General features: G+C 33.6%; 4 protein-coding genes across 4 annotated transcripts; 3 read left to right on the top strand and 1 right to left on the bottom strand.

Moving 5' to 3' along the window:
• Positions 1-10,545: 10,545 nt before the first annotated feature.
• LOC113500618 (proline-rich protein 4-like) lies at positions 10,546-16,781 on the top strand. The gene is made up of 2 exons (XM_026881471.1): positions 10,546-11,083; positions 15,453-16,781. The coding sequence occupies exons 1-2, from the start codon at positions 11,072-11,074 to the stop codon at positions 16,539-16,541; spliced, it is 1,101 nt and encodes a 366-aa protein (XP_026737272.1). The 5' UTR covers positions 10,546-11,071; the 3' UTR covers positions 16,542-16,781.
• A 20,619-nt stretch (positions 16,782-37,400) lies between these two features.
• Positions 37,401-39,626, top strand: LOC113500619 (skin secretory protein xP2-like). The gene is made up of 2 exons (XM_026881472.1): positions 37,401-37,912; positions 38,242-39,626. The coding sequence occupies exons 1-2, from the start codon at positions 37,901-37,903 to the stop codon at positions 39,289-39,291; spliced, it is 1,062 nt and encodes a 353-aa protein (XP_026737273.1). The 5' UTR covers positions 37,401-37,900; the 3' UTR covers positions 39,292-39,626.
• Positions 39,627-62,233: 22,607 nt separating this feature from the next.
• On the top strand, positions 62,234-64,331 carry LOC113500617 (proline-rich protein 4-like). The gene is made up of 2 exons (XM_026881470.1): positions 62,234-62,517; positions 63,033-64,331. Exons 1-2 carry the CDS (start codon positions 62,506-62,508, stop codon positions 64,179-64,181), a joined length of 1,161 nt encoding a protein of 386 aa, XP_026737271.1. The 5' UTR covers positions 62,234-62,505; the 3' UTR covers positions 64,182-64,331.
• Positions 64,332-67,745: 3,414 nt separating this feature from the next.
• On the bottom strand, positions 67,746-143,496 carry LOC113500811 (angiotensin-converting enzyme-like). Its single transcript, XM_026881709.1, has 33 exons — positions 143,408-143,496; positions 112,225-112,446; positions 111,197-111,452; positions 110,776-110,919; positions 110,441-110,632; positions 110,051-110,318; positions 109,306-109,430; positions 108,824-108,951; positions 108,377-108,591; positions 107,893-108,033; positions 107,341-107,516; positions 106,909-106,988; positions 105,157-105,165; positions 101,978-102,199; positions 101,338-101,593; positions 100,842-100,985; positions 100,464-100,655; positions 100,256-100,353; positions 100,004-100,176; positions 99,665-99,917; positions 99,367-99,581; positions 98,883-99,023; positions 98,539-98,714; positions 98,293-98,369; positions 90,749-91,420; positions 80,734-80,892; positions 80,178-80,418; positions 79,836-79,918; positions 79,322-79,528; positions 78,904-79,073; positions 78,577-78,701; positions 70,342-70,585; positions 67,746-67,848 (listed from the first exon to the last, which is right to left on the bottom strand). The coding sequence occupies exons 1-33, from the start codon at positions 143,420-143,422 to the stop codon at positions 67,746-67,748; spliced, it is 5,922 nt and encodes a 1,973-aa protein (XP_026737510.1). The 5' UTR covers positions 143,423-143,496.
• Positions 143,497-144,179: the final 683 nt, after the last annotated feature.

The raw sequence follows: 144,179 nt of genomic DNA, 5'->3' as shown, positions 1-144,179 counted from the left end.
TCATATATTAACTTAAGGTGGTAGAGCTGATATTAAATAATTGCGTAAGTAATATTTTTGGTTTTTAGAATTTTGCGAGATAGTTTGACATTATGGGAGCCTTTTCTCATACAGTGGATGTTTTGTCTAAGATCTTCCTGAGATTTTGCTTAGATCGTTCAAGATCAATAATAAACTAAATAATTTTGTAACGTAGATACTTTTACATTTAGTAAATTACTTTTGCATTTCTACTTTTGCAGTTCCTAAGAACAACAATTATACCTACAACCCAAGTATTTCGTTAAAATCATTTTGACTTTAATAAATCATTGAATCGAGTAACCTTCAAAAACTCATTTCAAAATCAAATCGATTATTTAAAATACTCTCGATTTCATTCGTAACATGATCGATGATGATTATTTGATATGCTAACACTAAATGGATACAGATCGTTATAAAATAATAAACATTAACTCGAAGGACGTGGGAGTCGGTTAAGTATCTTTAACCACGATACTTACTACTTACACGAAAACCTTTGTTCATAAAAAGTGTGTTAAATAAAGTTCATATTACAATGTCGTACAATTTTATGGTGTGAATTGTAAACTTTAACCCTCAAAACGTTACTCAGATAAAAGTCACCCTTAAGTCGCCTGTCTCTTTTTGTTCTAAAATGTCATGTTTGACTTTTCTTTTTTAAAAAAAAACAGCTCCTGTTTTATGTAATTTAATCCTTGTGACGCGGGCGGTTCCCAAACATTCAAGTCACATGGACAAAGACATCCAATCTCAGGACAAGCATTCCCGTGACTCGTCGCGCTCTGTGGGTTTGGCGTGGTGACCACAACCACTCGGATATGTTTTAGAATAGCAGTGAGTAAGATGACGTTTGAGAATACAGCCCCTAATTTTGTTCTAAAAGTATATAGAAGTTTGTCTCAGAGAAAAGCATTATTTCATTGCAGCTTCAAAGGAACATGAACTTATATCAACTGCAAGGCAGATTGGCGACACAGCAGGTCCTATACAAATAAGTCAGATAACTAAAGTAATGGACTCTGTAATGCCATAAAATTCCATGCAGACGAAGTCACGGTCTCAACTTAGTATTGCATAATACTTGCACTCTGATCTGGGAACACACTGGCCCACTTTATGAAGGTGATATAAAACAATAGCCCCAATTTTCTTTTGTTGTACGCTATGCAGATTTTCTCATATTGATTGCTTTTGTATAGAAAATGATTGATAGGGATATTTGATTAATATTTGGGGTTTTAGCGTTTTGATAAATCATGTTTGTGATCATATAAAATCGTGACAACGCTGCTTTTAAGGATGATGTGATTGATGAAAGTAAAACAATACCATGTATCGTTAATTAAAAAAAAGCTAATGGTTTATCACCATCAATGAGTATTTGATTAAATAATACTGAAAGGTGAAAGAGAGAGGGTGGAAAGGGTGAGAGAGAGTGTGAAAGACCAAAAATAATCTAAACGACAAAATATACGCTATTTGAAAGATCTGTGACATATTCGGTACCTAAGTCTCTTTCAGGTTTTAAGATTAGCGTGATTTTTATTTTATCTATATAATCTAACCTACATAGACACAGTGTCACTAATTAGACGATGTTGAAACTACTGAACACTAAAAACTTGCATATAATTAAGTCAAATTAGTTTTATGTGTATTATGCAAAACCTGCTTATGCGAGACTAAAAAATGACGTAATCCCCAAAAAATGGTAGTTTATGTCTAATATATGATTAGCTAAATGGTAAGTAGTCATAAATGTATCTATTATTGAACATGCAGATATAATGACTATTATTCTTCCAGATTTAAATGTCATCGGCTAATTTAGAACATCCGAGAATATTTAAATCGTATTATGAAAATTATGATGTGGTTTCGTTGCATTATATTAAATAGTAATATAGGCAGAAAGATAAAAAAAACGAACCACGAGGTTTACTCAAACTAGTCTAGTCTTAATAATAATGCAATAGGATATGTATCGCTAATCTATATACATTATCATGTGTATAAATGCAGCTGCCATAGGCTTCCGGCAAATTTTAGGAACTGGCCCACATATCACTTCGTAATAATATATTGATTCACTGTTCTGCATCTACTTTGGATTCTTCACGTCTGTTTTATCATATAACTGGGGTGAACGGTCAAGGAATCTGCTTGTTGGACTTGCGTCCCTGCGCACGCTTTTAAATAGGTCCGAGTTTCTTCTGATGAAGTTATTCCGTAAAATAAAAGAGATAGAATACATTTTATTCTTGGAAGTCTTTTTACCCTTTCCTAAACAGAACGACTTCTTTCTAGCCTGAACGGCCCAACTTACAGTGACGCAGTGATACCATGTTTAATTCAAATAGGCTGAAACTAAATTAAAAGATAAAGAAAATGTTTCATTCATTACAGTTTACTCACAATTGCGTAGAATACATGAGTACCTATGTATGTGTTTGCGTAAAGCTGTCATGTGTCGCGTGCCGTCCGCGTGGGTGACTTACACACTCTAATATCTTCTGCAATGATTGCCTTTGTTTTGAGAGCCAAGGCCTGAAGCTTAATAGTAGCTATATGTGAACGTATATGACCTAGATTTGGTAACGCAGATGACTATAGGCGCCGGTTTGTTAATTGCTTTATATATAAATACTTTTTATTTGTGTAGTCTTGCGAGTGCGAAGCTAAATATAAAAAAGCGTTTTGCTCTTGCATGTATTTTTAAGATTCAAATACCTAGGTAATTTTGTTGCTTTGATGTGTCGATTTAGTAAGCATAAATAGGCTTGTAATTAGTGATGAGATGGAAAAAGACATTTCTATGATTTCGCCAACCAACCAACCGATGCTTTTTTAGTCTTATATGTATGTTGATAGAAACTCGTTATAAATATTTTAATATCGAATTAAGTATGATGCTGTTGACTTATTAAGGAAGCGAACTTCAAAGGTAACTAGAAAAATTAAATAAATAAAGTAGTATATGTGACAATTTCGAAATGACCAATTAATTGCTTTTATAATCAATTTGACATTACCTATATGAATATGTCGCCTAAAACATGACCTATCGATTGAACGGCATTCAAATTAAACTTAGTTCAATTAGTATGAGATTAAAACACTTATAAAATGATATTACAAGTAAAACACAAGGTTGGACGATTAAATCTTGAACTTGAATAAAACCTTTCTAATCTTTGGTTGTCTTATGAACCCAAACTTGAGTAAAGGTTAAATTTAATTCACCGGAAATTATGCAACGGTGGTATTGAAAAGTGGCGTTTAAATTTTCTATTTATTTTAACATTTTACTAGTCCATGGTTTTGTTAATGATGAAATACTGTGTTTTTACAAAAAGTTTCTTACATACATTCCCGAATAGTATGTTTTTTGAAAGTTAAAGCTAGTTTAGTTACCGATAGACGCCAACTTGATAATGATAATGTCTATTTAGTTTGCAGCCCACTATTTTTTTTCATCTCCTGTCCAATTTGATTTGCGTATAATTCTCAGCAGAAGGCTAATTTTGTATTTATTTTTATGAATGGATGCTTGTTACTCTTTCACGCAAAAACCATTGTACGTTTTTAGACGAAGCTTGGTACACAGATAGTTTATAACCATGATTAACACGTAGGATAGTTTTTATCCCTATTTTATGTCCTGTGCGATCATATTCTATTTAGAGCGGGGGGCGGTAGTAGCAGCTAATTTTTTATAAAATAGATTTACGAAAGAAACATAGGACAGTTTAGCCTTAAAACATGCGATCAAAACTGGCTTAGAAAAACAACTTTGTCCTTTTGGTTGACATGCATATTTAATTAATTAACTATATTTAGACATACGGCAGTGAGTTTAGACAGATCCACATTATATACTACTTAACCCGACCTCAACGCAAAATAGGTGAATGTCACCAGTCTGTTAAATGCACCGAATATAATACTCTTGCCGTCATATCAAGTGTCTGACCGTGATATATGATAATTTGTAGACAAATTAGTAAATAAATCATACTTAGCTTATTTAGGAAACTGTTAATTTCGTGCAATTTTAATAAGGTCACTTGTTTAACATTTTATTACTCTAATGCCAAGATAATAAGGTAAATCGGTTTTTTAGTTGTTTACAGATTAACAGCTTTAAATAAACATTCTGTTTTGTCTGAATAAGGTGTTGATGCTTGCAAATTGAATTATTATTTTATTTTGATTTTGATATTATTCCTGTTCCTAAAAAAATGTAACAATCTCCCTAACTATTTATTTATTTTGGAGAATGTAAACTGGAGGTATTTATGACTTAAGATTGTGACGAATACAATTAATTCACAGTCATTTACAAGCCATTCTTTACTTACGTATTACTTAATTATTTAACGATTACATTTAAACAACTATTTGAAACACAAACTTCTTACTAAAAGTGTTAACAATGCTTTAGAAATAGAACAGCCGATCTCTCAACTTAGTTTATTTTTAGAGTAATGTCTCTTGCAATGGACTAATTTTAAGGTTAGGTATATTGTTCGAGTTCAAGGTTATCTCAGACCGGAACATGTAGACTCTTAGTCCAACAAGCTTTACGTCTTGTTATTTAGCCAATTGTAACAATTTAAATACACACACTTTATACTGAAGGGTTTTAACAGAGTTCTCTCGGCTCTAGGTGTATCTATGGAACATCTTTTGATGAAATGGGACATTCCCGTGTTTCGAAAACCACTTTGAGCCTTTCGTTCTGTTTCTCATACATCATAGTCGTATTTGACGAAGGTTGAGTCCTGATGAGCTTATAATGGATATAGAACCCGATATTTCATTTAGTTAATGGATTGTGGTGGCTAGATAGACAATCGGTCTGAGTAATTATCTCAGTCGTTCCATTCGGTAAGCTGTTAAAGCCCTTGCATGATAAAACTTGTTATTGGCCGGTAGTTAGAAGACTATCAAATCCAAATATTCTACATCAAATACTTATAACCGCATGCCGATAGCACATCGGTATAGCTGGAGAACATTCATACATATTCGACGACCTCCGTGGTCGAGTGGCGTACCCACCGGTTTCAAGGTGTCGCTAACTCTGAGGTCCTGGGTTCGATCCCCGGTCGGGTCAATGTAAAAATTCACATTTTGTCTCGGGTCCGGGTGTATGTGGTGCCTTCGTTGTATCTAAATTCCATAACACAAGTGGTTGTGTGATGTTGTCAGCATTTATTTATTTATAGTTTAGTTCGTGCTGTGACCGACTGCCATACCTTAAAATTCATACTACATGTTAACAGTTTATAAAGACCGATATATGCAGAGGCTCACATCTCAAATTGAATAATAATTATTACAGATTTATACAATTGACATTTCCTATTTAAAATAATGTAAAAAACAGAACATTTAAGAAAAAATAATGTCTAAAATTTTAATATTTATTTATTGAAAAATGTGTTATCGTGTCATAAATGTCATACAAACTAATTTTTATCATGTTTCTAAAATGATTTTTAGTTTAAACGCTTAATTCATTGAGCAAAACATCAATTTTTGTTCTGATTATTATTTAATTATGTAAATTAATAATACATTATTTTTTTATACTGATAGACTAATGGATGGACATTGGCATGCACATCCTAGTTGATAAAATAGAGCACATGCAACTCATATTTTTGTGTGCATATTATGTTAGTATTCAAGTTTTTCGATTTATTTTTGTCATCTTTCCCATCCCTTCAACTCCTTCACAGCTGTGTAAAAGTTTAGAGGAAAGAGCAGAGATTTTTGCTCGCATAATATTTAAATATTTCATTTATAGTGGACCTAATCTCCTAGCCTACAAAAGATTGTCCGCACGCTTGATCAACTCAAGCCTTTCCAATATTCTGTGTAATTATAGATACTTACGTACTTGAATGTGTTCTACGTTAGTAGTATGTAAATTAGTAGATTTTTATCCGTTTAACCAGAACTGCACTTACAGTTGAAATACTTGAAATCGTGTTAACTTGGCTTTACTAGTGTATTAGAATCGACTTACGCGTTTATTCGTGTTTTATTCCTAGCCGGTGTTTCATGATGATAAAATACGTAAAATATTTGGCAGTATTCAAAACAACAAACATTTAATTAGCTTAATTTCAAACGTGAATTTCACAGGTAGCCTCTACGTGTCAAGTCGCGGGTTTTAACCCCACGCAGGACAAATGTTCGTGTGACCGAATGCTTACCCTGAATTCAGGTATCTTTGTTCTCAACGTTTGTGAAAAACGCGGCAACAAAAGGATTTAATACCTTAGTGCGGGATTGGATTCCTTCTTGTGACATTTTTCCAAGCATTGGCACGCATTCAATAACTTTAATTGAGTGCTTAATTGAATTGCTTCTAACCAGAAACGTATTGGACTCCTTAGTCAAAGGCACGAATTTCTCAAAAAGGATGCCAATTCCATAAATTTAAAGTTATGTATTTCACTTACTCTTAAAAATTAAACATTGTCTTTCATTGACCTCCTGAGCGTAAAATGAGCTAAAGACAATAAACAGAATCAGCGCTAATATTTAACGTAAGTACTCTTGTTGTAATGAGGGCACGTACCTAATTTCGTAGCGATATGCTTTATGATTAAGGGCTATTTACCTTTAAATTTAGCCTTAATAATAATTCACTTTATACATTATTACGCGAAGGGAAGTGACTGCAAACAGAGGCAGTGTTTAAGGTCAAAAATTGTATCAATACGACCACGATTTCGATTGTGGGTCAAGATTTAAAGCTGATTATATTTAAATCGAATAAATCCTTCCTTAAAGTTACTTTTTGGTAGCTTATTAAAATAAATCACCTAATAATTTTTTAAAGGGCATATGTACGCGTTCGTTTAGTTATGACTTAACTTTAACTTAACTTCAAGAGATCCATGCGGGTTCTGTCGTCGTATCGTAATATCTTTCTATACATACACGCCTAACACTATTCATGTGTATGTCACTTAATTCGTCCAAAAATGATTGATCTATTTTAATGGTTATTTTTATGTATTTAGGTGGCAACCTAGGTGACTTAAATAACACAAAAAATGTCATTTCAAAATAAAAAGAATGAAATTATTTTATAACTTGTCTTTCATTTCATACTTGGTTTAAAATCTTATTTGCTTTAAACTTCATACAGGAACACGTCTAGCTAACTTAGTATGAATAAGTTCATTAAATTCATTGAAGATACTCATCATAATTACTTATGTCCTGAATAAGCATTTGCTAATTAACAAGTTAATGTGGCAACATGTTAAACTATTTATATAAGAACGTATGTGTACACATTGAACTTATGTCTAACTATGTCATACATTGCTTTAATTTCTCACGTTTCAATCGAAACGCAACAGTGTCAAACCGTATGACAAATGTAAAAGAAAATTCTTTGTTGGCGGTGTGTAGGAAAATTTATAAATAAACATAGCTATAATAGACCGATTTAAATACTTTACATGCTGTATGTATATGTGAAAGGTTTATATCACATTCTAATGTTGGTCAGTGCAAATAAATCAATAGTCGAAGTCAAGTTGTAATGGAATGGGTCATCGCCTAATCAGTTACGTATGATTACAAATAGTTAACATACATATATTTTAGAAACCGCTATATATCATGGCAACAGCCTTCCCAACGTGTTTCAAAGTTTTACGATGTAAATAATTAAGGTGTTAACCCAAATTAGTCATAGAAATAGGATACTAGTATTACCTATGATAGCATAATTTGATCAAATTGCAGACATCAGTTGTTTTGATTTATTGTGATTTAGCGTCCTGTCCTTAATTTTTGATTTACTAATATCCTTAAACAAAATAACATTTGTATTCCGGTATGAGTCAACATTGGGGCATCCTGTTTAGTATTTTGCGAATCGAATATAGAAATCAGGCATAAGATTGATAGGCTATAGGCTCTACAGAAATGATTCACTAACTGAATTCGTTCACAACAAAGTAGGTTCAATAAAATTTAATTGTTTATTTAACCAATGGGAATAATGATATCAATTTTACGTGCTAAATGAGGGCTAGTTTGTGCATCTTTCGAAATTACGATAATATTATTCCTAGCGGAATAAACGCTGACAATTGCCGGGAAAAGGAAGAAAGTATCGTGAACAAACCTAAATACAGAAAATTGGAATACTTCAAGTACTAGATAATCCGGTAGTAAGTATGGATGATGTTAAAATGTTTCTTCCGTCTCCGTTTGTGAAAAGGCCTTTGCCCGTTATTGGAACGATAACTTAAGTTTTAAGTTATTAAGAGAATTGTTTTGGTTTCCGCGTGGGCAACATTTATCACTTTTTAACGTAAAAGCAAGGACTTAAAACCCTTTCAACGCTCCATTTTCAATAAGAATGTTTCCTGTATAATTATCGCGTTTTATAAGTTATTTAGTTCAATTGATTTAATGTTTGTAGTACGTCAGAGTTTATGATTGCGTCTTAAGTACCGTTCGTGCATGCTTTGTTTTACTATAATTATGTTTATGAATGACGTATATTGAGGTACATTCAAGGATTGTACGATTCTAATTGTAGATTATGTAATTTAACGTAAAGTTAATTGAACTAATTGTAATATCTTTTAGGCATGCTAAAAGAAGTTTTTGCTATATATTTAAATGTTGAATTAACAAATTAACGCGAAGCTTTTAAATGTAAGTTCGGATTCCCAGCCGTCTTCTCGAAAAGAGAGCTATCTAGGCAGTGTATACTTACGTTATATACTCATGGGCTAGGTTTGCATTAAAGACTTATTAAAATAAATGTACCGAATAGTATCGTTTGTTATGATGGCAACAAGTCCTATAGACTTTACCCAATAAGTACCTTGTTTTTGTATTCGTAGAAGTATGTTTTCTTACAAAATGCACGTTCTCGCATCTTTCTTTGACCGGTTCCTAACCCATAACTTTAACTTAGGCACGACAGGGCATAGTGTTTTCCCACTTTCTTGCTTCATGTTTATAGTAAAACATTAATATCAATATTATGTTAGCTGTCTATTAGTCATATAATTAGACAAAATATTACATAGTTGTCAATCAGAAAAATAAATGACTATTTATCCCTTTACTTTTCTGATGAGATTTTAAAACTTCGCTAAGTAATATCAATAATGCAAATAATATAAAAAAAAAATACAAATAGTCGGAATACGTTTCAAAATTTTGTGCATAAATTAAAGAAACAGAGATCTATTGATTAATATCTAATTAAGATATAAAGTGACACTGCTAGATTACAATATTATTACTTATTAATATGTATGTTTTGGTCTAACCCCGTTTCGATTACATTAATAGAAGTCGCTAGTATTGTTTAATAATATTCAAAATTTTCGAAAGTTTTTCATTAGTATCGATAACACGCAATAAAAAATTTAACGTGTTATCTTTTTGGAAATTATCTGTGACATCTAAATATCGTTGAATGGATAATAGACGATTCATGTTCATTCTTCATAAGAAAATGGCTTTTCTCGTAATTAAGACTGTAACTGGTACCTAAGTATCATAAAATGCCAAGATGACTCTACAAAAAAATTATTCCGCGGTAGAAAACCAACGCATATTTACTTCAGCCGTCAAATCTAACAGGGCTTAAAATGGGTTTAAGTTGTCCTAGTCTGACTCTTAGTTAGGTACTTGTTTCATAGGCACACGACCCTAGGTTACCCATGCTAATATATGCGTCTTTACCAGGGAACAAATGACCGTGACTCATGTAGGTCATGGGTAAACAGTTGCGAGTGTTACGACAAATAATATAGTCCTTTAATTGATTTCACATTGACTGTTTTACGCGTAATTCGCTATTTTGCATTAACTTGATCGACTGTGTCTCAACACCCGTCTGTTTAGATTAACATATTTATTGAGATTAGGCAAGATTTATTGATTTAAACTTCCTTGATTGCCTAATTGTTAAACTTATTGACAGCAAAAGTAGGAAGTGATCTGAATAGATGTCTGGAATTTTGGTTAACCCATTTTCTGTAACCAAAGCCATAGTTTAATCATAAGTAATTAAGTAAACATAGTTGGTTTTGTATTTATTTACCTATCAATCAATGAGTAAAAGAGCCTTAATTTCTATTGTTATATTGAATTTTTTTGAATAACTTTGAGATGTCGGTCGTTGATAAGTCAAATTGTTAAGTTTTAGTTACAAAATTTATAAAGCTAACTTACCGAGTATTTAAACTAATTATGGCATTAAATATAGACTTATTTTGAATACCCAATTTCATAGTTTATCAGTTTTAAGTTTTTAAATAATAAAAAATAGGTTATATACAATACTTAATTTTTGAGCTGACGTTTAACATTGTGTCATTGTCCAACGATACATAAAACTGTATCTGACAGCTTAAATTTGAGTTAATTCAAAACGCATATAATTTTACAAATAAACAAACAAGTACATAAAATTCCATCACTGGCTTTTGTTACGAATCTACCAAAACTTATCATAACATACGCTTAAGTAGGTAAATGCGCATAAACCAACATCCTTAAATGTTAAGCACCGATATAAATTACGAACTAAACCATTATAAACATATCGCAAACTACAATTACGATTGAAGTTGTAATATTTGGACAGGATGGCGAACCGCATTAAATGCCAAGCGGAAACACTAAGTTATATTTACTTAAACATACGCAATTGCAAAATATGAAAATACACATAACAAACGCAATTAACACGTACACGATTAAATAAGAAAAATATTAACGTCTATCTATCAAAGATCGTGATAATTAGTGCAAAGATTAATTAAAGTTTTTTTTTTATCAGAACGCGCGGCGCGTCTGTGTTGTGTTCGTCGCGACGGCCAGCCGAATACGAAGGACTCGCGTATACAAAACAACCTATTCCCGCAAGGGGGGCGATGGCGAAAGTATCGCCAAATAACCACCTATAAAAACACACGGCACAGTCCAAACAGTATCCAGTTCGATTCCCGACACCAACCACCATTGAAGAGGCATAATGAAAACAACGGTGAGTGTGTGTTGTGCAGTGCAGTGCAAGTGATGACTTCAAAAAAGTGAATTAAGTGCGTCCCGTGTTTCAGTGGATAAAGTGATTTATAGGATCTGTTAAACCATTGTTTTATTAAACATTAATTAACGTACGAGGATTTTTAAATAGTTTTTATAAACGAACAAATATATTTTTGTTTGGACAATGGTGCAACAGGTTCTATGTCATAAGGTCACATATATATTTAAAGTATTATGTGAGAAACGGGATGAGACACACTTTTTTGAAGTCAGCATTTTGCTACAATTTAATTATACAAAATAAATTCTTTGTTTCAATCCGTCTGCAGTAATTTAGGAGAAAACTTAGTAGTAGTCATCGAAACACGTTTTAAATCATCTAAAATTAAATTCAGTTCCAACATATAAATGCCTAAGTCAATCGGTCAAAGTAATAACATGACTTAAGCTGTGCTTAAATAGCTATAAATTATTCCCGGTATATCCCTTGGCCTATTACGTCACAATAGTGAATTCTCGTTCAAGACTAACAGGTTCCATTCCAGTTTGACTAGGAAGAGAGTCCAGGAAGGCACGAGTCATTGCAACGCCCAGTTAACGCGAGAATTATATAAATACCCAAGAAACTAAGACGGTAAAAACGCATAGAACATAGAAATATGTATGTCCAATACACGTCATTTTCATTTCATTTTTCATTTTCGTCATTCAAACGTTCTTACAAACAAGCGAAGATTGGGAACAAAATAATACTTATTATCGCTTGTTTTAAATAGTGAGAACTGTAAATCTAGTACCTCGTTAAGAAAACAATTGAATCATCAAAGTTATTAACACTTAACTGTCGGCTCCAATGTTAATCGTAACGAAGATAAAATCACTAAAGCGATTTATTGCTAAACTACTGTATTTATCGCTAATGAGATATTAACGTAATGTTTGATCATAAAAGACGGTAATTCTTATTGCTGTCTTGATAATTATGTCGCAATACGTCTATGTCTATAAGATTATTCAATTTGCACCTATTTTGTCATAGATTAAGCAAATATTTTACATAAAAATTATAAATCTAAACAGAAATAAAATATTGTAAAATTTATAAAAATTATACCTCTTAAATCATCAAATTCCAACATATTTTACGAGTACGAATTAGAGAATAATTAAATAATCTTTAATTTACGTAAACATAATTAATACAATTTAGATAAACGCCATGAGAATTACAAAGCCGCAAAATTTATAGATTTGCTGTATAGCACGGTTTGCCTTTTAAGGTACTACGTTATTAGTCCCAAACTGGTATATTAAATCTAGATATTGTAAACACACGGATTCAGAGACTTATAAAAAACGATCGTTTAAAACGCTAACCTATCAAAGCAAACGAACGCAGAATACTTAATTTATCGATACTAAAAGTAACATTCTTGCCATAGAATTCGCGATCTTCAATTATTAATTTTGCATTACCGTAAAACACGTAATGTTTTCGTCACAAGTAACAAGTGATTAAAGTAACAGATGGGTTTGTTCAAACCATCTCGTCATAATTCTCAGGTCAATGTTTACAGCTCTTGTGTTACACCGTATTACAAAACCAGAAGAATAACTAGCACATTTCTGACCTGAGTAGCTTGCGATCGTTGACCATGTTTAGTTGGAATTCTCGGTACTGCGTTATGTATTATGGAATCCATTTTAAAGGCATTTAAACGACCAGTGTGAAATTCATCGACATGTTAGCTGTAGTTGCTAAGAAATCAATGAAATAAGCACTTAAAGACAAAATAGAATACATCTCTATCGCAACTATTAATATAAAACATAAACTTGAACTGCGTCGCGACCCATTTCCTTAGTTGTGAAAGCACCATAAGAAGCAATATAATCCCACGGCGCATGAGTCGCATAGCAATTCGATCTCCACACGACCTCGGACTCCTAACTTACTTATCCGTATCCCCTTTTTACGACATTCATGCCTATGTAGTGCAATAATGATGTCAACATTAAACAAATCATTTTCGCTTATCGATAATCTGTTTCTTTAAAGTCGCAACGGAAATCTGCCTATAAGAGACGTGCGATTTACATACAAATAATGTAAGTTTTCAACACGTGTGCCAAAGAGGTCAGTTTTACGACGTGGAAAGCGCATTATGATGTCACGTGACATCAGATCATGCTACATGACATCATAAAGATAGGCTTCAAAATGTGAGAACTCGGTAAGAAGCTATTGCCGTTGTTGGAGGCAGATTTGATCGCCCTATTACGTAGGTTTACGCTGTCGTGAGAGGTATGTTTAAATCGGTTTATGTCATTGTAACGATATGCTCTCGCAAACTCTACTCCGGTTTTGTAACTTCAGATGTGTCAGTAAATAGATCGCGCAATGAAGGTATTAGTTTACATTCTATACAAAACAAATAAGATAGAATGAAGAATAATGGCTACGTATTCGCATTTAACATGTTGTTGCAAATGTTCAACGGTAACAATTTTCTTTTCCGAATATGTAAATATAGAAAAATGCCCTTGTAATCTTTAAAAAGATGCACAGATTACGCCGAAATTCTAAACAAGATTAAGAACAATGCAAGGCCAGAAGAAGCCCTTAAAACAATTGTCGTTCCATTGCAAAAGAAAAACAAAAATGCTGGGAAACTTGCGAACAAAGAATTCTCGATTGAGGCAATGTTGCGACAGAGTAACTTGACTTGGCTATTTGTGACCGACGATTATAGGGCAGTTATAGAGCACTTTGTATATAGCGTGATATTATTTAAATGAGTATTGCAATACCAAGTAGATGTACAGGTTTAGAAGGATACCGATTTGCTTAGTAAATTGCTATATTTTTTATACAACAAAGTTGAAATTAGAAAGGGAACGCGTAGGTGATATAGTTAGCGATTAAAGTTGTTTGACGGATATCATTCTAAATTTACAAACACGTTTCTTACAGTTTACGTAAAACTGATATTTCTTGTATCTAAACTTAAGTTAGTCGAAGTTAAATTTATCTTTCTGTGAGTCTATAACAATGGTCGGTGACTAGCTGATATTTTTTGCTATCGATCACGGTCACGGATTCCTTCAGCTAAACATACATCGATTAGATTTCTTTATCAGGAAATAGACGGCTCCTCTTAAATTCAATGCTATAAACGAAATGTATTTAAATATGTATGGTGTCATTCAGTAATTTAATATTAGAAAGCAAGCTTGTGCCTTGCTTTATGATTTAATAAATTATGACATCTTGACTCGACAAGAATGAATAGGATTACATTTTGAATTAACATGTATAGCATAATAGCAGGTAGGTAATGGTCTAGTAGTTTACGAACGATACTTGTAACTGTACTTCTTTAATTCAACAGACGGCTGGTATAACAAGCCGGTGGCTAGCGAGTCAAGTGATGCAAACACTCATTTAGCTCTCTAATTATCATTTTGCTTGAATGGATAGTGAAATTTAGGATTCTGTCAACTACAGCGATTTGTTACTCGCTGATGATAGTTATTGATGTCACTTCGGAAGGATAGTTGCACAACCTTGATATACGAACTATTTGTAATATTGTAGTGAATATTTAACGATCGAAAACGATACATGCGTTAACGAACGTTATATCATCATCTATTGACACGATTCGCCTCGTTGCTTCTAGAACTATTACAACTTGAATTAACACTTAATTGGGTGTTGTTTTTTGGGTGAATCCCAGCAAAAAATCAATGAGTTATGCAACGTCGTTATCGGTCTCAGATCCTTAACCATTAATTAAATGATAATAGAGAAATGTCATCAGATATTTAAATTATTTTTAAGTAGTTATTTTTGCATTAATTCTTATGATAAAGACTCAAATTACTTAAACAACATTGATAGCCAAATATTGAAATGTCAATAAAACTAGATTTTTTTCCGGATCCTAGGTGATGTGGAATCAATATTTTTGTAGCAAGTGTTCTTCACTTTAAAAAAATATATATATTGTTCATAAACGCGTTCCTGCGCTAGTACTGAATCCGTACGTTTTCACAGTAGCTCTTGAGGTGACAAGTTTTGTCGTTATTGATATTTTTAACTCTCTAGGAAATCGCGTTCAGTTCCTGAGTTTTTCATCAAATTCTTTCCACGGTTGAGTTATTCGGCTATTTTATTGTTAATTAACCGCAATAAATGAAAATATATTGACATAATAATTTGACATAACATATTACTTAATTAACTTCTATTGTCCATGTCCTTAATAAGGGTAACACGATCAGTTAGATTCAGTGAATTTAGACATTTTAGTACTCTACATGGTATCTTACTGAATTCTTACAATTTTCTTTCATTGTTACAGTTCTGCTTAGTTTTCCTACTGGTAGCCGCCGCGGCTGCCAGTGAGAAGAAGACGACAGAAAAGAAAGCGGAGCCATTGGACAAGAAGTTGGACAAACGTGGCCTCTTGAACCTCGGCTACGGATACGGCATTCACGGACTGGACGTCGGTTACATCGGCAGCGGACACGGATTCGGTGGAGCTTACAACCTTGTTGACGACCACGCCTACAGCGGCTACAGCGGCTATGGCATCAACCTTGGTCAACACTCTGACACCACGAAAACGATCACCATCGTGAAAGGTGTCCCCTACCCCGTGTCCGTCGAGAAGCACATCCCCTACCCCGTCGAGAAGCCCGTGCCTTACCCAGTCAAGGTGCCCGTACCCCAGCCCTACGAGGTCATCAAACACGTGCCTGTTCACGTGAAAGAGTACGTTAAAGTCCCAGTCCACGTTCCTGCTCCCTACCCGGTTGAGAAAAAGGTACCTTACCCCGTCCACGTTCCAGTCGACAGGCCCTACCCCGTGAAGGTTCTTGTCCCTCAGCCCTACCCTGTTGAGAAGCACATTCCTTACCCCGTCAAGGTGCCAGTGCCCCAGCCCTACCCCGTGGAGAAACACGTGCCATACCCTGTCGAAGTTAAGGTTCCTGTCCCTCAGCCCTACCCCGTTGTGAAACACGTTGGTGTCCCCGTTAAGGTGCCCGTTGACAGGCCCTACCCCGTGCACGTACCTGCTCCATACCCCGTCGAGAAGCCCGTCCCAGTCGCCGTGCCCGTTGAGAAGCCCGTGCCTTACCCAGTGAAGGTGCCCGTCGACAGGCCTTACCCCGTCCACGTAGAGAAGCCTTACCCAGTCCCAGTTAAGGTGCCCGTCCCAGAGCCCTACCCAGTCTACAAGCACGTGCCCTACCCAGTAGAGAAACCCGTGCCCTACCCCGTCAAGGTGCCCGTCGACAGGCCCTACCCCGTCCATGTAGAGACCCCAGTCCCCGTGGCTGTTGAGAAGCCTTACCCAGTACCTGTCAAGGTCCCAGTCCTCTACAACGAGCACGACTTCCAACACTCCAGCCACTCAAGCTTTGGTGGCTCCTACTACAGCCATTAGAATAATTCTAGCTTTAATATAAAAGTTCACAATTATCAAGATATCATTGAAGAGTTTATTTATAATCTCGACTTGTTATGGCCGGGACACCAGCAAAAAAAGAACACAATCATCATTTTTTTTATATTTATATGTAACACCATGTATGTATGAGCGTACGTGTACGTAGTGATATAAAGGTTACCATTTTAGGTTAAGATGAATGTAAAAAAGTATGAAAAAATAAACGATAAAATATTATTTTCTTGGTTTTATTAAAGTGACTTTTTGACATTACGTAAATAACCTCTACAACAAAAGGGAACCAGCATGCCCTAGTAATATTTAAATTCACATTTCAGAGAGACATGGCATTTTTTTAAAGTAACGCAAAGGACTGAACAATTTTTAGTATCACATAAAACTGCATTATTATTAATTCACTCTTTGTTCTTTATAAGCCACAATACATTCGAATTAATTACTTTTTAAAATGGCCTCCAAATAGGCCTTCATTTTGTGTAGGAAATAATCGATCTGTTGAGGAAATGAGCAAATACAGTGTGAGGTGTAGCTAAACAATTATAAACGTTGACCTTCATATTTACCTGATATGCGATTGTACGGCGATTTTTTTTAATTCCATTAGGCAGGAACTTTAAGCATTTATAATAAGAATGACTACAATAGCTAGGAACCTAGGGCAATATTAGTCAAATATTTTTTGTTGAATTTATGTTTTGATACTATTAGTAGCGTAAGATTTGCAGATGCGTATAACTTAAATTATTACTATTGCTTGTTGCAGAATACGTAGTCAGATAGAATATTGTTAACGTAACAAAAATAAATCTAAACCAAATTAGCATTACGATTTATTTTTATCCATTCAAAAGAACTAAATGTGGGAAATAGAATCTGTATAAGAAATCTTTTTTTTCCTACGTATATTAGATTATTTGTAAATAAGAAATATAAGGCAAGTCAATTAAAAAAAAATCTTCAAAATATTTATCGTTAAAAACGTCTGAATCTTGAGGCCCGTGACGAAGTTTATGTTACTAAGTTAGTTAGTATAACAATATGTTATTTCGAAATCACATTAAAGCAACTCATCTCATTAATGAGATTTCGAAACGAATAAAAATTACACCAGCATATAAAATATACGTATAAATGTGAATAACATAAACAATCTATAGAATAAAATTATTTAGCTTGGTAATATAAAGATATTGATTTTCTGATTAATTAAATTTTAAAAGGTATCGAAAAACAATTATTAATGCTTTAGTGAATACTTTTTAATTACCACCATACTCTGACGAATTACTAGGACCATGTAGTTCCTTCTGTGTTGAAATATACGAGCGTAGAAAAAATATATTTTACTGTTTCTTTATTTTTTGTGCCAAGTCGCAACATATCGTGGTCGCACATTACGTGAGTTTCGCTTTACGTAAGATGGCTAAGGTTAACAAAAGTGGAGTATGTTTATTTACTGACCTTGTTATGATAGTTCTTAATTTTGACACACTTATTTATACCGTAGAATTTAAGTCGGTCAAGTGCATGTTTTAAGTAAACATCGGAACTTTTCGTTCTCTTGTTTTTGGATTTTAATACACATTTTACGAAATTCAAAAGTAAAGATATTTTAGTTGAAGCATTACACTTTGTATTGTTGCAAAGAATTGCTAATGTTGGATTTCTGTTTATATATCATAAAATCCACTTTATTTTTTTTTAATCTTAATGTAGGTACAATGTTAATGCATTTTGTAATAGATTCTTTTTTAGACTCAACAGCCTATGGCTCAGGCGTTACTCTTCACACAACCTATCACACCCAGATCAACAGACAACAATATAAGAACTGTTTAGTCACACAAAATACACAGTTTCTCATACATTGCACATCAAACAACGTGATTGTACGCTCGTATGTCTGTACATATGTATTAAACGTGTTACACGGTACAAAGCATTCTTTGTACCATTGTTGCTAACATGCTCACACGCATTCGTGTAGGTACACATGAGACCAAAAAAAACTGCACACAATAGAATAAAAAGGATTTGATAATTAAATAATTAGTAATTACATTTGAATAATAAGTGGATTTTAATTACATATTTGGAAAGATGTGTGTAGAGTTATTATGATTTAATTTGGTGACAAATATTTTAAATTTTAGTTTCGTAATAATATTTCCATTATTTCCATTATAAGTTCGCAAAGAATTTGTAATTAAAAATCGTAAAATCGTACGTGGTGAAAAAATAAATCGATTTTTGTTATTTATTTAAACATAATCCGCATAGCTTTAATTGTATTCCATAAATAATATGTACTTACTACTCAATCATAAATATTACAAACGCAACTGTTGTAATCTTGTAATGTAACCACAAAAATTACTCCAATTTATTTGAAAGAAATTGTCATATTTGCTAACAAGGAAATACAATACATGTATAATTAATATAATTATACATATCAAGCGGGAATCAGCCGCAAACCATATTGCCAAATGAGTTTCAATGTAACCATAATTACTGGTGTGCAAAAATTATACTGAGCACTTTGTATTGTCCGCCAGTGTACCAAAGAGTTCGCAAGTTTCTTGGGAAAAGCTTTTAATTTGCTGTTTTCATTGCGAAAGAGGGCAACAGTGCATTATGCAAATAATATCACGAAATGTTTTGACAGACGTAAGACCGAAATTTATTTTGGAAATCTCCATAATAATGTTTTATTAAAGTTGGTTTTACTGGCTTTATGCCAGTAAAACCAACTTTGATCTGTTAATTTCGAGTCTTCACTAGCATCGTTTATTTAACTCTTTACATATACCCATCATAATGGATCATCTAATTTTTTGCTGAATAGGATCTTACAATTTTTCGAGTGGCAATGTGCAGGTACTGTATTAACCGTAATACGAATAAGATAGGAAATCACCAAATTCATCAAATGTGGTGATTTTCCATCGACCTATTCTCATATCATAATTCTATTTTTATGAATTTACAGTTTGAAATTATTTTTCTATGACACTAAAATTATTACTTTTTGGAATCTACTATTATGCTTGTCTACCCCTCCAAGAACAGCGCCATCTACAGTTGAGCAAATATAAATTGATTGCTAACGTTTACCAAGGTTTAGAAAGTATAGATAGCTAACTGTGTCTACTCTGCACATTAGTTCAATGTGTCGCCGTAAGAGGACGCCAGCTTGTAAGCGACATTGTAAGCGGCAATAAAAAGAAGGAATGTCAAAATTTTGAAAAAGAATTTAGTCATTGTTACATTTTCATTTCGTGTCAAGTTCTTAGTTGGTGGTAACAGGCAATTTTCTTATGTTTGGATAAAACTTATAAGAAAAGTTAGTTTTATCAAAAAACACTATGTCACTAGTCTAGATCTTTTGAGTGCATAGAATGGCAGAACAGTTTAAAACTATAGATGAAACGTCACACTGACGTTTAAGGTCTAACTCAGATACATCAACCTTAATTAAGTGTTTCATAACAAATGTAAATCGACTTTCACTCGAAGAATAATTACGATAGCAAAAAAAGTAAAAATAAAATGGAGAATCTTAGATAGCGAATTGCAAACCTCTCGTTTTAGTAGAGATAAAAAATAGCAAGCCATATTTAGTTATTGATAGGCAATAAAACATCACGTTCTAAGACAATTATGAAGAACTAGCTGTTGCTCGCGACTTCGTCCGCGTGGTTAGAAGATATAAGTTAGGAATTTTTGAACGGTAGCCCTCGAAGATGAATAATTTTCCCTGTTTTTTCCACATTTTCCATTGTATCTTCGCTCCTATTAGTCACAGCTTGATGGTATATAGCCTTAAAACCTTCCTCGATGAATGGTCTATTCAACACAATAAGATTTTCCAATTTGAACCAGGAGTTCCTGAAATTAGCGCGTTCAAACAAACAAACAAACAAACTCTTCAGCTTTAAATATTAGTATAGATATAACATGTCTAGAGGAAGTCGGATACTAAGAATTCTGTTCAAATTGGATAAAGAAAACCAATATATAATGTCCGTGTCAGCCCGTTGCATAACCGCAATTCATATATTTAGCCGGTACAGTAATCTACATCTGTGAAAATTTCAACTTTTCAACTGTCCGCTGAGGGACAGACATCAGAGCCGATTCTGGTTCAAAACTGACACATATGTTGTGTTTTTTCCATTTGATTATGGAACTCTAAACACTGAACATTTACAGTGACAAACATTAGATGTATTATGAGATTTTTCAACTCCGTATTATAACCAGCTATAAAAACCTGACACAGAGACATTAGCAAAGTCATAAAAATACTTGTAAACCATAAATTTTATTGAAAAGTAATTGGTTTTGTTTTGTATTCATTGACATATACACATTTTAACATATACAAGCATTGCAAAGTAAATTCCAGTTAATCTCTTTATTCTAATAAAACCTCTCAGTAGTTATGTTCTGTAATTATTCAAAAATATTTAATTTAAAATATTTATTGAGCGTGTAACTCGGTTTAATTTGAATTATGCAAAACATGATTGAATGAAAAATATACATTTTATACGTTTCTCCAGAATAAAACGGTAAGATGAGGTAGAGGAATAAAGAAGCAAGTTTAAAATGCAAGATTTGTAACCAGGTCAAATACTTAACGACAAGGCATTATACATTAAAAATATGCAATTATTCCTCAACAAGAAAGCTGTAAGTTACTAAATAGCAAGTATTAAGTAACTAGAATAGACATGTTAACACCAAGCTAAATGCCAAACGCCGGCTATGCTAGACAAATTTCGATAGATGATCTTAATGACTTATTGTACGAACATAAAACGTAAGGTACGAAGTGTTATTCCACAGACTACCGTGAAATCACTTAGAAGTTAGGCCGCGCCCACATTTGTGAACGAAAGGAGATTTAAAGCTGATTTAGACGCGCTGCAATAATTGTCGAGTAAGTTGGAATGAAATGCATTGCGTCGATTTTTATCGCTTGATACCTTCGGGTCTAATATTGGTTTACACGGCGCAGACAGGCATCTCATATCCACAACTAACATAGGTACCTAAAGAGACGGTCGTAGACCCTTATAGCTATGATGCGCCACATTATATTTCATAAACACAATATATAACACGATTTTTGTACAACGTCTGAATGAGCCTTTAAAGACGAGACTTTGAAAAAATGAAAGGAGTATCGGATTAGCGAGACACCTAGTTTAATATTACGTGTTACAGAATACCAAATAGTGAAAGTACCTACTATATTTTATTGTTACTAATTAATTATTTTTGAAAATAATTTTAATTAAGAATCGTGCTGGCATTTTAAAAAGAAACATACGGTCGCAACATCAGCAGTAAGTAGTAAAGACAATTTCAAGTTAATAGATGTAAAACCACTAATTCATTGCTTCGTTTTAAAGAAAATCATTGAACCTACACATAATAATATGATTATGATATCTATCTTTCTGGTATAGCCCGAAATCATCTGAAGGGATAAATAATTCTTAAAGCATTGAAATCTAGTTGTCTGTGCTGGGGCAGTCTAAGGGACTTTCAGATATAAGTCACTGATAAAGTTTAGTTCTTTCTATCGCCTAATACAGTGTTACTATGTTAGTAATGAACAAAAAGTACTAGACTAATAAATCGACATGCCAGTATTAGAATACGTAATATTTTTTTTGCGTAGCTCTAGTATTACATGCGAGCTAACGTGAAAGGCGTTACAGACAAAATAAAACCAAAATATATATCATTTTTTAACTAGTTTAGTTGTGTAAGTTAACAATGTGTGTGTGTATTATATTAATGTGTGCTTACTTCTTGATATATTAAAATAACGGAGCGTCTGACCACTATCTGACGCAAGCCGTTACGCCATAAAAAATGTACTAGTTCTTTTTGTATCTTTTTGGATTGACACACCCCTGTACTTAAATGTAATGATGGAATTAAATTGCAATTTGTTGACCAATGACCAACATGACTATTATTTAGACTTCTTAGTTACAAGTTTGATTCTCCGAACATATTTTGGTCGCTTTACGCATATTTCAATTCCATTGTCTGCGGTAATTTGTTTCCTCTTAACTTTATTAATGGTTATTATCAATTCGATGTTTCTGTTAACATAGGTAAAAACACAATCCTCATGAACGCCTTATTTGCAAATGATATTTCACGTCATATATCTGAATGTATTATATCAATAAGTTATGCCACATAGTCATAAATCACTTGAGGCAATACAAAAATATGCTGCAAGGTTCAATCTTTAGAAGTAACACTTTTTTACGTTGTGTAATATTATATTGTTTATATATTTGGCTTTACTCATTAGCTACTTAGTATTCTTATTAATAAAGAAGGTTTACTTTGAAAAAGTGTTTATGCTGTGCTTTCCATTTCATCTAATAAACCTCTCATGAATTACTTGTCAGGGGTTTCATCGAATTAAAACGAACAAACGAAAAAAACGATCAATTTAGCACCCTATTAAACATAATTATATTAATGTCATTATCGTCAATTAAGTTAATTATTATCTAAATATTTATCACATTTTATCGATTTAAAACGTTCTTATTTTGTAACGTTATTTTATTTTCTTTTAAATCTTTTTGTCACATAAATCTTTCAATTTATTAGTATATCACAACTATTATGCAAGTTACGTCGACTTGCAAAAGAATGTGATGCATTTTTTTAATCGTTATTTATTATTCATTTATTTATTAATGTTTAAAGGTCAGTGACCAGTATGACGCAGTTATATTGTAATAACGTATACACGTGTAAATAATATACATTAATATTATTTTCTATTATATATAATACGGTTAAAAAGAAAATGAGAAAGCCTTTCAATTTAAACCAATCTTCAGCATACCTTCCGATAATGTTAACACAAAGGATAATTAAACCCTATCCAAAAAGTTTAAAATAGAACCTCCGTTTTGCGCAAAATAAGTCGTCTAATCGTGATACACAGACGAGAGACTAGTCTAAGCAACATTGGTAAATACTTTGAAATGGGCAACTAAAACAATAACAATTTCACAATGATAAAGGCGCAACAAATGTAATTGCGATTTGACCAAATAGGCAATGTAGGAAACTAATAACAGTACCGTTCATGACATCTTGTGAAATGGGACAAAGCTATTATTAATAACTTCGATTGAACAACTGTAACTTTTTAAATTATAATCGTTTTGATTACATTACAATTAATTTAACGAAAAATAAAATAATGTAAAAAAACAAAACGAAAAGAAGTTAGAAAGAGCCTCGTTTTTTTTATAGATATGAAAGAAAATCATTCATCAAAGTTTGCACATTTTTTCCTACATTTGCAAGCTGATTATGTATGTAATATTCATAATAGATTGGCCTTAACACGAAATGCTGATATCTGCTTCATTTTTTATAGCTTAGGGTTGGCGCTACATTCAATAAATTCTGAACTTTGATGCAGAATGCGAAAATGTTTGACTAGCTTGGATTTTTACGTTGTACCGGCTGAAGCGAAGGCTAAAAGCAATAAATTCTAAAAAAAATATATTCATGGTTTTAGGTTTGGTTTATTAGCCAAAATTGGATAATAGGTGCTACTCAAATCTAGCTTTTCAACGCTTAAGAGTGTTTAACGTTTAACTTTTTTTAAATCATATGAAACATTATCATAACATATTTTTTACTAGCAGTTGCCAGCGATTTCGTCCGCGTGGTAAGCGAACCCGTACATCATTTTGTTTTATTCTCAGCGTACGCAGAAATAGGTTTCCGATTTTACACCTTTGGTTACATTATCGCAATTTCCTTACGGAACCCTAATATTTTTCAAAATAATTTATACAAATCATGTTCAGCGGGGATAATGTAGCTTTTCAACAGTGAAAGAATTTTTCAAATCGGTCCAGTAGTTTCGAAGCATATTTGTGTCAAACAAACAAACAAACAATCAAATCTTTCCTCTTTATAATATTAGTATAGATTCAGATTTACAGCTAGCCTCCGTAATTTAAATGAACTATGAAAAGTTTACAGCTAAATTTTTAGTGGCAACCCTATATCAATGTTAATTAAATCACTTCTACGTGTTTAATGGCGCTACATGCGAGGTCCAAATATGTAACATGATTTACGAAGAGCAAATCATTTTGACGAATATACCCATGGGGGACACCTCAAAAATATCGATATCGCAATCGGAATCGAATCCTTATTAATCGAGATGAACCAAGGCCGATCTTTGATACTCCAATCGGATTGCGTCATTTTAAATGACTTTACCTGTCATTTAGATAGACTGCATGTATTGTGTTTATTGCAAAATTGAAATAAATCCCTTGTATTTAAAATGAAAAATCGTATGAAAATTAATCGATTACGTTGCAGTTTCCTCTAAAGAAGAAATATGGTCAAATATGGTGACTAAGCACTTATGTGAGCTATGTATACAGATTACAGAAAATTTGTAAGGTACACAGATTTCAATCTTCGAATCGATTTAGAAGTACACCAGGGCAAGGTCTTCAATTTTTAATTACGTATCAAACAAGTAAATTTGTTCTCAGTACTTGAACAAGTAATGAAATAATGTGTTAAAGTATCAAATTACATCAAGTCTGCACGGAAGAGTATTTTAAACTAGATCGTGGTTTGATAAAATCAGACCAAAATTTATTCACTAATTACTCGTTAGCACTTCAGGTTTATATAATATTGTGAAAGCTATTAAATGTTTCTTTGGAGGACTAAGTAGGTAGGTAGAACGCGTTGTAAACCTAACCCAATTAACAAGTAGAAAATTGTACAGTAAAAGATTAACACTAAAAAAAATCCGTACCGAGTCAAAAGCACTTACAACGGAATTGTTGTCATCGTGGGAGAGAGACGCACTACACTGCCTATAGTGACATCTCGCTTCCAAAACGGCAACGACAACCATTTTGCTTTTGGAGGTAATGGTTCTCAGATTTAATTTGAATGCCAAAACAACATTTTTACCTTTTTATGAATGTCAGTGATCGACTAACTTGCTTAATCAGGTTTATTGCTGCAATCATGAAGTTTTTGTCTGAATTGAAAAATTGTTTCGTTAATTCGGGTAAAATGCAGATTTGGCTTTTTTGAAGATGATTTCAATTACGAATTTCCTTGTGTTTTAAAGGTTAATTTTGAGTTATGACGAACGTTTAAAATGGTTATACTGGTTTTGTTTTTTGACTTTTGCGTAATAACAAGTTCGACCGCAATGGCGAAGATTTTTTTTTAAACTTCTTATATTAGCTGTATATAAACTTATATACTTACTTTATGAAAACTTAAGAAAATATGTTCCGTGATAAAATACGCGATGATAATACTGAATTCCAAGCAAGAAATTTTATTTGTTTAAAACCATAATATTGTATCGACCCAGTACAATGCAACCGTTAAAATTGATTTTTTCTGTCTAGAATAACTGAAATTAATTAACTCCAAAATCTAATTACACAATGAAAGAATATTTTTGATCAGCGTACGTAACGCCCTCTATCCTATGTGGGGCATAATAACTTTCGTAATTATAATGATTCAGTATCAAATTATTGTAAGACTTGCGTTTATGAGCGGTTTGCGAGTCCAAGTTAGAAGAGGTAGCGAGAAATAAATTGTTACAAAAGCACTTAATATTTTCGTGTGTAGTTTAGCTATTTTTTTCATGAAATACTTAGACTGAAGTTTTTATACAAGAAACAATTCTCCAGTTAGTGATATTATACTCGTAATTGATGAAATCTTTCTTTTTCTCACTATTTTTTGACACGCGACAAAACATACAATTTTGCAAAAGACACCCTGCTGCCTAAAATTCCGTAAATACCAAATTAAAAAAACAATGGTCTAGTGCTAAAATTTGCTCGCGGTTCATGAGATACAGCTTGGTGACAGACTGATAGGTACATCTACAGACCAATAGACAGCGAAGGCTCAATAATAGTGTTCTCTTTTAGTACCTAAAGAAACTTATTGACGAATGATATCCCTCCCTTTTGCTACGTTTCTCGCTGGTTTCTCTTAAATTGTACCACGAAGGCACGTTACAGTCGACCGTCTGTACGTTTTGCTCCACATACGTAAGTGTGTACATCTTGGCTGCGACATTACAACACGCCATTTTTCTCAAAGCCGCGAAGGTGAGCGTTAGGAAACCGATACTTAGGTTATTAAAACTGCGTGGTGTAATTGGTATGCCGCCGGACAATAAGTCAATTTAAGTATTTGTTCTTTATGTTTGTATAAGTGAAAGGAACAATTTATTAATTTGAAAAATGATGTTTATTCTCCCATGTCACAGAAATCGGGATTAAGTTAATAATTATAAGACAATATTTTCTTAGTTTTTCAAATTACGTAGTTACTTAATGTTTTTTATACATTGTGGCTGAACCTCTTCTGTCTCCTACTATCATACAACTACCAATTATGTTGGACTAGTTGATTCTTGCGGGCTCGCCCGCTACAAATCGAAAATGATACCACGGGAATATAAAATTGCAATGCAACGTTATTTTGTGATGATCCTGGTTATAAACTATTTTTTTTTCGTCTGAATCCGTTCAATGGTTTTGGAGTGAAAGAGGAACAAACATCCATACATACAAACTGTCGTCTTCCTATTATTAGTAGGAAGTATGATAGTTTATAACAACCTCGTGATCTTATAAAATTTAGCTATTTACAAATTATTTAGTCACGGATAATCTCATCATTGTTAAAAGGCACTAAATCCGCACATAAACAACACGAAATCGAATTACTTTATCTTTGAATTAATAATGAGTTTATAATTAAATTGATTTGAGATTGTAATTAATGTATTTGTACCGATTACGCGAATGGTCTGGCTTATTGATTAGCATGAAAGTTTATGATATTCGAATTTACTTGCTCAAGCAAAACAACCAACTATTCATGTTAATTAATCAAATTATACGTCGATCTTAAATCCAATCAAATTGCGAGATAAGCCTTGCTACCGTATTTATAAAGCGATTCTTTGCACGAATATATTAATTGTGGCGTGGGAACATACCAGGTGTTATATTCTCAATACTAAAATTGGAACAATGAAATGTATTCAGTTTCAGACCTAATCTTTCGTTTAAAGTAGTGACAGCTTTCAAGCCTGTATTGTCAAGTTGCCCAATAAGTAGTTCAAATGACACAAATCTGTTTGAAATGTAGACACTTACGTGATAATTATGATAACGCTAATAATTGTCACTATCTCTATCTATATCTAATAATCTCTATCTCTTCCCAGAAAATAGTACCTACGTCATGAAATGCGGCTTAACGTAACTTAGATTATTAAATTATTATCTTGCATGTGTGTTATGTGGGTATTGTGGCAGAACTTTGGACCTCGAAGGGCTGTATAAATTGATTGATTGATGCAAGTATCATGTTAAAAAAATATATTTCTTGACTAACTTGTGAAACTATTTCCACTAAGTCGGTACCAGACACTGTGAATACTATCTATATATCTTAAATATACTCTCTAATCTCTCACGCCAGAGATCTTAAGTATGAAACTCCTAATACACACAAAATGCTGTCAATATACTACTTATAATTTGACATGCATAAGATTAATTGTAGATAGAATGATGAGTAGACATTTTTTGTATCAATAACTGACAGATTGCCAGTGACCTACTGACCAACATAATTATATTGAGTGAAACAACTAATTGACATCTGTTGACTTTTGTGGACTTGAACTTTAACTTATAATTTACATTCTTAGGCCGTTTTCCCACCAAGTCCGGCAGCCTCGTTGGCACTTTGTGCACTATAATTACTCCAGCAGCCGGCTTGCAACTCAATGTGTTGCTTAACTCGCAGGGCTTGTTTTAAAGATCGTCTAGTCGATATTTGTCGTGGTGGACAAACGCTTTAACTTTGCTAATGACTATAGAGTTATTCGACTCGAGCTAATGTTTCAAAAGACCATAAAATTTAATTTACGTATTAGAGAGACAAAATCTGGTAACTAGCTCCGTAGTTCTCTATAAAACATTTGAAAATTGAAATGGACAGGTATTTTATTAAAAGAAATACAATTTCAGGTATGGCAACGACTGTTACCGTGTAATAAATTAGTGGAGAAATTATCACGGTGTGTGATTTTAGTTTTGTTTCATTTTGTCTGTCGAAATCTGTAGAGAGTTGTTTTCGAATATCATGAAGTTATTTACTTCGATTTTCTTAAATGCTGTGAAGTATAGACATCTGATTTTTTGATATTTGAAAGTTGTGAATTATTGCCTAATTCAATTATCCTGATATAATCCTTAGCCTATCCTTTTCACAACTAAATTAAGTGGAACAGAGTTAAACCAGATTAAGCTGAGTAAGTACCAGTGTTTAACAAGGAGAAACTAACCGCCTATCCGACCACCGCAACCCGGTACTCATCCTAATATTATGATTAATTAGAAATTGGTGCTGTAATATCCTGTACACCTTTACCAAAATACGTACAACTATGCACTATCCAAAACTCAGTATTCAAGCTGTTTATAAATGCGTGCTGCCAGAGTTTACGTCAGAACTGAACGCAACGAGAAACATTTACAAGGAATGTACGCATACCGTAAGTACTCACACAAAACTACCAACAATTTCACAACACATTACTTAACTGAATTCGATATAATTAAACAGTTATAATCCAAATAAAAATAAGACAATTTAAAGAACAAAAAGGACCTTGGAATGACAATCGCTTCACAAAAACCGTTTGGTGAGAAACGCTTGCGAAAGATCACTTAAGTAAGTCTCGAGTCTAAGCTTTGTACTCACCGAGTGCGAAAAACGCTGCGGTTGGAACGCGGTCTTATGATATTAATACTTTTGTAGGTATTAGGAAGTATGTAATAGTCGAATAATTATGAATCGTGTTTGATAATAGCTGCTGCCAACGAAATTGTTCCCAGGGGGCCATAAATCGGGTAAAAATCCCTATTTTGTATTATTTCAGGTTATAAAATATCTGCGTACCAAATTTCGTGCAGATCTGTCAAGTGGTTTTTGAAGAAAAGTGTTTTTTTTTTAAAAGAGTACCGAGTAGTAAGAATACAACCTAACAAACTGTCACGTTTATAATATTTTAGTAGGATTTTTTGTAATAAGAACATAACAAACATACTAGGCAGTAACTGTGTAGCAGTTTATCGAAGTATTTTGATTGGCTTATGCTTGTATTTGTACGTTACGTTCTTAGATTTAATGATCCTAGATAAGTCGGTTTACTTATTACCGTTTTCGTTTATTGAACATTACAGAAGCAATAATAATTATTTTCTCGAATATGTAAGCGCTACGGAATTCGAAGCACATAATAACTAATTTCTGAAGATTCGTTAAAAAAGGATTAAAAGAAACTTAAAAAATGACAATAATAAAAGGTGTTTTAAAGTCAAAATGTGAGCTAGACTGGTTACCAGGTCATATAAAATGCAATTTATAATTATTTAAAGGTCAATTAATGCATGTTTTACAATAAGAGTTACTAGATTCATTTCGTACAGCACGAGTCTTACCCCGTCTAAAGCAACTAGAAACTGTCTCTTTTCAGGTTCAATTATTTATTTCTGTTTCCGCTCAAGGGACTTTCCGCCTCATCTGAAATATTGCGATTGGGGAGAGAGAAGACGCTCTACGCGTATTGTTCTGTCTCGCTTTCACAACCTTGTAATATTACTTTATGACGTGGTGGGGGACCATCAGGTCAGTATAGTTTAAAAATCTGCATAACTACTTTGTACAAGAACATTAGTAATAATATGATTGTGTTGGAGTTAAAGGAACTATTAAGTTTCTATTTCAGAATTTCTTACCAATCAAGACTGGTTGATTTTAGTGTCTATCATGTTACCTAAGGTGCTGTTCCGGCTGCCAATTGTCTAATAGCTATCGTTATTTATTACATCTACTGTGCATTTATGTGTTAACCTTTTTGTATTATCGATGTTTTTTACGACTGGGTATAAATTATTATAGACACGAACTTAAGTGGTTTGAAACTGAAGCTTAAAGAGAAATGTTTATGGGGTTCATTTCTAGTTTATGGCAGAAAAATAACATACTTACTTACATATTTCCTTTTGTATTTTTTCACAAGTATCTAAAGAAATAAATTTGCAAAACGCAATCAAGGTTCCAAATAGTTATTTATTGTTGTTATGACAACACCAGAAATACATCACTTGTCTTGAAAACACGGTTTATGATAGACAGCCGGGTGGATAAACCGAGATCCTGTATTTATTTGGGCAGGAAGCCTTTAAGATGTAGGTAAAAGGCTTTTTAACTTCCTTTTGTACAACAACTAAAACGTCAACTCCTTCATAATAATAACACTGTCTGTCATTAAGATGTCAAGTTCATATTGAGAAGAATACCGATTCATCATCAACGGGTAGAAATCCAATATTATACACGTCCCTAAATCATAGCAACATAATTTCCAAAATAATAGAGATATAAATTCTTATCTTCTAAACGGATATTAGCATGAGAACTCTGTAACTGCCTATTGATAGCTAAGCGACAACATGAAAGGAACAGTATAGTTCACACACATTTACATAATGTGTTAATTAACATTGAGTTGAATATTTATTTATTTCCCTCAACAATAGGAAATACAGGAAATAATAATGAAACATAGATCTCCTTGGTTTGACAAAATTTTGATAGTTATACCAGTGTTATTGCGGAAGTTAAAACAAAACAATAGTTTTCACAAAAAAATAGTAATTGTTTCCAGAATTAAAAGTAAGTATTAAAGTACCAGTCTGCAGCAAGCCCGCTAAAAGAAAAAATAATTTCAGGGAGTGAAAAAAAGCACTAAATCTTATCAATATTGTATCATTTTTGGTTTGTTTCACGACGAATGTTTAGCAAAAAAAATACATAAGACTAGTTATATCTAAACGCACATACATACATACACTCACATACTTCACAGTTTATTGAAATTTGTCTTGTCAATGGGACTTGGTCTACAGAAATAACTGTGTCAAACGAACAAACAATCAAGTAATAGACATTATTATTCAACATTAGATGAGTCCGCGTTCGCTGTTCCGAATAACTCTGGCAAATTTTACGAGGAATTAAGGCTAATCACGTGTTAGGCTGTGCCGCATCAATACATATGTAAGTAGATCTTAAAGTTATGTATATGGACCGTGGGCTATTTATGAAACATTGATTAGAAGTGTTGAGGGCAACACTTTTATATTTTGAGACTAAATCATATAACAACCTTGATAGCTAGTCAAATGAAATATCAGCCAGTGAAAGATGTCCATGTCAATTTTTGTTTTTAGTTCTTAAACTTACAGAACCTTGTTTTAATGGTATACGAATATATTGGGCACTTACACGCATTTACTTCGACAACTCTTCAACTAAAAGCGCCATACAATAAAGACGTTTGATTAAATCTTAACCAAAGCCAATTATCATTCTTCAAATCAGTTCAATTCTTCAGACTAATGTGATCAAACTAAGTGTGGAACATTATAACTTCAACCGCTAGTCAAATCGTCATGACAACAACACCCAGTGCGTAATTCTACAGACGGTTACGAAAACACTATCGCGGTCTATCGCTAGATATGTACCAAACAGTCGACAGGCCTACGGAGCACTTACTATATGCAGCAAGGAGAAATTTCTAATACTAATAGTATGGAAAATGGTTTTGCAATATTTTACTGCCTGTTTTGTGCAAGTACTTGTCCTAGGATGAGATCGATAAATTAGCAAGCGATCCTTTGCAAACCAACTTTCATAAGTTACATGCCTTCAAACAAATACTGCTTATATACCTATATAATGTAATGTCTTGTAAAAGCTCTTCCGTCTATTACACGCACATCTATACTAATATATAAAGCTGAAGAGTTTGTTTGTTTGTTTGAACGCGCTAATCTCAAGAACTACTAGTAATATATATTATGCTCCTCGTGCACTTTATCAGTGAAAATGAAGTTCATATACATGAAAATAGAACACTTTTCAGCTTTTACGTATGTAAATATTGGAAAATCGTAAGTAACAATTTTGGCACATAAAGTATGATAACAGTGACCTCGAAACCTTTTTCTTTGGAATTATATATCAAGAATGCTTCAAAGTATCATTAATACCCTGAATACTAGTACAAAGGTATATAATGCGGTATAAATCAGTAATTATCAATTAGATAACGTTACGTTAGATCGATCTATGGAGTCCCATGTTCAACTGTTGGAATTATATTATGTAAGTGAGTCTGCGTAACTAGTGGCGTTGAATAAGATTGTTTTAGTACCGATGATTGTTATCTGCAAACATTTATACAAAATGTGTGATATTTTATGACAGCACATTCAATGTATGGATTAATTATGTTAGAATGTTTAATTACCAGCCATATGTTAATCGCAGCTGTCACTGTAATGAATAAAGAAGAGGATGGAGAAATATTTAGGAAGGACTCAAAGTTAATTTGTTTTTTTTTGGAGTGTTAGGAGAGTAAGATTGTAGTCTCTTATGACTTTATCTGAATTGCATAAAAAATATATATCCTTAATATTTTGACATAAAGCCTTGAAGCAGTAGAGAATGAGTGCGGGATATTAACATGCAGTCAACCTTTTTTTTCATTCTTCGTAATTTTTTAAGCTGTATTATCGTTGTGGACGCGTGACAACCCTAGACATGTCGTACTTAAAGCTTTATCTACCTTCTACATTCACAAGAATATTGCTTTAACACCTGCCGGTAGACCCTCCAAGAACTCTAAAGCTGAATAAATAAATACAAATAATTAAATTCTTGCTCTTTAACTCAAAAGTGTTTAAATAAACACAAAATATTTTTTTGGTAAATCATTTCCTTTAACCTACAGATAGATTGATAGTTACCTAAATAATGCAATTTCCTAGTTGCATTTATTTATAGGACGTTACTTATTTGCGTGAAATTTATACTTGTCGGTACCTAAATTAGTGCAACGGCCTTGGGATGTATAAATAATTATCGAATTCTCTTTAAACAGGAACTTTTTGCCGACAACAGCTTTAAAAAAACTGTGACAATATATTTTACTGCCTTTGTACTTTTTTATATAGAAAGAGACTTTTGCTTCGGAATTGGTATTTTTATTTCCACATTTTTGAGTCCAACTTGGGTGGCATATAAAACCTTTTCGGTGGAGATTGTATGGCAATACAGTTGTTATTCTCACAATCCAACAGCTGACCGGAGTAAGATTGACATGACGATAGGTCATATTACATAAGTCAGGTCAGAAGAACAGAAGGCCTACAACCACATTTAAAATTTATATGGTTTAACTGAGGAAACGAGACAGCGCACTATAAACCGTAAAACGGCATCTCACTTCTTCTATTGCAATAGTCTCCTTTTAGGAGTTCTTGGTAGGGAACAGTACGGGATACCTTGCATCGTCATGCTTATCATAAAATTCTTTATGCCTGTTTAAGGGCACTTTCGCATATACGTGTGACATATCAAAACCTGATTACTTAAGATATACAAATATCGAAACAAGTTGTTCTGATTTGCTCATCGGCAAGATTATTCGGAGCTTTAAGTACTGAGAGTCAATAGTGGTTGCTATATTTGTATGAAACAACCAGACATTTTTTTATTCAAATGATAAAAAAAAATGAAAATTTAGCTCTAAGTTAAGTTAATTAGCTAGTATTGCCTGTTTTCTTCCATTTATATACACTTTTATTTTGAAAATTCAACCCACATAAAATCTACTGGTTTACCCAACTCAAATAAATTGACGAAAGCTTAACATAAAAATGCCAGATTGAATTCCGAATACATGACACAAAGAGTTCTACCAAACGTTTTACGGCAACTGAGATTATTACGCAGTGTCCAGAATTTAAAACGGTATTGAAAACACATATTTATAGAGAAACTATACGATCCTTGAATGGATTTATTTAATAGCATCCTCAATAAATTATTAAGCAACAAAATGTAGTTGTAATAATTGATTAATGCGTCTATTTATATGATTGGCAGGTATTTAGTACTTGTGTGAAGGCTGTAGGCTTAATGCCTTAATAACGCACGCATTGTATGTACTTTTAATTATTACTTGTCTAGCATTGTTAGAGAGAAAACTAAGTTTTAAAGCGTTAACGATCTTAAGTTTCGCATTAAAGTTGTAGTCGATGCAGGACTGCAATGTTGTGCAAAAATATAGTAAATTTACGTTGATTTTATTTTTGTAAAATATTTTAGTTTTATACGGGTTGAACGGTGTATTTCAGTGCCGAGACAATTCAATTCGATACAAAATTTTCGATATCTATTCAGGCCTTTTGGAAAAAATCATATGAACCTAAGAACATTCTCCTTTCTTGAAGCTTATAAAATAACTTTATTGAACTTAGCCCAACCATATACATATGTAATTATGAAGATTATAAAGTTATAGATGTGTTGACTTTCAAAATATTTGACCTCATTAGAATTACTTTCGGTACTCAATTTTATGATGGATTGTAATTGATTTTCTTGTTCATTACATCGACGAAACTGAACGCTTTATTATTAAACAAAAATATAATGTTATGCATGCATTCTCAATGCTGAATTATTGTTGTTAAGATTCTAAAATAGATAAAAGTGCAGGAATAATTCCAAACATACTTACACTGTGTATAATAATTAAATAACTTCCGTTCAAAAATACAAAGGTGTTCCGACATTCGCACGATACTTTGAAATAAAAACAAAACAATGTCAAAATATTAGGAGGTCATCTAGACGTCAAAATTGTGATGATTTAATGCCTAACTAAAAACAAAAATATTACGAAGTTCAAAAATTGAGAGAGAGAAGACGCTTCGTGTAGGTTTACAAAACGGCATTGAAATTTCAAAAATTGGCTTTTGATCTTTTGATTTTTTATTTTATGCAGGCGTGTCATTCTTAATCTTCTGATCACTTTATGTTGCAAGAAATTCTTTTAAACAAAATATAAAACTTGAGTGAGAAATATCTGAAAACGAGGAGCAAAATAACGGAAACTAAAAATAGTTTATGTTAGAATAAAAATTATTCACCAATAGTTTATTGCAAATTTTATGTTATGTTATAACGTAATAGATGAAAACTTGTTATTTGGAACTGACAACCTTGATTTGGTGTTAAAACCTTTTTTAATAAAATTACATTATCTTTTTGTCAATCTACAATCGTTCGTTTCACATTTGATAAGCGAACAAATCGTAACTGATTAGTAAAGCATCAAAAACTTATGCCCCGCCTACATTATATCGCTTCGTATTGATCGATGCGAATCTATTGAAAAATGATAGCTGTGCACCTTGACACCTATGTATCTTCTTTTTGATATTATTCGTTTAAAGAAAGGATGTCAATCAAGGATATTTAAATAAATCTGCTTATTCATTAATATATTTGAATGGAATGTGCCTAATTGGAATTTAATTAGGTATCGATGAGAGTTTGAGATGTATCTCTAACTGAGCCTTAAAATTCATTTGACAGTTTTTTTAAAAGTATTTTGCGCTCTTCGGACGTTTTTCAGTTTCGTTCTTTTATGCTGTGTGTAAAAAAGGAGCTTATTTAAAAAAAATCTGTTAGAATTTGTGAAATCTTTAAGCAAGTCTATTTAGTGAACTAAGTATAACACTTATAATTATTACAAGCTTAAAGGGACCTACTACTGGCCAAAGGCTTTCCAAATCTTCTACTTGTCTCTTTCATGAGCCGCGAGTAAAAAAGGAATCCGTAACCAAATCCCCTTTTGAAGTCAAAACATTCTTCGTAATCGGGTTTCCCGATAAATAATTTGTTGAAGGACAATGCTTGGAATGATTTTTATTGTTGTCGCTTTATGGTAGTAAATGTTGTTAACCAGTTATACAATTTGTTTATTTATAACTGGGTTATTAGTTGTCTACTTGCATAGGCACTTTTTCACCACCTATGATAGAATAGAAAATGTCTGAAAGCTCTCTTAGTAATCTAGTAACCTAACACACTGGAGTGAATTAGTATACAAAATAAAACTGTATAAGGATTACTAAAAGAGGAAAAACGGTATTTATTAAGATTTTCAATCTTAGAAGATCCGTATTCTCGGCTAAGGCATAAATCAATTGTCAATATAATAATAGTTCATACAACAATAAACTCAGCAAACAAACAGAAAGCAATCATTTTTATTAATGCTTTAAAGTCGATTGACATAAATCGATCAAACATTTACTGTTCACAATTTATTTTATGTTTAGCTGAACTTAAGTCACGAGTCAGAGAGGCGATTTGTTTTCTTGTGGATTAGAGTTTGTGATATCAGGAAGATTCTAGAATTCATTCTAAATGTTCATAGGCAGTACTGGCACAAAATATATAATGGTAGATAATAAGCAGTATTGGATAAAGCGATTCAATACAAAATTATAACTTTAATGAGCAAATATAATGGATTTATTATCATTGTTTTAGGTCTTATAAATTATGATCAAATAGTTCAGTGATTTTCGCATAGGTAAATAAGATTTTAAAACCATCATTCGAAGATATTTGGAGTCCAGTTATTAACGCTCTTAATTTAAAAACTATTTCCATTTAACACGAAGTGTCTTAATCATACTACTATCATTAAAATAAAAATTTCAAGCACGTTAATTAATCTAAAAACATTCAGAACTATGTGTGAAAACGCAATTAAGACCTTACTGCTGCAAATAAAATAACAGTTGGGTTTTATGCACTTAATATGAAAATCACTTTATTATAACTATAAAAAATCAAAGCACTGAAACACCATAGAATTCATTTTAAAAGTCCAAGGACACCGTAATAAGTAATTATATTTGTCGTAAAACGTAAATCGAAATATTCACTAAACTGCAACATCTGATCCTAAGACATGAACACGCCAACCTTGAGACCGTACAAAGGAAAAGCATTCACAGATCGACATTAGAAGATTACGTTAATTACATTTAAATTATATCATTGCTAGAGAACCGGTCGCTACGAATCTCGACCAAGACAGATATAGAGCATTTTGGTTCGCTCGAATTCGAACCCCCTCAAAAGCGAAAGTGTAACATGGTCCTATAGAGTGCCGCCATTTTTTTCTTCGCTCGGCCGCTCTTACCGCATATATATAGCGAAGCTACGATCGAACACGCATCATTCGCATTCAGGACTTCGCTGACTTCAGTGCAACCTACTAGTGCAGCATCATGAGGCACATGGTGTGTTCAAAGTTTTAATATTCAAAACTGTAATTAATATTAAGTGACAGTGTTAACTGATAATAATTAATAATAATACCCCATAGGGTTGTGATAGTGCCTGGATCTGAAAACCCCTTGTCCTACTTTAACATTTTACGCAACAAGGAAATTGCGTACTTTGTGTGTAGTTGTGTGCCGATGTTAACTCGACCACTCATTAGAACAACAAGCCTTGAAGAATATTTGCACCAGATAATAAGTCAACTGCGATAATAACTTTCGATTCCACTCAGACAATTAAGTTCGTACTAATTATTTTGTTCTAATCTTTTTCTTTTTTTTAACAGCTCGTGGCCGCCAGTCTGGTGGCTCTCTTGGCCTTCGCCAATGCAGAAGAAGCTAAGAAAGCAGAAAAAGAAGTGGCAGTGACCGACAACAAGGAAGTTGCGGCGGACGACAAGAAACAGGAGAAGAGATGGGTTAGCGACATCGGATTAGGCTACGGTGGCGGTCACGGTGGATTCGAGGGCAGTTACGGTGGCGGCTATGAGGGTGGTTACGGTGCTCACGCCGATATCCACAAGACCATCACTGTTGTCAAGAAGGTCCCAGTCCCATACCCAGTAGAAAAGCACATCCCCTACCCCGTAGAGAAGAAGGTTCCCGTACCAGTTAAGGTACCCGTTCCTCAACCCTACCCTGTAGTAAAGCACGTTCCTTACCCAGTCAAGGAGATCGTCAAAGTGCCCGTGCATGTGCCTCAACCTTACCCTGTTGAGAAGAAGGTCCCCTACCCCGTGCACGTCCCTGTAGACAGGCCTGTTCCCGTCAAGGTCTACGTACCTGAACCTTACCCAGTTGAGAAGAAGGTGCACGTACCTGTAAAGGTCCATGTACCCGCTCCTTACCCAGTTGAGAAGAAGGTGCCCTACCCAGTGAAGGTGCCCGTCCATGTACCCGCCCCCTACCCTGTCTACAAGGAAGTGCCCTACCCCGTTAAGGTGCCCGTCGACAGACCTTACCCCGTGCACATTCCCAAGCCTGTGCCTTACCCAGTTGAGAAACTCGTACCTTACCCCGTAGAAAAGGCCGTCCCCTACCCCGTCAAGGTCCCAGTCGACCGCCCAGTACCTGTGCACGTTGAAAAACCAGTGCCCTACCCCGTCAAGGTACCCGTGCCAGCACCTTACCCCGTTGAGAAGCACATCCCATACCCCGTCGAGAAACATGTACCGTACCCCGTCAAAGTCCCCGTTGACAGGCCTTACCCCGTGCACATCGAGAAGCACGTGCCCGTCCACATTGAGAAGCCCGTACCTTACCCAGTAAAGGTACCCGTCCCTGTTGTTGTCGGTCACGGACACGGCCACGAATATGGTCATCATGATAGCTACTAAGGATGCAGGGAGCAGACGTCTGATTGTGATACATAAATATAAGCTTAGCACTAATACGAACGGGGGACGTGAAATACCCCGGCTATGGATAGTGGTCGTGCTACCAGATCCACGGAACTTGTATTCCACGACCCGCGATCGGATCAACGACGCACTGAACTAAATACTCTATTAGTCTACTTTTTTTGTTATTTTTTTTTAATCGGTTAAAGTTACGTTTGAGTTTATGTACCTGTTATTTTAAGACGAAAAAATGATGATTTTGATTTTTCTCTGTATTTTGGATGAACGAACTGATTGTGAAAAATAAATGGCCACGCCAATTGTAATATTAAGTTCGCTGTTTTAATTCGAGTCCATTGTCCCTGTGTAATTGAGTGTAACGTTATGGGTCCGTAAGTAAGTTTTACGAAATGCGTAATAATATGACCCAAATAGAAGCATCGCAAGCGGATAGTCGCTAGTTACGCGTATGACGAAACTTGGTACATTTTCACTCTTGACAATAAACACACGGTGCGCGATCTTTGTTTTGCGTAATGCGCTGCGATATTACGCGAACGTAATCTCATACGATTACAATTAGCTACAACGTTCCAAAGCCGGTTTATTAGCGCACTAGTTGTAATAAAATTTAATTCATCTATAGCAATCAATCAGATAGTTTCGATCGTTTTCGTTGACTACGACAGTATATAATTACAAACTTGTTTCATAAAATTACGAATTCTCCAAGAGTCCATTTGTCAAATTGCAAATTGATTGGTTTAGAGTGGGGCAGAATCGTCTTGCTAGATTTATTACATATGGTTTATAAACATTCAGTTGCAAAATATCATGCGACTGTTTACTGTGCAACATTACAGCGAAAAACGAGATCTCTCGTCATTACAACAAAAAAATTAAGTCTCTTTTGCGTAACTTTTGTTTTAAACGGACGAACATAATTTTATAACTGCCCATAAAATGTACTTTTATGGCGTTATTGCAAAATAATTGAAGTTCAATTATATTTGCCGTTTCGGCGAATAGATGGCGAATTGAAATATAATTATTTTAATAATACACTTAGGTGTCGCAGTCGAACATTATAAGAAGTTTGACATTATCAAAAATGACTAGGTCACAATTCCCTTGATGGTAACAATGTACATGTTAAAGAATATTTCATTTGTTTATTAACCTTCTCACGTTGAATCATTGGAGCCCATCATAAGAAGACTCCTGTTTACTCTATAATAGCACATTACGCAACTGCGTAACTGCGAACAATGCGTTTCACATCACTTAAACATGTAATGCAGGTTAACTATGTAGCGAATAGAACAGATTGCCTTAATTCCTAGAAATGTCACGTTAGATAGCAAAACGAAAGACTTTTTTGATGATTGAAAAGACTTCCTTTTAAAAGGTTCAGACTTAGGCGCAATAACAATAATTGTAAATTTTCGTGCGTTTCAATTTTTGTTACTAATAAGGTAATACTATAACATTAAGTTATGCTCTAATTGTCCAGTAATTACAGTAAGGGTAATTAACTTTTGTACATAACGCATTTAAACAACGCATATATTGCACAGATAGCCGAGTGGTTTAGGAAACGCCAGCCCACCGTGCGCGACGTGTCACGGGTTCGATTTTCGCTTTGAGCATGTGAATTTAATGTTTAAGAATCCTCCCGGAATCTTCTCCTCTCCCAAACGACGAATGCTTTTTCAATACTCACATCCTACCATTTTTTTCTAGAAATTCGTTTACCTCATAAACAGTAGGTAGTAGTAAAAAACCTCCGTGGAACAAAATCCTATACATTTAATAAGACATTCAAACAGAACTAGCCTTGACATAAATCGAGAAAACTCTAGAATGGAAATGTGTAACGATTACGCGGATCTAATATTATATGTATAGTTCACTGACCTTCAGAAAATTATTAGCATTATGAATAAATAATGTGAATAAATTAAATTGATCCTGACCTTGGCTGACCTTTTGTATGTTAATAGAATGCAGCTTTAAATGAGTTGGATCTAATAAAATTAAGGATTATTAAGATTGGGAAAATACATTTTCTGCTTAAAAGTAAGAATTGAATACCTACAATAAAATATGTTATTCTTTTTTACAATAAAATATGTTATTTAATTTTAGAATTTAGTAATTAATTCATAAATAACAAATTTAGATATATAGATACATATATCTAGAATATCTAAACAGTGAAGTGATCCAATCAATAAAACTAAGCTTAATTTTATTTATTCAAACTAAAATCTGTTACTATCTGGCAGTTACAGTTAAGTAATGCCAAACCAATTCACTGAATTCTGGACTACGAGGCAACTATCGATTTCATTCTGATATAACGCACCGGTATCGATTTAACTCGTATTGTTTTCCAATCGATTATTTATATCTAGTATCGAATGCGTGTCTATTCGCTATAAGCGCTTGTTCTACGGATTAATCGTTGAGAATATGGACATAAGTACCTAATGTTAAGTTAAGAATTAATTGACTGCCGATGCCATTTTGTTTTTTTCTTCAATTATGTGAAAAAAAACGTAGGTATGGTTGCGTAGAATTTGTTTATACATAAACGTATTCTATGAAATTACTAAATGGAATACTAATATAATATTATGTAATAAATTTTCCATATAAATTTATATTTTTGTCAATCATTCTTCATATTGGCGTATTAATAAACATTATTTTCTTTGTAAACTAGCATGGGTAGCATAAAATGTTATATATTGTACAAGTCAAATATATGTACATAGAACAATAACGGCTTTGGGCTCGCATTTTACCAACTTCTGTTGAACAAACAAAGAATTCTCGGAACCGTAATCAGACAAAGTTATATAATGGGCTGGTGTTATAATTGGCTCATTTTTTTCGAAACAGACCATATCATAGGAGAATGTTTTTGCCACATTTACTATTTAAAATTATTTTGTATCTTATTTGTCTTGTTCGACAAATCAAAGTCAGAAATTACATCAAAACCGCAACAGGAGACGTTTACATCTATTAATCGAATGTAGAATGTTTATTGGAGATTTCCATAATATGTTAAAAATTTTGATAGTAACTGTCGTGAGAATGATTCATTATTAAATGATGTAACGGTTTAACTAGTCGGGCTACCCCGATAAATACGCGTGAGTAAACCGTTACATCATTTAATAATGTTAAAAATTAATGATTTTTTTTACGAGAATTTTCTACGTTTTAATCAAATTTAAAGATAAAAAAAGCAATGATTACTGAGAAACGCTGTAGGCAATAAATAACTAGTATAACAAACAATAAGTGTTACCGTAATTATCAACTACTTAGACTTTTGATGAAGTTGGTTATTAACCTTTAATATCTACAGAGTGGAGCTAATTTGTAATGATCTAATAATGGCAACGAAACGAAAGGATGTGATTGGAGCGTTTTATCTATCAAGACATTGTGCCTGCAATCAAACTACATTTAGCCTTGGAAGACTAATTTCTGCACCATTGTAAAACACAAATAAATGTCTCGATCGATACGAGTTGATTTCGTTCTACTACTATTAAATTGTCCTAAACATTGTGAAATATCGATATTTCATCCGCCATATTAAAATCTTTCATTTGGAATTGTTATAGACAAGAAATGTACGAGTGTATGACAATACCCAAAAATAATTATCTGAATTAAAATAATCTAAAGAAAAAGTATTTTTTTTGTTTCTAATAATGTATGAGAGGAAGTCTAAGCATTAACTTTAATTGGAATAAAATATTATAATTTCCGGCGCAAATAAGATGTTATGCAACAAATATTTCGCTGTTATTACATTTGGTCATAATGCAAAAAGGAGAGTACTTGATACAAAAATTATTTAAAAGTTCATCATCGATCGATCATACAGTTTCAGCCAGAAACAGCAAAAAAAATCATAAGGGTTTCTAACAAAAAGGATAGTTTCAGAACCCCATTGCTGAGCCACTGATGTCTGTCCGTCTACCATCAGGCTGAACCTCAAAAACCGTGACAGCAAGAAATACTAAATTTAAGATCGAGTTTAACAATGGTGACATATTCATGATTTTTATGGGTGACCAATTTTCTTTCCCTTTTGTCCTATTTGTATGGAACCCTCAGTGCCGCGAGTCCGACTCGCACTAGTCCAGTTTTTTAAGTCAATTCTTTCTGTGTGTCAACAGTTGCAAAACTAAACTGGTTGTGAACGACAATCAGATAGTCTAACATTATTAAAGTGTGTGCCAACTGCCAATGCACTTTCAAGTCGTCACACATCTGCATTCATGTGTGACTCCTTCCAGTGTGGTGGACTGGATTTAACAACCTATGGCTTAAAAAAAACCGGTCAAATTAGAGACGGACTAGTACGGCAATAAAGGTCCTTTACAAACAGACTAGACCAATAAAATGAAAAATCACTTTGTTGCTAATTGTTGTTTTTATTTAACTTTCAACGATAGTTGAAATAAAAAAAAATACACATAGCGATCACGCTTTTTGAGATACAGCCTGATGACAGATTGACGGACAGTTGGACAGACAGCGGTGTATAGTATACCTAGAGTTTCTTTTAAATTTGGGAACGGATCCCTAAAATTACACAATTTGCTAAAAATATGATTAAAATTTTCTGTCAAAAAAGAAAATAGCCGAAATATCGTAGCGTGAGAACAATAACTTTTCAGTATTTATCCCTACATGAGTTATAATTTAGTTACCCGGTAAGATTATATCAAATGATAATGCGATAAATACATATATAGTCAAGATCGATCTATCGACATGCAACATTTGTTGGCCTTATCTTTCATGAATTAACTAACCGTGCAATCTTAACGTTTAAAAAGAAACATTTTATCTTTACAACTGTAGGTAGTTTGAAAGTCATACAAGCTGCTACAAAAGCGTAAAGGAAAGGTATCTAATTAATTCCCGATATATCTTTAGGCAAAGTTGAATTGAACAAGACAATCAAACAAGGAAATCTCAAGTCTACAACTGCCTTAAGCATTAGGTAATTAAGTTGTTACTAACCAACATTCCACTTATTCAGGTTGACTGAAACCTTACTAGTCTAAGTCCTTTATAGATCAAGTGGGTACCATCGCAAGAATGTATCTAAGCCCAGGTTACCAAATAAAGGGGTATATAGGTATGGTATAATTGGTGATTAATATTAGAACCAAGACATAACTGTCCTATGATAAGGGAAGTTATGTTAGTGATAATATTAATTAATTAATTCCTGTTTGTCAAGTAGAAAACGTAGTTTTTACGTAATTTTCATCTAGTTATAATTTGTACCGATATATATAAGGACCAGTGGGCTAAGTTACTACAGTAAATGCAGTTTAAAATGTGACCAACATTATCCATAACGCAAAAGACAATTGTACAATTAGAAAACATTTAATCACAACACTATGTGACATAAGTAGAATATCTCGTCATTAACAAACATGGTCTAACTTATTGTAACCTATCGCAACGTCTATAATAGATGATCTTATTATGAATGGAGCAATCATTAAAACTTAACGACGTGGGCTGTTCTGCAAGCCTCAATTATAAAGCGTAGGCTTTCGTTCATGTAACAATTGATGATAATTTTGATTACTTTTAATGGTTTTTTGCTTTTCGATGGAGATCAAATAGAGCCAGTGCCACTCGTAATTATTAATTCGTGACTGTTGATCGACTTTCGATATTTTATATGACTTTTGGCATAATCAGGAGTACTGTCTAATTGTTAAGTATAAACAGTGAAAAATGTGATGTAAGCTTCAAAATGATATAGACATTTTTTGCCTAAGGATCTGCTTTATTATGTTAAGGCTAAGATTAGACTTTCCTTCATATTTTCACTGAAATAATCTTAGTGATCCGATAAAGTTAGCCTAAAAGTTTATAATTTATTTAGACTAACATTCAGAGATCAATAACAATGTTATGTTTGCATTCAATACGAAAATCTCATATCTCTTCCCACACGTTTCCTTTCTCTGAACAAAAGCGAGAGTGAACCTCATTTCAAGGTCAAGAGCAAGTCGCAACGAAGTCAATGGGACGAGACAAACGTTATGTCATAATAACGGAACGCGGGCAACGGACCGATGGCAGTCGTGCATGACGGACGACCGACGTTCGACTAGAGTGATGACAACGATGCAACTTGACACGTGTGAAAAAAGACGCAAGACATCGCTGTCACTTTTCAACTCGCCCTTCGCATATACTTTCATCTCATTCAAACTATCTTATTACTTTTTTTCACGTGCCAACTTATATCAGCCGCGTTATACAAGTTGAGGAAAACCTGAATCATGATATGGATGTGTGAAATGAAATATTATTACATTTACTGGTATTCTTTTCATGTCACGTAATCAGAGAAATTTTGTTTTTAGTGCCATTATCTAACGCGTGGTTGATGGCTTAATGATATACCTAGTTTTACTAACAAATGTCTTAGGGTGGGTATACACTTTAGCATTTTCACGAGAATTTCATGAAGCGTAATCAGGTAAAAGCTCAGTTTCTAAGTATTTCTGAATGAAACGTTCTTAGGAATTCTTGGTGGCCCGGTCGGGGTTATGCGCACAGCAGCTTTTGTTGTAATATCGGAGTTCAGCAGGGCTCGTGCAACCCTCTGTACGCGGGAAAATTGACACGAATCTTGCTCGCTCTATGTTTTGGGTGTAAAATAAGCATTCGTGCACTTAAGTCGGTTTGTAAATCTCCTACGTCAAGTAACTGTCTTAGTCTGTACTAACCCTAAGGTATGCCAAGAGAGCTGCTTTATTGTTTTAATGGAAAACAGATGTCGAATAAGCCAGAGCCAGATATACAACTGCTCCTTTTAGTTCTGTCTATTTAAACTCTAACTGACCAAATACATAGAACTACGAAGATTAGCAGTATTTCCAAAAGGTATTTAAATTGTATTTCGAAAACATGATCACAGTTTTTTGTTAAAGAAATAGTTATTATTTTGCAAATTGCAACTTGTAGCGATTGCCGGTGCTAAAATACCATAAGTAGTTATTAAGCAATAATGTGTTGGGTTAAAATATTGCAATGTATATCGTAATAGGTAATGACGGGTTGCTAGCCCACCTAAGCGCAACCTATTTCCTCCCGTAGATTGTAATAATCAAACACATAAACGTATGACAGTACTTTATGATTGATTTGTCTTTTGTGCGTTTAATAGCAACTGTTCTATGAACAGATAATCGTTATTTATGCGATTCCTTTTGTGGCCTAGAAGACTTTGAAAAGTAAGAACTCTGTGTAATGTATATGATGATAAAACTACAAATTTCAATTTTTCCTTATTTTTGATCTATTTCGTGGACTTAGATTTTATTTTGAGTTGTAGTGTCATCGTGACCTTGCGGTTCTCTGCATATATTTCTATGCACCTGGTAAGATCCTATCGTAAGCAAAATGCCAAGTCTTTACTGACAAAGCAATAAAGAAAAAATCGCCAAGCCGCAGTGAGATGGCGTGGTCATTATCATTATTTGATATAAGGGAAAAGGCATGAACGTAGCAGTGGGGCTATTGCGATGCTATTGTATTCAAAAAGGAATCGAGAATTTAATGGAGTACTATAAACGTTACTAATATTGCCCAATAAGACCTTTCTAATTGGACAGCTTTCATATAAATCAAACAATCTCTGACACCGAAACAATCGTTTATATCATACAAATATCAAAACCACGATCTCTAGCTCTAAAGCCAATTACTTTACGTCTATTTGTTAATATTTATGGTCTTCTTTCCAGCAAATGATATTTTGACTGATGCCTTTTATTGATCCGTAAATTGGATATTGTATTTAATCATGAGTATTCTTTTAAATGGTGTTGTTTGCGGTTTAACCTGTTGCAAAATTGGATAATATTACCAACCTACTATACTTCGCATCATGGACTAGAGCAACCAGCATGCATTTTTCACTCCTATTGCTTCCATTTTCACTTTTATTTGAACTTGAAACTTGTAAATTGCTTAATATTATGTATTTTTAAGAGGTTAAAGAATACCGAAAATAACTGTTTTGCTTGCTTATTTCTAACTTTAATAATGGTTCTTTCATGCTTTTTGTACTTAAGCTATGATTCTAAGTATGCATCCTTAGCCTAAAAGATACTCCATACGTACGTACATTGTACTTTTTAACCGTAAAACACTTGCTACGATCCGTAGCTCTACGGCAAGTATAGAGCGCCATCTAGTGAGCCAGGTCAGAACTATCATGTAAGTGCAGATCAGAAAAAAATGAAAGTGAATGGAAGTATTTTTTTAAATCCAATTCACTTCTACGCATATGGACGTTTTAGTTCCAAGTTTTGCCGTTCGTAAGTGGCACTAGTGAGCACGTAAAAGCTTTTGAAAGGTTTTTTGCTATTCACGTGAATGTAGAAAAACAATGCAATATGACGAAAAGTTGAAGATTAAGTTATCTATTTGACTATTTCTTAGGAACGATATCTTTGCTATGTTATTTAGCAAACACAGATAATGTTTGACATCTGGCGCTTGACTATTTTTTGGGATCGATTTCTATGCTACATAATTTTGTAAACACAGATTTATTTGATGTTTTAAATTTACTCAGTTATGGTTCTGGTACTTACCTTTATCATTATCAACTTCTCATAATAAAACTGGCTTACCTGTAACAAAACAATCATTAATTAGTAAAACTACTTGGAGATCAACTATTAGAAAAATCTCTTAAAAACTCCTTAAACGACAATGCTAAAGTAGAAACACTACTGTTGTTCACTAAATCTTTCCAGACATTAAGTTATTAGGAATATGTGTACAATACCGTGATGCATACACTACATTTAACAACAGGGCCGTCACGATCGACGTGTGTAGTAAGTAATTGACCATTTGCTCCGACAAAATAATTTGCGTAATAAATACATAATTCCAGAACACCTTATTATTATAAATACTGTTATTATATTGCTCTTGCTTAAAGTAAGTAATGAGTGAATAGGCTGTAATGGATTTCTTGTAGACCTTTAATTAATTTTCCATTTCAGTGGCATCTTGATGACATGACCCTTATTTAAATAACACCAACTGTCTCAGAAAAACGACAACTAATATATAAGAAAAAAAAAGGATGGATATAGTTTTCATTCGACATCCATCGATCCATCGACACTGAGTGCACCTTTTGACCGGGCTATCAGTTTATTATTTTCACTTTTGCCTATTGTTGCACAAAGGCGGACTTAATGCCTGAAGACATTCTGTACCAGCCAATCTCGTAGTAATCAATCATAGGTAGACGTGCCCTCATTGTTTAAAGTGACTTGCTTAACAAACGTTTACATAAAACGATTAATCCCTTGCAGAAAGCGGTAAGTGTAAGTTGTCAATAACTGAATAATGCTGGCGCGACTTACACTATGATTTAACTTTAATATCCAGGAAACCAAACTGGACTTTTGACATTACACAATTCCCATAACCGGTAATGTTGCTCAGCCTTTAAGTGATTTGCATGAAATAACGCCTTTATTATTTCATCTATCTAGTTTAATGCTGATCTAGTAACTGGAGATAAAAGTACTAGGAAGTGACCATGTCCTGTCAAGCGATATGAATTAATTGCCAAGTGAAATAGTTTATACATGAATTGGTAAATGTACTTTAAGAGTTAAGAGTAGAGAAACAGCAGTTAATCTGACGTTGGAAGACCGTGTATGCTTTAGAATTGTCGTAAACTCCTTTTTGAGGAAATTAAATAGGCAATCACTCACATGTAGACCCAAACAATATTCAACTGAATTCGGTACTACTGGAAGCTGTCGCCTATGATATTGGTTTAGTAAAATACTTTTTTGAGGAAAAAAACTATTCTTTATTTTTAAGATTGTCCTATTCTTTCGTCATTCTGAAACTGATATTTTAGCCTTGCGATTCACATACCTAAATATTTCAATCGAATACGGTGGGCTACGTGAGCATAAACTTGCGTTACGAATTTCGATATGTTCTTGCAATGATTGATACAGTTGCGATGTTACAAGCGTATGTTTTATTGTTTTCTGATCTTCTCATGTCGACATATAGAATAACAGTGTAATTTCGTAATGGATATAATGTGTAGATACGTGAATCCAGTCTCTCGAAGATATTGTTCATTTAATGGAATATGGAATTGCTTTCAAATGTCGACGTAATGTTAATGAAATATTGTTTTAAGTTGAGTTTAGTGAAAATGATCTAAATTAAGGTATTTGATTCTATTTGAAGTAAGAGAGGGCTATATACCAGCGAAGTTCCTTTAACAACTCTATAACGGCGAATATGTTTGCGTGGATGTAGGTTATTGTAGATAAATTTCAGAAAAAAAAACAAATGCGAGGCTGAAATAAGCTAATAAAAACGGGCAATTTTTTTTAGTATGGATTGATAAACTCGTGTAAATCTTAAACTGAATATTTTTATGAGTTATTATTTCATAAACTTTTACATTTTTGTAAAAGTGATGCAATTTGAAGGTTTCAGTTAACTTTTAATTGTTTAGAGCGTTACTTTAATTCCTCATTTATTTTTTACGACTAACCTACACCAGGATCGTTTAAGACAATTTAACGACTTTAAGAAATGTTTGTAAACTTTTATGTAATGTTCATTACCATTTGTTTGCTCTGGGTTACATAATGAACATATTCTAATATATTTTATTCGGCTAAAATAACAACTATAGCCGACACAGTTTAAGATAAATAAGATGTAAAATGAACTTAATATCTTGCCATTCCATTATGATTTTTTTGCCGTAAGGTTCCTGAAAAAGATATGCCAGAGTTAGCTTAGAAGTGCTTTAAACATTTCGTACACCATGAGTTTGGTATACGGAGGAATGAGAGTCATGTGGTGAGGAAGGTGTTGAGTATGGTATGGATAGGGTAACAGGACGATCAAGGAAACGATGGATGGATTGTGTGAAAGTCGATATTGCTGCAAAGAATGTCTCTTGTGAGATGACGTCAGATAGAAAGGTATGGAAGGAGAAGACATGTTGCGCCGAACCCAAAAAGTAATTGGGATAAAGGCAGGGGAATGATGATGAGTTTACAAACATACAGTCGACACTACTCTTATCTATCAATCAGCGTGTTTTGAAAATAGATCGATAGATGGCGTTATCCTCCTTCTTAAGGTGCTAACAGTAGGATTCTTATATTTCTTGAACATTAATTACTTGCATCATAGACACAATGCATGTTCCATTCAAATCAGGTTTCCACGTAACAAACTTAGGTAATTAATTACCTGAAGAAATCAAATTAAAGTGTTATTATTATAGTGCGATGCAGTTATTTAATTCTAAGTGCCTATTACTTATATAAATAATATAATAGCAGATATTATGGATACGCACTAAATTTGTGGGTCCGTAAAATATTGGTTGAGTGGTTTATTATTTAAGTAATATAACTATGATTGATTTTTTGTTTGGTCAATGCAAATGGATATTTAATTTGTTAATCAGAGACTTATGTTGAAATGATTTAAAATTCGAGCGATTGTTGTATTATTTTCTTATATTTATTATAGTAGAGAAACCAGAATTATTAATGAATTACTAGAAGAATAAAATACAGGAAGTTACTTTTACTTAGAGTTTTATAAAATCAGCCTTTAAAGTAAATTTTTAGGAATACATACTGAACATGTCCATTCATGGCATGTATAAAGGCATTTTTGAAGCAAGACTATATTAACATAACAACAATTTGGATCCCTAATTTTTATAGTCACTCCACCATCACATTAAAACAGTTTAACGGTGTCCCGAATATTGAAGCTTTTCTGGTAGCAGCCAACGAAAAAAAAATGATACAGAAAAAATAAGATGTACAGTAGTCCCCATAACTGCATTAAGAAGTATAGTCAGATAAGACCATAGGACATATCTAGATATATCTGTTTCAAAATTTATTTATTTCGTAAACTTTATTTTGAGGACACTTCCTACGTTTTACACACGTTCTCTAGATTACATCTTCAAATTTTTGCAATCATTATCAGTTCAATGAGATTCACTGCGACATTGCAAATTAATTAGATTGATGCAACAATTTCATTTAAAATTTATATTTCACCCGTGTTAAATCAATATAGTATGTCATCGAATCCGGAAATAGTGTTGTACTAACGACACAAGAAGTCGATGGTACTCGATATATGTGAACTGTCATCGTGGTACAATGATCGATAAAAAATAGGGAAGTGTGTTGTGCCGGCGTGATATGCTGTGATTGTGCGCGGGAGTCAACGCAGAGTGAAGTACAATCGTGGAGTAAATGCTTACAAGAATGTGAATTATTATTTACCTTTGGTTTTTTTTATTGAACAATGTCAAGAAACAAAACATTTTTTTTAAATTAAGTACCTAAATAACTTTGAAAACCATTTGTTTGTTTTTGATTTAGAGTTTTCAGCTTGACCAACCAAGTTTTTTTACTAATTAATCCACTCTGAGTACTACTTAATTTAAGTTCCTACTCGGAGAGTTAGTAACTAAATAAATATAAAGAATGTAATTTATACTATTTAATTTAAAAGTGTTTTGCAATGTTAAGCACGAAGAACCTAGTTAATTAAATGAATATTTATATCAACTAAAATGCATATGAAAAATCAGTTATGTAAACAGAGTATTCTACTTAATTATTTTTTTTAAGAATTAAATCCCTCCTGTTTGTTCCGTAATAATTATATCAATTAATTAATTTAAATTGAACAACCATAATAAATTAATTACAATTTTCTCAAAATATAGATCAAGGAGCAATAACATTTTTGAAGCTGTAAAACTAAAAAAATAAAAATTTCTTAATATTTTCGATTATTTTGTCGCTTTTTCCTCAACTGTACTCACAGCTAGTGCAATTAAATTTAACGGAAGAGTGAGCGCTGGCCGCGATCACACTGGTTACATAACGACTAGTGTTGTTACTTAATCGATAAAATAATTTATCTTGATAAGAATGCATACCTCAGTAATTGGATTACTTAAGCGTTGTTTACTCTGTGTTGCGATGTTTGTAATATGTATATGATGATATGTTGAATGCAGATGTTTTATAGGACAGTTGTCTATATTTTTTTCCGATAGCAGTCATCACAAAAGAAAACATGTACCTAATAATTTCGCTTTGAGGACTCAGTTTTTATAGAATAATTCACGTACTTAGTTAAGAATAAAAGAAAAATAAAATATATATAAAGATTAGTGGAGATTTGAGAACTTGACAATTGATAGAAGTCGCGTCTCGTTTCATATGATGGTTTATTTTCCCATACTTTAACAAACGAGGTTCAGTTTGTTTTCAGACAAACTGAACTAAGCAGTTTTTTTTATCATTTTAAATATATTACGCGAAATTAAGAGTATGCTCAATTTTTTTTTATCATTTTTAACTCAATTATTTTCTTGCTATTTTTTATCGATACTATGAAACACAGCCCATCACTACTAGTTACGTTGTATCAATCGAGATGTACACGTTTTTTATATTAAATAATGCTTACCGCTCGTTACGAGCAGGTTTCATTATGTTTGTAAACTTCTTGTTATTAAGACGCGGTTGGGAAAATATAAAGTGGTTTAAATAAGGCAATATTAAATACTGGGTAACTTACAATACGAAAGTTGCAAAATATAGAGCAGTATTTAAAATCGAAAGGTATACAAGGTCCTTTGTGTACCTGCAACACGATTTATAGTTTTAAAGAATTATATATCAATCTTGCTGCTACTTGCAAAATTGCTGTAATTTTATAAGTGTTATTGCTGAAATTCGTTAAACGTTAATTAATTTTAGAAAATTGTCAGAGCCTCTCAAGGATTTGATCAAAAACACGTCATTAACAGATTTTTGCGTTTTCTCTTTCGATTAAATCTGATTAGCTGTTAATAAAGTTAATTTACATCTGGGCTTCATTTTAAAACACCTATTAATTTATAGTCCGTTCTTGTAAACCTTAATTTTTCAATATCAGTGTATGATGTGTTTCTCTACTTATATGAGCCCTTGACCTGTAAGATGGTAGGGTCGGATTGGGTTAAAGTACGCTGTTTGTAAATAGGGTTTTCCCAAGTTTAGCTGCTCCGTAAGTAAGCAGCTAAAAATGTCCACATTGGCTAGTTCTAGTTGTAAATAAAATTTTAGAATTTGGCGTAGGTACATATAGACTACAACATTATAGAACTTCAATAATTCTGAACCTGTCTTAGTTTATAAAAAGAACACAATGCAATTTATGTTTTAATTCTGTGACTTAAGTTAGAGTATCACAGCTCTGCTGACGCAGATTAAGTAACATGATATATCATCCGAATAATATCGTTTTTATAAAAACAAAAACAGATCAGCTCGGTATCAAGAAAAACAAGGCCAAAGGAAATGCAGTATAACATAAACCTAGATGCTGTATTGCGATTTCATAAATTTTAATGTTAATAAAGTATTAATGATTTACCGTCGTGGCTGGTACCGCCTGAGGGCAAAATGTTTGGTTACTGTGCAAGCGAAGATGTGATTATTCAAAGAATATCTATGTATGATCCTTCCAATTCACGGACGGATAACGCCGTCCCTTTTTTAAATAAGTATATTGTTTCTTTGGTTAGATTTTTCTAATTTAAATTTATAGACTTTTTCTCTTGTTATTACAGTTATATTCGTAGGTAGCTTTGTTTTTTTCCTGCTCTAGCATAAACTTGGCTGACAAAATACATATTTTAAAGAAACAGAAAATTAAAAAGAATAAGAAGAATTATCGGAGTCATTTTTCTGAGTCATGTCTTCGCATTTTTTCTATATTTTTTTTGTTGTTTCCAAAATAAAATTATATTTTTCCATCATAACATAAGGACGTACATCCTTTTCCCAAGACAAATTAATAGGTAAACATTCAACTTCACTCATAAATATTTATGTTAAGATAATAAATTTTATGCATTTTTAAATTATATGTTTTTGGAAAACCTGCTTTAGAAAGTCTGACGAAAGCTGTTTTATCCTGCACATAAGAACCTACACATGAAATATTCATCAAGTTCATGTTGTTGACAGAATAACATAAAAAAATATCTTCAGTAACATTATTTGTGCAAAAAGAATTATCGATTTCATCGATAGATCTCGTTTGCAGTAACACCACACCCTGAGGCAGTAAAGTGAACTTGCACAACCCTATTCCGTATTCGAGAGAACATTCTAGATAGTAACAGAACATAAACACTTGACTATCGCTAGTCTAATCACGGTGTAAATAGATCGTGATCGATTTGTCAAACTGACAAGCCCCCAATGACGTCAACTAGATCACTCGAATAACTTGTTTTTGTCTAATTTTATATGTATTACATAATTAGTATTGTAACTATGTGGGCATAATGTAGTGTTGATAACTTTATGTAGATAAAGGAAAATGGTACTTTAAGTGCACGCTACAAAGCTGCTTTAAAGTAAGGTAAATTGCGAGGTTCTTTAACAAACATGAAAAAAGTCTTGTACTTAGTTTTTTTTTTACTCCTGTTTTTGATTCCCCTACTGCTGAGTAATTTAGGTTTCAATTCCATTAATGCTAATCAAATCAAATAAAAATCATTAATTGGAACAAAAACCAGTGACTGACATTAAATATGCATTAACTAATTAGTTTATAATTAGTTACTAGAAAAACTGAGTCGCGCCCACCTCTGACATGGGGAGAGCTCCAACATTAGAATCGTTTCTTAGGAACACACGAGCATAAGTACTTGTTGGTTACATTTGTTTTTGTCATTGTTGATATCAGCGTACTACTATTTATACTATACATATATCCGCAGTCGCAACTCTCGTTTAATTGCTATGATGGCGTAGCTATGCTCCTTAAAATAAGCTTTTAGAAAAAAAAGGAATGATAAAGGTCTACAGTCAAAGCATCTAAAAGTAGAAGACAATTCATGAAAAACTGTTTGCATCAAATTCGACCCCACTAGTGAATACAATTGCGAGCAAAATAAAGTGAAAACACGTTTATTATTTTATTTATTGCAATTGTACCTTCAGTAACTGAAATTAAGCAATTTCGAACTTCTAAAGATTGCAATCGCAAGTAATGTCACTTGAGTGTTACTAAATATCATTTTAAGGGTACAATATGACTGGAAAAAAATCTTATGACACTAATCTCAGTCATATTTTTTTTTACTTATTAATGTATTTCACACGCGGCTTGGCCTTCAAATTAACAGGGCAAGAAAAGTTTTGTAAAATATTCTATTGTATTTAGCTCATATTAATCCACAATGTTCAGAAAGCTTAATTGTAAGTCCATTAGACGTACGAAGTAAAGAAGTTAAAGAAGAACCTGACAGTTTGTCTGGTATAATTATAAACGATCATTTCGTTTTTATAACTTGATCTATATCTGTCATTATGCATGCTATATTATTTGCGTCAGGTTCTTTGTTAATTGTAATTACTTGCCACTTTGATTATTAAGCTGGATATTGCGGAATTAGCAATCTAATATTTTCTATGTTTCACTGGTTTAGGATAATTAAAAAAAAGGTAACAAAAGGTAAAAAAAGGTAACAATTTTGAATCGTCTTTGATACAATCATGTATTTATAAATTCACTTTATTATCGTTTTACAATAATTTTGTCGCGTTTTTTCAAACTAACATTTTAAAACTAAGCGTAAGTACGTAAACAAATGGAGTAAAGTTTCACTTATCACAACCATTTTTTTCTACAAAATATTTAAAATTCAATTCGTGATACAATAAATTTGCCAAAAAGTGTATAACTCATTGCAATATCAACACATCACATAGACATTGTAAACCAGTAAGTGTTACGACGTCGTCTGAGATTACAAGTAACACAGACTGTCGGAAATTATGTATTATAATTTATAATGACCGGTTTTTGTGGCCGCAAGTGCATGGTAATATGAGCTTATTAATTGTAATTGTTGTTTCTTACTTTTATATGGTTGAAGATTATTCAATACAGTTATGTGAAATGAAGCGAGGTTGAAAGTAAACTGGTACTAACATTGAGAAACGTTGGATCGTATTGCGTATATTAAATGCAACTCGTATGGATTTTTTATTTCTATACCGGATAAATACATACAGATATTAAATAAGGCCTTCAATTGGGGATTCAATCAATACTGATTCAAGTAAACTGTACATGTGTCTTTGTTAGAATACGTAATTCGTTTCAAACGTGGATGATCAATTTGTTGTAACCTTTACATCGAAACTTTTTAACAACATTATACGTAACATACATACACATAAATTTAAATCCACATATATGTTTAAAATATAATACATATGACAACAACCCAGGATAGGCACGGGCTTCTTCCGCTATAAGAAAGGCTTGAACACTGAAAGCTACGCTTGCTTACCTACTGGGGGTGATTCAGATTCCAATATTTAGAATCAAAGATACGCCACGATATTATCCCTTGCCGTTTGTCAGTGATGTAGTCAAAAAATTTATTAAAAAAACTTATCATAACTTAAATATTACTTTCAAAAGTCACATAGGTACTTTGCGTTGGTATAGAACTTCAAATCCAAACATAAAATAATACAAAAATCACATAATTATAAAATGTAAGCATCATTTCAACTGTCAAAAACTATAAAAAAATAGTTCTAATATCTGTAATTATTAACAATTATCACCTACAAAAACGGTATCATAAATAAAAGCATTGACTTCTACAAAATACTATTGTCACTACCAATTGTACCTATCGATCTTTTTATCGCGTAACCCGCATTCTCGAACTCTATTATTAAGATGACAATCAGCTACAATAAACGTATAGAAAAGTCAATAAAATTAAAGTAGAGTATTGGTATAATCTCATATTGATCGCGATAACGATAAATCTCTTTTATCTAAACATGGGTCTTAACAACTGTATTGATGCTGGATTTGCACAACAGATTAAGTCCATACTTTCTTTCCACCTTGGTCTTATTGTTAAGACTCAATGCAAAAACAAGAGTGTTTCAAGTTTGATCACTCTGTATGTAAGTTTGCTTGTCTGTATGTAGCACCGGTCGTCTAAAACGGGTGAACTAATTTGGTGCGCTTTTTTAGTCGGTCTTATTTCTGCAGGGAGCTTTTCTTGAATAAATTTAATATCGTATAAAAGTGTAACAGACTATCTATCAGTCACGTTAATTATCTATTTGTCTATACATGACTCGTAGACGCCTCGTGTCGCGTGTAACTCTAGATTTTTGATAAAACCTTTTCGTGAAAATGAATAAGTAGCCCAGAAGGTAGCCCATAAGTAACACAGAAGTAATTGATTTATTATTTAAACGTTTTCCGTCTACTTTAGTATAATTTGAGTAAGAAGCTGAAAAACCAAAATTAGATTACTAATCCGATGAACGCACAGACCGGACACGCATGTTTGATCTTTTTCAATTTTTTTTCTGTCATATCTAGTTCAGTATGCAACAACATCGCAACACAACGTAATAGTGTAAATATAATGACAGTTGACACTCTTCAGTGCTGATTACTGCGCACATTACTTCCTCAGCTTGCGTAAATTCATAAAGAGATTCTTGATGAGCTTTAAGTGTGTTTGAAAATGGGTCAAAATAAATCAGTAGCAGATTATGTCAGTACGTGGCATAATATCTTTAATGGCCTCTTAAAGGAAGCTTAGACTGGTTACTACGTCAGTTGCAGATTTATCGTTTGCGATAGCGTAATGGGAATCCTGCGCTACATTCGTTAAAGTATGCTTAAATCATCATTGGCCTAGCCTTTTCCCAACTATGTTGGGGTCGGCTACCAGTCCAACCGGTTTCAGCTAAGTACCAGTGTTTTACAAGGAGCGACTGCCTATCTGACCTCCTCAACCCAGTTACCTGGGCAACACGATACCCCTTGGTTAGACTGGCTGTCAGACTTTTTCAAGCTTCTGACTACCTGTAACGACTGTCAAAGATGTAGGAATAACAGCCGGGACCCACGATTTAACGTGCCTTCCGAAACACGGAGGAACTCGTTATGACAAAGATGGTCACGATGGTGATCGAATCACTTATGCGGTTATAGCTTAGCCACGAGCTCCTCTATCTCTAAAGTATGCTTAAATGTAGATATAATATTAAGTCCTAATAATTTGTAATTTACCCAAAACATCTATTTCTGCTACATGTCTCACGCTTAATTGATTTTAATAGACGCTGATAAGGATCCAGAAAACAACTTTTTTATAATATGCATAGCACCGATATTCCAGTGCTATCCCAAACATGATGCGCGAAAAAATATCATTTTACATTTTCACCTTCGCCCCTGACCGATAAGACAAACAATCTATTACGCATATCACAAAAACAATATCTCTTATTTTCCAATAAAATAACTTCATGGGTAATAAAATAATCTAAGTATGAATGAATGGTTCAGCATTAGGCAACAGCGTCAATTTCAGTCAAGGTCGCTATTTATTTTAACTTATATGAACCACTTTCGATTTTTTCCCCGTCTCTACATTTGCTACGGTTATTAATGAATAGCGAATAAAATTGTCTGGAAGGAAACATGCTATTCTGAGTATATCAGAAGTGAACTATGCCATTAATTATGTAATTAGCTCTTTCTCGACGTTTGTGACGTAAATGTGCTTCGATCATATTAACGACATACTTAACTTGACAGAACAAGATTACGAGATGATTATTAATTAATATCCTTATAATGGGACATATTCTTGTCTGCAATAAGACATTTTAAGTTACTTGTTTGGTATGATAATTTTATTTCCAAATGATGATTATATCGGTTAGTGCTCCAGGATAAATTCCAGCCTACTTTTCTTCTATTTATCAACCGATTAAAAAAAAAATAGGTTTTCAATTCGTCTCTATTTATAGCTGTCATTTAGTTCCATAAAAAAAGTTTGGCTCCGTAGTTTTCTATTCGAAGTCATGGTCAACACATATTATTTAACGAGAAGAATAAAATAATGTCACCTTTTCAAAATAGTAAAGGTTTTCCAAGTGATTGAACTTGTGACTGTATTACGTTTCTACTGGTTTGGAAGGGCGCGCGCTTGAACTACGAACTTGGGTCGCGTTAGTTGAACGAGGGCACTGCCGCGACCGCAAATGTTAGAAGCCTGTTTCTGATGTCACGAATAAACCTTTTAAGTTAGACTAATTGCATTTAAAGGCATAAATGTGTTTTTTAATATATTCACATAATGCATTGCAAACCTATCAAAACTCAGAAGATTTTCCGTTTGAAGTGAAAGACAAACAGCTTATTAAATTTTATAAACAAAACAAACTACATAGATATATTAATTCCACTAGTGTGCTGATATGGTAAATTCACCGAATTTCTGGTATTTTCGACTGGACGCGTAATAGACGCAATATTTACTCTAGATCACTTTATCTCGTAACTAGCTGTTGCCCGCGACTTCGTCCCCGTGGGCAGAAATATAAGTTATGATTTATACCTGCCCTGTTTTTTTTACATTTTCCATTATTGTATATTCGCTCCTATTAGTCGCAGCGTGATGGTTTATAGCCTAAAGCCTTCCTCGATGAATGGTCTATTCACCACAAAAAGAATTTTTCAATTTGGACCAGTAGTTCCTGAGATTAGCGCGTTCAAAAAAACAAACAAACTCTTCAGCTTTATATATTAGTATAGATATAGATATAGATTTAAGGTCTACTAAGATATGGTGCTACAAACACACACAGGCTGGTCAAACTTAAAACGTCCCTCTTTAAGCGTTGGAAGTTACAAATTGGTAAGAACTTAAGTGTAAATACTGGTTTTACTGTGTCCTTATTAACAAACTTCTAATCTAAGAAGTTAAAATGTTCCTCACGTAACGTTCGACTTAGAAGACGGTCCCAGAATTTAGAATTGCTCTTAAAAGATGAATCGTAATAAAAACTGGGTTTTACTGTCACTTCTTGTTTTCTTCCTGTTTAACTAAGTGTTATACATATTTTACGGGTTTTCTGCCCTTTAGCTGATACCTATGTATATCATGTACCTATGTTTACTTAATAATGAGAGTATTAATGTTCTTAAAATAAATTAAACACAAAGATGTGTGTTGAATAATCCCCGTCATTGCCAGTAGCTACTTTGTACCTAATTAATTTTAATGAATACCTCATAAATCTGTAATTCGTTTGATGGTATCTCAACAACATAAATAAACAAGCGACGAGATTAGTATGTTCACGTAATACACAATTCCTATTCTACTACGGAGTCATGTGATTCTTACGTGAACTCTAAATTATGTATGGTAATCAGATTTTTGGAGTTTTCCACATCTTTCCTTCATTTTGAACAAGTTCTGGGTTTCAGTATAGTCGAGGAGGTGATAGCTCATATATTTATAAGTCGATGTTTATACAAAAGTAAAGAAGTATTTATTAGGAAACTTCGAGAAACGTATTTTGATCTTATCATAGTCAAGAGATGGACGCTTTTTATATATCCTACTATCTGGGTATACATCTAATAAAAATATTTTGCTTAAGTTGGCTTACAGACTTGAAGAAAGTACAGCGTTCTCCTTTTCCATATAGATATTACCTAAGTACTTAGTTTATTATTGATTTTTTTTTATTGCAGTGAAATTTACTTATTAAGTTATAGGCTGAGGTGATGATGATGGTGATGATACTTATATCTACTGAATAGATAATTCGTAATTTTAGTTTTCTCAAACACCTTGACGTCGGTTTTATGTTAGAAAATTTAAAAGTTTTGTGAAACACAAATTCTTAAAGGCCAACGTTCTGGTTGGTTAACGCTTAATTTTATCTATTGAGAATATAGTATCTATGTCGGATGAGTTACGATAAGCTTTAGCTTGCCCAACACGTGTCGGCGATTACTGGCCATGAAAGCCAAGTTTCCTCACGATGAGTTGCTTTAGATCAATTAAAAATACCTACGGCTATTATTTATCATACAAATCTTATAAAGATGAAAGATTGGGAGTGATGTTTGTTACCTCCTCTAACCTGGCGTGACTGATTTATAGGTATATGAACTAGCTGTCCCAGCGAACTACGCCTAACAGTCGATGATCACAGTGGACACTAAATATTAAGGGTGGACAATCCTTATCCCTTAGGGTTATGAGTGTTATGGATAAGGTCAAAAGTGATACAAAGCAGCCTTGTTTTGATTGTATGATCCGGATAAAGCATATAGTTATATGATCACCATCCGGTTGGTGAATCACAACAAGTGTCTCAAATCTCAATCAAATGATCGTTAAAGAAATCTTTTAATTTATGGATATTGTCAATATTTTCTGGAAGTTCAAGAAAAAAGAGAGGAGACGATGAGTTATTTTTTTTTTAAGAAAAATACGGGTATTTTTGGTAATTCTTCAGTTACTTAAAAGAATAATCCTGATTATTTAGCATTATCATTGGTAACAAAACTTTTATTCAAATTATGTTTAGCTTTTCAGGCTTTTAAGTAGGTTCAGTTCTATTCTGCAAAAAAAAAATTAAGTGCATATTACCAACATTATAATCAGGTAATAGTTATGAAATATTAGCATGTACTCTTTCAACTTCTTAGTTTGTTTTTAAAATAAAAATTAACCTGAACGAAATGAAGTAAAATGAAATGAGGTTATCGTTTATATTTAATAAACTATAGCCATCAAGCATTACTACTGTACCTAATTGAGCCGAATGTTTCCATCTATGTTTTGTAGAACATGAACAAAATCATGTAAACTCATAAATAAAATTTAACATAAATGCTTGACTTATTTATGAATTTAATTCGACAATAAATCACTACTGCCTAGAAATCACGCAGTATTTTATCGCTAAGGAATATTGAAGGCTTGCACAACATAATAAAACCGTAATATTATAAACAAACTAGGCTGGCCTGCAACGTCCCATCTTCTTGAAAAAAAAAATACGACCCCACACATTCAACCGTCACTCACACCAGCGAAAGTGTTTGCAACATTCGTACATACGAAACTACTTGCATGAGGTATAAAACCAGGTAACTGGCGTGTTTGGAATACACTCAAGGCGTAACATTCGCTGAACAACAAGCGAAGCGAAGATGAAGCTACTGGTTAGTAAAAAATCTAGTGCCAGTGTTCTTAGTGTGTGCAGTACGGATGTCAAGTGTCATTGTGTTTATTTTTTTTAATGTGGCAAAGGATAAAGGATCAACTTCTCTAGATTTCTTAAAAAATCTAACTTTTTTAGAATAAAAAAATATGATCGAGCTTTAATTAAAAAATAATTATTTGTTTACTTACCGGAAGTTTCATATTTCATAAATATAAAATTAATACTGTAATCTAAGTGAATGACGCGTTATTAGATCAATATTACGTAAAGTTATTTCCTTATTCGCATAACTAGTCGTTATGACTTGTCCCACAATGCTCGGAAAGTTCTTGTGTTCACTTCCAGTTAGATTTCACTAGAATAAGTTAATTTCCCTTTTCGTTTAACGTTTCTCGTGTTCATTATCAGTTTTGGTTTGAAATTATTTAGCAATTGCATGCGATTGTTTTTATTTTGTTGTAATAAATATTTGAGTTTTCATAAGAAAATTTAATTCGACCATTTTATTTACAGAGATCTTCCCTAATCCTGGCCGTGGCTATAAGCCTGGCCACGGCAGAGGAAAAGGCGGAGAAGGACACCAAGGCTGAACCAAAAGCCGCAGAAGAAACAAAGAGACAAGACAAAAGAGGACTTTCAGAGTACTACGGCGACCATGGCGACCTGGGAGGTGACTTTGGAGGCTCTTTTGGACACGATCTAGGAGGATCATCAGGAGGTGACCAAGGAGGACACGACTTCGGTGGTCATGAGGAACATGTTCACAAAACCATCACGGTTATCAAGAAAGTTCATGTACCCTACCCCGTCGAGAAACACATCCCCGTGCCGGTAGAGAAACACGTGCCTTACCCCGTCAAAGTGCACGTACCCCAGCCCTACCCCGTCGTCAAAACTGTCCATTTCCCCGTCAAGGAGTACATCAAAGTACCCGAATATATTTCAAAACCTTACCCCGTGACAAAACACGTGCCAGTTCCCGTGAAAGTTCACGTAGACAACCCCGTACCAGTCAAAGTGTACGAACATGTCCCTTACCCTGTGGAGAAACACATACCCGTGCCAGTTAAAGTGCCCGTACCTCACCCCTACCCAGTCGAGAAGAAGGTGCCATTCCCAGTGAAAGTACCGGTCAAGGTGCCTGTACCTTACCCAGTCGAGAAGGTTATCCACTACCCAGTGCCCGTGCACGTCGACAACCCTGTGCCCGTACACGTTGAGAAGCCTGTGCCCTACCACGTCGAGAAGAAGGTGCCATACCCAGTTGAGAAGAAGATTCCTTACCCAGTGAAGGTGCACGTCGACAACCCTGTACCAGTGCACGTTGAGAAGCCGGTACCAGTGCCAGTCAAGGTTCACGTTCCAGTGCCTTACCCAGTGGAGAAGGTAATTCCCTACCCAGTGGAGAAGAAGGTTCCGATCCCGGTGCACGTGCCTGTGGACAGGCCCGTCCCAGTTCACTTGGAGAAGCATGTTGCGCACCATGTTGAGAAGCACGTGCCTTACACCGTGAACGTGCATGTGCCGACGATCGTAGAACACAAACATCACGAGGAGTCCCATCATGAGCACCATGAGCAACATGGAGAGGGCCAAGGTCACTTTGGAGGTTTCGAGGGTGGTCTAGAAGGCGGTTTCGATGAACACGAACATCATCATTAAAAGAACTGATCTCTTTATTTTTTCTTTAGCTTTAAATGTTATCTTGTTTAGTAATTGTTTTTTTTTTAATTATGTTGTACTGTGACTGCTATGTACCTGTGACCGTGTAAATAGTGACGAAAGTATTAAAAAAAGTGATATAAACATTTATGTTGTTGTTTTACTCTTCTAGCTTCTTTAGGTTGTAAATACACGTAAAGATCGACACACAGCAAAGAACATCAGGGTGTTAGCACAAAGATATTAGATAAGGTTCGTTGAGGTAATCTTTCATTGCATCACATATTACATTTAAATTTAAAAATACAGCCTAATATGAAAACAAATTCCACTGGCTATAAAATTAGCTTAGACGTAATTAGTATTTTAATTAAAATAAATATGATAACAAAATCATATAATATACATACATATACAAAATTATGCAAAAGAATCTGGTTTTATATCGGAATAAAACACTTTCACTATTCGACCTAGATGTGTGAGAGTCATTCATAACAGGTATCGTGCCAAATGACAATATACCATGAGATAATATTACAACAACTTACAACGGTGAGAGAATTGTATCGTGATTTAACTGTTCGTAATTAACTTAAGTAATACCAAACAGTTTTAAAAACAAATGATTTTTATTCGTAGACCTTGCGTAGAAACTTTTTTGATATAGAGTTCAATATACTTACATCGGAAGTTTGAAGAACTAATATTGACAAAGCCCGCTCTTTGTGACCTCTTTAGGGCTGGGCAACAGTTATTATAAATCAAACGTATTGGAAGACAAACGTATATACCTATAACTTGGAAAGCAACAGAATTTTCCAGAAAACATTTCGTCTATTTTGTGAACCCAACAAATGCCCCATCAATCACACATCGTATATCATAGATATACCATCTAGGTAATTATATCTTTGTAGAGGAAATATGTTTTTTTTTGGATTACGTAAACAAGTAAACGAGGAAAAAACGACCGACGTAGAATTTTATTAATGTAAACTATTTAGCAAATTAATGAATTCAGCGTAACTATTAATTAATATATAAATTAAGTATGCCCAAAAGTTTTTGAAACGAAAACTCTTACTTCCGTTATAAGTGAGTTTGGAGTTCAAGAAAGTATCATCTACCTACCTATTTCTTGATTTTATTTCAGCAGAAGGACTTGCAAAAGCCAAAGACATGTGAATCGATAGTAACAATATAAATCGAGTGATATAATAATATAGGTATATTGCACAGATGATATTGGACAAAAACCAAAACAAATCGTAGTACGTGAAAATACACAAACGGAATAAGTCAATAGCAAATATATTCATCTTTCTTATACTTTAGCAATTTTACATTTCGATGTTCGATACCAATCATAATGATTTCGTCAAAGTTAATCATTCAAATTCAATCATTTATATGATCTTATGTAAAGAGAAAATCGTTTTATTATAGAGCCTTGACATGGGGTATATAATAATAATATATAGTTACAAAACAAAACATTTAAATATGATTTTCCAATTAAGTGTGTGTGGAAAAAATAATTTGATTTTGAAATTGGAAAGTCGTCAATGTTTATAGAAGCCTTGCCCTCTCAGAGATCGCATAAAAATGTGACTGTGGGGCAATCTTAAATCCGTTGTAAGAATTTTCCAGAAGGTACTACTGATTTATTAAACTTTAAGGTTAAAACGTCACATCTTTTTATAAAGAGATTTAAATAGATATTTAATAATGAATTGCTATGGAAATAATACAAAAATAACCACATCATAACAAAAAAATGTGTTTAATAGTTTACATCCTCAGGTCTACAACTTTTTGCTCTGATAAGTATTATTTATTATTGTCATCTAAAACACAAATCTGAACTGATTAATTAATAGTTTTACTGTATCTCCTCTGAAACGCCCGGACCGATTTAATTCATTTTTCCTTTCCTTTGGGTGGAAGAAGATAAAAATAGCTGAATGCCCCTGAAATGCCATACGAGACAGCATTTACACCTCCCAAAACCGCACTTGACTGAGCTTGTTCGTCAACTTCCCGTTCATAATTGCAACGTCATTAAGGAAACCAGTGGGTCTTACGCAACGTTTGCGTAACAAGTCAACAGGTAACTTGATAAGGCTTTTGCCCCCCAGTTAAATATGAAAATAAATTATTGTTTAAATAAACTCGTTGTAATTTATTAAGCAGGTCTGTGAAAAATAAAGCTTTCTTATGGAGCCTGCTGCCAAATGCGTATTAAATAAAGACAAAAACAAAGAAAAAGTTATGTTTCTCTTGAACAATTTCTTAATCCATGTGTAAACTATCAATTTTCAATAGACAGTAAACATGAGTACGATTGTATACTTACTCAAAAGGTAGTTTCACGATTTAGTAATATCGATTTAAACTATCGTTTATAATCTCTACAAGAATATAATCGTAAAGTTCTTGTTTCATACTTACCATTTACCAACCCACATTTGTAAGCTTAAACAAAAGCTAGTGTAAACATAGGTAATATATTCAACAAGTACGCAATAGCGTGAGAATGGACAATACACGATAGCCAAACGGATTGTCGCTTCAAATGCAAATTACTGGCACACAATGAACATGTCTACAGACTGATAAATCTTTAAAGGGCCGAAACAACTACTATGTGTCTCCATATAACAAAATCTCGAGTACTATCCGTTTGATAAACGTTAGCGTTATACAAAAACTATATTGAACGAAACCGGAAGGAACATTATATAAGTTGCAATACAATGGCAACAGGAATTAGACTGTCAAAATTGCATGAAGAAAAAATAAATATTTATTACAACGAAAACAAAGTCGCGTTTCTTTGGAAGGTTACGTAATAAATTCCTTCAGGAAGCAGTAAAACACTGATAAATTGTACCAGGATCGAATAAAGATTAGCAAATTGCGATCTATCTGGGTTCAGATTAAAATTATTATAGCATGAAATGCTATGACATTTACACCAAATGAAAGGCTACCGGTGATGCATAACCACACAGAAATATCATCAAGATATAACTGAAACATTATACAACCGGAATACAATGAGATCAAAAGTAATTCAATCCGTTCCTCAACGAAATATCCTTATTACTGCGGTAATCATAACTTCACTTGTACTATAAAATCTTAAAGCTGGACCGATGCTGTTATATGAAAGAGAGAGAATTATACCACACAACGAGCTTCTCGCTTTCACAGCGATTGCCTGCATCTAGAGGTGGAAGAGGACATGCCTAATGAGCTGATCTTGTATAACGATTAAGATAATTATTACAACTAATTAACGATACTTTCAAGTTGAAGTCTTAAATGACCGTTGATATTTTCTGCTCAAATTTTTTTTTAATGAGACTCGTATTTTTGAATGATATGCCCAATAAACCTGATAATTAGAATTAATGTGTATATGAAGCGTAGGTATTTTTCAGCGATCATTTTCATTTTTTTACATATTTTGTTAGACAGATTTCTTATAATAGCTACTAAATACTACTACTTTTTACAAAAAGCTACACAGAGATTTCTGTTGTTCTTAATCTAAACTTACCTTATATACGGAATGTTGGCAGGAATGTGGTATTTCGAACCGGGATCGAAGTCCAACTCGGATCTCAAGACAGGAGGTTTGATGCCCTGGTACTGCTCCCTGTTGACAAATTAAATGTTGCTTATTATTGAGAATCCGTAATTAGCACCTTTAAGTCTAGGAAATGTATTTTTATTTAATATTTCATAGTACTGTAATTTAAACTTCGCCATCTACTTACCTACATTTGGTGAGAATCAATTATTAACGCAACATTTTTAATTAAAAAGTAGTTTCTTAGACACTATTCTAATAAGGCATTACTGTTATAGAACCTTACTTGACCTTCAATGTAACAAAAAATGTCTACACATTAGATAAAGAAAGTTTAATTATAAATTAGATTGATTCTTTCCTAAGCAAAAAGTTGCATTCGGTGCTTAAAACATACATTAAAACGCTTTGTAATATCGACATAAGTGTGTTATTAAAAAAATTAGGCCAATCGGTTAAGACGCAAGATTTTGAACTTATATAATGTCACAACGCATACTGTAACATGGTATGTTTAAGAATTGTAACATAGTGACGAAAAGAGCGATCTTAAATGCACTGGCGTTAAAACTTTTACAAATTCTTTCTCTCTTCTCAGTCATTTCTCACATAAGAATGACTACAGTTAATTTTAAATTTCTCAGCAGCATAAAGTGCTGCTAAATGTTGAATTTGTTTATCAGCTTATGTCAAATACTACTGTCAATTTCTTACCACGTTTTTTTTTATGACGGGATTCCTATTTGGTACTAATCCCGTACTGTCCTTAAATCATCTAGTGTAAAATACCTACATAATTTCTATTGTGCACTTTTTCTCGCCTATTTTTTAACTTCCTCGCTTAAGCGCCCGCTGCCGCTTATGACTGTGGCCAAAAAACTTTTTCTTTCATCGCCGGCTTGAACCCGTTACTTGGAGTCAAGGCCGACTGACGACCGCAATCCCATCACTTCTTGGTCCAGTTTATTTGTATTAATGTTACCAACCGCTTTTGTTTTTTAATTTTATTTTCTACTTTTACAGTGTGTTGATTTGCGAAATTGGTTTGTTTTGGGCTTCTGATTGGTTCATACGTAGCGGTACGTATTCCATTTACGAAATAGGTTCCTATCATTAATACATACGTAAGTATGGCAAATAATTTTTAATAGGTGTTTAATGTTCATAACACCTTTGAGATAACATGACATAGAATAACCCAAAAATAAAGACGACTTCCTTGTTTTTAAGTTATTTTCAATGATAAATTACGTTCCATTGCATACTTTATTATGACTAAAAAAGTAGGTTAGTAGGCTAGTCAAAAACATTTCTATCACATAGGAACTTTTTATTCAGGATAGATTTGGGTGCAGTTAACTAATCTAAAATTAAATTTTATTTTTTCTTCGCAATACCAAATATGTATGAATTAATTATTTGGGTTGAAATATGAAAGATGGATTTCTAATTAAGTAGCATTTCACCAACATCATTTAGCGATGTTGACCTAGAAGATAGCAGAATATTTTAACCGATCATCGGACCGTTAACATTATGTCATGTTATTGCGTGAGTTAACTGAATTATCTAACTGATAATGAGCGGTTAGACGTTAAAAAGTGTAATGTAATTTAATCGACAGGTAGAGATGGGTAAAGCGTTACGCATAATAAGTTGATTTGATGATGATGAGTTCTAAATAAGGCGACGACTAACGTGTGCTGTTAAGGTTAAGAATTATTTTATTATAAAAATTTAAGAAATGTCATATTCTGCGTTGATACTTCTCAAATAGTTAGGTGATGTTCACGGTAATTGTTGTACACATCAACAAAGAACATGAATATAATAATAATTCATTTAACAATTTAGAAGCTCGATTGTTAAAATAAAATTCCATGAGAATTAATTAAGCTAGATAACCTCATAATTTATGAGTTACTGCAAAACACAAAAACAATGATCATAATATTTTTTGCAATGCAAATTCAAATTCAAATTCAATTGCAATCTTGTCTTACAAAGATCTGAAGATTGTTTCTCTTTTGTTTGGCGTGGACTATATAATATACTAGTGCAAAGATAGCCAAGATAAACGGTTTTCTTGTGTCGTAAGAGTCAGCTGAGGGTAACGGTTACTTAATACCTCGATGAGCACCCATTACTTGCGTACGATCTTACAACTCATTATAACTGTTATGGAATGCAGATTATATCTAGCTTATCGGATTGTGAAATTTATTTAATGCTAATGTAGTTCTTTGTAATTATTTATTTTGTTTAATTCCGGGTGTAAGTTTAATTGAAAACATAATTCATGTAGCGATTCATTCCAAACCTTTAATAGAAGACTACATTTATTACTTTTTAGTCAATTTATGTTCTAATACATACTTACGACTATCCCAAATTTTGGTAACCAACGCCAACCACCAAGACCTTAAAAGAAACGACCCCCGCACATGCGAATTCAATCCTTGTGTCGCGAGGATTTCATCATACCGCATGTCCAGTGGGCTCCGAAAATTAGGTAAGGCAGTTAAAACTGTTTGTGACATAAACAATTAAGTTACAAACCTCAGTCTCCACCAATGACAGTTGTATTGTTCTTTCCTAACATCTCCAGTGAAGACGTCCCAGCGCCACCGATCCATCACGAGAGCAAACGGTAAGAAGGCTAGCTTGTCCATGGCTTGCGTAAACAGGTAGTTTATATCATGAGCGGTGTCGTCCACTGAGCGTTGAACGAGCCCCAAGGTTTGTAAGTGACGAGGAGATGAGACGGATAAGGCAATGGTTTCTCCGATGGCTTCGTGAAAACCTGCAGGACAAAAAAAGAATGACATATTTTTCTATATAGAACCTATTCTTAAAGCTTTTTTGAAGATAGTCCTAGGGAAATTTCTTTCGTGTTCAATTAGCCATGAGGTCCATAATGCGTTAGCGAACAGTAATTGCTAATCAACGTTTACAATTACGCTATTTACGTCATTAATTGCTACATGTGTGGAAGGGAAGTGAATTGCTACATATAAATTGAACACAGAGATCTTAAACGGCAGTATATATCTATAGGCTGTGGAACATACAAACGCGCATTAAAGAACTCAAATACTCAACTTTTAAGTACATTTTAATGACCAAGTAAATGTAAAAAAGATTCTATATTTAGGAACTCGGTTACGTGTGACGTAACGCGTACGCAGATTCGGTCAAAACAAAAGAGAAAGATACGTTTTAGAAAACTGCACTTATTCGTACTAGCGGTGCGTCACTTTACCTAAAACTGGAAGCGTGAAGATATAATTCCATGATTGTATTGCTTGTACAAGATATCTTTGGTAACAAAGGGTACTAATGAAACAATAGTATCTCGCTATTAGAGCTGGAAGTAGGACGTAAATAATGTTTGGTTTGTTGGGAAATAATGCGTTTTTTTGCTATATTTATTTGACCAACTGCGCTAAGTGGCGAAAATTGTTTTTGAGCTTAAGTTTTAGTATCCCAATAATTGCTTCATTTAGCTAGCTATATAGAGTCATGTATTAAAGTAGCGAGTCTAAAAACACGTGACTCTCTCTACAACCATAAATCAGCACATCCCTTAGTTTTATATTTAATAACTTATTTTAAATGAAATTATAAAATGTCATGTAATACGAAAAAATAAGTTTTTTTTTTTCGGATATCATGCCATTTTTGGGAATTAAAAAAAGCAGCTTCAAACCTTAACGGTTACGCGTCTTACTGTAATATGCAAGGAACACTTGGATACATTGCATCGTCGATAACAGGCAATAAAGAGTATCGGATTATGATCAGGAAGTATCGGTCGACTAGAAAGTACGGTGACAAAAATAGAGCGGAAAAGTTCCTGGTTATCATAAATTCTTTACACCCTTTCTTGTTAGCTATCAAGTGTCAATTAAATTACGTCACTACTACTTGTTCCTTTGAGTTTTTTGTTGGTGTTACTTGTTTCAAGATTGAGTTATAGCATGTAGAGAAATAATGGCTTCTAGTCTAATAGGCATTGATTTATAACTGGCAGGCATGTATAGGGAAAACGCTATGTAAAGGAAGTCGAAGAATAGGTTTAGTACCTTCTGGATGTATTTTTAGAGCTACATTCCATAATTACAGAATATTTTATTCAATAGGCCTATTGACATATTTTTCGGGTCGTTAAAAATATGGATCCAAAAAACCTCAACAAAGATTAAAACTGTTAAGATGTTGTTAACGAGGAAACGACATATCTTCAATTATGAAGAAATTACTTTTAAATTGCAAAAAAATATACACGTAGTGGACTTCAAACATGAGGGTTAAAATGGTGATGGTAAAATCGCAGTTAATAGCTAAAAGCTAAATATTACGCTTGGGATAAATGAACCTAGACTGTGCGTAGCTATTTGTCCACTTTTTTTTAGACTAGTCAAAGAAACTGAGACGTTTAGATCCACAGCCTTTTTAAAGTAAATTCCACAAAAACCTTCAATCATTTGGACGTACTTGAGAACAACCAAATCAGGTTTAATATGACATCCAGACATACCACAAGTCCCTCTCCCGTCATTTCAAAATCTCTTCTAATGTATGCCACCAAAACAATACCCAACAACTAATTACGTGATCTCAGTTTATCTAAACCGTTATAAACTGGAGTGTTTGCATACAATGTACCGTGTATCTACGATCAACATTCGCGACGCGTACACATCTGGGTGACTTCCGAGTTAGCCGGCCTCTCCGTTGCGTAACTTGACATCTGTTTTGTAACTAATCCGGAGACCGGAGGTGGTTTTAAATGTCTATTTATTTGAGATACGAGAACTTTGTAGAATAAAAGACTTTGTCATATGTATCGAACAAGAAATTATTGATATATAGGGTTGGTAGCTTATACCAAAAATTCTAAAGAACTATTTAATTTATATATGATGGTTTGTTCGTTCACAAAATTAAAGAGGTAAAAAAATATTGATAGTCCAAAATTCAATTATTGAAAAAAAAACATATGTCACATTTATTGATAAATAAAAATACATAAATTAATAACAATATGCTCTTAACGAAAATTAACAACAAACATCTTTTTGTTCAAAGAAAACATATTTTTTTCTACAATTAAATATTAAACCTATCAATGGTCTATTGAATAACAAAAGAGATGCAAACCATCTGCGCATGCGCCGCGGCGGGTGAAAGCTGCGCGCGCACGCGGATGTTAACCTGCTCCCGATTGATAAACTCGAGCGCAACAAAATGGCGGAAATAAAATCCAGTATTGGCTATAACTTTGACTAGGTTTTATCCACAACGACGATTTTAAATTAAGCGTCATGCTATAACAAAAACCGTTCAAGTGCGAGTTGTACTTTCGACACTGAGGGTTCTTTACTTGGCAATTTCAAAACAGTTACTTAACCTTGCTTTTATATATTAATGTTTTGTTTATTTTACGGACAGACAACGGAACCTTAATGTTGTTCCGGTTTTACAGTTTGGGTCCGGAACTCCAGAAAGACAGAGTCTGAAATTTCTCTCTTTCTAAATGGTTGTTTTCAGTTAAGGTATCAACGTAAAGTGTCAAACAAAATAACTTATAATGTAAGGTTCCATAAGTAGTGTTTTAATTCACCCAGCTCTATCAGTTATAATATATTGCTAATGATAATATTTTATATCATGATCATTAATTTGCATGACCAATAGACTAGTTACAGTTGTAAAAAAAATCGCAGTCTTTCATCAACAAATATTGCAAGAACGTGATGTTCAGTTACATAAGGCGTAACTATGATAACTGTAATTAAAATGTTTACTAGTGCTTTGATGACACACACGTGTTTATCTAAGATTGTTTAAACAATATATTTATTTTAATTACACGATCTCTCCATAGAACTTAATTCTAATATTATGAGAGGTGATCTTTAGAATTGGATGTTATTTCTTCTATACAATTTTGCAGGGAAGAAATGTAGAAAACAAAAATCCTAACCCAGACTCGTTAGAATTTAAATAATTCCTGCACACCAAAAAACTATAACAAAACAACTATGAAATTATTTTGTATATTTACGAAAACGAATACAGACTAGGTATACGTAACAAATTATAATAATCACTTTCCAAAATTCTTGCACTGATAAACTAATGTCATAAATATTAATTTTGTGTGAAACTACTAAATCAAAATTAAATAGTCAAAGCATAGTCTCAACTTAATAATAAAGATATTAGCTTTATTAAAATGTAAAAAGTGCTACGAGTATTTCTTTAATTGTTATCATTATGCTGCCATAATAAGTACGTAACAGTGGTATTAAGTATTTAGGAATCAAAATGGATTTCGTGTTTATTGAACTTGACCTCGATGTTCGCTCATGCAGTCCAATACAAAAAATAAAGTATTTGTTGCTACTCAGAAGCTTTTCATCTAGAAGTGACATTTAACAGACGTAACATTATATTTAAAAGCTCAATAGACACCTTACAACGTAAGTATTATACCTGCTTGGAAATCGTCTATCATCTTTGACTACTAATACAACTACTCTTGAAGCAAAAAGCAATCTAAAATGAAATTCCAGCTAAAGGCAACTAACAGTGACTTAAAACTTACGTTGAAAACTGGCAGTGAGTTCGCTACCTATGTAGTTTTGAAACTAACTGGAAGCGATAAAGGAACATAATGAGAAAAGAAAAGCGATCACATCTTTATTTCAACGAATTACCTTTTAACAGCATGATACACTCAAGTCTCTTCTATGCATTACACATCCGTGGATCAAGACGCGTGTGGTTGTGATGCGCGTGAGTTACGTAACGAGACTCCGTAATAGTTAGCATTAATTTCCGTGAATTTCCTAAAACGCGTACGACATGTACATGTGCGAATTATAATCTCGATGTTCTAATTCTTCTTTACTTTTTTTTTTGTTATTTGGGCCATTTTAACATAGAGTCTGAACCGTATTATATTGTCACTTGAAAAAAACAGTGATACCGAATCTATGGCGTTCCAGCTTTGTTCCATATCCTTAACATATTATGACCATCGCCCCGAAGTGAGACAAACTTTACATTTATTTTCATTGTGTTCATTGTTTTTGTACGAGTAAAACAAGTTTCGGTTAGCGTGAATAATTCTAGTCACGTCTTACAAGAAGTAAACCGAAAGTCGTCCTAAGTTGTCGTAAGAGGAACAATTTAGCTTCAATTCATACAATTTCCTAACAATACGCTCCACATTTCGAAACGCCACCTGAGATTTAATTATTATGTAAAAGTATAGTGGTTCGTTATTTTACTACTGTAACATTTTTGTTTTGTTTAAACGTTGCAATTAAATCATAAAAAATGTAATGTCTTTTTCGTGAGTAGAAAGGCAAACGTCTAATTAAATACGCATTTAGAACTGTCTAATTATTAAGTTAGAAGTAATTTTAACGCATGTTCGAAGTCTGGGTATCTTTGCGCGTGTGATTGAACGTTTGTGAAAATCGCGACATAAAGATTAAGGTCTTTAGTGTGGGAGTCGTAAAAAAAATACCCCTTACATGAGAGTAACCTTTAATAGTTGTATGAAGATTGTATTTGCGTCGTTTTATATAAACTCTTTTACCACTTCCAATCTAAAGTTGTGGCACTTCTTCTACACTGGTGGATGGCGGAACCACGGATGGCGTAAGGAAATATTATACGAATGACTGGCAAAATGCAGATCTTTGAACTTTTTATGAGCTTCTAAGTAAATAAACTTTCAGTATTACAGAAGCATCCGTTATTTATGGTAATGATTGGGAGGTTTTAACTTTTCTGGTTAAAGGTTCAAAATCCAAATAAATAAATGAGATTAGAAACAGCTTCAACTAGCTAATGATAGAGAAAAGTATGATAAAAGTACACTTTAGTTCATCTTTGAATTAATTATCCAATTTTCACATGCGGACAGCTTCTTTTGACCCATCTTGATCGTACTTCTCTGCTTATTATTTTAAAAGATTTAAGTATCAATTCAAAATTATGATCATAGAATTTATACAATGACATATTATTATGTACATAGAACACAAAATCCACCCTCATTTTAAGTAATCTCTCAATTTGATAGTGTCTAATCTGTTTCAGCATTATCCTATTAATTCCAGACCAATACATCCCCATTCCACAACCTTATTCAAAGTAAAGCAACATCAACGTTTCTTTAAGTTTCGTGTAACTAGAACACTAGTCCACGATAATTTAATTATGTGTTTCCATACAAATCTAATTCAGTTCATCGGTGTTGGTGTTTGTGTACGGAGTTTCTGAGGTTTTCAGCATGAAGGCTTTATCACAAGCTGCTGTGATTACATCTGTCGTCGGTTTGCTGTGTTATGTCAAATATGGTGAGTTGATTTTTAATTGATTGCTAAGAACTTGAACTTTGGAACGAAAGTAAAATGTATTTCGTTCTTGCTTTCAATTAATGGAGTGAAGGCTTTGACACAATGAGGTTGTTTTTGATTGCAAGGACATGAGAGGCTCGTATTATTTTAAATAATGTAATTTTTAATGCAATAAGTTCTTAAAAAATATAAAAATAGTCTTTTAGTATTTTCAGAATTGTCATATTTGGTAATTTTAGATTTAGATTTTGATATTTATGAGTTATTCTAGACTGTGTCCACAAAATCTACAAGTATCCAAAAAATCGCATAAACTATGCAAGTAAGACCGGAATTAGTGACACTAACATCTTTTTCATTGGCCATCCTTATGAAACTTTTCTTATTTTGCTTTTAAAACTTATCAACAATTAAATAACATAAAATCAATAGCCGAAATCAAATCTGGGTCTAAACGACACCAATATTTAACTTATCAGTAGGTAATCTTAAGTTTTATTAAGACTTACTTTTATTTTCCCTTATTTGGTTGTCTTTTCCTAAATCCTTCTATATCTAAGTATGTCACGGGTCACAGCTCACATGAAGCCTTTCAACCTCCATCAAAATTGGATTACAAACCGCAGACAGTTGAACTTGGCTCAAATTCTCTTGAGAAATATACCTATCTTTACATTGTTTGTATAATAATATGGTGTTTCCTTTGCCTGCATAATAAGTAAAAAATAATATTGGATGTCCAGTCTGGCATGTGTACCACAAAAACCACAGAATCAAGAATTAGAACCATCTTCCAGGTTCTTCTCTTTTGAACAGACTCTCTGTAATCAATGTAAATAAGCACCCCATAGGTAATATAGCAATAGTCGTTTCAAAACTAGAGCAAGGTTCAAGTTCTCTTATTCTGGAGACCTGATTTTGACTATCCTTAGTTTGGAAATATCAAATTAGTTAAAAAAGAAATCGTTAAGCCCACAATTGGAAGGTATGCTTGATGAGTAAGGGAATAGTGTCTAAGATTTTCTTTAGTTTAAAAAAATCCGTACAGTATGGATTTTTCTTAATTTACTTAATCGTCTATTATTATTTTGATCCAGCGTCTTCGATCCTATGTTACGACTGCAACAGTGCGTACGATCCTCGTTGTGGCGAGGAGTTCGACTCGTTTAGTTTGGGCATCATAAACTGCTCCCTGAGGGACCCCCCTGAACACATAGAGCCAATAGAACCTACCTTCTGCCGGGCTATTAAAATGGAGAGTGAGTATTATGATGAGCTAAGATTCAATCGATACTATTTGAAAGTTATAAAGAAAATGTCACTAACCTGACAAGTATTTATTTAATTATATATTATGCATCCTCCTACGCATAAATTTTTGATCTAAGCTTTCATATTTCACTTTGACTAACTGCTAAGTAAAAAGCAAAACATTATGAAATCATTGTAATCAATCTATGTATTTCATGACAAACTCTTTCCTTTCTTTTTAAAACACATATCTACTGTCCATATATGATTTTTTGTTTATAAATTCACTTGCTATCTACGAAGTCTAATTTGTAAAAGGCATTTAAATTAATTTAATTATGAAGTCAAGACGTGGGTTTACGAAATTTTCTGTCAATTTTTTGTTAACCTGAATAGTATTCTCTAGCTGAATGATCTGGAATATATATCTATTTTCTTCCTTCTCCACAGTAAATGGCAAGGTTCGTGTTGTTCGCCAATGTGGGTACCTAGCCGAAGACGAGGTAACTGACCAGCCCTGCAGACGTGTTGTTGGTAACGGCGACTTGTTCGTCACCTACTGCACTTGCAAGACCGACCTCTGCAACTCTGGCGTTACGCACAACCACCAGATGGCGCTGTTCATTAGCGCAGTATTGTTTTTAGTATTGTATTATTAGAGTTTTATTTAAATCAAATTAAAGTGTGTTAGATTTGTTGTTGTTTATCACGAAAATAAATAATTATAGTTTTATTTGACCTTGGACCTCGAGATACTTTTCATTTACGTTTCTATAGTATAAGTCATTGCTCAGTTATGAAAATTTTACAATCTTTCCGTAGCTATTACGATATTTATGTGACTGGAGATTAAGTAGTGAAAGTAAAAACATGCACTCTTGCATTTCCTAATAAGTACGTAGATAAAGATTAATATGACCGCATGCAGTTTAATCAATGTTATTCCAGATTTAGCTTGTAGCTCTCGGGATTGTCGTTTTAAGAGACATTCATTTACCAAGTTGAAATTAAATCATTAAATAAATTTGTTTTATGTTACTACTTCCTATGCTATGTATTTATTTAGTGTTCCCAAATTATGGGATTTATTTATTCACCAAAAAACACTACTTATAATTTTTCAGCAACGTTGGTTTGTAACTAAACATAATAAAAATCTTACCTGGGTTGGCTCCATCGCGGAACACTTTAGGTAAGTTTCTGTACGCCAGGAAATATTCAATGTGAGCCATCTCGTGGTGAGCTGTCACCAAGTCCTTCATGTCGACGTGGGTGCACATTTTGATTCTGAAATAATCCAATAAAAGCTAGTGAGTAGAAGAAGAAGTAATGGGATTTGATTGTTTAATTCTTTACCAAATAGACGCCAATTTGATACTTGTAGAGCAGACTTAATTAGGGAGTGTAGTGATGAAGCAAGCTCTAAGGAAAAATCCTGCATTTGAAAGGGTGAAATGCTTTAAATAAATTCTAATGAAAATGACCTTACCTATAGTCATGTCTATTACAAAAGTCCCAAGCCGAGGGTTGACAGTGTATGTGTCTGTCTGTGGGTTGTTGGAGTGCGCTCAGTGCCCAGAAGTCATGTGGCATCGCAGACATGTTCATTGACACGAAGAACTCTTCGGCCAGTTGGAAGATTGTAAGCGGAGTGTAGCCCTGGAATCAAAGATTGTTAGGGATATAGATATTAAGTATTTCGCAGTATTAAAAGCGAAAATGTATTGATGTAACTTATGAAAAGTGGAAATAAAAATAGTTTTTAACAGTGCCCTTGTCTGTAATAACAGGTACTGATTTTGCGCTGTTGTTTGAGACAGAACAATTTCCTCTATTTAGGAATTGCTTGAGCCCAACTTTCTTACAGATTGTAAATCATCATAAAAAAGGCATCTGTTCTCTATTACCTGTTGAACCATTTCAGGAGTTACATCGACTAATGTTTTTCCTGGGTAAGGCAGGGTGACTGGTACGATCCCAGACCAGCTCTGACCCCACATGTCACCGAGGATGTGGGCCGGTAGTGGAGCTGAGCGGGAGATACGTTCAGGACCGTAGGCTTCCCGGAGACGACGACGGACGTATGCGTGGAGGAGTTCGTACAGTGGTTTTACCTGAAGATTAATATTTCAGTTGAATTGAATATTATTTTCATATTTATTTAGCTTAAAGTTATACTGGACTATACTACTGTATAGTTTTAACAATTTTCGTGACGCAGATTCATAGTTGTCGTACTGCAATTTGGGATTTGATTATCCGATAAAAAGGCGTAAGCGTGTCATATTTGTTAAATAAATAATTATTTGCGATGTACAAAAAGTTCCACGTTGGTTTACTAAAAACGCCGATATTCAGACGTTTAGAATCCTAAACGATCCTATCAAAACTGAATTCATACATAGAACATGATTTAGTTACCTGTTCCCAAACTTCGTCTACTTCCTGTCTCATATTGGACGTCTCGTACGGGAACATCCAGTACGCGGAAGCGTCAGTGAAATCTGAAAAAAAAGAAGTTTATGTTTTAAAATCCGTTTTCTCTGTTTTACCAAAAATGGCTAAAACTGCTGTGTTCATTTGTTAAAGGTTTGCTAGAACATTAGCGCCTTATAGTATTATGCGAGCATACCGTTTGCCTCAAAGGCAATGGTCATACTTACGCAGGCGCTTTGCTTTTGCACTGAAAAGCTTTATATTACTAAGGTATTATGGCTTTAACATAATTTTATGTATTCTATTTGACATTACTATTCTACTTACTATTCAATCTCGCGGCCTGATTGGTTAGATCAACAAGCTGTTCATACAGATCCCTGACTCGTCTACCAGTGTTTCTTCTCCACTCAGTCCAGATATGTTGAAGCTCGTCCCAATCCCGAGAATGAGACATGATGTGTTGGAGTTCAGGTTGTAAGTGTAGGCCACATTTGAAGGGTTCGTTGTAAGCGCAGATCTCAGCGGTGTTGTAGACGGCGAGCATGTCGTTGATGATGCGATTGTACTGGAAACAAAAGACGAATGCACATTTAGTGATGGATATGAATTTGGTGAACTCAATTTTTCTTAACTATACACCGATCATGTAGCAAGAGTTGAATTCGAAACTCATTTTGTTCAAACAATCAAAGACCAGAATATTAGGTAATTTTTTTTGTCTCTTTCTGTACCCTTCATACAAATTCCAAAGTAGCAATTCGCTAACTTTAAACTAACTGAGAAAACTAGGTGTGTCTCTCTCCCCATGGTGGATAACGTAGGAACTAAAGTACTCAATGTAGATCCTAGTGTTAGGTTACAGAGACATCTTAATACTTACTCTGTCAAGTTGATCTGGAGGTAATGCGGCAGGTCCAATGATGCTCAATAATCTTAATTGTCTGAAGGTGGGGAAGTCTCTGATGACTCCTCGCGGTATCTGCTGGGCGGCTTCCCATAACCCTCGTTGGAACAGCGTGTAGCGTTGCTGGGCATCCAACTGTAATGACAATCAGAGTTTGGTTTAGGATTTGTATGGTAAAGAAGATTAATGGTTATTTTGAGGTAACTTCCAATCACTTAAACTTGAAGAAGAAAGAAGGTGAAATAAAGATTTTATTTGCTAATTTATTAAATACTTAAACTTTAGAGCAGTTTAGAGTTTTTAACTCAAACCACCATTGCATTATATTATAAATTATTACATATGATTAATTTACCCACATTAAGGAAAAAAGTAATTTGTAGTATTGTACCTAGAAGAAATTAAGAAACTTCTTCTACACCGCAATGGCTCAAAGTTAAATTCCATTCAAATTGTACCTAGCAGGATTAAAATGGCAATAAAAAACCGACCAAGAAAATGTTGTTTTACTTAAAGTCATAAAAAGCATTATAAATCTTGAACTGTTATAGACACAAACGATTTTAAAACCTTAATTAAGTCAATGACGTCATTTGCAATGATGAAAAACAATGATAAATAAAAATCGTTGATTTTTTTACAGCAATTACTTTAGTGACTCAGAGGCTATAGCGTGATGATATTATGCACATTATGTGTGAATCACACTGATATTGCTGCTATAATTGACAACTATTGTTATTAGGTGACATGATGGTATCAGATAGACACCTAATGTGTTGGCTACTAAGAATAGACCAGAATATATTCCGATTGTAAAATACAATGGGGCTATATTCTGATCCATGCGCATAGGAAATATAAGAGTTGCTATTTAAAAAAATGTTGATTCATTATAGTATCTTGCCTTGCATTTGGCAGTCTATTATGCTAAATGCTGATTAAACTAAATTATCTAAAAGTTTTATATTTAAATAGATAGTGTCATCTTTATAATGGTTTAAGCCAGATATTATGATACTTCATCTTATTCTTTTTCACAGACATATATTTTTTAATTATCTTCACATAGTATAGATGAATGTACACCGTAGATTTACAGATTTATGGTCCCATTCGAAAGTGCAAAAGCAGCACTTTAATAATAAGCCATCAACAAACCGTCCAAAAACCGTGTTACAGATAATTATAATCCACTGAGAAGTTTGTCCGGAAAACAAACAATTTGTTACTCCGGTACTCCCGGAGTGCACGGACAAGCAGCAAACTACCACACAGGAGACTACACGATACGTTGAGTTCGAAGGCTTCAGCGCTTCTTAAACGAGTTTGGACGGCTGGACAAATGGACTATCAAAGCCAAGCATAGATTAGCGTATTTAACTCATCATTGGCCTAGCCTTTTTCCAACTATGTTGGGTTCGGCTACCAGTAAAACCGGTTTCAGCTAAGTACCAGTGCTTTACAAGGAGCGATTGACCTCTTCAACCCATTTACCTGGGCAACACGGGGTATCGTGTTGCCCAGGTACCTCAGCTTGGTTAGTCTGGCTGTCAGACTATTCAAGCTTCTGACTACCTGTAACGACTGTCAAAGATGTAGAAATAACAGCCGGGACCCACAATTTAACGTGCCTTCCGAAACACGGAGGAACTCGTTATGACAAAGATGGTCACCCATCTACGAACCAATTGCGTCAAGCATGGCTTAACCTGTGATCGAATCACTTATGCGGTTATAGCTTAGCCACGAGCTACTCTTAGCCTATTTTACTACAGAGCAAGCCAATAAAATTATCCAAGCGTAATAGGCTAATCTAAGGCCAAAGTGCGGAAATCGCTGCCTATCACCACAACCATGAGCACGATCAAGCAAGTCAATTCATATGTTTTCCCGTAATTATTTGTTTGAGATTCCTTCATAATGAAGTATGAGTTTCGCGAAGTAGGCAAAGGTCAACATCTCGTTGATTCATAATACAATTACCTCAAAAACCCGGATGAACCGTAATTAAAGACAGCAATTTTATGATGATTATCGTATATCTCGATGTAATTAAAAACCGTGAATAAACTTCTGTTCACACTTTTTTCTTTCAATTACAGGTTAAGGACTACATACATAATTTCGAATTGTATCAGCTCCTGTTTTATCTAGTATCTATATTTCCTTTGTTAATCTACACAACCCACAAAGACAACGAATTAATTAATTGATGGAATAAACGAAAATAAAAACGTATCTAATAATAACTCCTACTGACAACCACTTCATAAAAATTAGACCAAGTGCAAGTCGGAGGAATGAAAAAGACATTTTGAACAAAATTTGTATTTTTTTATAATTTATTTATAACCGTTCTGTTTTACCCTTGGTAATTGAACCAGAACTTTTAAGAAACGAACCGTTGTAGGATTGAACCCTCATCCAAGGTGTAGTTTTGCGCACCGACAAATTCAACAGTTTTATTTCAAAAGATGGCGGCAAAACTGACAGCCCGAAACAAGGGTAAATAATACACATAACTAAAGTAAATACAATAAAACAACCTTGTCCGTGGCGAATTACATCTAACAAATGTCATAAGTCCCTTAGAAACTGTTCAACAATTCATTATCCAACCTTGATTTACTTTGAGATTTAATCTTCACGCTCGTTTCGGACTCAAGTTCAAGTTGATTTGTATCGTAACAACAATTATTCGGTGGTTAAGGCATATTGTTTTACTTTGATATAGAACTAAATTAAAACTAGTTAAGTTTTTTGTCTTTGCATGTCATAAGTGACTGTAATCACGGTTGGGTTAAAATCATAAAATGATGATGAGGTTCATTAAATTACTTTACTTAGGATGGTTATATAAACCACTTTTCTAAAAAAAATGATCATTAAGAAAATGATATACACTTGTTAGGAATAACAAATGAATTATAAATTTCTTATAGTGTGACAACACTATTTATCTAGTTTCCTACCTTATTTTTTTTCAAGTTAAACAGCAACTGACTCTTAGTCATAATAACATACATGAAAACTGTAATTAAATTGAATGTCAAAGAAACGTTAATTACAACAAAGTACTCATTACTCCAGCTACATATAAATATAACAAATTCAGTTGCCCACGGTATTAAACTGGTTTTGAACTTGAGACTGTGTTTATGCGTTAATTATTCATCCATATTATAGTTACTTGTCACGATCTAAACATAATTGTTTTAGTGTTGTAGTGCGTACTACTTGGTACCAACTTTATTAAGTCTAGGACGATCTAGGTAGAGTTATTCATATACAACACGTGTAGACGTCAAATTCTAGTAATGTTTGCTTGCTCGATATTGATATGCATTGATACTAAGTGATAACTTAATATAATAAACAGCTTCTTACTGTTAAATGCCTCTTTCTATTTAATACCTTTTTTGAAATCTATTCTTTTATGTACAAACATGTATAGCAAATAAATGAAACCAATCAATCAAGAAGGGTTTTGCGCTATCTGATTTCATACTTCATGTAAAATGTTAAATTTTGCTGCCTCTTCAATGACCACTAGTTTAAATATACCACTCTATTGTTCTATGAGCGTTATTTATAAAACAAATTACTTTTATATAGCTCATTGTATTCAAATTACTGACTACTACTCGACACTGGTAAATATTTGTAGAAAAAACAGCAGGCCTTTTCCAAAATCTTTACACTTAAATAAACATTTTATCGAAAGCTATGTCTATCCAAATACCCCCAACATACAAGAAGGGACAAAATTCGATGAAGCTGAACCGCATAAAGATAAAGTTGAGACCTTACGGTAGCCACTTCAATGCCGTCTCCACAAAATAATGAGACGTCTATTAATTCTCACACAAGTTAACGTATGTCCATTGTCAATGATAGAGGACATTCCCATACTGTGGAGTTTTGCAATCGTATCGTGACGCTGACGATGTCTTCTTGTAATTTAACGTAAATAAGGAAACTATTTAGTGTGCAATTTTTGGAAACTACGATAGTCGTGAAAAGGGGTTCTTTTAGGGATTATCGTAATTGTAGAGTGTAACTGAGTCTGGGCAGTGTTCTATCCTATCCGCGCAGTGATGTAGTAAGAAAAATCTTAAGCCTATTTGTTCAGAGTAATGTCGCGAATGTAACTCCCACTTGACGGATTTTTTATTGGTACTTGAGATAGGTAAAAGAGTTGGTTATTTTTTTACTGATCTAGCTTATGGTTACTCTAAACTTTTTTTAGTATTTTCACACTATGCTTATACATCTTCAATTGGATCAAAAACACTGAAATAAGTAAAGCAATACATACCTACTTGCTGACTTACGACAACTTATTTAGTTACGGGTTAGTACCTACATACTACAATAGACAATAGTGGCAACATCGCACTATAAACATCCGGTACATCAAAATAAGGAAAACACTTTTGTAAAGTCATCTAGAAGTCAAATAACCGATCTGTCATAACAACATCGACTACTAAAGAAGTCAACAAAAGCTTACTAACAAAAAACTCATTCATAACAAAACTAGTTCAAGTTTACAAACGTATGTACTATCGAGCACAAAGCTGCTTAAATATTTGGCACAATACTATGCAATCCATTTGCACTTCCACACCAAGTTAAATTAACCCTTCTACATCAAAATTACAAGCGAATTTGGATTCTAAGCCGTCGTAATTAGAGTGTGCCTGAAATTGGTCGAGTGTTTTCTATAAGTGGGAGTAAAATTCTAAGGTCAGGATCGTCTTTTGTCATCAATTAGCGAACTACGTGCGTTGGTTGTGTGAAAAGCTTGCTTGTACCGCTAAGTAGAAAAGTTATTAGAGTACACTTAGAGACGTTTCAATTTTATTTTATTTGCATTTCACAAGGTTAGCTACAACTTTTTGTATGTCTTCACAATCTTTGCTATCGGTTGTACATTGTCTTAAAAGCGCAACAACGTAGTTTTGGTCACAAAAATGCAAAAAAAAACTAGCGTTGTGACGTTTACCCACTTTTGACCCTGAATCCGTGCTGATTTCATATCAAGGTGAAGGCAAATCATATCAGATTAATTTTTAAATCTTTGTTTTAACGTTGAAAATTTAAATTATGGGCATAGTAAATTCATAGAATAAATAGAAATATCATCATCATTCCCCTGCCCTTATCCCAATTATTTTATTTGGGGTCGGCGCAACATGTCATCTTCTTCCATACCTTCCTATCGGCCGTCATCTCACAAGAAACAATAAATAGAAATATATCAATCAATATTCAATACCTATCCTAGGCAGGCAGACAGTTGGTTACTTACTTTATAATGCTTGGAAAATTTAAAAATAAAATCAACTAAATATCACAAAAAAATTGTCAACGTTACAAAAAAGATGATTTATGTTATATTTTTAGATTAAAACCGAAAAATCCTAAAATCCTCTTACCACATAAAAGTTAGCAAATTGCACCAAGAAAATGCCCCATTTTCAATTTAGCATCAATTATTTATACTCGACTTGTTAAAATTTTAGTACTTATTTATTTCGTTGTTATTGTTTTTATCTATGAATGAATCTAGTACTCCAACCTCTAAGAGCGTATATACAAGTACAATATTTTCCCTAATAGTGTTAATAAGCTGAACGCAGTATTGTAACATCGATGTGTCACCATATCATTCTCAAGCCGCTAATTAGATTTGACCCAAAATTTGCACTAACTTGGATTTATGTAGGTTTGTTTTTAGCACAAATTTAAACGAAACTACTGATTTTGAAAAAATCTTATTGCATATGCAAAAAACGCAAAAAAAATCCTTCCATCTAATATAAAAAACGATCGATTGACGTTTGGTTTGATTTGCCCTGTTTTTTTTATTAATGGCAATGAATATCCTTTCAGTCAATAAATACGTGTTGTTAGTCACACCGCATAACAACACAAAACCTACAAGTGTTTTTTCTAGTAATTTTCTATTGTGAATAAATTGAGATTCATTTTTTACCCGAAAATATTCAAGGTTCCCTTGTAAGTCTGAAAGATAACCTTATTTATTATGATTTGAGAAATGATTAAATTGAATAAAAACTATTTGGTTACGTTATTGCTATTGTTGTTTTTTTTTTGCGTGAGCTGTCTTACTTGGGTCAAATTCAAATTAAAATAAAAAGTGACAGATTATTACAGCATAAAAAAAACGTGGATTGTCTACACCCCAACTCAATCCACATATTTTCGAAACACACAAAAACGTAAAGACATAAATTTCTGCATGTGAATAGTGTTTGGAAACTCCTTCTCCTTCTATTGATTATTCAACGAATAAACATCGCCTAATCGTGTTATAGGCTAGCAAACGGATGGCAAATAGTATAGTCACCATCAATTTTAATCAATATTTTTATAACAAGAAGTCAATTGTTTGATTTCATTCTTTTCAAAATATTATCAGTTAAGTACTTCTTTTTTGCATGCAGTTAGAACTCGTGACTTAACTTGAACTACAAAACAGTTCCGTAGCCAACCACAACGCAACATACTTAAATTACATTTCAAACCAGCTCGCAAGTGTCATCAAACGCAATTATTATGGTCACAAAACAATTACCCACAACCATAAGCTTTTCCTCTAACTATAATGACTTGAACACAATAAGAAGCCTTGGAGTAATGAATTATCTTATTGTTCTGTTATCCCAAGCCTTATAGGTCAAGATACGTTTATAGGTTATAGAATACAGGCGATATTTTGTTAATGAGTCGTCTTTTATTTTGTTGCACCGAAACTGTAAGTAACTAAGACGAATCTTCAACGATTTTGATTTAAACAAGGACATTTTAATGATAACCGGATATTTATAAATAGGTGTCGAAGATTATTTGCACGTGTGAATAATTAGCCTATTATTTTAAGTGTTGAAAACAATTAGGAGTACAGTACTAACTACTTTAGTCCTCCAATGCGCTAGATATCATTTCGTCCCTGCTGTTTCTAGGTAAGAAGAACTTAATTCTGACGTGACTGCCTGACTGCTGATAAAGAGGATAAGTAAGGACAGGTAGTGTCCTTATAAAAAATAGCTACACTAATGTGTCGTATCAGCATTTGGCTTGGCGTTAAGCGAAAAGCAAAACAAGTCACTGGCGTTTTAAAGTTGCATGACGAAAGATGTGCAATTGTTTTTAAAACTACTAAACCTAGAAGTGAACTGTATAGCCACACCTCAGCAACTAGTTCTACCGACCAGAAACCTTAACCAAACATTTCATTGACCTAATTCTAAAATTGTCGACCAGCGGATCTCCAGTATACTATTATTTTGATGTGATAAATCGATTATCGAGAACAAATAATTGACCATGATGAGTGACACCACCGATACTATTGTTTGGACACAATGAAGCGCAATGGCGGACATTACGGCAAGCCGGTCGGACGTGAGTCGTGACAAATGGAATTTTAAGTTTGCACTATTTTGACGTAATTGTTACACTTCCTTAAGACACAGTTAAATTTTGATGTTAGAGAACTGTATGTAATGAAATGAAGGAAACTCGGTCAATGCGAGTCAGACTCGGTACACTGAGGGTTCCAAACAAGTAGTCTGAAAACAAATAGGATGGGTGACAAAGTAATGAGTAAGACAAAAGACACAGTATTATAACACTCTTCTACAATGAAAAGGCTAGACTTAGGTTTCTACTTGAAATACATATTCGATGGTGTTCAGTAAACACCTTAGTAAAAAATCTGAACCAATAAATTCGACCAACTTTATCGCTATTCTCTTGACCTTCGTCAATAAAAATGCTTGACAGTCAAACAAACAAAAACTTCATCACAACTAAATTGATGTCGTCGTCGATAATAAGGTCATTCATATAAAAAAAAACTTTGATACAGAAAAATATCGAAACAAGTCACGAACTATATGTACGAGCATTAGTTCCCACGAACAACCGTCATAAGAAATATATTAATTAGATCTTGATAATATGTGTTGATCATTGTTACACGGGAATAGTGACTTGTAAGATTCCGGACAAAACGTAAGTGTTTGGGCTAATTTCAATTAAAACCATTCCAAATCCAACTCTTACCACACTATAACACAAAATCGAGCTTTTCATTGGATTACTGCATTTAAAATGCATATCGTAAAGTTTTTCCAATGGGTTTTGGCTTTTTGGATCAGTGCAGAAATGGTTCGAGACAAAATTCTATAATGAGCGCGATCATTTGTTATATGACTGGGTAGATCAGTTGTTATTTTGAGACTAGATAGCACTGTGCGAAAGATGTAGAGTATTATGTATTTTATCATATTTTTGAAAATCAAGATCCAAAGACAGATGCTGTCATGGAGTTAAAAAATTAATCTCCCATAACATCCGAGAAACAGTACATTAACAGATAACGAATACATCATCACCATTAATAATGACGTGAAACCTAGCCTTATAAGACAACAGAAACCACGTAATAATCCAACACAGAACAATACGGTACTCTCTACAAAAACAAGAAGATACAACACACCGTAGAAACGTGGTGTTGCAGATCTCACATACATTGTTCATGCTATGGGAACTGCTACCCGGAAACTTTCCACTAGATAAACGCCAATGGGAATGTGTGAAATAAGAAATTTATAATTGCAATTGTAGAAAACATTTATATATTATCATAAAACAATCAGACTACAGCTTGAATAATCATAATAATGATGTCCATGTACATGTTTGTACATTCCTAATATTTGCTCTGAGTCTAGGGATCTTTCTGCACTTGATTTGAAGACGAACAAACCCCTTCCTACCGAAGTCGAAAACGGAGCCATAATATTATTTAAAAAAAACGGCCCTCGAGGAAAGATATTGAATCCTTGTGTCGCGGGGGGATTTACAAACATACATCTGTCGTGGGGACCTTTAACTCTCGAAGATCATTGCTGTATTATAACGCAAAACAAGTATTGGTCTCTACTTTACTGGTCGTTTTGGAGATTTCAAATATCAAATTTTCCAGGCCCTAATAAACACAATGAGACGCAGTAGGTGACATTGCATTTCCATAAGATGGTCAGTTGTTAAACATCGCATGTACAATCCTTCATCTCTACTTCTGTCTAGAAAAACCAAAAGCGATAAAGAGTACATCTTTTTATAGATTCATTTCTGAAACTATTAGAATAAGCAGTTTTAATAGAAAAAAAAACCATGACCAAACCAAGACCACACCATGTGCGAATAGTTTTCTTCAACATTGTTTTAAAAAAAATGTTTTATTTGTGTATATTTTGATCCCACAAATAAATATAATATTGGGACTTAGGATATGACGCAATGTTATGCGTATTTCTTTAAACATATCATCAAGATAAATTACATTATGATACTATTTATAACTTTTCACATAAAATTCTCGTTCAAATATACGGTTATAGTTTCCTTCCAACTTTAATAAACAAGAGTCATTATAACTATGTTATTATGACGATGATTAACAAAACTACATATTCCCAAGGTATTAAAATGCTGCATACGCTACAGCCATTTTTAACTTGATAGTAGGTACATTGTTTATTTGATAACAATCTCGTATACTAGAGTCATTTGCCTGTAATGACGGTGGATGGACGACCATTTAAACATTATATAGCTACGACTGTGTTCATGCAGACATAAAATAGTTTTAATGTAAGTTTCATATTTGTCTAAAAGTATGTATGTCTTATAAAGCTAATTATACTTGTGACTATTTTGGTACGTATATTTAGACATAATGTTATTAACAACACTACTGAAACTAATTTTCATTGTTTCAGGCATAGAACACGAATATTAAATATTGCTGTGAGTAGTCTACAAAAAAATAAACGATGATTAAATATTAATAAGATATTGATAGTGCGGAAAACTAATAGGTGTAGGATAGAGTAAAGAGTCAATAATAGCAAGCATACTGTTAAAACAAAATGTAAAAGCTTACCGCTGCATGTTGCGTAGCATCGGTGACATCAGTCTCGAAGTTCCACTGGGCAGCAACATTATTAGTACATTCCTTCGAAGCCTGATCATCAGCCTGTGTCAAGAAATCTCTTATCTGCTGTATATTCACGTGAGGCACTCTTTCATCCAAAGTATTCCCATTACCACCCCTGTTAAAATCATAAGGATTCGCTCCGACGTAATTAGGGTCATTACGAACGAAATTAGGATCATTCCTCCTAAAATTAGGATCGTTATTTACGTCTATCGAGTCATCCCGGATTCTGTCATCGTAAGGCCTAGACGTCGAACTGGGACTTCTACCATTCCCGTAGTCCAGACTTGGATAACCGTTATTGCTTATATCGGGATTTATGCTATATGGGGTGGAAGAAACGGAGTACACTCCAGGCGATTGACTTGACGATACCGGCCTCGCAGAACTATACTGAAAGTTCCTATTAACGTCGTACTGGTTTCCAGGAGAGTTAATAGACGCTGGTGTACTAGACAACAAGCCATATCCACCATAATTTCGCTGCGTGCTTGAAATTGGCGGTAAATCCAACTGCGGTTCGGCCGAAGAATATGTCAAAAGCACCAGAATAACTTGGAACCACATTGTGGGATGTTTAGTAAAAAAATAGTTCATGGTAAAATGGTCAGAGCTGACCTAGTTGCGCGAGGTTCTTAGCAGCCAATGGTGCGTGGTGCTTGTTTGGTATCGCGTTTACGACTGTCCGTCTGTAAGCTTGCTTCTGAACTCGGGCCGTGTGAATCGGCTTTGTCTGGCTGTACTTCTGCGTACCTAATAGACTTGAGGTCATAATGCGTCATGTCTTACGTTTCATCGTCACTTTACGGGGTTACATGGAATGGTGTAAGGTTTATCAGCTGGGGTAGTAGGAGAAGGAAATGATACCCTACACTTAGCATATTAGGACATGTTTGCTTTGGTTAAATTCGTTATCGTTTAATGGATGTTTGAATAGATTTTTCATGACATCGCTTTGATTTTTGCAATATTAAGTCCTAGCTTAATAAATTAATTATTATTTAATTTGCATTTCAATAATAATTGTTTGCAGTACTCATAATATAACTGAATGAAACGCTTGAGCTACTTAAAGTCACTTTACGTATACGAGTCAGTAGTTGACATTGTCTATAGTATATTAAGTTTTTGTAATATCCCACGGAAACATTTCGTGTCAAACGCACCGTATATGTAACACACTGATTTAATCTTTTCAAATAGAACAAAAACGATATTGACAACAAGAGCGCTTTATAACGAAATGCGGTTTCCGTTTCAGACGTCGTAATATTGAACATTGTATAAACTACTATATTTATTTGTTTAATACTTCTTATTATAAACAAGTACAATGGCGGACTATATGGAGCTGGAATATAGGTATGTGCATCGGTGTGTTTTTTATATACCTTTATTTTTTTTCTTTTATGTTGCAGTAGTGTAGAATTCGAAAAGAGCAATTCATACTAACTAGGTCTAGCTATCCTTAATTGTGATATTAGATAATGTTATTTATTGCTTAAATATACTTATTTAAAAAAACAACCTACATTTTCATCCAGTTTCAAGTTTCAAGTCTTCGACTCTCTATATCCCGAACAGAATAGATATAGCTATTTGGAAGAATATGTTTGTGTAAAAAGGTGTTACATAAAATAAACTTCTAAGACTAAAGTGACCATGAAAAATCGTAGATCTCATCTTCAAATGCTTTAACACTGATTAGTCATCTAGCGAGAAAATTTACTATGAAATTCTTGTTTAAATGTTCAAAATCACCATAAAATTTATCAGCCTTATAGTTGTATAATGAATTAGTTTCTGAATTACAAAATAATTTAACGCATCAATTGATGGTGCTGTGATCATTTATGCGTTACTTCGACTAATTACATTAAACAATTATGCCTATCTATCTATACCTACTCTTAATCTCACAAAAGTCAAAAATTTACAAGATACTTTTTTTGTTGTATTAATTAAGTCTATTTGCTAAGAACCATGTGTCGAGTCGTGAGTGACTCACACTAGACCAGTTTATTTGAGAATATTGTCCTTATATTTAAACACCAATTGACTTTTAAGAGTATCAGTATCACGTAAATAAGTGATATTAAATACCCAGTAAATCAGAAAAATCCTGCGAATACGCTCTTCAACAATCAAGTATCATTGATTAAAACTTAGAACAACGCCAAAAAGGTTTATGTAGGTGCCTACGTAAAAATTGTTTAAAAAAGTCGCTCAAAAGTGAAATTATCCTATTTACACAACGCCCAAAACAGCAATCAACACTCCTTTTGTCAGTGACCAACGAAATCACTTAACACTAAGGTGTGTACTCACTTAGAAGTACCCAAAGGACGTAAAATCCCAGCTGTAATGAATTCTTAGAGTTATATAACATTGTGTTACACTTATTTGTTACGCAAATTGTAAGACGCGCTGATGTGCGCGGGGCCTTACATCGTTTGACAATTAAGTATTGCAGGGATTACGAGGAAACATGAATTATTTAACGTAAAAGGTATTCCCACAAAAAAATAATCAAACCAAAAAACAAAATAGAATCTGGGAGCTTTCAAGGTGGCTCCAATTGGATTTTTCCGATCTATCACCCCGCTGTCTCCCCTTAGGGTGACAGATAGGAACAAACATAATCAGCTACTGCCCCACAGTACCTATATACAATTACAACCAGTCAGATCTGAGGGAAGATCTGACTGATTTTTAGTACCTAAATACGTAGACAAAATAATGAATACGGTTAACGCGACTCTTAATCGCTGCAAACGATGAAGGTAGGTCCCCTTATCAATGTATTCATGCCACTATCTATACGGCTTTTCCTTCATAAGCAACACCAGTCCCTAAGCAATTAGATAATCGTCATACACTAGTACTAAATATTCAAGGCCTGTGCCCATTTCCTGGTGACAAAGAAAGCTGTAACAGCGAAAGTAGTGATAACGCAATACACTCAGGAAGTTGTGACCTAATGAGCGGTTATTATCTCCTAGTACTTACTATTTTATGCCTTCAAACTTTTGGAGTACCTAACTAATAATTTAGGTTAAGGAGATAATTTTTCTTACGATGTAGAAAATATAATTACAAAAAAACATTAATATTTAATATTCTTCTAATATTATTGTTAAATTAATTTGGATCTATCAATGTTTGCGCCCCTTTCACGCAAAAACCATGGAACTTGGTGCTCAGATAGTTCATAACCAGGATTAAAACATGGGAGTAGTTAGTTTTAGTAGTTATTTGTTTTATTAAATAAATTTAAATTAAACTGTCCCCGATACACTTGCAACACAAAAAACAGATTGGAATTGCGACACATCTAAATCTTAAGGGAAACCACAATAATTATAGTAAGAAATTTTATATCTTATCAAAATTGAATCATTCAGCCAGATAATTTTAAGCGGTAAAGCCATAAAATGTTCTTCAACCGAGACTTAGTCATCATTTGCTTTACGCGTGCTCTATTATAACAAAAAGCTTTCTTTCCTATATCAGTACTAAATTGCACAACGATACATAATACACACACCAGTATCTCTAACAGATGCCATCGTTTTCTAAACAAATCAAAGGGGAATTTTAAGTGTGTGTGAAAGAAAATACTGAGAAATTATATAGAGCTGCTTAATTGTGCGTATGAAATGCGTAGGTACGTGCGTACGTACCTTCAAGACTGCAGAAAAACCTAGTATTATATCAATATGATAGTTTTCTTAAACCAGAATTTTAATTAAATATTAAAAATAAAAATTAGATATTAATTAAAATCATAACTACATCAATCTACTATTGTGACTAATAATTATAACCACTGATAGTATAGGAGACACATTAAAGAGAAAATAGTGTTCCTAAAGTTTTAAGGTTCATATTTTTTTGTTAAACTGGATAACTGAAGTTGTTGTTTTCAGGTCAAAGCATAACTATAATATTTACATGTTACTGTTGTATTGACAACTCTAGACATATACCACAACAGCAACACGCAATTTTCCTATTGTGCCAGTTTTACCGTGGGAATTATCAACCTGTACCTACGAACATTACATTATAATACTTACAGTACTATATGCATATGCTATGCGTACTAAGTGACAAATTACCGCAAGTGTATGTGAATATGGTAACGCAAGGACTATTTTTTTATGGTAAAATTGTTGGTAAATGTGACCTTGACATAGGTCTAGCAAGAGAATCGCGCGTGACAATTGTGGCGTGTGCAGTATTTTATAGAATGTCTTATGTTTGTTTAGAAACAATATAAAATTGTTTTACTGCATAATTGCATTATTTACTTGTTTATGTCTATGCTTTGTGACGAGTGGATGAAATAACATAGAACTTGCGTTATTAATTGGGAGGTTTTGTGCCTTTAGTTATAGGGACGTTAAAATGGATGACAAAGCCCATGCTTTATACACCACGCTTCTAAAGTGAGATTGCGTATATGAAAGCTCTCGGTAGAAAGAGTTGAATGAATATGTTATAAATAAAAAAGTTATCTACAAGAAAAGTCATATTCTAGGCAACGACTTGACTTTTTGTTTGTCTAATCTTAAATTGATGTCAAATTACACAAACATTTAGATATAATAGTAAAATTGTTCTATCTATTACTCGCACGACTGAACGACGACCGCGAAGTTTGCAAGGTCAACCATTTATGTAACGAAATTGTTAAAAGATTTTGATCTTTATTTCAATGCACAGAAGATAAATGGTATCTGTAAATGGTAAATGGATTTAAAGTATGGTTTCTTATAAAACATGAGTTAGTAATGCAACCTATTTGCGTGTTTTTGTACTCAAACCCCATTTTAACATGATATTTCTACAAAAAAGATAACTTTAAGTTCTACTTTAACTACAGTTTTTTTCAGGACTTCCATAATGTTCTTTTAACGCAATTCATACCTTGCCAATGCAATGTACCTTCTTGTTATCTCTCGTTGACTGGTAGTAAATACCTCATTAAGTCCACCTCTGCATATACTTTCATGTAAGTATAAGGAAAATAAATAATTATCAGAGTATCTGGTAGGTATATTTATAATGCTAAAAATAAAGGTATGATATTCCTATAATAGTCTAAAAATATCCGGTATCTAAAAAAGTCCGTAGAGACAATCGAGGGAAGTAACTGAAAAGGTTTGTAACCAACCTTCTCTTTTTAATACAGAATAAAATTCTAGAAGTTCCATTTGTTCCAGAACTGACTATTTATTATCTGTATCAACTTAGTGACTCATTTTTCCTACAAATAACCCATGGTGACGCCTTTGAATAATTACGGCGACCAAGACCGTAAACAAAGGTAGATACTTAAGTACAATAAAAACTCCTTGTCATAACTAAGTGACCAGACTTTAGCAAAAACTTTGACTGATTAGGTCGAATAAGTTACACTAGTATGGTACAATAACAGCGTTTATCGTGGGAAAATAAGCTTAAATCTTAATCTTAATAAACTCTAAGAAAAAAATGTATTAATTATAAGCGGGCCTTGAATCGATTTCCAATTTGGAATTAGTTAAATAGTATCGGTACTAAGCTCACACAAACTAATATAGAAAAGCTTTTAGGTTATTAATTTTTCTTTGGACTCAAAGAACTCGAAAAGGCATTTCAACCGATTCTATATTTGATGGAGTTTTTAGCGAAACTCTATAGCCACCTTCCAGCGCCCGCATCTGATCAGCTATTTGTTTCATCATTGACACATTGTCACAAAATATACAATGTATGCTGTCAAGATTTCAACTCAATCGGGAAGTGGACCAAATTCAACTTGCAAGTTTTGAACCCTGACAGACAACGGGACAGGTGAAACTAAATTAAAGTTTGTAAATTGAATTTGTCTCTATTTGTAAGAACGGTATTAACTGTTTTTAGCTACGAACACTCATCATCCCATCTCTTGGCGAACTTGATCTATTATTACTATTGCCTGTATGAAATTCAACGTATCAATGATAAAAATACTTACTTTCTTGAAACTTTCCGCTGTTTACAGCTACCAATTATTCTGCATCCTTAAGAATCTAACATCCACGTCATATCAGTTCGCAAAAGAATCTATTATCGAAATCAATATACAATAGATTACTAGTTAAAGGCATCTTATTACTATAAGGATGTCAACAATTTTTTATTGGTACCCACATCACTACGTTTAATTGAAATCTTTTGTTCTCTCGATAAAAAAATATTGTACCTACGTCATTCCTATCCAATAAAATCCCGATCCATTCAATTTAAACATCTATAGACCCAGTTTTTTTAGATAACTGTAATTAAGGAAAATTTGAGACGTTTCCTAACCTGCAATGTGGAAAATACTGAAAAGGTTTGTCATTATTTTAATCAGACACAAACATTATAAGTATGATTTTTTTAATCCGCAAAAGTAGACATAGCGATTAAGACAAGCTTAGAAAACAAAGACATTATCTTATTCTCGCATGTCATTCAAAATTAAATCACAATGTACGCCCTTCAAGAATAGGAAGTTATCCAAATGACAAGATTGCCAAATTGATGGTTTTCTATCGTCATTAAATATAGGACGGTGTTATGCGTACATGCTACGTGTGACATTGCTTTAATTGTCGCACTTGGAGGTTATGTTGTATCATATTTGGTATGGAAATTGAGGTATGATAATCACTTGTATACGCCCTGAGTATGTCGTGTTGATTGCCGTTTGTATTTAGTACTTGTCTATACTAATCCGAAATAGTTAAGCCAGAAGAAAAGAACAGAGCCACAGAGAACAGAACTTCGAGAGCCATATGACAAATAATTCGATATTACATAATATGTGTTTAAAGCTGCCGGTGATCAAATTGACTCTTATGATGTCTTAAAAAAATCTAGTGCTCATCTACTACTTGTCATGGTTAACATTTGTGGATATTCTTTACAAAAATGTAGCAATTTTTTCATTCAATATGCTTGTCATTATAATTTTCAATTTACTATGATAAACGAAATTCAGCAGAAGTCTGTTGAAAAGTTTAGTCAGTCCGAGAGGTCAGGGTTGCAATTGTGACATTATGCAACGACCCATTGTGTGACATCCTGTCATTGAAAATTGTATTTCGCCGAACTATAACTGTGACTTGGGATTATTTCTAGTAACAATACTTTTACCATCTACGTTATTCAGTGTTATAATAATATTTTGGGCCAGACTCTGTATTGCACAAAGGTTAATTTCAAACAAATAAATAGAGACAGAATTATAAAAGATAGAAAACCTCGTTGCTTTACATTTTAATGATAATGTGTGTCCATGTCACGTGAATTGAAATAATCCAGATCTCTGGACCATTCTCGTTTATTATGCCATGTAATTTCTTTTATCTTAGGTAAATAATAATAATAAGTTATCCATACTTAATATATTTTAATGCAATTCAATTTTTGTCTTGTTTTTGTACTATAAGTAAAAGTATATTTCCATTTATTTACGCTGAACCGTACGTCTTTAGTTTTTCGTTGAAACCGGACACCTCCATTATTGACCTTTGTTCAGCTGTGCAGTATGCTAGAAAACAAAATAATTATTAAAATTACAATAAAAGAAAAATAGCCTTGATGGTATTGTTTGAGATGTGTCGTACTATTTCAACACCAGGATATTTTCTTAGAGGAAACTTGTGAAATAAAAATGTATATATAGACGACTTTACCACGATATGACATCAAATACTTACGGACTGTACTAGGTTCCCAGCCAACAAACTCTCCAGTTCTTTTGTTTTCTTCCTTAAGCCAATCGTATAACGGTTCAAAATACTCCAGCACACCACTGGCATCCATATTACGCTGTCCAGTCAAAGCTTCCATTGCATCAGGCCAAGGTCTTGAAGATCCAAGTTGAAGCATTTTGCTGAAAATTTGGCATTTATTTATGAGTAAATTTAGTATTATAACAATATTTTTTTATTTGTCACTTTATTTTACTTTATCACACCCTGATGATGACCTTCAGTAGTTGGATAATTAAGAGGTGCGCTGCGACGCTTTTACAAAATATTTATAGTACTGATATATTTACCCCAAAGCTTCGCCGGCCTCAGCACTCTTATAGATGTCGCAGGTTGAAAGCAGTTTATTCGGGTCCCCGGGAGTGTACTCGCCGGCCAGTTGGCACAACACGCGATGGAATTGGAACTGGATGATGTATGAGATATAGTACCTGAAATATGAAATATTTATGTTTCAATTTTGAGTTCCAAGCCGTAGAGAATGAGAAGCAGGATAGTTGTTTTTTATATTTAATAAATGATAGTGGCTCCTATATTTTGTTTTTCTAAGCGCCTGTTTCACAATCACAGATTAGCTGCTATCTGGAAGATAAATTGAAAACTTCAACATTCTTTGTATTAAAAAATCTGTCAAGTAATTTAACAGACTTGTGATTGTACCAATATGTACGTATGCGCCAAAAGTGGTTTTATCCTTCATATTCAGTACCTTTAAATCTCAAGAAATCTATGCCGATACATATTTTTGAAGCAGTAAATAAATCTCAATCTCACCTCATATATTCAACATCAGCAGAAACATGATATTTGGCTGCAGGGTCAAAGTCATCTTCAGATCTAGGTGCAGGTGGTTCAACTCCTTGCAGAGATTCTCTTAATTGCCAGAAATGACAGTTATAATCCTCAGTCGTAGTGATACCGCGGAAGACGCCATAACGGAACAAGTCAAGTAGATAAGCGAAAGGCAGGAAAACAATCTTTTCTAATCCCTAAAAAAAGAAACAAAAATACTAACTTAACCAATCCTTCTTTAAAATTGCCTGAAATTTCGAATAAATTGATTAATATTTACCATTTTATACAGCTGATTAATGTTAGATTCGAGGTCTTCAGGACCGTCTTCTAAGAGACCCATCACTTTCAAGTGCTTTGGTGTAGCTACTGACAAAGCAATGACATCTCCCACCGCCTCATGGAAACCTGGATTGGCTCCTGCTCTGTAAATTACTGGTTGATCTTTGTACTGGATGTAGTACTGGATGTGCCCCATTTCATGATGAGTTGTCTTAAAGAATGCGTCAGTGATAGTGGTGCACTGCTTAATCCTGTGGATGAAAAATCATCTTAAATACAAGTACACAAGGATCTCTCAACTTCTGAGCTTGATTTAAATAATATATTATCACAGTACCTAAAATCTTCACCATCAAAGAAGTCCCAAGCCGAAGCATGGCAGACTAATTCCCGGCCATCGTCTGGTTTCTCAATAATAGACTTCTCCCAAAAGATTTCTGGCATGGGACTCAGGTTTATTGATGTGAAGAATTCCTCTGCAGTCTTGAACATCTTCAAAGCCGTGTAGTTCTGAAAACATCATTACGAAAATGTTCAAAAAATATAGTAGTATAAAGATTAGAAGTACCTACTGGAATGTGGTGTTTACCTGGGCAATCAATGCAGCAGTAATATCGACTTCAGGTTTATCGGGATACGGCCTAGTGAATTTCTCAACGTTGTTCCAAGTTTGTGCCCAAATGTTACCTGGATAGAAAAATTAACGTCATCCCCATATTATGACTAGAGCATGCATGTTTGACAGTCAGATAGTACTTTTGATAAATCTGTCTGCTGGACGAAATTAAAAATCTTACCTAACAAATGTGCCGGAATAGGTCCCCTAGCTGATACAACGCTCTCTCCGTACTTTAGCCTTAAATGTCTTCTGACGTAGGCGTGTATCTGTTGGTACAGGGGCTTAATTTGCATCCACAGACTGGCGAATTGCTCTTCACTGTCGGTGGACTCGTATTCACTCAGCCAATATTCGGCTACACTGTCGTATCCTAGAAATTATAGAAAGAATTCGGAGCTGATTAAAAAAAATAAGGGGTATTTCAAACACATTTAGATTTGATTCTTTGGTTCCCCACAATTAATCTTCGTCAATTGATATAGTTTTACTTAGCCAACCTACTCGTCTAATAATTATATTACTCCACAATGTATAAAATCTTTTAAAACAAGTTTACCGTTTAATTTAGCGGCTTCGTTGTCCATCAAGACATACTCAGTGAAATCATTCTTTGATGCAGCTCCAGCTGCTTTGTGCCATTCCAACCACGTGTACTTCAATTCTTCAGGGTCATTGCTGGTTGCGAAAATATTCGTTACCTCTGCAATGAAGATTTTTTATATATTTAAATATACGATATTTAAATAAAATAATAATAACATACCACAACATTAAAACAACGCCATCTAGTCTCAAACTAAGCAAAGCTAGTATTATGAGTACTAGAAGTAGTGTAATTTATCCATATTATGCATTGTACATACATAGGTAATATAGATAAACCATACTCAGAGGCAAAACCAACGTTCTCATCACACAAACATTAGTCCTGCGTGTGAATCGAACCCACAACCTCCGGTATAGCAGTCAAAGTCATTAACCGCTGGAGCAACAGGACCAATATATTGACACTAAAAACGGACAAGCTAAAAACTCTTTTAAACGTTCTTTACCTGGTTCGACATGAAGGTCACACTTCGTTCGGTTATTGTAGTCACAAATGGTAGCTTTAGCATAGGTCGACTGCATACTATTGATGGCATTGATGAGACGCTCATTCAAGTCCTCAGGTAACGCAGAAGTACCAAGTTTGGAATACTTCTCGAACATTCTCTTAAGATCTAAATCTTCGTACTCATGCCATAAATAGCTCATAGTATCTTTCCAATATTCCTTGTTTTCTTCAGCTTGTTCGAGTGATATTTGTAGCTGAAATTGGATAATGTTTCTCGTTAGGTAACTTTCTAGTGATTATTTTAATTGGTATCTGAATGTATGACAAGGTCTTCATAATCCAAATGTTTCTACATATACACCTAACCTAACTAGTTTCAAATGGATTTTATTCGAGCTAATTGTTGTTAGAACAACAACATTATGTTAGAACTACAAAAATAAATGATCTTTTATATGCAAAAATGAATGCCAGGTCTTTCCCCAGCAGTGGAACTCTTGTAACCAATAAACATAAGTAAGGTTTCAACGTAGGGATTTATAAAAAAACCTTTTACTTACTTTCATTTTGGATTTGTATGACCGATAACAAAAACAATTACTTTATCATTCCATTTTATAACATTAATTCACACTTACCAGCCGATCTTCATTAAACTTCGTAAGGTTAGATTGGTAGTCCCACGAGGCTATAGACAGCTTGTTCTTCGCCTTGGACATGATTTCGTCGAGTGTTCTCATGTAGTCCCTACCCGCTGCTTCTTCAGCCGCCCTCTCCACAGCTCTGCCTCTGGCTGCCACCACGAAGACTGACGCAATGGCGCCCACTAGGGCTAGTTCTCCGATGATCTTCATGACCATCTGTGGTTGGAAAGTGACATGAATCAATTAATTTGTGTCAATTTCGCTCTCTGCTCTTCTTAAATACCTTAACCCTTATAAGTTTACTCTTTTAATTAATTCATTAATTATACATTGCCAAAAAAATGTAGTCTCATAGTTTGTAAACAAGATTTTGTTGTAGTTTTTGTGATAAGCCTGTGAGAGAAAGATTATTTTCTGAACTTATCTTGAGAAATTTCATCTTCACAAATAACAACACAAATACGCTGATAAAGATATGGCACTTTTATCGAATATCGTAACAAAATCACCTGACAACGCTCTCAAGTACATTGTAGGTACATACTATTAAATTAAACTAATAATAAAGAGACAAAAAACTACCAACCTACAAGATCACACAGTTTCACAAACGACAATGACCAAAACATTCTCATATCAATGCATAAATACTGAAGGTAGAGTCAAAAAAGATTAACAAAACAGCGTGTCAAGGATTAGGCCCCGAAAGGTCAACGATCGTAGTATCAATATTGTTAAAAGTTAATTGAGCTGAACGTCTAAGAAAAATATTGAGTACATAAGCGCATTGTACTTTACTAGCCTGCTAGGTTTTTTACTAATATGCCTGTAACGGCAGTAGCATAAGTTCGGCTGCATCAGTTGATTAAAATTAGGTAGGTACGTGTACTTAAATATATTTTTTCAAAAAAAAAATGTAATCTTGAGTTTTAACATTGATTTTAACATGAATAAAAAACCTGCGTCATGTTTTATGCCGAAAAACATTCATATTAATAAGTCGTTTTTAAAGAAAGATCTATTTCAGAACCTTACCTAAGTATATTTTCTCTAAAGACAAGACACGAATAGTCGATAACTATCGATAAAATTCTAACACCGTTTTGTAACAATGGATAAGCATCATATTTATCATTGTTATTGCATCAAACTGTATCAATCATATCTTACGAGGTTACAATTGTCCACACTAAGGATAACAAACAAGATTTACCTTGGGCATACTGATGAACATTGCTAAAGATTAATTAAACCTTATTTGTAATATCAATAAGTCCGACAATCATTTAATTACACTCTTCATATTTTTAGAACACTGCAATTAAAACGAAATTCAAATCTATTTTGCGTAATAAATTGGTCATAGAACCACTCTATACTGAAGCTGTGCACTAAATGTCGCAATACACAAATAGGCATAGTTAAGCTAATGCTAATCCGATCCTGTCATAAAGGTTTCTTGTTGCTACCTCATAGAGGCTTTCAACGCAGTACAACCTAAATACACTTAAGCAAAATATTCTAATTACTACTCACGTAAACTACTCTTTTAGTAGTTTGACTAAAATATCCACAAGGCATGTTGAAAAACACACAAAACTAGTAAGATCTCGGAGTAAACTAAAAATCAGAGCGTCTGTGCTTGAAAACACTGATTATTATGTAAATTAATTACCTACCACTGTCATGCTTTTAGGATTTGAAATGTTTTGTTTTACGGAAAAATTGTTGCCGAAACCAATGGAGGTGACGGACGGTTTCATGTCACATCAACAATTCTATTGAAACTGTAATACGTTTTATTTACGATCTATTTTTTTGCAAATAGAATGACCAATACAACAGCTTTTTTTAATAATCTGCAAAGAACCATTTGTGGGAAGATAATCTCCTCTAAGATTTTTAACTCTCTGTATGATTTTCGTTACTATCAACGTTCAAAATTGTATCATAAGTCGTTGTTTTGTTTCAGGAGCCAATCAATTATAAACACGCAATCTTTTACATAATAATTATAATAAGAATTACTTCTAAGAAAAGCCCATGATTTTTATAGTTAATGAACTTAAATAGGGACAAGGTGCATTAACATTACAATGAACTAACTTCAACTGCGCAACGCATGTGACTTTAGTAGTTTTTAAACCAATGCGACACGATTAAATATCTTCGGGAGACGTTTTTGTTTTTAAAATTCCTAACCTAACATAAAACACTATTTTCATAAGGTGATTTGTGATCGCAGTAACATTTTCTCCTTTTTAATTTAAACAAATTGTGCATTAACTTATAAAACCTTTAGTCACCGAATCTTGAAGAGTATTAATAAGCGTTAAGAATACTGTCTGTCAAGTAGCATTGTGATTTTTTGTCGTGAAACTGTAGTCCTAGTACGCTAAAATAAGACATACCTACTTACGTTGATACATACGCGTCATAAATTTTGTCACAAGACAATCGCGTATAAATTATTCGTGTTGACATTTAACGTTTAATAATCTACAATTCAATTAAAACGTGTGTATTAACCTTTTACTGTCGTGCATTAAAACAAAATAATTACTTACGAAACATTTTCTATCCGAATTCATAGTAAAATCTTTTCGATGAACTTAAAATTGTTCACAAAATAACGTTTTCAAGGGTTGTGAAATATGTGTCTTGAGGATTTATGGACAAAGTCCTTTTTCGAAAAACAATAACACAACCGCTGCGCTAGTTGAAATAACGGTCATCTCAGGGAAGATCCAATGGAATTATACGGCTGAATAAATTGTGATCGCTTCACCTTTTCTTAATGGAAATAAAACGAGGAAAACATGTTTTTTTTTCGTAACGCAATCACCAAGTTTTCACTTTTTTATTCTAAACTTAGATTCTATTAACTACTTAAACATTATGTTAGAAGTAATTGTTTTAATCGTCATCCATGTTTTGACGTTCGCTATTTTGTAGCCTATTTTGAATAAATGGATTTTAATTTTGATTTTGTCGGGCCTTTGCAAAAATGCATTTTTGATAATTTATTAAAGGAAATAACATTTTTACGGTCTTGTTTGAAATTTTTGAATACATCGCTAACGTTCTCATTTTTTTACAAAACCGTTGAACATTTAAAATCAGCATTACATCAGTGTTTAGTTTAAAAAAAAAAAAACGGAAAATTTACTCACCGGTTGCTTCTCTCAACGTTCTGATACACAACTACCACTTGTCCCGGTACGTGATACCGTTTTATCTTATACGCCTCTTAAATGATAAAATTGACTCGGTAATCTAACACCTAACACCTGAAGAAACTGTGTCCGTCTGTCCATCGGTAACACCGGCTCTGTCTGTATCTTTTATAGGCACTCTATTTTTGTAATTGTTTTGTATCCTAAATCGTCCTAAAACCAGTTTTAATAAATAAACAATACAATAAAAATAAATATGCTGCTTGATTCAAATTTTGAAACTAGTTCGTCGGATTATGAATCAAGTCAGTGTAGATAATTATATCTCTCTTTATTTTATTATTTTGGAAAAAAAACAAATTCATGATCGTAGCAACCGTTGCTTACTTTCGATTTTATTTTTAGTGCCTATTAGTAAAGTAGAAAAAGTTTTTACCCTTTGGGTGCGGAATCAAATTATTGTAAACTATAGATCTGCTCGTCTATCACCGTCCGATGAATCATTGTGATTAGGTAGTTGATATTTTCACACATGATATCATTATTTTCCCTCTATAACAATAAATCGAAGTCAAGCAACGGTTGGTACAGTCTTCAATTATAGATGAGCACTTTTTTTTGTTTACCTTACCTTTAGTGTAAAGAGTCCGACTTGCTCCTGACTGGTTTAGTGTTAATAGTTTTCTTCTTCACTTCATAATTTATAATAAGCATATCGGTACTGCTAAGCTAGTATAAGTTAAGACAAGAGTCCCGTGCGTTGTCATTGGCTATAATCCAAACGTGTTTGGTTTGCATAAATGTGATGTCGAGGACAATTTAATTTTCCTTAATACCTACTACATTAAAACGCGTTGTCTTGACAAAATATTTAACAACAAAATGATTGTCTTTTGGTTTCGTTCTACAAATCTGGTATTCCAATAGTAAATAATGCGACACATTGCCATGTGCCATCTAAAACTTGGGAGATGTTGGACAGTGGTTCAAGTTTCATCAGTAAGAGCCTGACACTGCCCATTTCCTCCCCCGTTAGTGCCCATGACAATTCCCCGCCTTACCAAAAAAGGTAGTCAAAAATAGTAGGTAGGCATTTTCATATCCGAGCGTTATGTACCTACCTATTTTCTTTCAACTAGTAGTCGTCTCAATTTTCAAAGATAAAATTGGCTTATCCCATGTCATATTTGCTCTTATCGGCTAATGGGCTTTGAACTCAGACTTTAGAGAATAAGTTATCAAACCATCGAGAAATCTTATCTTGAGCCCATTTATCAGTAAGAAACTGTCTAGCATTTTAAAAACATCTGTTTTAAGTTTATCTGTATCTTCAAAACTAATGCAACATCGATCAATGGCTTAGGAGTAGCGAGTGTTATAAAATTCAAAACAATGCAAAACATTATGGTTGTAACATTCGTTAAGCAAATTCCTAATTAATATTAATAAATTTATAACACCGTATTTCAGTTTTTTCTTAGCGTATACACCAAAAATGTGTGTTTTTCAGTTTTCTTTAAGGACTGAGCAGCACAAAAACCTGTATAATGATTATATTACGGGTTTTTGCAGATGGATACGAAATCTGCCAGAAGGATAACAATTTTTTTTTAAGAGTAAATTGTAACAATATTGCTTCGGATCCCAAATAAAACCCAAGTAATTCCTTATAAAAAAACGTTTATTATGAATACTGTGTTGCTTGTCTGCTACAAATTAGACTAAGTGTTGTAAGTACTCATCGCGTCACGACTCCGCCGGATCCTTTGCTTCTGGCTTCGAAGCTTCTTTCGCGCTCAGCGCCGCTCGCTGCTCCGCTGTACAGTATTCTGTAAAACAATAAGGTTAGATAATAAATAAAATAAATAAATGGTTTGAGGAGTAAATTATTCTAAACATTGCATGGGTAAGAGTTAAGCTATCTGAAACAAGCTTTATTTTTGTAAAACTTTTCTTTATTTATCCCAAGCTTTTTGGTAAGGCAATTTTCCAAAGAGGTTTCGTGGACACAGAGAACCTCGAACGTCGCAAAATTTAAATACATCTCTATAAAATTGCGAATATATAAATGATATGATGATGATAATTATATCAGTATAGTTTCAGATTTGACAATGAAGATCCTGTCAATTTATCAAATTACAGGCAGAATAATGCGCATTACGATATGTTTGTACTTACGTGATTTACTAGGCTCCCATCCAATATATTCGCCGGTGCGCTGGTTCTCTGCCGTAAGCCATTCTTGCAGTGGTCTGAAGTACTCCAACAGACCATCAGCCTTCATCTGTCGTTGGCCAGTAAGAGCTTCCATCGCGTCCGGCCATGGTTTTGAAGATCCCATTTTCAGCATGTTACTATAAACGTGAATTGGAAACTACGTTACACATTTATCAGATAGTACCTATATACTTGAGCTTTACATGTCTCTCTACTAGCTCCACAAGAGCTAGTCACCAACGCTATGGGTATGATGCTGGCGAGCTCTTGTGAAATTCCCCTACACAGCTTGACTGATTCTCATGAAATTGCGGGTGCAGATCGGGTAGGTTCAAGGTGGCAAACTCCTTAATGACTGACATCAAAATCTTGAAAATCGTTATATTTTAAAATTTTACAAGCTAATTCTTTATCAAATATAAAATCTCAATTAACATGATATGATGCAAGGATGGTTTAATGAGACAAAATCCTAATACTTAAATCCTCTTTATACAAAGTCAAAGTACTTACGACAAAGCGTTTCCAGCAGCAATGCTCTGGTAAATGTCACAGTCCACCAGTTTCTTATTGAGATCCTCCGGAACGTATTCACCGGCGAGCTGACACAACGCTCGGTGGAATTGGAACTGGATTATAAATGATACGTAGTATCTGAAATGACAACGAATAATATTTTTAACATCCTGTAAATATTTTTCTCAATACATAATTTTACCAGAAACCTCAAATTAGATATTATTAAAAATGAAATAAGATGGCCACAAAACATACTTTGTAATATATTGTCCAAAAAAGATGAACTTTCACTCTTACCTTTACTATACTATATATAAATACTATATACCTTTAACCTATATATATACTACATAATATACCTTTTTAAAAGAATTCACTAATATTGGCGATAATTCCGCCAAATGTGAGTCCATGTAACCACCATACTTGTTAAATTCCTCTACCCTGTTTGGTGTAAAGAAGGCTATTATTTTCTCACCTGGCGTATTCAACATTGGCTGAAACGTGGTACTTAGCAGCAGCATCGAAGTCTTCCTCGGTTCTGTTAACAGGCGGTTCCACACCCTGCAGCATCTCCCGGAGTCTCCAATAATGGCAGTTGTAGTCCTCAGGGGGTGTGGTGCCACGGAAGACTCCGTAACGGAACATGTCGAGGGTGTAGGCGAATGGAAGGAACACAATCTTATCGATACCCTGAAATTACACAAATGTGTTAATTAGTCGGATGCTAACAGCCTTTTTTTTTTGGTATGCGTATTTCTGTCATCTGAAATCGATCGTAGCTGGGAATAGTTTAAAAATAAAGTAAAATCATCTTCTTCAGATATCACTACAAACTGACTGCTATTTAATAATGCTATGACATTGGCTGGTGCGAAATAAAATATTTTGTGAAAAGAAAACAATAATTAAAAATTATCTTTACCATTTTATAGAGCTGATTAATTTCAGTCTGTTCATCTTCTGCATCACCCGTACTAAGACCAACTCGTCGCAAATGTTTTGGTGAAGATACCGAAAGAGCAATCGTATCTCCTACCGCTTCGTGGAAACCTGAAAAGGGTGACAATAAATAAAGACCTTTTAGTTCACACGTGTGTAACCCACTTTTATTCGCATTAATCATGACTGGTTTGAAAAATAAAAGTTAGTTATTTGGAAATAATTGAAAGAGAGAGAAAGATACATAGTTTATGCTATGTTTATACAAGAACTAGGACGATACAAATGCAAGGGAAAGAAATACATATAGTTCTGCAGCTTTATGAGAACGATGTTATTACAAAAATATAAGTGCCATGGTATTGTAAATATCAGGTAGATACACCATAAACCGCAATAGAAGAAATTGAAAAGTTTAGATCCATGTGATGATATAGTGAATTCAGTTTCCAGATCCACAAATACCTGGATTAGCACCCTCCCGAAACAGGAACGGTAGATGTCTATACTGCAAATAATACTGAACATGGCCCATTTCATGATGCACTGTTCTAAAATGTTCTTTGTTCACCGTTGTACACATTTTGATCCTGGCATAACAAATAAATATTAATTACCTGGGTTAGCTCCATCCCGGAATACGAAAGGTTGATGACTATACTGAAGGAAGTATTGTATATGTCCCATTTCATGATGAGTAGTCTCAAAGTACTCTCTATCTATTGTGGTGCACTGTTTGATCCTTCAAAATTAAGCCAGATAAGTTTTAGTCATAATTTGGAATTTTAGGAGTAGATTTCATCTTCTAAATATTCTAAGCAAATTAGCGGTGTTATTCAAACCATATTCGAAAAAATAATTTATAACTTGAATGTGCACAAATAGTCTTCGGTGCAGGAAATAACTTCAGCAAGTGATCTACTACATATTTGTTTTTTTGACAAAGCTAAATGTACGCACTAGAAAAAATAAGTTAAGGAAAAGAAATACGTGAAGGGAATGTGAAATCTAGACGAGGAAATCATTCGTATACTTTACAAGAACCTAAAAGCTATTTAAATTATATAAAAACAAGGAATTTGTACTGAAATAAACTCTCCACCACGACAATAAATCAAAATTATCGATTAAGTTGATTCATATAAAGTTCATGAACAAGTATGAGACGATAGATCTTATCCATTATAAGCTTTAGATTTTCCACATTTACCTGAAATCTTCACCATCATAGAAGTCCCAAGCTGAAGCATGGCACACAATCTCTCTATCACTCGGTTTCTCAATGATCGAGTTCTTCCAGAACTTTTCGGGCATTGCCGTCAGGTTTAATGACCTGAAGAATTCATCTGACATTTGGAACATCTTAATAGCAGTGAAGTTCTGCTCCTTCATGGCTTGTGAGATGTCAATTTCCTTTTTATCTGGGTATGGACGGGTGAAGGATTCTATGTTGCTCCAGGTTTGGGCCCACATATTACCTGAAATTATACATGAACACATAAATTTCGTTTTCATGTACATAGCTATGTATGTGAAGCAAGGAGCACATCATGCAGAGTTTGTAGTGGAACAGGTGGTTCATTTCAAAATGAGTTCTTACCTAACAAATGTGCTGGGATCGGTCCTCGGGCAGACACGATGTGATCTCCATACTTGTCTCTCAGACGTTTCCTTACATAAGCGTGTAGCTGCTGGTATAAAGGCTTCACGTCTTCCCAAAGCTTGGCTAGTTGCTTTTCAAAGTCATCCACTTCATATTCCGATTGCCACCATTCAGCGACATCTTTGAAATCTGAAGACGAATTACATTTTATACTATATGTGAGATCAATGCAGGTAATTTTTCAGCTGATCTTTCAATTAGGTGTTTAAAAAGTCCGATCCCGTATTTTTTGGGTTATTAGCTGGTTTAATTTATGTGTAATGGAAACTCACCATTTAGTTTAGCAGCCTCGTTGTATAAATTAACATATTCGGTGAAGTTGGGACGTGCCTTTGAACCAGCCGCCTTATGCCATTCCACCCATAGATGCTTCAGCTCTTCAGGGTCTTGTTTCTTCGCAAACAGTTCTGTGATATCTGAAAAATACCATTAGCAAAACTGAAATTAGATCTTACTAATGAGTGTCGTTTCAACATTTTTTTTTTGACGGTAGCCAATTCTTTTTTATTTTAAAACCTGTTTCATTTATACGGCGTACATAGTTAAAAGCAGATTCTTTAAAAAGTTTATAAGTGTATTAGTTGTTTGTAAATATTGTCAAAGAAATAAATTGTCATAAATTCCAGCTACATGCTGGAATTTATTTTGCGTCTTATTTGTTTTTAATTGTGTCGTAGTATTTTTATTGCTTACCGGGTTCCAAAGCGAGATCGCATTTCGTTGGGTCCTTGAAAGAGCAGATCTTAGCTGTTGCGTAGTTAGCCTCCATTCCTGAGACTGAACGCATCAGCAATTTGTACTTATCATCAGGTAGCGCCGACACTCCAAGTTGACTATATTTCTTGAACATTCTTCGTAGAGTGAAATCTTGGAAATCTTGCCATCTATACATTTTTGTCTCTTCCCAAGCGCGTTTCTCTTCCTGGGCTTGTTCTAGGCGGACTTGGATCTGAAAGTTATTGAAGTAATAACCCAAATGAGTCGAAGCGTACTTAGACTTATTGGTAAAATATTGGGGCTCTCCAAACGTTACTATATCCCACAGAAGATGAGTAGATGCAGACATCCAGAAGCCGAAACGTATTACATCAAGACTAACTTAATTTATTTTTGTAAGATTATCCCAAAAAAAGCATTTTCCAAGAACTCATTGCCAGTCGATCAAACGATCTTACAGTAATCATATACCCAATCTTTTATTTATAATCGTGCGTGTCTGTGTCATGGGCTTGCTATTGAAAAACAGTGTTTTCTAAATCGAATCATTTTGCTTATTAACGCTCATGTAACCGCCGACGCGCCTTGCGCAATCAAAACTACATTAAAACAAAACAGCGAAATTGAATTATGTTCACATGGTATGTCAAAGAACAATTATGTTTTTTATAACTTGAAACTCTGATTAATTTCCGATCACGTTTTTTCAGGTCTTGGTTTTTTTTCTTTAACTTCCATCTAGATTTCGGGTCTTCGGAATAATTTATTTTCGGAGAATAATTAAGTCTTATGAACTGACTCTTAACCTCTAACAGCTGTATTATTTTTCAACTTTACTGATTGAGAAAAAGGTGGACGAGTAATATGACTCGGGATATACGCAACAAGTAAGACAAAAGAGATTGTTGATGATCAGTAGGGAAGAACGCAAGAGCAAAAAACGGCGCTAACTTAAATGGCCGCCTGAAAACTATTGAGTTTGATATTTTGAAATGCTACCTTACCCATTTATCCTCATTTTCCTTCGTTATATTTGAAGTGTAGGCCCACTCGGCGAGACTGACAGTGTTCCTCCTCTTTCCCGTGGCCTTGTCTAGTTGGAAGACATATTCGCGGCCCTCATGCTCGAGCGCTTCCAAGTCGGGATCGCGGCCCTGCGTGGCGACCACGAACACCGCGACTATTGCCGCCACCAGCAAGGCTCCGCCGCCGATTTTAAGCATGGTCTGGAAAAATATAAAGTTTGACATACAGTATCTGTAAATATTTATCTACTAGGAAAAGGTATATTTGCGCATGGAGAAGGATTTAGCAGTAATGAGAAGGCTTGCTTACTATGTATTTTTTCCATATTGAAAAAGATTGTATGTATGTTGGTAGAGTTTGTAGAGCATAAGGCCTTTAAAAAAAGGGCAAACACACGCAAAAATAAATTTACTCGTAATAGTCTTAAAATGAATCAATTTTGTTGTAAATACCTTTACATACAATTCAGTTAGATTTTCGTGTGACGTCTTTGAGTGCCGTAACTCAAATAACGTATTTTTACCGTTACAAATCAAGTACAGTGTTCTGTACCGTTCCGCAAATAGTATCTAGATATATAATGGACGTCTAGGCTAGGTACTCTAGGTACCTAGAGCTATAAGATCTTAACAAAGCATCAAGTGAAAGGGAGATGGCGCTATGGTGTGGCCTAGTGGCGTCTCACTCGCACAATAGCTACTGAGTATTTTTGACAGAGCTCTAGAAGTCTAGACTATGACTAGAGTATTTTTCTTGAACACAAGTGCAGTTCGATTATAACTCGACAAACCAATACGCTTAAATCATTTACGTCAGACTTTAACCACAAATTCAAAGTTATCGGTAAACTTCGTTTTGTGAAAGATATAAAAATAAATAATATACTTAATAGTAATGGTTAATGGTTAGTCACCTTATAAATAGTTCAAATAACGGTTCATTCAGATGATGTAATACATGATGAAAATGAGCAATTACATTTCATTATTTTAATCAGTAAATCTTATGTTTTGAATAGAACTGAGTGAACTTATCTAAGCTTTAACATTCGACGATTTAATATTCCGTTTAGAAAATTAAACTTCTTTTGACAGCTTATAATGATTTATTACTCACACCTTTATATCTTGTTGGATACACTTTTGAGTTGATTATCCCTAGATTTTACTTAAAAAATTGTAAAATGTCAATAAAACCTGGTTATTTTTTTTAACGATGTCGTTTAAAACTATGCATTAGGTATGCTTAAAGAATTATAAGCCACTTTTAATAATAATTTTAAACATACAGAAACCCTACGATCAGACAGTGTGGAATCATAACCGGTTAAAATATTTTGATAAAATTATTCAAACTTACCAAAAACTTTCGTAAATAAAATAGCCGTATTTGTAGAAAGTATATTAACAATATTTATGTCGCCCCACGCCTTAAACTAGTAATAAATCTACATGTATAAATAACAGACAAAAGGTTCGCAAAAAATCTGACATTCAATAAACTGTCAAAACGTCTAACAGCTTAAATAAGCAATGTTTTTTTAATAGAGCTATCACTTAAAACCTTAGGAATTATTGTGTAGAAATGACTACAATTTTAATTATTTCAAATCGATTAGCAATCGAATGATTAGAACGTAACTACCCCATAAAAAACTAAACGGTTAGTTGCACTTGATTGCGACTATACTCGTGTGTGTGAACTTTGCGAAAAATAACAAAAGATTCAAACAATACCCTGAAATAAAACAAAAAAGTTTTGCAATTTGAGATCTATCAAAAATTTAAAACTTTAAAATTTGATCTTGTTTACTTGGTATCAGTCGATACGTTAGTACCATCATATTTACACACTCTTCTAATGACTACAAATCATTGATAAACAGTGAAAGTATATTGAACAATCACAAGAGAGTTGTAAGAATTACAACAGTATTACATACTTGCTGGTTGCATTCATCGGTAATTCTTCAACACCTAAACGACAACAGGCCACTTAACCCACAAAAACCGCAGGAAATTCCCATACATAAAGATGTTGCAAATTATGTACAATCGACCACACATTATGTTACTCTTTGACATTGAAAAAAACTTTATTTCAATCACTTAAGGTTGATTTTTCTAATCCCTTTTTAATGCTATGCTGCCCACCGTTCCACAGGCATAATACAGAACAAGAAATCTATCATATTCTTTCGTAATTACATAATTAGAAATTTAGAATAATATATAATATTTTTTCTAATCCAAAGTAATTTAATAAAATTTGCCATGGCAATCTTGTTCGAAAAAGGACAAAAGCTATTTTTCCAGCAATATCAAATGTGAACAAAAGTGGAACTCTGAGCGACAGATAGAGTTCATTTATATTTTAACAAAAACCTTATTTGTTAGACTTCTTCATCTTTATTTGAACCTTCACACTGATGTCCTCTGTACATATACTATGACCGTCGGCTTCGCCATGCCAAGCCAGTGATGTGCGACGAACCGAAACACTCAAGGACTCTGTCATCTTTAGAGCCAGCATTGTCTTTGGGGCTGAGCGTGCATAATTCGGTTTTCGTACATATTGTGTGGTTCTATGTCTATAGAAATTAAGATTCATGAGTTACTGGGTGTGGAAAGAGAAAATACTTTGTGTTTTATTTAATTAAGATATATCCCATTACTACATACAAGGGATTTGAGTCCGAGTTTTGGCTCCTGACGTCAAGATTTGGCACAAAATAAAAAAGTATATTTTCCATTACTATTTTTAAGAGCTTTTCGTAATTTTATGTTTGGGAAGTAATATTTTAATTAACTTTACAGAATCTTGTGTCTATTCTCGTAGCGCATAGCGAGTAATGTCGAAGGCATCCTGACATTTTTTTTTAAAGCGTGCAACAATATATTTAGTTGCATTAAAATTCTCATGAGGTGGATTGGAAAGACAATCTAGATTAGATTGTCGTGGCAGATTCGAAAATTAGTTCTATAAGCACAATGCGCATCACAAATTAGCTGAATTTACGAATAACAAAGTGCAGTATATATGGTCACAATACTGTTTAACTGTATACCACCAAAGCCACGCTAGATAATGCCTATTATGTAAATCTGTATTACGTACTCAAAGTACCGCCAGTAACAGAAGTCAGTGAACAAAAACTAATACAAAATAAAAAGAACGATTTCCGCAGTAAGTTATATTTGTTTCAAAACCATACAAGACACAAGCACAAAGACACCCCAGACGCAGATCGTTCGTGGATCAAACAAATGCTCATCGTAGTGGGCATCAAACTCACGACACGCGTGCAGGTGTATTTTGCGTGGCGACCTGTTCCATTCGGCAAAGCTTGAAGTCTACCTTGTAACCTTATAGCACCATTCATTTAATTTTATTGCATTTACTTGTTTCGATACTCTAATTATGTTATCCGACGTCTGTTGCTGACCATACCCTATGGTTGACTGGTAATGAATGCCTTACCTACAATATTTGTGTATAAACAGTATAAGTATATAAGAATAATGATAAACTTTTGAAAAATTTGCTCTTTGAAAGTATACGTTAGTCCCTTTGGTACGGGATTTTAAAACTGGTATGGAGCCAGGGTCGCTGACACAGCGCCATATCTTGCATAATTTCTAAATAAAAAGCTAACGGAATGAATTGAGATGCGAAGGCAACGTCCTTAGATTGGATCGCGAACTGCAAGATTCTTGCATTGATTATACGCTTGAACAATTACAATGCGATGTCGAATGGATTTATAAATAATAGTTATAAACGCCATGATTTTAAACATATACTATTTTTTTTCTTAAACGTAACATAACATTTAATTTATATATATTGGGCAGATTTGAGATACAAAAAAATATTCGAACACTAAAATGTTATTAAATTATTATTTTATCTATTCATGGGACATCGTCCTTATTATGTCTTTGGAGTTACTTAGACATTCATACCATAATACTAGATGTAAAATGCCTAAGAAAATCCTTTTAATGTAGACAGTGTTATGATAATTATGTGCTACGCCGGATGCCAAATGTGTATCATTTTTGGCGAAAGACAAGCAATTGTGTTGTTAATAAAAAAATAACAAAGAAAATACTCTTCGTGGCAGACCCTTAAGTCCGGAAAATGAAGGGAGTAAAAATCACATAGAATTAGTCCGACCTACACTTTAAATAAAAGTTCGTGTGTAATAATCCAAATTAAAACAGACTATTTCTTTAACAAAGTCGGGCATCGTTATATTAGCCATTGGACATATCGTAGCATATGGTTACGTAGCGTATGGTGGCGTCCTTAATTAAAGTTATATACAACACTCAAATGTTTCAAGTTACTTACTTATCTTAAATTGTATTCTAAATACTTTATATTTTATAATAAACCCTGTGCTAGAAGTAAATTATAATCCAAATAATATAGTCTGTTAAGAGTTCAATTGTGGACCACTGGGATTTGTAACTGAAGAACAACTAATTTAATCCACGTGTTATTAATTTTATACCTACTTATCTAATACCTACACATTTCTATTCACATTCCTATGTAATTGCGACTTTTTAATATACATATTGTCAACAGACACACATCTGTTTTGATTTTTATGTTGAGAACAGACATCTGTTTTCAAATTGTATTTTCATTGATATCAATTTATGGATATAAGTACACACGTACCGTTTGTTTTGGGGACCTAAAATGTAATTTGACAACATATTAAAATGTTGACATTTTCGTATCAAAATTTTATTTCATGTCCTCAAGTTAATGTTTGAATCAACGGTTCTATACTAAAATTGAACTAAAACTAAAATTTAATGGGTGCGACTTAAGATTCGATTCACACGCTTTTACAGCAAAAATTCTTTAAAACAAACTGAATAAAAGAATTCTACTTCAATGCATGCATCCCTAGAACTCGTCTCAGAACCTGCTTTGAAGACCCGGTAATGCAAAAATAGCCACGACTATTTTGTATGCGATCTATTAATATAAGAGTATTTAAGGGAAGATTGGGATTAAAATCGATCCGTGACGATCGAATCGATACTTTTTGATTAGGGTTTCTTCTTTTTTGTTTGAAATTTTGATAGCTGGATAAACTTTCTTTTTTTTTCATAGTAACAGCATTTTTTGTCAGTATCCCTTTAAATTATCAAACGATAGTTAAAACAATAAATGCCATATAAAAATTATACTTATTAAAATGACGTAAGTATTTAATTTTTGAAAATTATGACACAAAATCAAATCCAATTTTTCCTAACGAGCACTAAATTGGGTATTAAAGTATTATGTATGTTGTACGTATGTCTTAAGAATTCAGTTCAACAATACCACTAGATTAAAACAAAAATTGTCACATAAGGAAAAAAAATATGGTTTCCCCCGAAATTCGGTTAACCGGTATCTATGCCAAAGTTGGTGATGAAAAGCACGTTTGTACATCAAATTCGTATCTCTTTAATAAATTAATTTAAATAATTACATAGCCTGCTTTTTTAATTGAATTTAATAAGGCTGCCATTGTAGGTTTGTTTCTAAATTAAACTAATATTACTTAATTGCACGTTAAACTATGCGTTAGCCAATTTCCGGTAAAATTAAATTCTAATATTCATAAAAAAATATCTCTTAATATATTTGTATGTTTTCCCACAATCTTATTATTGAATGGATTATCGAATTATTTATAATCGACTTGTAAACTATCCAACATACGCCCATATAGCACAATTATAATAACCGTGTCTTTATTGAAATTAAAAACGTAAAACAATGAACGAATATCAACAAAGCGTAGCTAATATATAATACCAATAACATTTATAATAAAACCTATAGGTAAAATAAATTTATGTAAAAAAAAAATACTCAATAACATACCTCCTTTTATTTTCCGAATTAATTTAAAGAGTCGACATTTAAAAATCCGCGTGTCGGTAATTAATTTTGAATTAACGTTTGTTGTTGGTGAATTTGAAAAAGGAACGGCCAGTCGCGGCGTCTGACCGGCCGATGACTGAGCTCGGCGCTTGCGCAGCCTCGCTATCCACCCACACATGCGCAATACGATAAAGGGTATCGGATTCGGCCATAGATTTTATTAAGTGTCATTGATTGGAGATGTGATTCTGCTTACAGTTACGGTTGTCGTGTTTTAATTTTCTAAATCGCTCCGATATTGTGATTAATGTAGTGCGTTTTAGCAATTAACTTCGCTTGTCTCTGAGTCTAATTATTGCAGCGAATATTAGCCTGTATACATAACCATTTTTTTTTTATAATTAATTGAAGAATTCATAGGTTTTTATAAAACTCTTTTTTCCTTTTGAATGTTTTGATTTACATACGAGTAGTTAACTTTCACCTGTAGCTGAAACAACTACTCTAGACAATTTTAATTAAATATAATTAATATTTATGAAATATCCTCCAATCCGACATCTTTATGTCCAAATCTACCAAGTTCCAAGTCTGTATTTTCATTCTTTGACTCATATTTACTTGTGTGCTACAAGACAACTTGCAAGCTTGACTGTCATCGACTGTACTGTCTCATGCAAAAGTGTTTAAAGAATTTTCGAAATTTCAGCTCTCAATGTTCTCTGAGTTATGATCACACTATCCTGTTCATAACCTTAAGTGTCCAGGGTATTTTTAATTAATGTCATTTTCTTTTTTTTTTGTATATTTTTTTTTACCCTCTTTGACATCTTTTTTTGTTTTATAATCTTTGACATGTTACTTATTTACAGTGTCGTGAAATCGTGACAAGACAGCTTGCAAGAATTGCAAGCATCGTTGTCACTGTTTGTACAGTCAGTTACAAACTTATTGATACTAATATCTCGAGAAAAATACAGAAACGACTAATTGAATTAGAAAAAGACAGTAATTTAATACCTACTCAGTTTAATATTTTATCCAAAAACATCAAACAACCGTCTGAAACGAAAATATTATATGTAAACGAAGATTGTTTGCATAAACGAGACCAATTTTTAAACACGGATCGATACGAGTATCATAATTAAAGATGTCTGTTAAATGGTTTGGATTGCGAATAATTTGCTGTGATCGCTAATAAATTGCATGACAGTAAATAGGGCACGTGTCGTTTATCCACACGCTATACTGAGTCATTCAATGTATGCTTTGCTTAGTTTGGTTTGCACCTAAGCAAACATGCGCTTCCTATAACGTAATTAATATGTTAATTACGTAATTTGAATTGAGAACCAAAAATATTTTGGCTTTTTCTTGTTTTCTTCAATATGATAAAAATTAAGAAATTTTTATAAATAAAAAAATATAGATCAGCGGATTTATTTATCAAATTAATTATTACTCAAGTACTCATATGAACTACATAAAAAATATGTGTCATAAAATCGCTAAATGACCAAAAATTCTTGAACTAAAACTCAAACCACTTCTGTCACCACCAGTCCACCGCTAAGCACGTTCGCGCGGTTTACCGTTGACTCATCACAGGTTACATATATTATACAAAGCTAGTTGACAACGGTACTTAGCGTTCGAACCAACTAAAATGCTTCGAGATGCAATTATTTTGAAGTTGATATAGGTACCGGATTACAATGGCGTTATGGCACGTTTCCATTTTGTAAATTTAATGAAAAATTACCATAGATTTAGGTATAGTGATCACCATGAATTGAACTCGATTTGATGTCTATTGACAGCAATGAAGAAGGTTCCTCGCTAATAAAAAACGTATTTGCAAAATTATCAATAAAACTTTGTACAAATACTGACCAATATTCGGCAACGGTGGGTACACGATAACGGCACATTTGTAACCGGTACCTCATTCTCGTATGTATTCAGGCAAGACCGAATAAGTAAATAATATTAATTTAATGCAAATAATTGAGAAAATTAATTTAATTACACGTGATCCAAAGGCAGTCCACAACCGTTCGAGACAAAATATTTTATGGATTTCGATACGCACAAACCTTTACGTGTCACTAAGTGTGTGCCTCAAGCTTATATCAAAATTCCTTTAGTTTTTAATTTCGGCACTAGATTGGCATAACAGAAAATATAATATTTGAGAATTCGGAGGTTACCTCGTCAATTTTGTTTATAACAAAACAACAACATGATAATAAAAAACTAAATTAGGTACTAAAGGAGGTTTTGGTTCAATTGACACTATTGTTGTTCCCATTGTTCAGTTAATAACTTAAAAAGTAAAAACATTTCAGGTCTAGGTTATTTTCTAGGTCTTAGAAATCTGTATTAAAATACTTCAGTTACACTAAAAAATAAATATAAAATTAATAACAATGTAAATAACCGATTTAATTCGTCGTTCCACATCACAAAAATGATTTGAAATATAATCTGTAACTTATTTGCTGGCTACTGAAGTTATACTTCATGTGAGAAAAGACTGTGATTAGTTCGTGGCTAGACTACAACTACACAATTTTATCTATCAAAGGTTAAGCTACGTTTGTTACGGACGGGTCGTTGATGGGTGATCATCTTTGTCATTACTACTTCCTCCATTTTTCGGATGACACGTTATTCTTTAACAGTCGTTACTGGTAGTTAGAAGATTGAAACTTTGACAACCATTCTTGCTAACGGGTATCCTATTACCCAGGTAACTGGGTTGAAGAGGTCAGATGGGCAATCGCTCCAAGTAAAACACTAGCTACATCCGGTTAGACTGGTAGCATATGTTGGTATTGTTGGTAGCAACATGGTTGGGACTATTATATTTGTAGCCACAACATGCCAAGACATATCCCATATAAATCAATTTTCAGACAATTCTTTGAGCTCAAAAAGCCGTAGAAAACGATACAGTCATAACCGGAATAACCTAATCACAATAAGACTTATGGAACTAACATTAATTTAATTGCAATCACAGCGCGGAAACTATTAAAGAACTTAATAACATGTTATTAAATATTTGTCTGCAACTTTTTTTTTTAATTCGCAATAGAATATTTTCTTGGAATTCAGTAATGGACGACAAGAAATAATAATGTTACGTGACATTTTAATTATAATGTCACGTTAGGATAAGTCGTTGAAATTTTAATTACCTAGTTATGCTGCAAAAAAAATATATTTTAAAGCTGTGTGCATAATATTTTGAGATACGCAATGCTTTGAAATGCCATAAATTAAAAATTACTCTCAGATATGATAATTACAGAGAAACCCAGTACCTTGTATTATTAACAGATTATGAGATCTTAAAAGATGTTGCAGATTGTTCTGCTAATTAGGTATATCTGTTTTAAACTTGACACATATTGTGTCACTTCAAGCAGTAAAGTTGACTTTATTGCGATACTAGCTGTTGCTATGCTTGATATTGATGTCAGTTATAACTGCAAAAGCATTACCCTCCTTTAAAACAATCAATTAAAATGCACCTTATGTACTAAAGACGTCAACTACCTCCATACCCAATTTCATTGAAATCCGTCCAGCCGTTTGAGCGTTTGACAGTTCAGCCTTTCATTTACGTATTACTTAAAAAATATTCGACGTAAAATATACAGTATTATACGGAACGTAAGTAATAAATGTTACATATTATGTTTCCTTATTTTCTTCGCATATTTTGAACAGATTCATTTTTATGAAGCTCATAAAACGCATACATGCTTACTAACAATTTATCACCATGGACATAATAATGAAAAAATACAAGAAATTAATGTAACAAAGAATACCTACATAAATCTACCAGATACGTTTACATAACATAATTATGAAATTCTTGTTTACAAAATAAAATGAAAACAAAAGACGTATTTTAAAAGTATGTCAAATGAGTCATACTTTAGATTTACTTTCAACACTTTCTCTTGACTGTATATGAAACCGAAATTTCTTCAACATGTTCGACTTTACATGTAGGTAAAGTAATATTTTGACTAGCAATACAAGTTAAGAAACAACAGGTTGTTGACCCTTTGAGAGAGCAACCTGTTTGGCTCGATCCTCCCTTATGACTCATTTATATTAGCTGGTACAGTAGACCACAGAAGTTAGTAAAATAATAAAATTTATATCGACTTTACCTCGCAGACTTACAAGCTATTTTCAAAACTCACTGTTGCTATGATCATCTGGTAACCTGTACTTGAGAAGAACTGGTCGTAAGATAATCCTAGAAGCTTACATCTGAGTTTTTAATTAGTCTAGAATGTTTATTTTTAGCAAGGGCGTTCACTTTTACGGTTATTTTTGCACTTATTATCAGATTCTTGCAATTAGGTCTTGTTAGTTAATAAAACTCAAGCGCTAAGTTTAAAAGTAATTTAACGATATTATGACGATTATAATTATTAAATAAATCATACTTGCAACTCATACACAGGTTTAATTGCACAATTATAAACTCCTTAAGTTTCTTAAAGATGACGTGCGAGCAAATGCTTCCTTTGATGTCAAGTTCAAAAAACGACCGAGAATATAACACGTTAAAAGTACCGTGTCTCTTTTTAGCAATGAAACCGTTTTGTACTTTTGAAACGGTCAGCATTTAAGGATTTTCCTCGTTTCAAACCTGTCGCGACCGCATGCCAGTGCATTAATTCGTGATACAACAATTTTACTCATCCCGTGCCATTGAGACCGGCTAATGTCAACGCATGTGGGTAGATGTGTGAACAGCTGATACTTTACCTTTTAAACTCTACGTGGCCCCTACAATGCTATAATACTTTTTATGGACTATTTAGCATCATTTAACGTTAATTTAGAATTCAAAATAATAACACAACGCGATGAACAACTTTCTTTTAAGTTTGAAACGAACACTGAGAGTTACGTGTGCGCGACTGTACCAAACAGAAAACGGATGAATTTTGTATTTTTTACGAAAAAAAAAACATTTTTCTACTCACAAGTATTCCTTAAACCGTCATTACGGTACACTCACGAACATAACATATTAACACGTCCAGTTTTGTGGACAAAACGCACGGCACTAATGTGAGGAAACGATAGGCCGCGCGCACCGGTAAGTGGGGGTTGTTATACAATCGTAGATGCAGTATGTCACTGTTTAAAAGGATTAGCTTAACTTAGACGCAATATAAACAATCATTAGTTTTACAGGAGGTAACGAATGTAACTGAGATTAGGGCTAGCTGTATCTTCCCTGAATAGTAGTAAATGAGAGGCGGAGTCGAGGTCAGTTAAATACATGTTTGATGAAAAATGTGACCTTATTAAATACACTTCTGTTTTTGCGTTTTGTATTTTAAAATTGTTTTTTTTTTTTATAATATTTTAAATAGATATCGTACTATTTATAGTTTACTTAAGATATTTGAATCTTGAAATAATGCCAAAATATACTGAAAAGCTCCCATTAAGAGTCCAAACAGGAAACTTCGAAATCGTATCTTATAGTTCCGTCTTTAATGAACGAATTTGCATAAACTTAATTATGATTGAACAATTACGTTGAAATGCATCAGCTTAACATACTTAATGAATTAAATAGGCGAGTTATTGTTTTTCTAGGGAAAACCCATAACATTCGTTCGAGGAAACCCATGTTGAGTCACTGCAGAAAATATTTTTTTACCATAGTCGGCATAAAAGTTCGTATTGCGAAAAAAATTCGTATCTTCAGTAATCTAATAAAATAAATGTGACACTGAGGGCTTAAGAAAAACAAATCGATTGGGTGACAAAATAATTTGTTGGCACAAATAAACTTGCCACCCAATATATTTATAACCGTTGCTTAACTTCGATCTTTATTTTTAATAGAAATCCATCATCTGTGAATTTTTAGACAGTGGAGCCTCATTAGTAGGTTTCCCTAAAATAGATAGAAAGAGAGGGAAATAAACTTTAGTTCAGATAAAGAAAAAAAAAACTGGTTACATGAAAATTCAGAAACACATTGCTGTTGACATCATATTTACCATTAAAAAACGTACGTTGATCGTAAGAACCTTTAGTCTGTGTTCTTCTGTCCGTTGTTAATATGTTCTTCTGCTTATCTAGAGCTCAACTAAAAACAACAGTTCCATGTCTAATTAACTAGCCATAATAAGTGCACATCTGTCATATCTCCCGCAGATTACAGGTACAAAGAGACGATTCCCACGCATTAGAGGCACAGTATAATTTGCAACTATCTACGTACATGGTGCGTTATAAAGTAGGTATGTTTGTATAACTAGTCATTTGTGCCATGACCATGTTCTGTGGTTATAAAAACGAAAAGAATTGATTTTCTTAGTAAGTGGGCTTCAATCTATACTATTCTATGATAATTATTAATATTGTAACGCTGAAGAGCTTGCGTGTTTTGTTTTCTTGGTCGCTGGAATTTGTTTGTTAGTCATCCTTGTAGAACTACAGTTAACAGAATCGCAACAAGGTTTAAAATATTTTTCCAGTGTCCCAATTATTGAGAAAGGCTATCCGACAAATAACATCACTCTATGATTAGAAGGAGCGGATTAGTAATGAAATATGTTACAAAAACTAGAAGACGCGTAAACTCGAAAGCTCCGAATTAAAAAAATCCTAACATATATCTTCATTGCCAATAGAAATCGCGCGATACAGCTAGTCGTTAAAGAAATGTACAATATATGAATTGCAGCTCAACTGTTAATCATCATTCGTCATTCATTCATTAAATCGTGTCCAGATTCAGTTTATACCTATTTCCTTTCCACTTTTTGTATTTATTTTACTTAACTAGAAATGTTAAAAGACAATGTAAATACCAGGCACTATACACTACTGTAAGTTCTGCCTAATATTTTTTAAGGAACCATAAGAGAACTACAAACATACCATATGACGACAGCACGGAATCAAGTAATTGCTACCCACACAAGCGTAACATCATGAATGAGACCCACACATACACACGTATACATATACGTACAGGCTTGTCATACAACATTTATGGCAATTAGTTAAATAATTACGTGTGAAGATAAATGTGTGAACGTTTCACGCTTCTGAACACAGCCGGTGTGAACCTTATGCGGACATAAAATATGGTTTTATTTTTGTATGTATTTGTTCTAAATATTACCTTTTTAAACGGATCTAAGGGAGGATTATGCCTCATAAGTTACGTGTTTCGGTAAGCGTTTGAAGTAAGCTTAAAGCACAACTTAATTTTTTGTACACAATGAATCCCACAGTAAAAAAAAATCATCATTCAAGTCTCAAATTTATTTAATTCAGTAATCTTAAGAAGCATGAATTCATATAAAGCATAAAATTTTCCCTATATTTACATACTGATTATAAAATCAATAAGTATATTCCTGTCTTAGCTTGAAATCTTTGCTGTCAGAAGATTAAGGTAGAGGTGAGACGTAGGATTAAGGTGGCCAGTTAAAGTTAAAAGGAAAACGGTGTTCGCTTCTTAAAAGCACGAGATTTTCTAAACAGAAGATGAAGTGAAAACAATGATACACGAAAATGAACTTTATGTCTTTTAAAAGAAAAGTCGGAAGTGTCAAAAATGTTCAGATGTTCGGTTATCTAAGTTGCAGTCACAGTGAATGAAATGGATCGTAAAAAGAAGGCAAAAATACATAACAAGAAGTCTTGTCTTTATATTTAAGAGGTGAAGGAAACCTTCGTGTGGTAAATTGGAATCTGAAATCCATGCTCAACCCTTCCCCTATTTGGGAAGAGACCTGTGCCCAGAAGTGGGACGTATATTGGCTAGTATTATAAAGACTAAAGATTACGATAAAACCAATTAGAGTAGCGGAATTATTATGGTTACTACTAATTACTCTGTATCTACGCCAGACGTACATATCGAGCCCCTTTGTTTGTTTGTCTGAAACGTGATCAGAAGACAGTTAAAATTTCGACCAATGTGGTACTTCTACTGCCGTTATAACTTAAATTCATTAAAATAAACATAGAGGTTCAAAAAGGATTTGCACGGTTATAAATTTTGCTGTATTTTTCAATCATATTTGTATAAAAACTTCAGCGTTGGCAATACAACTGGCATATGACCGGTTTTTTTTTATTGATGGTCTAGTGAGTCAGCTGTTGGTGTTTTTGGTAGGCATAGGTTGAGGGGATGTTGGTCGACAGGTCTTTTGTGTTGCAAGGTGGTTCCAACAGAATCAATTAGTGAAATGAAACATCATCAATCATCAATCAGCCATTGGACGGTTGCCGTTTTTTTTTTATTATAACCTTTTTGACATCCTTTCTTTTCAAGTCCAATGTATAAGGGTATACACGCTGATGCTGCTGTCATAGGTTTACCATACCTGTAGTTAAAATAAATTACGTTAATTATACCACTCACTTAAAAACTCTTCTTGATAAAGCTAGACAAAAAGCTGACAGATATTAATACTTCAGTGTCAATTATGAAAATTCTTTTGGCCATACCATAATCATTAAGCCAATTTAATACCGGCAACGTCAACTTTTTGCTGGAGTCTTTATTTTCTATAAATATAGTACGCCCATTACTTTGTAAATGTCCACAATTGTGAATAAATATATATTAAGTGCTTAGGTACGGCGGGTAGCACGCGAACTTCACTGATAAATTATAGAGTCAATAGCAATTGATATCTTTCATAGAATTAAAATATGTATCTAGTGATATTCAATCTCTAATATATGTCTTTCATTAAACTTCACATAAATCTATTAAAAATATATGTTTATTATATTAAAGACAAGATATTATTTAAGGAGATCATTAGATTTTTTTATCTAAAGTTTTAGAGCCAAAAAGAAGTTACGACTAAATTCACTGGTATTAATAAACTGTCAATGTGCTACTTCCTTGACATTTATTTTATTACACAATATCATGCTACCCTTAGTACCAAGATGTAAAGAAAAACCGTCCGTTTTATATTTCAAAGTCTCTGGCATTTCATGATCAAACTGTCTGACTGTGAGCACGAAATGCTAAAGAAAATACTTTTTGCAAGACCATCAATATTCGAAAAAGAAAATAAAACTTTTATACTGGAATACATTTTAAATTTTATAGCATTGCAAAGGTCCAGCTGAGCAGGTCATTGAACTTTTACAGTTCATCGACTTAACAACTCATCGCGTTCGAAACCTTAAATAAATACCGTAAATAAGTTAATTACGATTCGTCTCTTAAGACATTGTCATCTGGTGATTTATTATTATTGTTGGAACCACACCTTTAGCGTAAGTCATTGTTTTTTTTTATAGTTCGCACCTTGTTTGAATTTGAGGTATACTTGTAGTAGTCGCTGAGAACAATAAAGCATCAAGTAAATAGGTTGTTATGTTTTATTGTTTTTGTTCCTTTGAGTGGGTGTAATGTACAAACAAATTTAAAACATTAATAAGTAATTTATTTATTTTATTTATTTATTTTAATCAATTACAACGGTGAAAACCAATTACAGCAATTAAAAGTAATTGATTTCTATTTGTAATGAAATATTTTTTCTTTTAGCTCAGGTCCTTCTGACAGAACTCGACAAATTATTCATTCAGTACAGCGACATCTATCGCTATATGTTGAAATTAGGCTAAATATTTTGTTAAGTCCTTCAATAATACAAAAGTGTAGATTAAAGAGGCTGAACAACACACAAAAATATTTTATTATTCAGGCACAGGTAATGTGTAATTCAAGGTTGTACATTGGAAATTTACGAAACACTGCTAAGTGGTTACAGTGACATCTAGCGTCGAGTAGTTGAAAATTAGTTTTAAGTTAATTGTATAGATGGCGCTGTTCAATATGAACCAATTTGCGGAATAAAGATAATTTAAAAATCAGCATACAAAAAAGTGTTTGTAAAGTATCAAATGTACTGGTATCCTTTTGTTAATTATTTTAATAACAGTAGTCTATCTCCTTGAGAAAACGAAAGAAACTAATTTTATAATAACCCAAGCTACTCGCACCCATTATGGAATAACCATTATAATTCACGTTGTGCAATAATGGCGGTGCGCTATTGTAGGTGACACTGGCACGCTCATAATAATGCCAGCGAAAATGGCAGCCCGCCGGTAAACAACTACCTACGTCCTTAACACGTGCCAGTAACAATAGACAGAGTTTTTGCAGCATGATAACAATAGTGCAGAGCACATATAGGTGTCATATTTCATATCTATTTCTTTTATAAGCTTCGACCATGGTGCCTTTGAGATAAAGGCATTTCATCTTGCCTGGCAGTCGTGAACGAAATTACCTTTCGTTTTCTTCCCACTCAATACCTCGGTAACCTAAATAGGTTAGTAGACTGTAGTCATAATATTGTTTTAACAAAAAAAAACGTAGCACTGATTTCGAATAAAAAAAAAATAACTCAGCCAGATTTCATGATGTTTTTTGAGACACCATGACGGCTAGGTATTTCAGGTTAAATTAAAAATCAGTTTATTCACTCCGAAGCCTTGCGGTAAAAAAAGACACGAATTGAGAACCTCGTCTTTTTGAAGTCGGTTGATAAGGAAGTGTCTGAAATCAATGGAGCCCTTGACTATGCAACGCTCATCAGATTCAGTTGATTTGTACACTGACATTGAACCAGTAACTTGGTTAATTGCAGTCACAGACAATACAGTGCCCTTAGTAGCACTTAGCAATGCACAATGCAAACGTTCCGTTGGATTATTGCCATGTTGACGATCGTAGTCCACAGTAAACCAAATTACACAATTAACGGAGTAACTAATCCAAACTACTTGGGCGCCTGAATGTTTTGGTTCCTGCGTTGTATATCTATTATTATTGCTTATCTACATTAGCATCTATAGGATCTCCACAAAGTACTAAGTTAAGTTCAAGCACACGAGACTAAATGTGGAGGTGGACTATGAGGTATTAAAAAAAACGTAAATGATACAGAGATTCATATCATATTTTCCTCAAGCAATAGTTTTCAAACATCGATTTCGATTTCAAGATTAAAACGACAGGCGCTTTAACTCACAGTAAAACAGTTTTCAGATTCCGGTAATCTTCAAGTCGGTTAAAGCTTTTCCAAGAGTGTTTCATCCCGGTAACTTAAGCCGGTAAAAGTCCCTCCGTCTTCCCCAGGGTAAGACCGCTCTAAATATTTCCCACTTTATTCATTAGTTAAGCTACTCATGTTTTAGCCATTCATTTTTCCTGGCCACATGTTTATTATTCTACATAGTATTTGACCTCTAACAAGGATGAATAAAGGAGGCTATGGCCCAATGATAATTAATTCTTTATATAACATTAGAATAACTAACGAGTTACATCTGTAACATACTTATAACGATCGAAATATCTACATTTTTGATTTTTAACAACTCCCGCTCTCCGTTAATGTAAAGCTTGTGGCGCGAGCGGAGTTAAAAACATTATATCACATTCATAAAGACACCCAAAGAGACACCAAGACCCAGGATAAGCAAGCATGGATTAGACAAACACATGCCGTATGCGGGGATCGAACAGGGAATATCGTGTTGAGGCATGATCCATAACCACTCGTTTATCCGTGCAGTCATCAAATTAAAATATTATCTTACTAAGTTTAAAAACACTAAATCTGTGAACATATACTTCATACCGCTTCATCCTTATAGTCTGGCAAATAAAAGTAAAAATCCTTTCAAAAATTACTTAATTATACAACAACTCTAGGGCTACCCCAAGGGCTTAAATTGGACCCTTGTCTTTTACGCTTGTGTGCACTTTGATACCAACACGCTATAAATAGTCGTCGTGTTAATTACATAAATATCATTAGTAGTGATAAGAAACTTTATTTTCAAGTAAATAGAACGATTCTATTGTTGTATGCGGTGAAGAAATTAAAAATATAATTTCTAGACGACACGCACGCACGCAAGGCTGTTAAAATGTAATTGATTTTCTGAATAAATCAGGAAATAATACTTTTAATGAACAGGTGAAATGATTAGTACTTTGTTATATACGCGGATGTTCGGGTATAAATTTTGTTAGGTAAGTAAAGTGGTTCCTCGCTTGGAATTTACGACTGGTTCTAGTGCTCAGCTCATTCATAACTTTGCGGTTTTCGTTGCAACAAATCAAGCTAACGACATAGTAGTGAATAGCATAATAAAACTACTGTAACGATGCTCCTGTAGACATTAACTAGTGATAAATCTTACATGTGGGTAAGTATTATGATGGCGTCATCATAAGAAGTAATAAGAAAGTAGAAGACAGGGCTTCTAAAACTATCTCTTAAAATTGTGCGGTTGTCAATCAAGACTGTGTAGTGTGCTATTTTTTTTAATTGACTAAATCTGGGTGGTTTATGAATACTTGAGGTATGAGGGAATAGCATCTCTGCTACACAATTACCTAACAGGCATATTATATAATTATGATGGAACGGAATCCTGGAACCTAGAACGTTAAATTTCTTTTTTTCATTATCAATCACGGGCAATATGAATTTGATTTGTCAGTTAAATACTTTGAATTAGAGCTCTCGAAATGTAGATACCTTAAGAACCACATATTATCTCGTAACTGTCCATCCAAAAGCATATGCAGGCAGAATAACAGATGGGCTGACAATAAACATTCCTTTACACCTTCCGAAGAGCAGGGAATCAACGCATACGTCGTACGTACATCGACAGGACTTGTTGCATGTGCATTAGTGTGTGACAATAAACCGTTTGGTATACAAAGGGTGATCTATCACGACGATGACAGGAGTGGTTGGCTGAATTGTCTTTTATGTCACTTAGGCAGATTAGATATTTGTTGAGTTATGGTTTCAAATAATTAATGTTTCACATACACTTCTCCATTGGACTAATATAGTATGGTGAAGCAGTTTAAGCCTCTCTTGAGGAGAACTGCGGTAGACCATAAAAACGGAACTAATTTAGTAAAAATTAAATGAAGGAAAATATGGATATGACAGCTCAATTTTTCAGAAGCGTGAAAGGTTTCAAAAGGTGCTAATTACGAAAGTGCAATGTTTACAATGTCACCGGTTTTATTTATTTAACCTAACCCTTTTATGGAAACCAGGCCAGATATTCCTATTAACGGATATTAAGTGTCTGTTGACTGTTTGTGTCGAGTGTCTATTTTTTTTAATTATGCATATGAAGGACTAAAAAATTACTTTTAATACCCATTCATCATCCCTACATACCTTCGTTCAAACTAACTGTAACACACATATTTATAATCAAGTATAATACGCCACTCTCATTAAGTTTATTGTTGTGGCGCTCCCAGCAGTGTGAGCTTGCGGTTGACGTTAATAGTACTTACGCGCTTTCCATACGCATTTGAGCGACGAAATCTATTAACAGACTAGTAGAATGCCTATGTAATTAATAACACGTATATTATGACGTCATTAGTTAAATTAATGTTGGAATTCTCCTTTGATTGTTTAAGTTTCGTCACTTTCAAAGTTTTGGTGATTTGGGAATTTGAATATTAAAGGGAAATCATGTTATGTTATGTTATGTTATGTACGAGTATATAGGTACATATCTATTCCAATAACTTTAAAGAAATCAGATATTCTAGAGACTGGAAGCCAACTCCAAAACAGCTTGAGGTAAAGTTAGGCAGAAGAAATTTTATAAGAAACATTAATTTTGCGGCTTTATTTATGGATTTGATTACACATAGGTTTGATGATAAAACATTACCCTCCTTCTTTGGCAGTCGGGTAAAAACAAGCAAAGTGCGAATCTTAAGGAAACCTAGTTTCCGAATTTTGGTATCTAGATCTCGTGGTGATCAATTCTCAAACGTTCCCTCTAGGGGAAAAGTCCTGTGCCTAGCATTGAGACTTATATAGGCTGATACAATATAATTTACCGATATCGATAAAATAATTCACCCAATCGTCAGTTCATAGTTCATTTCATAGGGACAATGATAGTTATAAATGATTTATGGGTCCATTTTATCTATCACCTAGTGGCCAATATCTCTTTGTATATAAACTTGTCACTTTTACATATTTACACAATCTCAAGAACGTGACTGCCCTACTATTTAAGCGGAATAAAAAACAAATTATTTAAGTGAAAATGTTGATTATTTGTGACGAAAGCAACCAAGACACGTTCATTGTCTGATTTGCAACACTATATCTACGTGGTTATATTTAGAACGGCAATTTATACTGATTTCTATACGTTTGGTTTGATTCTGTGCAAGGTAAGCATAGCGATACCCTACACTTCGCGTTTAAATAACTAGATCGCAAAAAAAATGTATTTAATTTAATCTTAACAATGATAAAACTACAGAACCGATTTTATAGTATTATTAATTTTCACTTAATTGTTGGGTAGCTGTAAAAGTATCAAGCGAATTTTTACCTTTAAACCAGAACTTACTGGTACCTATGTACATAGGTATAGCTGTTTTTGGAATTGCATGGAACTTGGATTTTTTAAAGCCTTTATTTTAATGACGTCACTGGAGCCTAGAACCCTGGTCTAAATTTTAATTGCATGTAGTGTAATCTATTGAAGCAATGACAAAAAAAAACCGAAATGTTTGAAGATACACAAATACATACTACTAATATTAAAGCAATAAAATACATACGGACCGTGTCTAGTCTGAGTAGATGTATAGTATAAAACAACAATTTACTCAATAAAGCGGCTGGATTGAGCAGTTTATGCGCATCATTAGATTTGTTGAAACATCGGGTATCTTCCCACGAGGTGACGTAGGAGTCAGTACTAAAATGCTGCTTAGCATCGCAATTAATTATAATTATTCGTTCATTTTCCAGAAGATTATGACGTCTTTGCAGATTATACGTAGCAAAAAAACTGTGACAGCTGATGAAAATAATGGGTAGGTTGTTCTTGCCCACAAGGCCCTTGTTTTGTTTTTTGTTTAGAATAGCATACTTATCTCCTCAAATTAGAAACATCCGTAATGTGTAGTTTAATTTTTGATCTTGAAGCTAGAAAATCAAATAGGTATTCCAATTTTAAACTAAATTATTTCATTTTTTATTTGACTTTGATCTTCTGAAGCGTCATTTTAGGCCACAATAATAGAGATTACGAAGAGTTCGCGTGCTAGTTTAATTGAACCTAATTCGATACAACACCCGGCCCTTCGCGTTGCGACACGCGCGGAATCGCCTATATCCTGTACCGGTACTCTGTTTTATGTTTCGTTGGACCCAATTGAGTTTATTTTGTGGTTTGCCCTGTGATCCTGAATAGTTAGTGTCATCCCTACCGTTACACACACCGTTTCGTATAATATCATATACCGTCCTTACCTTAAAGAGACAATTTGTATGAAGTATGGTGATATCCAAAAGATACTCCTTGGCCAGATTTAGGTTTCTGTTCAGTAAAATTATTTTAATTCAGAATTTTTTACCGTTGCGATCTCCTTAAATGTTTATTTTTTCTTTATTTTATCAAGCGTATTTATTACATAGCGTTAAGGCAGACGTATGTACGTAAAAGAAACAAAGTTTTCTTAGAAAACTGAGTTTGTAAGATGTCGGAATCAATAGGGAATACTTGGTTTCAAAAGTTCGAAAGCAATGACCTTATGTTCCAATCATTTAAAGAATATATCAATAAATTATTAAGGATTGAGAATGTACTACATCTCATCTCTCTGTTTAAGAAAATGTCAATAAAAACATCAGAAAAATCTTTTTCTTCATCACATTTCTGTCTTCAAATCACGCTCCCGTCAATACGTATTACATCTTGTCATCCACGTTACACGCGTCAATGGTTAGGAATATTGTTTGTCACTAGTCATAGTATTTATGACGATGTCGAACACTAATAAATATAACCTCTGCACAACACGTAGAATTGACACCAGCCTTCAGTAGGCCTATTACATCATTGTAATCTATCAGATTCATTCAGTTTGATATTAAACTTGAGACTATTAGCAGTAACTATGGTTCTAGTACTTTTTAGAGCATGAGTTTCAAAGGTATATGTACTAATACCTTTGGAACTCATGCTCTGTTCATACATTACTTCCTTATAAATAACTCCGAATTTCCTCAGTTTTGGCAGAAATGTCAATTCGATTTTTTAAAGTGCTTTGAAAGTTTACAAACTACACGAAATGGGACTAAAACTTTTCCTTAACCAAATACACTCAAACTACTTTTAAGGGTTCTCTTGAAAAGTATCGATAAATTAAATTATTTTGAAATCTAAAGTACAAGAAAAACTACTTCGCAACAAGCCAGTTAACAATATTAGAAATTTACAGAATTCCCCTTCGAATTTAAAAGAAAACATATTATTTCTCTGGTTAATATACGAGGAAAAACAGACGCGAGAAAATATTTTCTAGAGCAGTAATAAAAACGAATTTAAACTGTGTGTCAGCTAAGCTGTCGGGACGAGTCCTTTAACGGCATCATCTAGTGGAAGTCGTGGTGTGGGAAGCCTTTCAGCTTGATTGGCTCTTATACACAATTTACACTAACAACATGAAAATACATTCCAAATTGTGTAAATGTCTAGCTTTAATTTACAACCACCCAAGAGCGTGAGATAAATTGATTCACACTAGAATGTTTGCCCAGCAATTCTTTATGAGATATATTGAATCAGCCATTAAAGTTCATCACTCGCAAACAACGAATTATAGTGATTTCCTGCTGTCTAAGACCATAAAAGTATCAACTATGATTTACGAGGACATTCCGAATTTTTGCTTCACGATACATTTTCAAGTTGTATTATTATTGCCGAAGAAAAGATAGTGAAATCAGTTCGATAATCCTCTTTGTATAATGGCAAGTAAACACGCCTGGCGGGCTATTTTTTTTAGTAAATAGACAGAACCAGTCGTTTCTAAAAAAAATAAAGTAGATGACTAAAGAAATTGAAATTCTAAAATAATCAGCCTGCAAATATTCTAATACAAGGAAAAATTTAGAGAAGAAGAATTAATTCAAACAATCTTCAAGCAATTAAGCATATCCAGGTCCACAGTTGGACATAGGCCAATGGAATTAATAACTACATTAAATAGAATCCTCCAGTAATTCGTTTACCAAACGCAAAACTTTACTACAAACTAGCAAAAGCCAGTCCGATACTGTCCCATACGTACGACCGATTCAAAAATATTGAGCTCGCGTTGTCCGTTGATTGTGGCAATTAATACAAGTTGATCTCAACGGACTGTTTTTTGTTGTAACGGCCGCATATTATTTTTTGTGGATAGACTGGACTGTTAGTAATCAATTCAACTGATGGGACAATATCGCTCGTATGGCTGTGTGTTGTTTTAGTGCCTTTATTGTTTTGTACGTGGATTGTGTTTTGTTAAGATTATGGAATAAGATATATATATTTTTGTTGTCTTTGGTAATTTTAATCATAATTATTTGTCTTGAGAGTCCCTAAAATTGTGATCAGCGTAAAGTACTGAGTGGAAGGGAAGGCAAAGAAGATAGTGTGGAAACAGAAGAAAAGTAATTGATTACGGAATAAAAAACGCATATGAAATGCAACCATTCTCTTGCGAACCACGATTTCAGATGGTTCCAGCCTCAAATGTTTGAAAGACCCATAACTTAAGTACTGGACGACACCTAACTTATAAAGCACCAAAACCTGCAGTTAAAATAAAAACGCAAACTAAAAAAAACCATAAGCAATTTAGTACAAAAAACCTATCTTAAACCACTTCTAGTCCCTCAGTATAACGACAAACAAGCAAAACAGCATCGTATCTAAAACAAACACCGTTCGAACCATATAAACATAAAGTCGTCCATAATTGTGTTTTTCTAACATTAACTAGAACATAATCACCTTTTTGTGTTCGCAGTCGCGTTCGTACGTGACCACGAACGCTGTAAAAGGTTTTATTAAATTGTTACACAACAAACTTTCCTATATAGAACCTTGTTATTTCTCGTTACGTGGATTACAAAATGCGATACTGATGGAATAATGTTGGGAATTGATGTCAAAGACCATGGAGCGCTTTTTAAAATTAACACGAATAATTGCTGAATAATATATTTAGTAAAATACGACTTTTATTAACAACACCTGAAACTGAAGTTCCAAAGCACAGTACTACTTACAAATATTTTTTCTGACCCAACCAGAGGTCTTAATCATAAGCTGACATAGCGGCGGCATTAGCCATAATTATTTTTTTTGCTAACCCAAATGTGCAAATGCTGGGAAATGTCCCTGTTTAAGTCTAAAACATGTAAAATTAAAGTACCTACGAAAATTCACGTGTTCGAGCGAAACAATTTAATCGCCTCTGTGGCCTTTGATTCGTTTCCACAAAAATATTATAAAAACTACACTCTCGATTGTAAATGAAAATCCACAAGCGTCGCACTATTGTGTTCTCGAACGAAGTTAACAGTGACAGGAGATTCACTTGTCGCTGAAACATGACGTTTTACAATTGAAATACGTCAGCAAAATCTATTTTTGTAACATTTTAAAGGGATTCTGTTGTGTCGTTTTTTGTTTCTATATCCGGGTATTCTATGTGCAATGCAAGCGTAAAAAAAATAGCCTGATGGAAATCGTAAGTAGATTTCGCGTGAAGTATTTTTGGATTAGTAGATAAATAAGTAAATTTAAGTGGTCTTGTGCTGATTTCTGCCCATATTAAGCTTATTGTAACAGCTCAGTAGATACCTACCAGTATAAGTCTGTCTGGCATCAAACCTGCATCAGAAAATCGTGACATAATGTTGCTCTTGGTATTCTAGCACTAAAGGCAAAATCAAATACTAGTTCTGCTCTGTTTGCATCCATGTAATGTGAAACAGATAATACAACAATACATAGAAACAAAACACTACTATGTACTATGCAGACACCAGACCATTGAGGTTCATTATCATAATTTAATTGGTTGGCCGTTTAAACAATTACATTATGTATCTACATTGACTACATTAATAGTAGCCTTCACTTAATGTGTTAATGAACCAGTAAGTAGGTGAGTAGCTCATCATTTAAGAGCAAATTAGCATACTATTTTCCTTGACGGGACCTAAACTGGTGCGGAATGTGAAGTAGGTGTTAAACTCTTCGAGAGTCTTCACAATGTCTTCATGTTATGTACTAATGATGTGCTTATTTATAAAGAGAGATTTTTAGTTCAATCCTTCGGGAAGGTTTTACTGTTCCATCTATTTGTTTTTCTTAGCCATTGCCGAGTTGCTCAAATCATGGAATATGATTTGATATTTTTTTTGACAGTGGTAGATAGATTATTTTTTTATAAAATCATTATTATTTGTGAATAAGAAAGTTGAAAAGAAAACGACGGTACCAGAGCCATATATTACGACATAAATAGGCCATCTAATGTGCAGGTGAAAGGTCAATTAGGGCACGACACTTAGTGAGCCGAGTTTCGTCAAGCAGACCTCACAATACGATACCCATTTACCTAAAATTGTTGAATGTCCTCCAAAATTTGCTTCACAGAATCTAGTTAACCGAATTCTGAATGTAACATCTAACAAACGGTGTACTTCAGGGCGTGGGACCAAACCTATTGTAGTTTCAACATTGTAACAATACAAATAGAGACATCAAATACCATAGATGTATATGTTGATTGAATCTCATATAAATACATGCGGTTGCATAATAGATAATTGCGAATGTCAACTGTTTAGTGGTAAACCAGACTGGTGGGTATCTACGTGTAGTTTGCAAAATATTCTTGACACTTGCAACGTTTTAAATTTTTTAAAGAACATCATGAAAAATGTATCAACATGGTTAGTAATTCCAGTATGTGATCGCACATTTATTGTTTAAATTTTTTACTTCAAGTTCTAGAAAGGATGGTGTTACGAAAGCATTGTAATGTTATATGGAGTGGCTGCTTGTCTGTAACACTATGTATATGACTCTTTTTACTGAGACCGGTTGTCGTCATAATTGTTTGTTAAATATTTGGTAAAATAAAGTTATCGACATAATTAATTCTGCATTTTAATTAAGTGCAGCTAAATTTAAATATCTTGTTATCGTGCTTTTACACAAACATTTCAAAATTCAAAAAGATTTAAGAGCAGCGTCCAAGAAAAAACATTCAATTTGTAAGGAACATAATAAGGAATAAAGACTCATTGACTCTGGATACTAAATCTTCTGCGTAACTGTGTTTATAGGCGAAATGGATCTAAGTGTCCCTTAAAGGCTTTTAGAACAAACGATTATTATAAGGGTCTGCTAGTAATTACCACCGTTACTCCTAAGTTACTTACTAACGTATCATTCCATGAAGGTCCCTACATAATAAAATTCCAGTTTTCTGAAATGCTTCTTGGTCACACTTGGCACATGGTCTAATTCATTTCAATTCTGCCCATAAAAGATACTACATAACTTATATTTTTCTGTATATGGTTATTATATCTTTAAGCGCTACTGGGGTATTTACAAGCAGGTATTGTTATTAGCAATCTCCTTGCAAGAAAATTCTGGCTTTACCATTCTAATTTTGATGAGCTTATGATTTGAATTAACCTTGACTTCTTTAAAAACTATCCATCAGAAAAAGATCTGGTAAGTTAAAGTCGGACTCACGACAAAATTTCCGCGCAAATAAGCTATAGAAAACTACTAAAATAAATAGGAAAACCATCCAATTCCTGAACGTACCAAACGACTGGAAAACCTTGTTTTGTATTTTATAATTTCTTGTTTGCATTAAGAGAAATATATGGCTCATGACGGACTAACAGACGCACAGTCAGCATTTTGATTGTTCCGCTTTTACCCTTCGGGTACGGAACCGGTCCGTTAGGCCTTGTATATGTAGAGATAATTACTACTTAACACTAAATGAATGTGGAAACAAGCGAAGCAAGCACCATTTAGATTATAATTATCAGGGTACAGCAAACAGCCAAATGAGTTGACTTAGTCAAACCCTTACTTAGCGTAATCAATTAAATTACTGTACAAGCATTGTATATATAAACTGTCCCACACGTTCACTAATCTCTGCTAATAAATTTTGAACTTTCGTACTAACTAACTAAGCCGTTTTTCGCTTAACGGAATAGTCCAATATTTTAGCACGTTTCAATCTAGTCGAATTCTGTGTTTACAACATTTTGCATTCATAGCCTTTCTAAAGTTTGATTATCTCATCAATAATAAAGCATTGCAAACTAAGGAATTTGAAATTTCACTTAAACAGCTATTAGGTACTTAAAGTTAATTACTTAAGACAAAAGGTAATTCAATTGTTCTCTTAAACATTTTCTTAAGCTATGATGGAGCTCTTTCAGACACACAGGATGCAACTAAATACCGTTGTCAACATAGACTGTCAATTCGATCTCTAGAATCCATTCCACTTTTCATCTTATCACCAATTCATGACTTGGTAATTTATGCTGAATTAATCAGCAAAATTAGATGAGTTAGATCCTCGGTACAAATATAACCTTGATGAAAAGATAAGGAAAAGAAAGAATGACAATGATTTTTAATGACTGTAACTGTCCAATGAATGTAGTAAAGAATCTACCTCAAGACCACTTCCTACAGATTTATTTATGGAATGCCCTGAATAGATCCTTTGTTACGTACTTGCTTTGATGAATAAGTTATGACGTATCAACCCTTCCGTCTCACTCATTAAGTAATGCGACATAAAGGGTTGTCTTTTGGGGATTCTGTTTATTTAATTTAGACACATCACATCTAAGAGATGTGATTCCCTTGGGCTTATTCCGCTACCCCTGAAGAAAGACTGATTAAATTAATCTGTTGTCATGACAGCGAAAAGACTAACAACAGCAACAACCAGATGTGTTTTGTAAATTAAACGGGTTGATTGGAATGCTTAACGAATTTTTTTTTCACACTTTTCCATCCTTTGAATTGAATATCCTCTGTTTATACTTTCTCATCCTTAACCTATGTTCTTTTTCTATTTCATACCGAAAGGATATAGCGAAACCCTATTACTAAGGCGCCGCTGTCTGGTTTTCCGTTTGTCAGGCCCGTACACCTGGATCGTGGAGTTACGTAGCCAGAGAGACATTACCATGGATTATGTATATTTTTTAGTTGCTGCTACACATATTAAGTAATTAAATGAAGGTTAAGCGGTCATTGATATTACAGGTGACCATTTCTGTTGCAAACAAAAATTTGTTAATTTTTTACAGCTGATTTTTTTTTGAACACGATAGACCCTTTCCAGAAAGCTAGACCTCTTCCACTTGCATATATAAAACCATCTCTAGAATAACAAATTTAGAACCGCATACCTTGGTAAGTTCATGACCTTAAGTAATTGGAATCTGCCCTCATTAACTCTAAATTATTTACTCTACTACTCATTCTTAGTCTGGTATTACATTTTTCTGCTATGATAAAATCTTTCCATTGGCTTGGGAAAACTTCCACGAAAATGTACGTTTGACGAAAGTTTAAGAATCGTCTACCACTACAGTATTGCTCAAGTTAACTAAAATCGTCGATCTTTTTCTGCCCCCTTAATACATGTTTCAGTTCATTCCATTCTATTAGTATGTAGTATGTTCACAATATTGTGACAGAATTTTAATATCATATAACTATTCTCAAATGTATCGTTGACAAAGCTTGTCAACCCTTTGAGAATATTAAAATTACCGATTCACGGAAGCTTATGTAATTTATTTCCGTGCTGCTATTTAATACCTTGTGGAGTTCTTGTAAAGTAATAAGGTTATGCTATCAGCAATTTCTGTAACAATTCAAAGTACACTTTGATAGATAAGGGAAACTATCAAACTGATTTCAGGCCTCAAAAACGAAATTTAACTTACGCTTTTGTGAGAATAAACTAGACCCTTCTGGAGAAGTTCTAGATATCATAGATCAAACTTTGTCTGGACCTAAATGGGATTGAAGAACAATCGGAACTTGAACGAAGTTTATTCGGCACAGAACCATTTAATACTAAACTAGATTTGACTTGGAATGCTGGTTATCGCAGCAAAAATATGATATATAGAAGTGCAAGCTATCCGGAAAATAAATTTCGTCACTATCAGTGAAGTCATTAGTTTGACAGGCAGATAGACAAAGTCATGTGACGTCTAGGTCATAAGACGTAACGTGATACTATGGACAAATTTCAGCTCTCGGTCATTGACCTTGTTATCTAAGTTGGAAAAGTGACTGATGCGTTGAACAAGGACTCGCAGGTTCGAGTCTTGACTGAGATTTACAGTTTTCAAGCCAAACTCACTTTCAAGTTTATAAGTAAGTATGAATAGCATGGATAATTCATGAGCAATAAGAATTTCTGATTGAATACTCAAGATTTTAATGCAAAATAATCCTATTTACGTCAAAACAAACAATGGAGTAGTCAAACAAACGGCGTCTTCAGATAATGACATAATTTGCACATTAATTCTATTATTATCATTTAAATTACTGGTTTGTTATTCAAATCAGCCGTGAATTGGAGGATGTTATGTACCTTTGACCGAGAGAAGAAATTTGAATGTCATGTACACAAGCTAACCTTATGTGTTCGGAGTAAGGTAATCGCATAAGAAATTGACGATACAAAGGGTTTACGAAAAAACTGCAATTAATGTGTCCGGGGTGAAGTCTATAGGCGAAATAGCTTTGGTTGTAATAGGGGTTTTGTAATTTTTTTATTTTCCGTTCTCCGAAGCGGCCAAAACTCTTTATCTTATCGGACAGAGCGTTAAGCTGTAGCTAATTGTTTTTTATTTTTATTTTAAGCTTTTCAATTTCAGTTCACTGATATTTCAAGAACGATGAATTTCTTAAAAAAATAAACTGTAATTATTTCTGTAAATACAGACATCTCAGAGCGGTCACACTGATCTGAATTAATATCTATTGAATTTTTGAGATATTAGGTTATTGGTATCTTGATTCTGTGTTGTTTAGTTTCGGCAAAGATGAATTTCCGATTTTCTCGAGTTATTAAATTTATATTTACCAAACGGCGATCGATCACTTACGTGTCACGAGAAAATGATTTAGTAAAGCTTAATAGCTTATGATTGAAGGTTCTTTTGGTAAAGTTAGGACTTGCTTACTTATGTTACAATTCAAAATATACAAAGTTTATTCATGTAGACCCAAGATATAATTATATATGAAACTAGCTGTTGCCCGCGACTTCGTCCCCGTGGGTAGAAGATATAAGTTATGATTTAGGTATACCTGCCCGGTTTTTTTTTTCACATTTTCCATTGTATCTACGCTCCTATTAGTCGCAGCGTGGTGGTTTATAGCCTAAAGCCTTCCTCGATTAATGCTCTATTCAACACAAAAATAATTTTTCAATTCGGACCAGTAGTTCCTGTGATTAGCGCGTTCAAACAAACAAACAAACTCTTCAGCTTTATATATTAGTATAGATTACTAGATTATATCAAAGGATCTGTTTAGCTCTACAAAGTAGGAATTTCGCAATCGGATTTAAGGAATACTAGGTACTTACGTGCGCAACTATATTATAATGTGAATTATAAAAAAGAGGCTCCAATAGCATCATCCGTACATAATAATTTTATCTCAAAACATGACAATACACCAAAATAGGTATATCCCAATCGCTTACTCAAAAATTAGACTTCTTTACTAAAGATACGGAAGACATTATTAGCAACAACATAAAAAAAATGATTTAAATATCACTCACATTAAATCTTGTAATAATATTCACTGTACATTTCAATAAATATCGTGAATATCAAGACATCTTAAATTGTAACATTTTAAATATATTTAAAATGTACCAATAAAGTTAAAACATAAAGTGACAGTTCCTACCTTCTAGAGAATAAGCATTATTTTACACCCACCTACAAACAAACGTGATTCAAAACATTCCATTGAAATTAAAAGTTTACAATACCTACACATAATTTAAATAAGAGCAAAAGACGTACAAACGTAAACAAAAGATAACTCAAAAACTATAAGATACTGACCGTGAAATAAAACCTATGTTACACATAACAAAACTAGCTGAAACTGTTTCATCAACTCGAAAACAAGTGATTAAAAATGCATCTACACAAGCGTATCATCCAAGGCATTTCAAGGTCGTTATCATTAAGTTTTTCGCGAGTTTCACACGCTTACTATCAATATTACCTTGAGTTTTGACATGTTGTCTTGTTACCAATTACATGTATATCACAGCACTTAAATTCGCGCGCGGAGCGACTGCTCAACGCGACAGTCGGATTGTCACTGGTCTCCGATCGAGAACGAAAGTTCCAATAAGTGATATGCGATTAAAAAAAATAAACCTACTCCTATAGTGCCTATGATAGCTGATATTGTGACATAAATATTTTTTCTTTTGGAAAATATATAGTTGAAGGCAATTCGTTGCAACGGTCTAACGTAATGGATACTTGAATGTGTACCAAATTCGGGAGTGGAGACATTTGAATTGAAGCTAGCCGGTGTTGATAAATTTAAATTGACACAGATAGATTTGTACCTATAGTTTTGAAAACCTTTCTAGCGATTTTTATTGTAAAACCAGTCACAGTTAAATCATCAATAAAGTTTTTTTTGTTACGCGAAAACATTAATTCTACATTTTCTGGGTAATTTGGTAATTAAGATTAATTTTTAGGCCATTAAATAATACACAATTGATCTAATTACGTATTATGCATGACATAAATTAGGTGCTTAGTCTGATGGTACCTAATTGGAGGCACTCAAGTACATAGCGCGAAAACTGGTGGAACATGATCTAGACCTAATACCGTTATGATCATGGAAAGATCTCAATATTGGGAATTGTAGCCAATTGCACGTAATTATCTAATATTTGAGAACAGAATAAATCAAAAGGTGTTCGCTACTCATGTAGGTAGCTGCGATATATCGTATCGCTTTTAAGGTGAAA

Source organism: Trichoplusia ni, chromosome 14, assembly GCF_003590095.1.
Source record: "Trichoplusia ni isolate ovarian cell line Hi5 chromosome 14, tn1, whole genome shotgun sequence".
NCBI classification, from domain to species: Eukaryota; Metazoa; Arthropoda; class Insecta; order Lepidoptera; family Noctuidae; genus Trichoplusia; species Trichoplusia ni.
The sequence above is the reverse complement of the archived record's forward strand: the minus strand, read 5'-3'. Positions and strand labels throughout refer to the sequence as shown.

Coding starts and splice junctions, on each gene's coding strand:
- LOC113500811 (XM_026881709.1), bottom strand. Junction 108,034..108,376: donor GCCAATGTTGAATACGCCAG/GTGAGAAAATAA, acceptor TTGTCATTTCAG/ATACTACGTATCATTTATAA. Junction 99,918..100,003: donor TTTGATGGTGAAGATTTTAG/GTACTGTGATAA, acceptor TTTCATCCACAG/GATTAAGCAGTGCACCACTA.